Source organism: Rhipicephalus microplus, chromosome X (assembly GCF_043290135.1).
Source record: "Rhipicephalus microplus isolate Deutch F79 chromosome X, USDA_Rmic, whole genome shotgun sequence".
Lineage (NCBI taxonomy): Eukaryota > Metazoa > Arthropoda > Arachnida > Ixodida > Ixodidae > Rhipicephalus > Rhipicephalus microplus.
Window position 1 is genome coordinate 162,378,749 of NC_134710.1, and position 144,179 is coordinate 162,522,927.

Genomic DNA, 144,179 nt, shown 5'->3' on the forward strand with positions numbered 1-144,179 from the left:
ATCTACCTCGCTCTCTTCGGGCTCAAGTACTCAAGACATATCACGACGACATATCTGCTGGACACATGGACTTCCAGAAAACGTATGACCGCATAAGATGTCACTACTACTGGCCGGGCTTGTCCACCTGTGTCGCGAAGTACATTGCCTCATGCGCCCTTTGTCAGCGTTGCAAGCTACCTACATCAACTCGAAGTAGACAATTACAACCGCTCCCGTGTCTCCTGCAACCATTCGAGGTAGTTGGCGTTGACCTGTATTGTCCGCTTCCTATGACTGTCACGGGCAATCGATGGATAGTTACAGCTGTCGACCACCTGACCCGCTACGTCGAAACAGCTCCCGTGCCTTCTGCATCATCTTCGGAAGTGGCTGACTTCATCCTTCGAGCAATAATCCTTCGACACAGAGCTCCTCGTGTAATCCTGAGCGACTGTGGAAGAGTATTTCTTTCAGAACTCGTCGAAGAAGTGCTGCGTATAATACCTCTGTACAGCGCACAACCGGTTACTCGCCGTTCAACCTCGTCCATGGTCGCTTCCCCTCTTCTTTCCTCGATGTTTCGTTCTTCACTGCGCCTGTCAGACCATGTTCATCTTCAAGTGAAGAATGCGTGTCTCGTCTACTTAATTGCCGCCAGCTGGCTCGCGTCAACACTGAAGCCAAGCAACAAGATCGCAAGCTTGAATATGAGGCATCTCATCCAGCCGTGTCCTTCAGCCCTGGCGACGAAGTCCTCCTTATTGCACCCATTCGCACTCCCGGCCTATGCGAGAAGTTTCAATTACGTTTTATTGGCCCCTACACTGTCTTGGAGCAAACGTCTCCTGTAAATTATCGCGTGGCACCCGTTCTTCTTCCGACAGACCGCCGCTACAGAACAGCAGAAATAGTGCACGTATCCCGCATTAGGCCTTTCATACGGCGTTCCTCTTCGCTTTAAACTGCGGCCAAGAACTGCGGTCAGGATGACCACTTTCACGTGGGGGGGGGGGGGGGGGGGGAGTTAGTGTAGGCATTCATTAAGCACATCTACTACCTTTACACATATTCATCATCATGAGTGGTCGTCATCTTCATCTGCTGTGGGGATTTGGCTTGCCTGAGTTCTGTGCCTTGGGTGTGGTCGCTTCACCGTGTCTTCTGGGCCTAATAAAGGTTGCCTTCACCGTTACATCACAATATTTATAAAGCGTTTTAAGAGTCAAAGAACAAGAAGTTGTCGCACCATGCGAATAGCGTAACGAGTGAGTGGTCCAATGCTCAAACCCTTTACCAAAGCTTGTTTTTGTTCAGCTAGATTAACTGTGACACATACCAACTTCATGCATAATTCATCGCCACTGTATGAACAATTGCTACAAAATTACTCGCAATAATTTACATGATACCACGTTAGTCAGAAGAATGATGAAAAATGGCATAGTGAATGCCGGCCTACTATAGCAGGCCGGCCCCTTAAATTTTTATTCTTAAGGCCGTAGTGGGCATCAAGCAAGTGCGTTTCAGCAGTTACCCAATGAATGCTTGAAAAACGACCTGAAAGGCCGCTCATCTCGCTTTCGCTGTGACTGTGCTGCGCCTTCCGCGCAGGCGTGGCGGTTTTTTTTTTTTTACTTTACTTTTCCTTGAACGAAAGTGATGACGATCTGTTGGCAAATACACAGACACACCATCATTTAGTACTCGTCTATCCCTTTAATTTATTTAGCTAATAGCTATTTAGCTATTTACCTTTCATATACTGAATAGTTGTAAAGTATAAAAAAGGTAAGCATTTGTCTTGGTGACGGCCACAGCTGTGTGAGAAAAAGACGACGATGGCAACGGATCATCTGACGCGCGAGGTGCGAGACCACACTGAGCGCATTCGAAGGCGTTTAGAGAGCCAATAAGGAAGCGCCTCGTCATCACTGTTTGCCAAGGCGAAACCAGGCTGCAACAGGAGCAGACAGCTGCCATTCCATCCGTTAGTAGAGGAAGCCAGCTCGTTACGGGACCGCTTTCAATGTGCGTGGACACACGCATGGCGGATGAAACGGTGGAGCAGACCAATGACGCAGCGGCAAGACGACTGAAACTGCGGGAGCGAGGCTTGGCAGGCCCAGGATACGTGTTCTTGTGCAGGGCAGACGCTACACAGCAACCTATCCCTGACAACATCCAGGACAACATCAGAGCAGCCAATGCGATGTGGACGTCTCGCGCAAGAAACAATTGTGCAGCAGGTGAGCTCCATTGTCCATCTTATCAGCGTGATTCACTGGCCTATGGCACAAATGTTTAAACTTATGAATCAGTCAGCCTTAAGGAAAAAAGTCGTTTGCTGCGATATTTAAGGTACAGATAAAATTTATTGAAGCTTTTCTCGCCCTTCCGCATCTTTCAGAAGTGCGGACTTTCGCAAGAGTGGTGTCTTCCTTTTTGAAAACTGTTCAACATACTTTGAGGATCTTCTCTTTCAAAGTTGGTGATAAATGAACAGACCTTGTTAACACCACGCAGGAACTCGTCCAAGGAGCCACTATCTCTTCTCCTGTTCTCTGGTCATGTGTTCCAAGTGCTGGCCTACCTATATCTACATCGAGCCTACAAGAACCACTGGAGCCACAGGGCGCAGGAGGAAGATTCAGGAAGAGGAAGTTCTTCCAGTGAACTCATCCTTTGACCTTCGGAGCGTATAGACACGTCGGCAGTCAGCGACGTGGTCAGCATCGGACGGAGGTTTGCCGACTGAATGGGGCTTCACAGGGCAGAAGCGACGCCTCTTCGATGTGCTACGGGCAGCATCAATACACGCTGGACCACAGCTGCCATGACTAAAGCATTTTGCCGACTTCGGAACTGGGATCGCCTTTCTCGAGAATCCAACACTGCGCCGTTTCCGGCTTCAACAGCAATTTCATCGTCTTAAACAATGGCTGTTTCCAATGTATAAGAATGATTTTGACCTAAAGTTTTTGAACATTCTTAATAAAAGCCAATTTACGTGTCTATTTTGTCCTATGATATTGAAGCATCAGTAGAGCTTCCTTTAGGTTAGTTGGTAACTTTTAAGCTTAAGATAAAAAGAGGTGAGACAGCTCTGCTGTTTCACGCATCTCCTCTTTGTGATCGCGTTTGGTTTGAGCTGAAGCTTTCATTTTCAAGATTATGAAGCAGAGTTCACAAAACAAGACATGTCCGATTCATACATTTTAGTGGTATGTTGTTATAATACTGCGTGGTATTCGACCGTTCTGCTGACTACATGATGTCATGTCGTGCTGTGTTTAAAGTAGGCCAAACTGTTCTTACTGTTACTCTGCTGTGTTTACCAGCAGCATGGGTACCATACAAAAAAAAGAGATGCCAAGAAAATGTGTATATTTGACGATTTTTTTTTTTGTAACAGTTTAGGCAAATTTTGAAATCTCCATAATTTATTGTAACTTTATACCAATAGCGGTCGTGTTACGTGGGATAGGCACATTGGCCATTCCACACTAGTACTGGAAATTGGACGAGTTGGTACGCATGCATGACTTTGCAATGGCACGACAAAGTAAATTGACTATTGATCACTTGAACAAATGCGCAGGCACTTGTGTTCGTGTCATTAGAAGTCTTTAACCTGCTTTATAGTGCCATTTTAAATTCCTGCATTCCAAACTGTTGTAGAATGTCTACTGCATGTACACCAACCAGAACAAGAGACCATAACGCGAAGAAAAGTGGACGGCCTGCTATTTGCAGTAAATATGATATGTGTCAAGTGAAGAAGAAGGTAATCATTACTTCTACGTTCTTGAAAAATGTAAGCCAAGTGAGATGAAATCTCATAGTCATGCATAGCTCCCGCTCAGTGAAATAAATTGGTGTGAAAAATGTATGCATTGTCATGTTTGGAAGTTTAAGTGTTGTTAGACAGACAATTTAGCTCATGCACACCACGCTGCCTGTGGTATACACCTCAAGAATGAAGAAAGAGGGCGGTTGCCTATGACCGATGGTATTCGACATGTAGAAAGATTACCAGCGACAACAAGCGGTGACCGAAAAATACTACTAAGATTTACTAAGACACCCTGACATAATAGCTGGGTTATTCAATTCCTTTTCGCAATCCCAGACCTTACTTGTCCCTGTTCCTTTTAAATCAGGCGGTCCACTATGGTGTATGAGTGGCTAAGGTACACGGCTGCTAACCTGAAGGACGCCGTTTCGATTCTGGCAGCGGCGGTCACATTTAGATGCAGGCGAAATACTAAATTCCAGTGTACTGGGCAATATCAATGCTAAGTAAAGACCACCAGATACTCAAAATTTCTAGAGATCTCCACTGTAGCGTCTAGTAATTATATCGTGGATTTGTGCGGTAAAATAGCAGATATTATAGTTAATATGTTGAGCAATGTCAGCGCTCAACCGCATTTCCATAAACTAGATAAACGGCCTCCCAACAAACGAAGCCAACGAGACAACAGTCATGCGTGCGCTTTGTTACAGTCAATAAGCAACATAAACATCAACTCATAAAAACAATTCGTAATTGCAGTCTCCTGAAAGCGTGAGCCAAAGATTGTATGAGTAGAATTTCACATGACTGCTGCAGTTACTTTATTCTTAAATGCGACCCCTTCGCAGAGCGCGAGGTGCTGGTCGTAGTTTATGCCTTAATTTCGCTTTATTACCACGTGAGGCAGGGTTGATGTGACAACTTTGCCAATAAAGGGACGTGTATTCGGTGTTCCCGAAGAGGCGTGATGCCAGGGGCGGAGTAGAGGAGATGGACATGCGCGCTGTGGGGAACTCGCTTCACAGAACTCGCTGGACTGAGTAGCAGACGACATCTGTCCTCCCCCTGGCTCACAAATGTCTCGTGCTACTTCCAAAGAGTTGCTCATTGCAGAAGTTGTGAAACGACCTCTTCTTTGGGACGTCAAGATGGAGGATTCGTGCAAAAAGCATAAGAAGAGCATTCTTTGGGAAGAAATTGCGGAGCTCCTTAAGAAGTCGCATACTTCCGTAAAGAAAAAGTCGTCGCTTGAACTGGCCATGTTCACTGGTGAAGCCGAAGTGCAGCTGTTTTCTTTTTGTTGCTCCTGACAATGCAGTGACTTTTTTATTTCAATATTATTATTACTACTTCCTTTTTCTTTTCATTTTTATCTAATGTTACTCCCACGTAGAGGAGCCGCATGGAACACTGTACTTCTATGTCGCAGCAAATGTTGCTGGTTTAACAAACGATGAAATTTGGTGACACGGTGCATAGATGAAAGGCTTCACACAAACGAGAGAGCTAGGGCGGGTGCTACGGCAGTCGACTTGAGAGGTAGCGTTCCACACAGGTCAATGAAAAGGAATTTCGTAGTGTGACTTAACAAGGAAGGGGTGCGAAGCTTGCCGATCCCACCATCAAGAAGGGCGATTTTTTCGGTCTACTTTAATGAATTTCAATTTACATCATTACAACTAAACTATGGATAATGAGAACAACCAATGACCCCATGTTTTCCCTGGCTTAATTGACTGCTGAATTCCTGATGGCCATGGATAAAATAGCAAGGTCATGAAACCACAACCATAACGTAATTTCGCCATTTATGTCACTAGTATATTGATGCCAGTATCTATTATGCTCGTGATACACTCACAGTATCTTATGCAAATTTCGTACATATGAAATGAGCAAAACTACCATGAGGGCATAAAGAATAAGGAAATGAAAAAACACAGGGAACACTAAAAGCCCCTTCACTTTTCCAAGAAATGCTTTGCACTTGACGTAAGGTACCATGCTGTTGGCTTCATACGCAACAGCGTTCCGACAACCTTAAAGGTCAGCATCCAATGGTAAACTGTTAGGTGTTATGCTACAAAGCTCCACTACTGGCAATGAAATATGTGCCGGTAGATGGCACTCATTTGCACTACCTGCGATTAGCACAGTTTAGTTCTTATTAGTTCTATCACTCAAGCATTTCTCAGCCCATGTTCAATATTATGATATAAATCACAGCAGCACAACCCGAATCACATGCAACTAGGATTTCTCTTGTGCAGAAATGCAACAACACGGGCCTTACACAACAGCCATGCACTTTTTTTTGTCCAGTCTTCATCATCAGCTATAACAAGCAAAACTCAGTGAACAAAAGGTCTGTTATAACTTCATTCACTGTTACAAAGACCTTCTGGTGCACTTGGTTATACCATGAATTGCTAGGCAATGCCGTGATAGTGCATAAAGCCACCATTTAAAAAAGTATATTTTTTATAGAATAATTATGTCAGACTTCTAACGAGCTTACAGTACACAAGGAGTAGAATCCTAAACATGCATTTAGTGGTAGTCAAGCATCTATATTTGACTGCACAGACACCACGGAATAATAAAAGACATTTTCTAATAACAGAAAAGGTTTATAAAACTGGACACATTCCACAAACATACAAAAGCAAAGCAATAGAGGAGAAGGGTCTAAATTCACCGAGGCCATAAACATAAAGCACGTTGCTCCATTGTCCAAAAACTTGTCTGATAGATGCATACACATAAAAGTAACGTAATAGAGAAGTAAAAAAAAAGACAGACAAACAGATTGGAGGTCACTTCACTCCAGTTCAGAAGTATAGTAAAAAAAATTTTTTGAAAGAGCACCAGTCCACCACTAGTACCATTTTCACATGGGTCCTATTTGCACGTACCACTATACACAGATTTTGTATTCCGTTTTATGAAAAGCTTCTATCTAAGAAAATTTCCATACTAAAATATCCAGAGATAAACCATATCATGCAAAGCTGTTAGAAATAGTGTGCATTTTTGAGCAGCTAATAAGTCTCCTTCAAAGTAGGTGTGGTTGTTTTCATTACAAAGTACCAATTTATTACTTTAAATACTAGAAAGAAAAACCAGTAAAAAAAGGAGTGATGTTTCAATATCCTGCGTAGGCATCAGCAGGCCAGCTTGAGCTTGGCAAATTCATTGGCCACCTGCAGCGCTTTCTCAATTGAGCCTACATTGTTGCCAATAGCCTGGGCAGACTCCTCTCGGCCACCACCTTTTCCACCAATCACGTCGGACACTTCCTTCACCCAAGCATTGGCAGTAAGACCCCTTGCAACAATGCCCTGCAAGACACAAACATGATCTTGTAGGTTCACAGCCTGAATTCACTCTAATAAAACCGAAGCCAAACTACAAGCAGGTTTTGTGCCATAAGGACATAGAAGCAAATGTTACATAACAGCACAATTCAGAGTGCTCACTTCTAACAATAATAATAATTGCTGGAGTTTAATGTCTGAAAACCACGATATGATTATGAATGATGCCATAGTGGAGTGCTCCAAAAATTTTTACCACCTGCCGTTTTTGACTTGAAACTAAATATAAACACACGAGCCCCGAGTAGTTTCTCTTCCATTAAAAATACGGCCGCCGCAGCCAGGTTTCGATCGCCTGACCTGCAGGTCAGCAGTAACCCACTACAACGACTAGACCACCATGAAAGGTTCTCATTTCCAACATTTATGCCATTATGCATAACCCACTTGCCAGGTATAAACTAATGTTGGAAACTGTCATTTTGTATTTTGTATTCTTTTTCCTTAACAATATTAATAAACTATTTTGTCTAACAGAGAAAAATGAACCCTTAAAATTTCCACTACTCTCCTTTATCTCAACTTTCAAAATGCAGAACTGCTATTTCAATTGTGTAATATAGGATGCATGTGCACTATCATGCAGCATAATAACAGGTATAAAATAAATGGATCCTGGTTGTGCTAATGCAAGTACAATACAACTACAGATGTGAAACTGGGAAAGAATGTTTACAGCTTTTCGGAGAAAATAAGACTGCTTTACAAAGTAGGTTGTGGAAAGAATAAGCACTGTGAAGTAAAACACAGGAAAGATAGCTGCCCAAATGGTGTGTCAAAGCTCACAAGTCACATCTATACTCCCACAAAGCAGTTGTGCTAACAGGTTGAAATGGTAATCCTTTTCTAAACACAAAAAAGCTACAGTAACCTGTCTACAGAAGGACATCAGAAGTAAACAAATATTCACATGCATCTCGCTTTTACAGGATGCTTCTAATTTAGTATTGAAGTCTCTCTTTTTTTTTTTCCTGAGGTACAATTTCATACTGAGGCCAGTTTTAATCTCTTTGGACAAACAGTACACACTTTGTTTGGTTGTATTAAATTTTTAAACACAGCTTCCCAAAACAAAACTTATAAACATTTGGCAGTAAATCAGTAGCAAGCAAAGAACACCCGTATAATAAAATAAGAGTCAAGCTTTGCTTATATAAAGTAGATTGTCATTAAATAGAAACTGAAGGGGCCAAGAAAAATATGCTCCATTTAACAGGAGTTCTGTTTACGGAGAGATGACTAGAAATGCACAATAACTGCAGAGGCAATAATTCTGTTTAAGCAGTAGTTCTGTTTAACAGATTTTTGTTTACTGAGAGTCTACTGTACTCTAAATTTTATAAAACATTATAAAATTTCGAGCACATATGTCAAGCAGCCTAGGCAGCACATGGGCAAACACTAAACGCTAATGAACTTTACTTCTCATATTCACCCTAATTTAACACAAAAATCAAACAAAGTTGTTCTAAAAAAGAAAAAAAAAACATTTCTACTTTTCGTTTTCAGGTTCATCAACTTTTGGCTACTGTAATGACATGAAAATCTCACGGCTAGTTCAACTAGTATTCACTTTCTGTGCATGAGACTAAAACATTTGCACGGTGCATTCAATGGCACTGATCTAACTGGCACAAAAACTGCCATGTGTAGAGCTTTTGCATGCACTGAGCTATTTCTCATCAGTTGTATTTTAGAATAACTGTTCTGTGCCCTATCCTAAGCAAATTATTTCATACAAGCATGCAAAGTGCCAAGCAGTAACGAACGACAGAAAGTTGAGCGAATCGGTAGAAATTTTTCAAATAAGAAATCTTGGGCACGCATACATAGTCGTGACTCGTGACTAAAGGGAAACAAGCAAATATAAACAAAAAAGAAAAAAGATCACCAAAAAGAAAATTGCCATTAATCCTAAAGATGCTCTGTGTGGCTTTTCATTGTTTTATGTAAAGAAACCTGGACTACAATAAACCCACAAAGCATGCACGTACGCCAGAAACCACTCTGTGAATTGCATAGACCAGTGGTTCTCAAATCAGGGTCGCCGGACCCTAGAGGCTCCGCAAAGCCATTTCTATAATACGCGAAACCTTCACCCGCATTTTTCTTTAAGCGCGACTGTGCCACGTATTGATGAACTGTCCAAAATAAAGTGACGTGGCACGTTTGTTTGATGTTTTTCGTTGCAATTAAAGGTAGGCTTGTGCGAATATCTGAATTCTTTAAATATTCAAACAAATTGTAGAATATTCAAATTTGATTCGAATTTAAAATATTAAAAATTTCGAAGTATTTACAATGAATGAACAGGAGTATATTAATCTGCATGTTACGGCTTGTAAAGGTACTGTGGCTGCAGTGTCAGAGTGCTAAACCGTGAAAGCACCCAACCAGAGGAAATCCACTTTGCCGCGTTGTCCCCCTGCAAATTTAAAGGGGCCCTGCAACACTTTTTGAGCATAGCCAGAAAACGCTCCCGATCGATAATCAAGGCTTCTGAGAACACGCGAGCCAAATATAGCGCAGCACGTGTCCTGCAATTTGCAGTAAATTCTCAAAGCTAGTTGAAAATTACTCCCTTCTCTTGGCAAATGACACCACAAGCTCAAAAATCCCTCGTCACAGCAATTGCATCAGCCATCGGCTGATTTAAACCTGGCACACTCAGTCATCACTGGAGCTGCAGCGGGATGCCGCGACGTGTCCATGCGTGCGGGCGTGATCACACTGAAAAGCCGCATATTCTAAGAAAAAATGAAAAAGAGGTGCTCAAGGTCACGACGTGCATGTGACGTATTTTCTTTCACAGTGCCATTCCTCCCTGCTTAGCTTTCAGCTATATTGTCGAGATGAAAAGAGAGAATTAAATTGCAGCGTGCGACTGATTTTGGGAACTCCGCCGCCCGTACTGGACTGATTCTAAAAATTTTGCTGTGGTAAATTTGCGATACAAGCTTGTTTACTGGTTCCATAACTACTTGAAAAAGTGTTGCAGGGCCTCTTTAAATGAACATGTTACTCTCAAATCAATTCATCATTTTATTAAGCTTAAAAGCTTGTTATGACAGCTAATATGCTTCATGTAAAATAAAATTTAAAATGTTACCTATTTTCCCAGTTATCACTAGCATCCTACCGAAACTCATATCCCGCTACTACTCAAAGTTATTCTAACTTTCTGTGAACAAAAAAAAAAAAATTGCGTAGAGGCCTTATTTCAATATAAAAATATATTGTGCTGCTTATAGTTAGGTCATAATAAATATGCCCATTTTTCTTTGTATGTCCTATACACTACTCAAATTCAATTCGAAATTATTTGACCAAAATCACTATTCGCTTTGAGCCTAAAATTCAATATTAGCACAAGCCTCATGAAAGGCACCTGTTTCACGCTCCATTTGTGTTAATTTACCTACGTATCCCCCCCCCCCTTCGACCCCTCCGCTGCAAGGGGTCCCCCATCACTTCCACCAGTCCACAAGGGGTCCCCGGCACATTCATGGCTGAGAACCACTGGCAGAGACAATGCCACTTGAACTTACACGAGTTATTCACTAAGTAATAATTTTGCCACTACATAATGCTCAGCTGTAAGCCTGAAATAGCAGTTTACCTTCGGCACTGTGCTCAAGCAGATGACCTTTCCCTTTTCAGTATCCTGGCTTAGAAACATGGCAGCTGCATTGGGCGTCAATGTTCTCACTTGTTTCAATGCAGCATCGAGAGCCTGCAATAAAAAGAGAGTCATGTCCTGTTCCCTGCACTATTGCAATGTACAAGACCACAGACACAAACACTGTGCTGCTACCATAAGCATTCACGCACCTTAGCATTGTCTCCAACCTCAAGTACATGAACAATGTAGTCGCAATCTTTCTTGTCCTCCAGAAGCTTCTTGACAGTCTCAATTGCCTGTGCAGAACAAACATTCAGAGATTTCATTTTTGGATGAAGACAAAAGCAGCAAGAAACAGTTTTCACAGTACGAAGTTATACATACTCCAATCCAGACACTAAAACAGCTAATTACCCATATTGGACTGTTTTCCTCATACCAGTGGGAGGCAGTGAAATGTGACATGTGGATACAACATACTTTACTTATACGTATTTAACACTTTCTCGAATCCAAAGTTCACTCATAAACAAAAATTCATCTGAATGTAGAGTTAGCATTGCTAAATGAAACTGTGGCATTCCCCTATGTTTCCGACATAAAAAAGAGAGGGGGTTACATGCACAAAACTTACATGTATTTAACACTTTCTCGAATCTAAAGTTCACCCATAAACAAAAATTCATCTGAATGCAGGGTTAGCATCGTTAAAATGAAGCTGTGGCATTTCCCTATGTTTACGACATAAAAAAAAAAAGAGAGGGAGTTACATGCACAAAACTTACACGCATTTAACACTTTCTCGAATCTAAACTTCACCCATAAACAAAAATTCATCTGAATGCAGGGTTAGCATCGTTAAAATGAAGCTGTGGCATTCCCCTATGTTTACGACATAAAAAAGAAAGAGAGGGAGTTACATGCACAAAACTTACACGCATTTAACACTTTCTCGAATCTAAAGTTCACCCATAAACGAAAATTCATCTGAATGCAGAGTTAGCATCGTTAAAATGAAGCTGTGGCATTTCCCTATGTTTATGACTTTAAAAAAAAAAGAGGGAGTTACACGCACAAAACTTCCACTCAATTAACACTTTCTCGAACCTAAAGTTCACTCATAAATGAAAATTCATCTGAAGGCAGAGTTAGCATCGTTAAAATGAAGCTGTGGCATTCCCCTACGTTTATGATTTAAAAAATAAAGAGGAAGTACATAAAAAATAAACAGGAAGTTACATGCACAATTTGCCTTCATAGAATAGAAAATTTGTTCTTTTGGCAGCTCCTTTTCTGCTGCGATCCAGTTTTTCTCACTTCCAAGATGGCTTTTGCCGATACCTTGACCACATGCTAACAAAAAAATTGTTACCCCAATTGGCTAGGTCTTCACACAGTTGCTTACAAAAGTCTGCAAGGCTGTCTTTGAGACTCAGACCTTGTTCTGCTTTCAGCCCATGGGAACTTTTCCTGGTCGATATCTGGCTAAATATGTCCCTTTGTGCCACTCACACAGGCCTCACATGCCCATGAAAGACACGAGGCAACTATCTTCAACATGGCAACATTTACTTTGCTATTCCGGGCAAATTATTTCATGGAAACGTTTTTGTGATGAATAAAAAATGCACTAATGCAAAAAAAAAAAAGGTTCGGCCGCTTAGCCTTTTGCAATCGACATACGCATACACTGTTCGGAAAGAGCTTCATTCCTTGTTTCACTTCCCTCATCTTTGGTGGTTAATGGTGCTATCTTCTGCAAGCTGTCCCTGCGCTGCTTGTTCATTCCAGAAAAGCGTTTCGTGGGTTTTTTTTTTTTCTCTCGCAATAGTTTAATTACAACAGTAGTATTTGCTGTGATCTCAAGGAGTGCCCAGAAGCATGAGCTCCGACACTACGACACCCTGTTCCAACTCTGAGGCAACCAACCGCGCAGCCGCCATTGACATTGCAAAAAGTAACAAACATTGTACCAAGCTACCACTGAAGCCTCAAAACGAACTGTTGATAACAACATTCATCACGAAATATGGCCGCCACCTTGCTGTCCATATGAGGACTGACTGTAGAAGAGGTAGCCTCTATCTTTCATTCCTCGAAGTACGCGCAGATACCAAGCATGAAGAGCTAATTGCAACCAAAGCACAATCAGGGGTGCTACCAGAATCTGGAAATCGTCATACTCCTTTCTGGACGACAAGCAGTTTTTTCTGGTTTTCCAGAAACCTGTGGCGTGATGGCGATGAATAGCCCTTCGCGACAGCCATGGCGACAGCAAATCCTGTCTTCATTACTCGAGAAAATAGCGTGCATGTGATTGGGCCTTTATGTTTCATATTTGCAGGAAGCGATCATTGATTGGTGCCGGTAGTTTCGTGACCTTCGCTCACAGCATGCATGTCAGCTGCGATTTCTCTACACTGGCAACGTTCGTGAACCTCACTGTGGTGCACAAATAATTGAAAAGGCAAAGAATGTGCTGCGCACAGATAGAAAGAAAAACAAAACAGCGCGGTAGCAGCCAAAAAGGAGAGTGGAGCGAGCCGAGGTGGCTGAGGGGGTGTTCAAGTGGGTTTACCATGCGAGTGCATTCATTACGCGAGTAAATACGATAAGTTCATTGGAAGAGAGATATCCGTTAGATTCAAGTAAATATAGTGGGCTGTTCAACGAAACCCACAGCTTCACAAAGTACACATAGCACAAGCACCACCAGAGAATATGCTTCTTTGTCTGTAAATGGCATACAAGCTTGTCCCATCAAAACTGAAAAATGCAGTAAAACTTCAATATAAATAACTTCTATGCAAAAAATACTGGATATTATTAGAAGTTTCATTGTCGCATACCTGCCAATCTAGTACCTAGCAGCACGAAAATTCGGGAGACCGCAGCGAACAGGGATGGGGGGGGGGGGGTGCATATTATAAATTACTGAGACATTTGCAATTTGCAACACCCTGTCGTTGCTTCCATTTACTGCGATTGCAAAAACACCCCGTTTTAGAGGCTCTACTATAGTGTTTTCGACATTTACAGGCATTTTCTTGATGACGGCAGTTTGTTTTCGTATGATCTGCTTCGCGTCCTCACCCTTTGGGAACATTTTCCGAAGCAACGGTCATGCATGATTACCAATCGTTAGGAGCAAGATGTGTTGCACGAGAAATCTTGTAAACAGGCACTCTGATCGCATCGTATCCCCTTTGGAAGAAACTTCCGATGTTGTCCTGCCTTCCCGCAGCATGAACGTACTTCTGATGCTTCTGTGAAGTGATGTGCACCTTTATAACAGCATTGCCATCGTTTGTAACGCTTACATCACAGGCGCATGTGGTACAGAATCAGTACTTGCCACCTTCCCGCAAAGTCACAAATCACGGAAACTCAGCTGCGTACCAGTCCAAAAGCACTTGTAAGTACTTCTTTGCTTTTGACCTCGCCATCGATCTAACAACTGAACTCTGAGAAGCACGCAACCCCAACAACATACCAAACACAACTGATGCCTGGGCAGGTGGCGTAGGCCTAGAGTTCAAATTGCAGGGGCCAAGACAGACAGGCACAAAAGATGTACCTTTTGCCTCGTCTTCTTTTGGTACGGTGGAGAGCGCATCTCAGCCTTTGCCCGGATGCGCGGTGCTATAAAGCCTAGAATATACTTAGAGGTACTCTACTTTTGCTTTTAAATGTTTAGCATGAATACCTTCAAGTGTGCTTAGCCATGACCTGAGCATAATGGAACTTGGCTACTGCCGCATAGGCAGGCCAGCGCAAGGGGTGCAAAACCAAAATAAAATTTGGAAAAATTTTCGGAGCAGTGAAATTTTAATTTTGGAGCCCTAAAATACAAATTCGGAGCAGGTTCCGAGAAAAAAAAACATACATTTTTTATCACAAACGAAAGACCAAATTTGGAGCAGTATAAGAACAGAAGGCTTACAATCACAAAAAAAAAGTTTACAAAGCATTCAACATCACCTTAATCGTGCCAAGTAAACATGAACACTGCTATTTCAATTAAAGTAGTATTTTGAACCACCCCACTGAGGAAACAATAATAAAATCCACATTACATGTTGCTGCATCTTTCAAATACTTCGATAAACTGTGAATTCAAATGTGAATCTGCCAAGCTGGCGACCTTGAAAATCTGGGGATTAGTCATACTGAGGAGTAGGGGCAGCAAAAAAAAAAAACAAATGAAACTGGTGCATTTTTTTTTTTTTTAAAGGGACCAGCAATGCGATACACTATTCCAAATGATAAACAACAACGACAACTCAAAATGATGACGGCATCTTTATGATGCAACTAGAAGCAGCGCAAAAGGACGACAAAAAAACATAGGTAACAGGACTTGCACCTATATATTTTTCAAGTTGTTTGCATGATGGACCAACTGCTTTGTTTCATCTTCATGTTAAATAAATGTTTTCTCTTTGTGAATGCCGTCTTGCTGTTTCATTCTAGGTAAGTTATTTTTCTTTTTTTTTTTCTGGGCTTCAGACTTTTGGGGGGTGAGCCTAGAACCAGGGTCGGCCTGGATTCGAGTCAAATTTGGTAGCTGTGCGGCGTATACACGCATGTGTATACTGTGCAACTGTGTCCCATGACTGGTGCTAAGAGCCCCTTCCAAATCACATACGCTTTTTCGCAGGGCACTAATGAACTGAGGCAAAGGTGGCTTTTAAACAGCGTTCTGTGCAGGTTAGAGCAAGGCCGAGAAATTTTCAAACGCCGCTACACCCTGCCCCTCTCCTCTTTTTTTTTTCTTTTTTTTTTTTTCATGGGGTAAGGTTTAGGCGACAACTTCTCAGCCCACTTGCAAGAGGTTCTACCAGATAAAGTAACAACGGCATGCGCTCATTGATCCGGGGACAGTACTGGACATTTATCGCTAGCACGACGCAACTAACACTGGAAAATGTTTTATGTGCCTTTGCTATGGCGACCAAGGTCTGGCGTTTGCAGCACGTCGACTCTGTTCGCGTGCGAAAAACGGCGCTTCCTGGTCTAGCTGCTAACATGCCATAGCTGCATTTGCCGACTAGGAAGTTCATATTTCCCACAAAGCGTTGGTGACTAAGGCAACAAATTTTTGTCTAAAAGTTGCGTTGTCCCGCCGTTGGGTATTCGCTGCGGTCAGCGGAGTGATGGGTGCATGGCTTTTTTACTTCAGCTGGTTGATCACATCTCGTGAGTTTCCTGACCTAATTGGAATATATCTGACACCGTGATTTAGGGTTGGGGTCTGCGTGCTTGAACTGATTGATGCAAACTGCAAGTAACCAACGTGGCTTCTATTTCTTGCTTAAATTAGCACAACTGAGAAAATTTTGAGGCTGGTCGTGCATTTTGGTGCACTGTGGCGAAATTTCCACGAACTGCATGGTTTGGCAAAGCTCGGCGCAAAAATGGGGATTTGTATCAAATTGGTGCAATCGGCACAGGGCATTACATGGAAGCTACCAAGGGCCAGCGCACCATTGGTCAAACAGCTGAATTACATGCTGTTACACGCGACAGCAAGTGCTGTGCAGCTGCAGCTGGCACGATACAAAATACAGCAAGAGTATGGCGTACAGTCCAAGTATGCTTTGAAGTAAATAACTTCATGCATGACGCGATCTGTTGACCTACTGAGATAAATAGATAGATAGATACGTAGATAGAAACAAAGTATCTACAGTATGCAAAGAAATGCTTTGCATTTTAAAGAAAATATAAATGGCATGCTGCGCACCAACTGCTGTGCCTGAGCTTTGTTGCTCCGGTCAAGGTCATCAAGCTTCTTCTTGAGGTTCTTTAGGTCAGTTCTCAGCTCATCCTTCTTCCAGTAGGAAATACTAGACTGAGAGATCTCCTGCAAAAAAGAAATAAAACTTAGTATTTTATTCATCTTCAAAGCTTAGCATCAATAAAAAAAAAAACTTCATAAGACGGCACGATACCAACGTCGAAGGAATTCTTGTACATCAACAAGAGTAACATAGCTTGGTACAGTATCATACCATACACACAAAAACAACATAACATATTTTCCACAGCTGTATCTAAACTCTTCTATTGATTTCCGTATCTCAAATGATACACACACCTGTTCAAATCAAAATATGTTAAATGGAAAGAGCAACTAACCTCTGTGAGCTCAACGATTTGCTTGACAAGATCTTTTCCTTGGGCAGCCTGAGACACCTTCTCCACCTCCGTCCTAAGCTTATTCACCTCACTCTGGTAATGCTCCGCTTTTTTCACTGCCTGCAGACAAAGGGGGATCGTATAATTACAGCTAGCACGATGACTGGCAACACAACAGGACGGGAACCATATCTGAGCACTGAAACCTGCACTTTGGCTTCAGATTGTACAGCAAAAGCTGCATTTTTTTTAGTTTGTCTATTGTCATATGTTCTTTATTTTGGTTTTTGTCTAGGCAGTAAAAATATTGAGAATAGGCTTAATAAAGTGAGTGAATAATGAACTTATTCATTCACTTAATTACTGTATTTTCTGGCATATAAGACACAGGCAGTGTTCCGATTCTTAGACAGCACGTAGACAGTCTACGCAGACAGCTTAGAAGACAGCACCAAGTTCATGCTGTCCGAGAAATAAAACACACCTGGACGGCTTTTATGCGACGCGGCGCCACCTCGCGTCGAGAAAGAAAAGCTAAGATAAACAAGTGTAACTGTTGCATTTTCTGGATTATTTTAGTTTGAAATCTAAAAAAAATTAAGCGTTACTCACACTGAGCTTCTGAAGAAGCGTCTACTTGTGTGCAGACGACCATTCTGTCTAAATCCAATCTATCTGAGCAATTCGCGGAGCCGCCATCTTGTTTGGACAGCAAAGTAGACTGTATCGTATTTGTCTACGATGCTGTCTTCTCGGAGCTGTCTATTTTGCTGGCTATGTGAAAATTGGAATGAGACTTAACATGGCCACCATTCATGTAGCTGTCTATTTAGCCGTCTGCGGTGAGTATTGGAACACACCCACACTGTTTTCACCAATATTTTTGCCAGTGCGTCTTGTACAAAGGTGAATCTTATATATTCAAAAAATCATGCGATTCCAAGAGACTAATATGCTGATATTTCATTTGTGAGTACAACAAACACAGCGTGAGAGCATTCATAGAAGAATGCACTGGGCATGGTATTAAATGTCAGCTACTTTCTGTTCAAGCAGTGCAGTGACCACGAGGATTATGGCCCCTTTGGAAGCTACCGTTGTTAAGGGCATTATTGTGTGCTCTTTGAATTATTCTTAAAAAAATCATTGAAGCGGCCCCCAAACAGTAATCAACTTCCCATTCTTTTTACTTGTGGGTTGCAAAGACTGAAGCACAGAGACTAATGCAGCAAGAAGGGCAGCAAAACCAACATGCCGTCTAAAGTTATTCAAGTTAGAAAATTTTACATACAAGAAAAAATTAGCCCCATATCTGCACATTACACTGCAAATGTCGTCAAAAGACGTCTTGCATCAAGAAAGAGTGAACAAAACGTTTATTTGATGTTCTGCGCAAAAAAATCAGTGAATGGTATTCTGGAGGAATGGTATTCTACCCCTTATCACCTCAGAGACGGGCACGCACGGCGTGCCCGTCTCTGAGGTGATAAGGTGTAGAACGCAAGGCGACGGGTAGGTACCACTGTGTCGTCTTAGCAAAGCGTTAGAAACACTTGCCGTTTCGTGCAAGCGTTGCATGGCCAGCGCAGCGTTATAAAGGCTACGATCCTTAAAATTACTTATCTATGCCTTTTCTCGTAAGAAATACCCATACATAATATTGACGTGCTGTTATGGTACCTCAGATATGTGCAATAATTGCTTTTTAATAGACAATCGCACAAGTATGAACGCTGAACCTTGAGTAATATTGGTGGGCGCTGCGGATGGGGTTGGCCGTTTGGAGTATCGTTTGGTCACTTTGGTGCTGTTTAAAATACCGCTGAAGGTGGACAAACAGACAAATGTACAGACAAACAGACAGACCAAAATTTTTGCGTCGAAGGTCTCCAAGAAAGACTATCGTCTTTAAAAATGCCTACCCTCAACTTGACTATTTACAAGGGATCATCTCACCACATTTCACTCGTACTGACTAGCCATATGATGTTCGCAGGATCCCCCAATGAAATGAGCTGAAAGCTCCTTTGTAGAGGAAGCTCCCAAACCATTGTTGCTTGACCTTTTTAACGTAATGTTGTTGATGTCTTTGCCATAGTACAGAATATAGTGCCTGATACCCGATTAAAAGAACGTAAGCGAACACTACTGTTTCAAAGGCAGGTGTTTTCTGCCATTCTATACAACAACATCCTGTGTAACTCCCTCCTCTACTTCTGGGAAGAGAATTTGTAGAAAGATCAGAGCGGTGAACCCCTGTTGACCATTCTTAGGTTGTTTAGTGAGCCGCCCAGAAAACTACAATGGTGAAGGCACATCGATTCAATGAAGGGGATTCTTTTTCAACAACAATACAACAATCAAGAGCCTTCCATATATTCAGAAGAAGGCGATATGATACTGTATAACTAAAAACATTGGAGCTAAATTTAGAAACTCTGAATTAACATAATATTCACAAATATAATTAATTACACCGTTGTGAGAGAAAAATCTCACAAAGGCGCACTGGCGGCTATCAAAATTTTTACTGTTACTGGCCATATTGCACAGCTTCACAAAGCAACTTCATGCTAGTTTTTACCATCTCTGTTTTGATAACAGATCCGTATATGACACTGCATAACCAAAAAGATTTGAACTGAATTGAGAAACTCTGAATTGACATTGAGAATAGTGAGAGAAAAATCTCACAGAAGCAAACTGACATCTAGCAAAACCTTTACTGTTACTGGCCATATTGCACAGGTTCACAAAGCAACTTCTTGCAATCAGTTTTTTGCCATCTCTGTTTTCATAACAGATCCGTGATATGATACAGTCAATCCCGAATATAATGAACTCGAAGGGGATCACGAAATAGTTAAATATATCAATAATTCAAAATACAAAATATATCCATTTAAATCTTAAATTAAATAATTTCAGGCCTCGGAAGTCAGTACAAGTGCAAACATTAAGATTTGCTCACAGTGTAATGAATAACAAGGTGTCAACTGCAAGTTACTGCACATTGTTTCGTATGAAAATAGTCCATAACCTTGTCTTGCTTCTTGCGCGCCATCAAGTACCAGTCATTCTCAATATCAGTGAAGCTATTCAAATAAGAATATTCAGCTCCTTCGGCCAACGTTCATTGATGCACAACCCAAAACTCTTATTTAGTGGTAAACAACTGCGTTACTATTGTGATAGCAATTGTATGGACACTCTTGGCGGGTTTTTCCTGTTGCCGCCATGTTCCGTAACAAGTCCAAATCTGTAACATGCCTCGGTGCATCGTAACTTTCACAAGCCAGTAAAAGCGTGCAAGTGCTGCTGAAGCAGAGATCAAATAAATGGGCCCATCTCTGTTGTCTGGAAGGAGCGTAAGACTGCCGTTTAATGGTCCAACAGAGAGGAAAACACCAGTCCTAAACGACGATGAATAAACACAAGGGGGGGGGGGGGGGGAGGGGAGATCACTCAGCAACAATGAACTTGGATTTTAAGGGCGGTCGCGATTGCTAGCGCGCTTGTATTTCGGCAAGTATCAGTGCGCTTGCAGTGCGAGGGGACTGTGTGAAAAGAGCACTTCTTCCTAGAGCGGCCCTCTTTGCTCACAACAGCGCGTTTTAGGTGCTCCATGATATCTGATCCAAAAGAGCTGGCTGCCAGCCTTACTTCGTATAACATTACAAATTTCTGCTATTCTGTTTACTGAATTGCATTCAATGCGCCGTCGTCTTGTTGCCAGAACTAATCGACCAATCTTGAAAGCCACAAGTTGCCAACTCTCGGTGCGGCAAGATGACAGCGTGACAAGTCCACCTCCAAAAATCCGTCGTCACCGTAGTTTCCATCAGCGCCTAATCTGACATTCCCTCGGAGGTGAAGAGACGGTTGTCCGCATTAAAAAAAAAAATTAAAGGCAAAAAAAGGCAAATCTGAAAATCGTCGGGAGCCGCAACAGGCGCACAGTTAAACCATGCACACGCGCACTGCATCGAAAAGCAAGAGTGAATGAGACGGACACAGACACGTATACCACAAAAAACTATTTGGTAAAGCGCCCTCCATATGCAGCACGGTTTCACATATGTGACGCTAACTACAAGCGTGGCACTGCCAACGCAAAAGTAGTTTTTTTTTTAGTTTTTTGTTTTTGCACAGTGGCAAGATTGATGGCAACACCGCCTCATGGGGCACTGGCCCACTTTCTCGCCTCCCGCTCACTCGTGCGCAATCACGAGTGCTCGTTCTCGCCTGCAGCACCGTGCACGCTGCTGCCTCGTGCTCATACCAAAATCCGGTGCGAAGTTCATAGGTTTTCCGTGGGAAAAATTCCTTATACTTGTATCTCTCTGTTACTTTGCTACGTAGAGGTCACAAATACATCTGCTTCTATGGAGCAACAGCAGGGAATAAAAAAATCGTTATATCAAGGAATTCGTTATATGTAGGTTCGTTATAAGCAGGTTTAACTGTATACAGATTACATTGCAAAGAATTGAGTTGCTGATTATGAACTAAAGTTTTTTCTGCTCCCACACATGCAGAATTAAATGATGGCTTACTATAGAAGAAAAACCATAAGCTCTATATTATCATAGCCCTTAACTACTTTGGTAAACACAATGAAAAAAAAGCAAATGCCTGAAGTGACACACACGACATGACCAGCTCTTTGCCCACCTTAGTTGCTTCAGGACCTGTAAGAGCAACAATCCTGCGAATGCCTTTTGCAATGGCTTCTTCTGTAGAAATAACGAAGTCTCCAACATGGCCTGCACGTTTGAGGTGGCTGCATGGAAAATTATTTAATCAAAAACTGTTCACTGTCTATAATAGTAGAAGTTAGATGAATGTGGTTAGGTAAGCTGCAGCAACTGCCACCAAAAGCAAGCAAGCCGCAATTGTATTCCGCACATTAGCACCCACACACAGCAAGCAGCAGTATGCTCTCCCCATTTCTGTCTGTATGTGTAACAAAAAATGACGCACATGTGATGAAAAAGAGAGGGAATTAACTTTTGCTATGCTTGAATGCCTAAACACTTCAACGAATCTACTAAGTCATTTTCTGGATTCGTAACTTACAGAGTAGAGCTATCACTCTAATAAAACCAGTGAAAATATCGGACACAAGTTATAGGGTTTATCCCTTTTACGCAAGTGATAGAGTTTGCTCCTTTAATGAAGTCATTCAGTCATTACTTGGAAAAGCATTGCAGGGCCTCTTCAAGATTTCTTAACTTTCAGCAGTATAGAAACAAGCCAGTGTACATAAAAAACGAAATCGGTCAGTAGAAGAAAAGTTCACACAGCCTGCAACCATTCGGGCTACACTTTATTATAAAAAATAAAGCGTCCCCCTAATGATGGGCACTAGGGGCAATGTGACCCAATGGCGAGATTTACCGTACACCACTTTTCTTGGTTGCCATAGGCATTTTGCTTGCCACGGGTTCAACCCATATTCCCTGAAATTTTCCAGCTTTGCTTGCATATTATATATATATATATATATATATATATATATATATATATATTGTATTTACTTGCATAATCCTCGGACTTTTTTTTTTTTTTGTGGAAAACAGATGCAAAGCTGGCGGGTGCGAGAATTACACGGGGAAAACTTTCCACGAAAACGTACAGAGCGAAAAAGAAAACGAAGTGGCCGCAGGTCGGGATTCTCATGCCAAAACAATAAAAGCACAGGTTCAACACAAGGCAAGATTTATTTGAGACACAAAAGGCGCAGACACAAAAGGCGCAATCAAATAGTCGAGAATTAGAATACCATATACAAAGCTTGAGGGCGTTGCGGGCGTAGCGGTAGCGTTTGTTGCTCAACAGGAGTCCGCAAAAGGTAAGCCAACGCCTCCTCTAGAAAGATGCCTGAGGAATGGCTGGCACTCCCAGCGGAGTTGTTCTGCCTTCAGTTTAAACAAGCGCCGCGCGGTAGCGCTCGAAACCGACACTATCATCACGGCGGCGGACGGTACCAGCTAAGCGTTTTTCATCTGTGGCCCATAGGCGCGCGTCAATCAAGAATTGTTCGAGACCTGCAACTGTACACCACTGTTTCAGAGGCTGTGCAAAGTTTTGCGTTGTAGCACCATCCACCACAGGTGACGCTAGCAACCGAGAACATTCTAAAATGAAAGAGGGAAAGGGTGTGGCAGCTGTTTTTCTTCTCATGCGGCAGGCGTCTAAATAGAGGAGGCGTTGGGTAAGCGAAGGACGTCAGTATTGGGCTGATGGCCATTTAACAAAATCGTCTGCAGTTGCCTTCAGAAGAAATAAAGTTCACCATCAATCGCAGTCTTAGGCACACGGAAGGCCCAACATGTCTTGCTGGCTTTCAGATGCCATCACCAGTAGCGAACACAAAACTCGTCCACTCCGAAGGCCTACCGGTGGCCCTGTTGCCGCTGTTTAGTGCATGATCAATCACTTTCAACTTGAAGGCAGCTGTGTAGCTTCCGTATCGCCCCATAACGTAACAAGATTACAGACACAACATACAAATCACGCCGCAACGCGCACTTGCCACTTTGGCTTGAATTTAATTGGATTGAATTTCGGTGCAATAATAGTACGCTCTATGCTAAGGAGATGGCACTAGATGGCACACGCTATCATCATCAGTGGCTGGAACAAGCAGACGACATTATTGCGGCAATTTTTGGGGGTGTGATAATTACTCGAGGAAAAAAAGAAATCGTATTTTTGTCGGGCGATGTTGGGGGTGCGAGAATTATGTGAGTGCGAGGATTATGTAAGTAAATACGGCATATAGTGAACATACATAAAGTATGGTATAATCACCCCTCTGGAAAAAAAATTTCCGGTTACGCTCCTGTTGGCCCTTCATTTCCGAGAGGTACAATTTGGCACTTAAATCACCCCTTTTGACCGTATTGGGTAATACATTATTAATGCAGGAATGTGAACTACAAGAAGATAAAATTGTACACATCTGGAACGCTGTAAGAAAAAATCAGTCTTTCAGAAGTGCCATCTTACAGGTAATCCCACGTCTTCTTGATGTAATGCTGCCCTTTTGATAAAGTCATAAGGCCATTATTTTATACAGATTGATGTTTATGATAGCCAGAGAACCATATTTCACCAGGCAAAATTAAAAGGAGCACAGAAGAAGTGTGAAAAGCAAGGAACACAGTTTGTTAATGACACACACACATTTTGACAGCTCCGAGCTGTGCATTTCTCTGTCAAGCAACATTCAGCTATATCAATAAGCTGTAGCACTGGCTGAATTTTTTTCATAGGTGCATCTATTACGCTACGAATTCTCCAAATTTGTTATAAAGAGGATGTAACTATATGTAGGTTCGGTACGAAAATTTAAAGAGTAAACACACAATTTAAACAAAAGGGGCACTGAAGGCAGAGCTCAGCTAAAACACTTATTTAGTGGTAAAAACTGCGATATTATTGTGATAGCAATTACATAGAGACGGATTTTCGCCATTGCCACCATGTTTCATAACAAGTCCAAACAGACAACATGCCACTGCACATCATAACTTTTACGAGCAGGTAAATGCGCGCGAGCGCTGCTGCAGCTAAGATCAAATGAGGCGGTCCATTTTTATTGCCTGGAGGGCGCATACGATAGCATACCCTGCGTGTTAGAACTGCCGTCTAATGCTCAAACAGAAATAATACCATCCTTCTTGAACGAGCGTGAAAAAATGCGAGGAGGTGAGGGATCACTCGTGTTGCAACAGTGAACTTTTATTTTAAGGGTGCGGTCGCGATTGCTAAAGCACGTGTCATCTTGCAAGCATCAGTCCGCTTTCAATGCGAAGAGACTGTAAAAAAAGCACTCCTCCCTGGAGCAGCTGTATTTGCTTACATATGGGTTTGTAGAAGTTCGGCGATATCGGATCCAAAAGAATTGGCTGCCAGCCTTACTCTCTATAACATTACAATGTGATGCTATTGCATTCATTTGTGTTGCATTTAACACGCTGTAGCATTGCCATAGCTAATCGGCTAATTCTGAAGACTACGTTCATGCGAACTCAGGGCGGCAGCGCAAGACGGCAAAGCGCATGACAAGTAGACCTCCAAATATCTCTTACTGTCACAGTGGTCTCAGAGAGTTTCCATCAGCGCCTAATATGACATCACCTCAGTAGTAATGACACAGTTGTCCACATTAAATTTTTTAAAAACCTGAACGGTGTTGGGGGACACTCATGGTTTCACTGCACAAACCATGCAAGCACACATCGGCATCAGAAATAAAGAGCACAAGACACGGCTACACCAGAAAACTATTTGGTAAAGCGTGCTCTATATGCAGTGCGGCCACAAATGCGTGAAGCTAACAAAAAGCGTAACAACACAAAGTGGCATCACCTGTGTCACTTTAAGTGCAGTCTAACTTCAGAAAACATATTTTCTTGCAGTGGCATGGGGAGTACGACGGCCATTTTAAATATGAAATAACATATATTTGTGTGTGTAATCCACTCCCTCACCCCCCCCCCCCCCACCACTTGAGAGCCGCAAGATGTCCACCACTGAAATTTTTGGAGAAAACCCTAAACAGATCGTACGTTTAAATACTGGCATTGCAATTTAAAAGACAAGCGAAGCCTGGCTAATCCTTTAGCTGTGACAGCATCTCTACATCTTCTTCCTACTTGAGACCTACCACCAACCAGCCGCTCATGAGAACTGCTTAAAAATAACATATTATTACTTGTTTTTAAAGAAGCTGAGCAAGCAAGCATAAACATCAACAGCTGGGTGTGAAGTGCAAAAAATTGCTAGCAGCTAAGTACAATTAAAATACTTGTCAAAATTATACTACTTTATGCAATTAGCACCATACCAGTGATATAGACAAAAGGCTCAAAGAATGATACTTTCACCATATACCGTGTTTCCGCATAATTTTTTCCTCTCTCTCTTTCATATTGCAACAACATGAAACTAAGATAGCTGTTGTTAACCTTTTCCAGCAGAAATACTCTACTAAATGTACTTATATAATTAAAGTTATTATATGCAATCGTTCAAAGGTCACGTCAGATCATTTTGGAAATGTTTTAAAGGATTATGAATGCTATATATTTGAAAGTAAGCTTTCATGGCAGCCATAAAACTTTTTTGCAGTTTTCAGGGACCGCTAATATCTGATACATTGAGTGCTATTAATAAGAACTAACAGCAAATGATGCCAAGGAAAATACAGGGAATTTTATTAGTAGTAATTGTAATGTACAAGTCAATTTCTACTATTAACATCCTCTATACTTTCCTTGGCATCATTATTTGTTTGTTCTCATTAATGTTGTGCTTGACAAAAACAAAAAACAAAAAACGAGCCCTTAAATTTATATTTCTCTCCTTAATGAATGCTATGCCACACAACCTTTCGGTTTCGGTAGAGAATTCTGGAACAGAAGGAGTCATAACAAGCATTTCTTGCTGTAGATAAATATTTAAAAAAAAAAAAGGATTTTGAAAATTGTAGTAAGCTCAAAACAACAACAACAGAACGACAAATCGAAGTGGGAACTCACGTTCCTCCACAGAATTCTATGGAAGTCAGAGATCCTGCAGGACTTGAAGGGTCTTCGAGCAATTCTGTAATAGGAACGCCGATAGAGACAACACGTACAGGGTCAGGGTAAGTCTGGAAAAAAAAAAATGCACTGTTAGTCATTCTACACTCAGCAACTTCACTCAAGTGATAGCACTCCATTAAAACTCGTCTCCAAAGCTTTAGCACGTAGCTGCCAGTAAAGCAGTGACTATATGTAATCACAACCTACCAAAGGATACACGCATGAGGTACTTGTATACTGAAACTGTGTGAATGCACCAAATTACACCAAAAGGCAGCAGTGGTAGTTAGAGATTACAAGAGATGTCAAAAAAAATAACTTAATGCAATACATTTCAGTTACTAACGAAAGGTCAAAAGTCATAAGAACCTGCAGGGCCTTTTCCAACACACTACGAATAAATACAAACAGTAGAAATTAACCCATGATAAAAAAAAATGCATTTGTCAGAAAAGTACATGCTTACCTCATTGAAAACTGCTCTTAGTCCTTGAATGGCCTTTGCAAGAGCAAGAGGTGAATCCTTGGCGTACACGACCTCATTCTTTGAAATCATTTCAATTGCATGTTGTTCAGTGGCTTTTACTTCTGCTGGTGACATCGGCTTCTGCACATAATACATTACATGCATTCAGGTTAACATGGTAATTTCAAAACGTAGCTAGTCACCAGGAAACTAGATAGCTGTTTAACAGTATGTTCATGGTAACAGTCAACGTCACTGTAACAGAACCCATCAGAAATAGGGGTGATTATACAGTACCATGTAGTAACAAAATAAAATCACGCCATAACTCCGCAAGAAACACTGGGGTCTTATAGTGAGTAATTCATATCTGTGGAAGCCACCTTCAACGCACATTCACTGGATGAGCCAGTAGGTAGGACGTGTGATGATTCATTGAGGCACCATGCTGATTATTACATCCCCCCAAAATTGATACAGAGAATATTAGAACCACTGCAACCTTTCATTACAGTTATTTCTAAACTACAATATTTCTTTTACTTGCGACAGCAGTTACATATTAAAACATAGACTAATGCTAAAAATATAAAGATTGCCAAGGTCCCATCACTTGTTCCCAACAACAGGTGTGCAATTACATGATGGAACAGATGTGGCTTCAGCAAACTAGTCATATGATGCTCTAAGCACCTAGGAGCACGCATGGCCATGGCTTAATATAAGAAGTCAGTAACAATTATGATCAAGGAGAACTCTGCTACAATACATTGAGGCAAGCACGTGTGCATGAAGCATACACACTAGCAGGACCAAGGTTGACAAGCACGAGCTTAAAGGTGATTACTGCTATAATCATGTAAAACTTTTGATGCCTTAAGTTCTAATGTTACGCAGTTTATTTTGCTTTGAAGTCTCCATTAAATAACATTTTGTTTCTGTGCCAGCAGCTCCTGCTGCTGTCTGTTCCTAGTAAGGCCACAAGTGGCAACTGTATAACCATTGCTTTCTACCGTTTTAGCATTGCAAAGTTCGCTTCGTGCTGACTGCCGCCTGGCTGCTTATTGAAGATAGAAGACCGAAGCGATCGTGACCGTGCCATCTCCGTGACGCTGACCAACCACGTGATGTCAGCGACGACAGCGCCTTCAAACCCATAAAACCGAAGTGAAGCGACGAACCACCGGGATTTGCGGCCACAAGTGGCAACTGTCTAACCATTGCTTTCTACCATTTTAGGTATGAATTTTTATTGTTATAGCTGCTACTGAATTTTATGTGGCCAGCAGATCCCTCTTTTTGAACATAGGTATTGATGTGTGTAGTTATCGTGCTCGCATTGGTTTGTTCTTTGCTTGCCGAATGCCTAAATGTTTCTTCGGCAGCCGTTTCTCTGCCGGATCAGGTCTTATCCGTGTACTCAACCCTAGGCCCTCGACTCTCTTGCTGTAAATGTGTCTCACATTGCTACTGCTTTGTGCTGGCGACGTGGAGGCAAATCCTGGTCCTAAGATCGAGGACGTTCTCAGCTTGCAAAAAAGTGTCATGATGAAACCACGTCCAGCCTAACTAAAATGAAACAGCAGATCACAAGCCTTGAGTGCCACCTCTCAAGCCTAGAAAACACCGTTCACAAAGTATCGGACCTGACAGGAAACGTTGAAACTGTCATCGACACTGTTCAGGAAGTAAAAGAAAATGTTTGCAAGACAAACGAAGGTCTTGCTGACATCGTGGACGATATGAACAATCGAATGAGGCGAAATAACCTTATAATCAAAGGCCTTCCAGAAGAAGAGCACAAAGGGTATGCGGAGCCTGAAATAATAGTCAAAAAATTCTTTTCAACACATCTGAAAATTGAGGCTGGTGACATCGAACGTGCTCATAGATTAGGAATACCCCGACCCGACTTTAACCGCCCTATCATAGTGAAGTTTTTGAGCTTCAAATCAAAATTAGAAGCTCTGTTTAGCGCCCCAAAGTTGAAAGACCTACAAAAGCCCAAAGTCTGGCTTGAGGAAGATTTCTCGCCGAAAGTCCAACTTGCCAGAAAGAAGTTACGTGACTACGCTAAGGCTCAACGTAAAGGCGATGAAAAATATACAGTGCGTTTTAACAAGCTTCAGGTGCATGGTTCTACATTCTGTTATGACTCGGTAAATGATTGCGTTGTCATGGTGTCAAAAATAAACAAAGCCCTCCTGAATGACCCAGTAAAACATGTCACCACATGTCAAACTTGTCAAAATCGGTCTCGCTACTTTTATTTAATTTTTTGCGTTTATAAAAAGCTTGATGCAATAAGCGCCCTCGTGTACACGTGCTCAGCTTATATAGTCGTAGGTACGGAATCATGGTTGACCGAGGACGTAACAAACAGCGAACTTTCGTTTCCATCACCGTTTGTTCAGTTTCGTAAAGATAGAATGGGTTGTCGAGGTGGTGGCGTTATTATTGCCATAAAAGAAATCTATCAGCCATTGTTTCTTCCCTCAGATTCCCCCCTTGAAATTGTCTGGGTTTCATCATATCTCGATCACATTCATTGCATAATTGGTGCCTGTTACTGACCCCCTGATTGCCGGCAGGATTTTGTTGAGCTTCTTCAGGAAGCCATTGATTCCATTCTCCTCAAGTTTCCTAATTCTTTTCTAATACTTGGTGGCGACTTTAACTATCCTTCAATCAACTGGTCCACTTTATCTGTCCCTGCTCATCCTAATCGCCGTGAACAGCTTAACTTTCTGCGCCTTCTCCATTATCACAATCTACAACAGATTGTGCAGGAACCAACACATGACAGCAATATTTTAGACCTTATAATAACCAATCATCCCGACAGCACTAAAGTTGAGATCTTGGAAGAAATAAGTGATCATAGGACAGTTCACTGCTCTCTGCTTCTTCCGCATGCCAAGAAAACAAACGTCCGAAAAAATATACTTAACTACACACGCGCAGACACTGATAAGCTTAACAGATTGCTAGAATCTTTTTCGGATGAATTTATATCTAACTTTCCCAATCAGTCTACTGAACAAAACTGGTGCTTATTTCGTGACAAATTAAAAGAAATTGAACGTCTTTGTGTGCCGGTGTTTACAATAACTGAAAGAGCGGATGATCCATGGTTCACCCGTGACATTAAAAGATGGCTTAATAGAAAAAAGAGAGCGTACACTAAAGCGTCGAGAACGAACGCGTCGGAGGACTGGCAGAAATATAAAAAGATTTCCAAACAAACAGAAACCGCAATTTCGGAAGCGAAAAATAAGTACTACAATGACACGCTACCTAACATGTTCAAAACTGACCCTAAGAAGTTCTGGAGCACTGTAAATCCCAAGAAAAGAGTCGGTGCCAGCACTCTGTGGAGAGGATGGCAACACCCTGAGCTTAGCCGGCTGTGCTGAAAAACTTAACCTTTTTTTTTCTGAAGTTCACACAATCGAGAGACCGCTCGATAGCAACCTAAATTTGCCACAGCTAACTATCTCTAATCAATTTTCTCCCATCACAATTACTGCACACGGTGTAGCTTGTGCAATAGATCGTTTAGCTCTTAAAACCAGCCCCGGCCCTGATGATGTTAGCGCTAAGCTTTTGAAACTAACCAGCCACTTCTCAGCCTCTTTGCTCGCGTTATTTTTTCAACAATCTTTAGATACCGGTTGCTTACCAGAGGACTGGAAATCTGCTTACATAATCCCAATATTCAAATCTGGTGATAATACTCAGCCCAATAACTACAGACCAATCTCTTTGACATCCATATGTTGCAAACTTCTCGAACATAGCCTGTTCACAAATATAATGGCTTATCTTAATTTAAATAACTTGCTCCTAAACAAAAACACCGTTTTCGTCAAAATTTCTCAGGTCAATCGCAACTTTTCGAGTTAATTACTGACCTTCATTCTGTGCTTAACTCTTCCCGTCATGTCGATGCCATATTTATTGATTTCTCAAAGGCATTTGATAGGGTCCCTTACAAACGTTTAGAACTAAAAATTGGCAATCTGAAGCTTGAAAACAATACAACACAATGGATACTGGAATTTCTTACTAACCACTTCCAATCTGTAAAACTAAATAGCTACATCTCGAACCCTACTAGCGTTTTATCCGGTGTTCCCCAAGGCTCGGTTCTTGGTCCTCTTTTGTTTTTAATATACATTAATGACATAGCATGTAACATAAGTTCGCAAATTCGGCTATTTGCAGACGACTGCGTTATTTACAAAGAAATAACTTCCCCTACCGATAATACCATTTTACAATCTGACCTCGATAAGCTGGCCGAGTGGTGCGACACGTGGCAGATGGAAATTAATATAGGAAAAACTAAGCACTTGGAATTTAGTTCTGCTCTAATTTCTTTGCCTAAGTCATACACCATAAATGACATTCGAATTGATTCAGTACAATCCTTTAAATATCTTGGGGTATTTTTCACAGCCAATCTAAACTGGAACACTCACATTGAACATATCACTACTAAAGCAATAAAAAAACTTGGCATCCTCAAAAGGCGATTATACCTAGCCAACAAAGAAACTAGACTGCATGCATACGTTTCCCTGATAAGACCATCGCTAGAGTATGCTTCAATAATATGGCACCCTCACACTGAAAATTTAATTTACCTGGTTGAATCAGTTCAAAACAAAGCTGCGCGCTTCATAACGTCGTCATACTCACCGTATGAAAGCGTAAGTTCCATACTGAAACCACTTAATCTGCCCTCCCTTGCCACGCGCCGTAAACTTGCAAGGCTATCTAATTTTCACTCACTCTTCCACAGCAACTCCCAGTTTGCGCGCAACACACATTTCAGCCCATGTTGATCACCCTAACAAAGTTAATCCCATATTTCCGAGAACAAAAAAATACCGAAACTCGCCCTTAGCCCTGTCAATAACCAACTGGAATTCCTTGCCAGCTGATGTAGCCACTCTAACAGAATCATCATCCTTTCTGAAAGCGGTAAAAGTGTTCTTAGAAGTTCCAACCGATTAATGTAGTTATGTGGTGGTGTTGTTTATGTGAATTACTTGAATATTTTTGTGTGTGTTATTCGTGCCTACGCTTGTTACCTGGAGCCTATTGTATTTTTATTAACGTACCTTTTCTTTTGCAGAGTTTATATATACGTTTTTATTATCCTTATCACCACTGTTGTGTGTACTCTTTTTTTTTTCAATTTTTTTTTCTATTTAAGCTTTATATAATGATGCTTCTGAATATTTAATGTATTTTACACATGTTGAAAATCTTCCTAATCCCCCCCTATGTAATGCCCTCCAGGTCCTTAGGGTATGTAAATAAATAAATAAATAAATGCACCCAAGAAGCAAAGTCACTTCCACAGAGAGCCTACATCACTTCTTTACACCCAGTATTGCCCTTCGTTGCAACACATGCCCAATGATGTGCACAGCAGTAAACAGAAAATAAGATGTCTCGATGACCGCTGGCACCACTACATGACCATCTGTAAATCAAAATCGGTTAGTCCAGGTGCAAGCCATCATCAAATTTTCGATGATGATATATAGTGTTCCTTGGCGCAAGGGACACGTTATGGCCAAAGAGTGCCAGTACATGCGACGAAAGATTTGGGCTATGGGTATGATGAGTGGCTGTAAAAGGGCCTAATATTTCTCACTCTAAAGGTGGGTAAACATAGAGGGAATGAAATTATGAGAGTGACATGAAATGTGTAGAGTGAAAACTAGTGGTCAATGGTTCTGATGATAAAGCTATAGAGAGATTATAAAGCACGAATGTCTCTCCGGCGTCCTTGTCTCCAAGGGCCGTGAAACATGTGCTTTGTAATGTATGTACGGCAGCAACAACCAGTTGTGATAGGTTTTTCTACAGATTACCACGGTAGATCAGATGGAAGTTGCAAACATCTTTTAAAAATGCAAATAATGAATAGTGTTTGAAAAGTGGATCTCTACAGATGAACATCGCTGGGTGAAGAGGCATTTGTTCTCGGTAGGATGTTGGAAAATCCTTTTTTCGAATAGGATCTGATTCACTGCACTGTATCAAAATATGTAGGACACTAAGGGGTTCGCCACATTTCTCACACATTGGTGGATCACCACCGGTCAGAAGGTGTGAGTGTGTACTATAGGTGTGCCCGATACGTAACCGACAGAGTGCTACTTCTGTACGACGTGTTTGTGATGTTGGTGGCCAGTCACCAAGGTAAAGCTTGATTAAATGTAATTTATTATGTACTTGTCTGTCCCATGTACGCTGCCAATAATCCCTCAGCTTTTTTTCTCAAAAAAGGGTTTCAAGTCCATTACGGGGACAGCTACAGATGACTACGGAGTGTTCGCATGGACTGATGCTGCAAGCTTATCCGCTAGTACGTTTCCCTCAATTTCACGGTGTCCTGGCAGCCAGCATACTACTACATGCCGCTTCGATGCGTAAATGGCACAAAGGAGAGAGTATAGCGAAACAATGACAGGATTTTCGTACTTTATGATGGCTCTTAAAGTTTTTACAACCCTTAATAAATCCGTGTATATGACTGCATTACTTATTTCTGATTCTTTAATGTGTTTTGCTGCCACCAGTATTGCATAAGCTTCAGCTGTAAAAATGCTTGTGTGAGGGTGGAGAATATCGACATCTGAAAAAGATAGGCCCACCACGGCGAAGGACACGCCCGCGCGTCTTTGATGCATCAGTGAAAAATTCAGGATAGGTATATTTGTGAGCCAATTCGCAGAAGTACATCTGAACGTGTAGGGGTGGGGCATGCTTTGTCTCAATCATGAAAGATGTGTCACAATTTATGACCTGCCATTGCCATGGCGGGGCGCATGTAGTAGAAGGCATTGCGCGGTGTTTGAGCAATGGGACGCCCGTGTCCACAGCTAGTGCTCGAACACGCAGCGAGAAGGGCCGTTTCAATGTGAGTCAGTTTTAAAAGAGCTGGGAGATAGATGTGTTGTTTACAGTAGGGTATGTAGGGTGGTCGGTCCTTGTGGTTATCTTAAAAAAATATGTAAAAGACAGGTACAATTTTTGTATATATAGCGACCATTCATCTGAGTCTGCGTAAAGGCTTTCACGGGGCTTGCACGAAAAGCTCCCGTAGAAAGGCGAATGCCTAGATGGTGGACAGAGTCCAGCATTTTCAATGCCGTTGGTGGTGCGGACTGGTACACTATCGCCCCATAGTCTAGACGCGTGCGGATAAGGCTTTTGTAGAGGCTCATCAGATATTTGCTGTCGCTGCCCCAACTTGTGCGGGACAGCACCTTTAGGATGTTCAGTGTTTTTATGCATTTCTCCCTAATGTACTTGATGTGTGGTATAAACATGGGCTTCGTGCCTAGAACTATGCCTAAAAAATTTTGTTCACTCTTGACAGCTACGCGCTCACCCTGCAACTCTATATGGGGATCAGGGTAGAGGCCTCTCTTCCTAGAAAACAGAACACAGGAGCTCTATAGTGGATTCAGACCGAAACCGTTCTCATCTGCCCATTTACAGACCTTGTTAACACAGAGCTGAACCTGTCGCTCGCATGCCGAGAGATTACAGGATTTAAAACCTATCTGTAGATCATTAACGTATGCTGAATAAAAGATGTTACGAGGGATGCACGACCGCAGGGAGTTCATTTCAACTACAAAGAAAGTACAACTGAGGACACCGCCCTGGGGTACTCCCTTTTCTTGCACGAACGGTCGTGACAACGCATTGCCCACTCGAACACTAAATGTACGATTGGAGAGATAATTTTCAATTACACTTAGCAAATTACCATATTTACTCGATTTTACCGTGCCCTCGATTGTAACGTGCACCGGGTTTCCACGACGAAAAAAAAAAAAAAGTAAGACATCGATTGCAACGGCGCACACCCATTTTTCTCATTGGCCCACACGATCACACCACTCGGGAAAAAGACTCCTTTCAGGAGCGTCTTCCGTTTAAATATGAGGTACGGGGGAAGCTTGTGCCTATCTTACGTGCAACAGAGCATTGCCGTCGCTCTAGTTTTACTGTGGCCCGATGTCAGCACGCGAACTTGTTTCGCCCCCTTCTTCTTGATGGTTGTGGTGCCAGGCATGTTGAAGCAAAGAGGCGTCTGATCGGCATTCCCGATTTGCCCAAGCAGGGAGCCGTTGTTGTGCCGCAAGTTTAGGACGAACCTCTGAAAACTGAAGCTTTTCTTCGTACTCCTCCGGCAACTTTTAGCGTATGCCCGTTCGCCTTCAGAGGGAAAAACCTTTCCTCTTTATAAAGTTAGTTAGCCAGCACCTGCTCGCTTTAAACTGGCTCCGCATTAGCCCTTTTTTTAAGGCTAACTGCATAGCCTGCACTTGGAGCAGTTCTGTCGTCACGGGCCGCTTTGCCGCTCACTGCTCAATCACATACTCGCCGAGCAGCTCTTCAATTTGCGGAAACCGACCCTGCTGTGGTCCGCTGAAGCCTTTGCGTGAATCTTTGCTGTCGACAATATTCTGCTTTTGTTTCCGCCAGTCCCGCACGCACGTTTCGGGAACTCCAAACGACTGCGATGCAGCCCGATTTACGTCCGTTTTGGCACACGCGATGACTTTTCTTTTAAAAGCGGCATCATGGTGCACTCGTTGAGTTTTTGGAGTTGGCCCTTCCATGCCATCGATGCTAATGCACACCAAGATGACGAACTCCTCGGCACACGTACGAAGTGCTGCATGCGAAACTCATAGGCAGAAATGGCCGACGCGTCATGCCGACGCACTTAGGGGGCGGCCATTTCGGAATGCCGATGGCAATAGAATGACCGTATTTATTTATTTTTCGTACTCGATTCTAACGCGCATGCAATTTATGAACTCGCTTAACCGGAAAAAAGGTGCGTGTTAGATTCGAGTAATTACGGTACCTTGTATACCTAAATGTGTGAGGTTTCTTAATATTCAAAAACGCCACGTTGTATCGTATGCCTTGTCCATGGCAAGGAAGAGAGATATGAAAAACTTCTTATGAATGAAAGCTTCGCCTATTTGCGCCTCTATGCACATGAGATGGTCTGTGGTGGACCGGCACTCTCTGAATCCGCATGATATTGGTCGAAGAGTTTGTTTGATTCCAAAAAATGTAAAAATCGGCAGTTTATCATCTTTTCAAATAATTTGCAGAGGCAGCTAGTCAGAGCAATAGGTCTGTAACTCGATACGGAAGATGGATCCTTGCCCTGTTTAAGCATAGGTATCACTATGGCCTCTTTCCACGCAGAGGGAATTTCGCCAGAAGCCCATATGGAGTTATACAGACAGAGAAGAGTTTTATGTGTTTCTTGAGGTAAGTGTTTAAGCATCTGATATATAACACGGTAAGAGCCTGGGGCTGATTTGTTGCAGCAGTTTAGCGCTGCCTGCTACTCAGCCAAGCGGAAAGGTCTGTTGTATGGCTCATTTTTTCCACATTTAGGTTCAACTTTCCGTCTTTCTACTCTCTCTTTGTATCGTTTGAATGTATCAAAATAATGGGATGAGCTGGACACGTGTTCAAAGTATGCTCCCAGGGAGTTTGCTTGATCCTCAAGGCTATTACCCTCTGTGTCTACTAGAGGGAGCGAGTGTGTCTGTTGGCCTCTTATCCTATTCACTCTGTTCCAGACCTTAACTTCATCAGTATAGGAAGTAATGCCTGACAAAAACTTCTGCCAGCTTTCTCTCCTAGCCTGTCGGCGCGTCCTTCACCCTTAAGACTTTACTTGTTTGAAATTGATCAGATTCTCTGCAGTTGGATAGTCACGCAAAAGACCCCACGCTTTATTGTGCTTTGTGCGAGCATTCCTGCAGTCGTCGTTCCACCACGGGGCACGTCGACTGCAGAGACCACAACATGTCTGGGGGATACAATTTCAAGCAGTGTCAATAATAAAAGCAGCGAAATACATAGCAACAGAGTCGATTTCTAGAGACGAAATCTCGGCCCACGGTACTATAGTACTAAGACTCTGGTACTTCTCCCAATCTGCTCTGTCTACCTTCCAAGTTGGAGCCTGAGGTAGAATTTCATTTTCTTTTGGCATCTTCAGTAATATGAGAAAGTGATCACTCCCATAGGGGTTTTTAATAACATCCCAATTAAAATCAGGTAAAAGCGTAGGAGAAACAATGCTAAGATCAATGCACGAATACGTTTTGTTTGCCAGGCTAAAAAATGTTGGTTCTTTCTTATTTAAAGTGCATGCATCTGTGGAAAGTATAAAGTTCTCAATCAAGCGGCCTCGCGCATCACTCCTCGAGTCACCCAACAAAGGGCTGTGGGCATTAAAATCGCCAAGGACGATACAGTAAAAGCTCGTTAATTTGACACCCGTTAATTCAGAAATTCGGATAATTCGGACGGCTCTATTGGTCCCGGTCAAAGTGCATGTTAATCTATAAGACCAAACCTTCGTTATTTCGTCGGAATTCGGCTCCGCACCGCTTAATTCGGACAAATGCTGACGGCTGCTGCTACACAAAAGTGTGATAAAGCAGCGCTGGCACCACTGGAGTGAAACCGAAAGCTGAGTGGCATCGCCATCATCATGAACTAGTGGGGGCGATCGCAGCGTCACCAAACGTCGGCATCGCATCTTCTTTCTTCTCCACTCAGCGCCTCTGATGCCATTTTCCCTCGTGTTGTCCTGTCGGAACCATCTCTTCTTGCGGAGTTCTCTTTTTGTTCCATTGTGATGGTATTTGCATGCCACCACCATCGTGCGCTACAGTGATGGCAACGCCGAAAAAGCGGCAGAACTATGACGCAAAGAACTTGGCGACTAAAGTGCAAATTTTGGAAGCACTGAAGAACGGCGAATCGCGACAGCAGGTTATGACCAAGTACAACGTGAAGCGGAGCACGTTGGGAACGTACGTGAAAAATGACCAACAGATTCGACAAGCCTTCGAAAGCGAGAAGTTTCATGCCTCTAGAAAGCGGTTGCGAACCGCAGCTCATCCCCAGCTCGAAGAAGCTTTGCTCCGGTGGATTACTGACTGTCGCAACGCGCATCTGCCTTTGAGCGGACCTCTCATCATGGCGCAAGGTGAGAAGTACGCTGCAATGATGAACATTGAATCGTTCAAAGCGTCAGAAGGGTGGTTTGCGAGGTTTCGAGAGAGACACGAACTTGTGTTCAGGAGTGCGTGCGGCGAAAAGGCCAGTGTTGACGAAAGCGTGACCACCGAGTGGAGAAATGTGAAGCTGCTGGAGCACATCGCCGCATATGAACCACGTGACGTGTTAATGCAGATGAAACTGCTCTATTTTTCAGAGCTCTGCCCGACAAGACGGTGACTTTCAAAGGGGACGCGTGCATTGGTGGCAAGAAGTGCAAGCAAAGGATAACTGTGCTTCTTGCCGCCAATATGACTGGCACGGAGCGCTTGCCACTACTTGTCATCGGGAAGGCGCTTAAGTCACGTTGTTTTAAGAACGTCAAAAGCCTTCCTGTCGAGTACACAGCGAACAGGAAGGCATGGATGACATCGGGCATTTTTTGCGGCTGGCTGCAGCAGTTGGACCGGCACTTCACGTCGAAGGACCGCAAGATAATTGTGGTTGTTGACAACTGCAGTGCCAATAACTGTACAGTCGAACTGAAGAGCATCAAAGTAGTTTTTTTGCCGCCCAACACTACGTCTGCTCTAAAGCCGATGGACCAGGGTATCATTCACTACGTGAAGTCGAAGTACCACAAGCACCTGCTAGAGCGAATGATCCTATGCTCAGAAGCTGGAAAGTTGTATCAAGTGGACTTACTTGGCGCAGTGCACATCATCGCCCACCTGTGGAAAAACACTCTGCCGCAAGTCATCGCCAACTGTTTTCGGCACAGCGGTTTTGTGAGGCCCGAGCATGCAGCAGTAGCTGACGATGGCATCGAGGAGGTGTCAGCCAAGTCCACCGACGATGACTGCCCGACTTTCGATGCTGTCTTTCCCACAGATGTGACCTTTCAGGACTACATCGCGATTGATCATGGTGTCGCCACGAGTGGTCTCCTGACCAATCAAGAGATTAAAGATCACGGTTCCGACAAAGAATTATGCGAGGAGATACAGCCGCGACCTCATCGCACCTCACGAGAAGTCTCGGAGGGGCTGTTAATATTAGAGGACGCTTGCCTGAACACTCCGGACAGCTTGCGTGCTGTTGGCTATTTGGAACAGTTAAGAAAAATTGTGATGTCAGCCGGAATCTGCGCGAAAACGCAGACAATTACAAAATACTTCAACAAATAAAGGTATGTTTCTGCAGCTTGATTTTAAATGTTGTTGTCCCTGTTCATTCGTTAATTCGGCATTCGGTTATTTCGGACAGTTTCTCTTGTCCCGTGAAATCCAAATTAACGAGCTTTTACAGTATATGGTTCAGGTAGCTGATCCATAAAAGACTGAAATTCTTGTTTCTGCAACTGATAATGAGAAAAAATGTTCACTGAGCAAATGGTAACAAGTTTCTCTAAGACAACAGAACGAATGGCCCCTGCTTCGAGGGTCGTTTGTATCTGCAAATCTTGACACGCTATGCATTTGTCTAATATAATAGCAACGCCACCTGATGATGCGATTGCATCATCTCGATCTTTGCGGAAGATGATGCGGTCTCTGAGAAAATTCGCGTGTTTTGGTTTCAAGTGTGTTTCTTGTACACACAGCACTTTCGGTGAGTGTTTGTGTTAAAAGTTCTTGGACATTGTCGAGGTTTCTAGGCAGTCCTCTGACGTTCCACTGTATAATTTGTGTTTTCATATTTGGTATAAAGTAGTGCTGTGTGTACGGATTGGGAGTGACTTACTTTACAGAGCCTTTAGGGGCCCTGTAATTGGTGTTTTTTCTTTCTTGGAGAAATCAAGGGGCTCTCGCCGCTCCTTCGGCGCAATCTGCGCCGATGGGTCAGTGGTGTTCGCCTCTGGAGAGGCGCCAGACAGTCGTGTACGTGGGGTAGGCTTTGTCTTGGTGGACAAAGCCTTCGCCCCCAACAGACCAGGCCAGAGGTCAAGGGGACCTCTTTAGTTCGTGTGGTGCCCTGGCTGCTGCCAGGGTTCACAGGGGCCTTTGGTAAGGCCATGTTCATAGAGGGCGGAGTAGCCAGGGCTGCTTCTCCAGTGGGGTCTGCTGGCGGTTGCCTCGGCACGCCAGGCGTCATCAGGGGCTTCGCCGAAAACCGTAGTGGCGCTGACCCCCCTTGCAACACTTCGGCGAATGACTTCTGTAGAAAAGTGTGCGTTGCCCGCTGTCGGGCTTCCCTGAAACTGACATTTTCTTGGAATTTAATTGTGAGAATTTCTTTTTCTCTTTTCCAGGCTGGGCATGAGCGAGAATAAGCGGGATGGTCACCATCACAGTTCGCGCAATGGGCCTCAGCCTCAGACTTACAGGCATTAGCAGAGTGCCCTGTGGTGGCGCACCTTGCGCACATGAGCTGCCCTTGACAGCTTTGAGAAGCATGGCCAAATCGTTGGCACTTGAAACAACGCCTCGTGTTTGGTATATATGGTCGAACATGGAGCGTGAGATAGCCTGTAGCGACTGTTTCTGGGAGTGTGTTTGCTCCAAAAGTCAGTACAATGTGTTTTGTGGGGAGTTCTGCCTTCTTTCGCCTGATTTTAATGCGTTGCACATGTATGACATTCTCGTCTTTCCAGCCATCCAAAAGTTTTTCATCGGTAAGGTCTACATGAGCTTCATCTGATACGACACCTTTCACTATGTTCAATGTCCGGTGAGCGCTAACGGTGAGAGGTTTGTCCCCAAATGCAACAAGGTTGCTTAGTTTCTGATAATGGATTTTGTCTGACTTCTATTAGCAGGTCCCCACTGGCCATCTTGGCGGCTTTGTAGTCAGCGCAGATGGCATCAGTGAGGCATCTTGAAACTGGAAATGGTGATATGTTTGTTGCTTTTTTTCCTGTGGTGTCCCAATGTATCACATGATATTTTGGCAACAAGTCTTGATTCTTCATTGCACACTATGATGATGATGATGATGAGCGGTGTCTTGTAGGGCAAGGACCAAATGAAAACTGTGAGGCTGCTTCGGTGCACCCCCTTTTCTGGGGGCGATCACTTAGGAAGAGGTTTGGTGATCCCATGAAAGAAACTGTTCGACAACGGCGCCTACCACCGACCACAGAGCCCAACTAGGGGACGTGGCAGAGCATGTGAAGACGTCTGCGCAACGCCAGCAGTACGCCGTCACTATAACCTAATATGGTTTATCCTAGGTTGGATAAGCACACAAGGTTAACCCTTGCCGCCAGGAAATTTGGAAGAATATAGAAAAGAGAAGATGACAGGACGGATAAAAAGTGGGAGATGAAGACGAAGATGTAGGGAGAGAGAGATAGGAAAAGGGGACTCAATCTCCCCTGGGTGGGTCAGCCCAGGGGTGCCGTCTACGTGAAGCCGGGGCCAAAGGGGTGTGTTGCCTCTTCCGGGGGGGCCTTAAAGGCCCAAGCACCCAGCCTCAGCTTAATCCCCAGGATCCCCTTTTTCCAGGACACGGCTCAGCCACGCATGGCTAGGGGTGGGAGGGGTTGAGACCCCCCCCGTTAGCTCGGGTCCATGGTGTCGCTACACACCAAACGCCTGCTTGCGCAGACGCCCCGGCGGGGGAATCAAATTATTAACTGTTCAGATATCAAACTATAAATACAAGACAACAAATGTCCTATCGACCACACAGATGACACGCGGAAACCCATATTACATGAAATCTTATGTCTCAAATATTGGAGAAGTCAAATCATTTCCCTGTCAGGATGTTAACATCATGTTTTTTGGAATGCTACTACACCAAGCTCCAAAAACCTCGAATTTTAGATTTAAAAATGGTTGGAGAAGGACAGTAAGGTTTCTTTGTACTTTTTTTGCACAGCTATAGGATTTCCAAAAAGTTACAACAGGCCTGCAATATTGTGCCAATACAGTCAACTGCCGATTTTTCGTACGCCCGAATTTTCGGACATGCCTGAGAATTCGGACATCTTCGCGGCACCGCCACGAGCCCCATAGAATCAGTGTATAAGGAAGTCCAATTTTCCAGACTTTTTGACGCGACGGATGGTCGGAAACCACCACTGACCTCCGGTGCAAACCACCACAACCGCCTCACGCACGATTACGATCGCATAAATGAGCGCGCCGGTCTACTGTGGCGGCATCTGTTGCTTTGACGCGTTGATCGTTAGCGGAGAAACATACACGGCCTCCGAGATTCCTAACACTGGCCGTGTTTATCATGCAGGGGTGCTTCGCTGACAATTGAAACTATCCACCCTGAAATTTTTTGGCGCCAATAAACTTCTGCTCGTGCGTGCCAGTCCGGCTTCCCGCGCAGCGCTTTCGTGAAGCGTTTCACCACTTCGAACTAGAACTAACCATCACACACCGATTTGGTCTGGCCACACTGGCTATCTTGAATGTTTACCAGCGCCTTATCCGGAGTACCCGAGGCACTGTCGCCTGCCGTCGCACCGTTTTGTTTACGCAGCCCACATGGTGTTTGGCTAGCCTAGTGCGTGGTTGTGCGATCGTGTGAAGTGTGCTCTGAAACGCTAAGCCTAGGTGCTTCGACACTCGTCAGCAAACTCCTTTGTTCACATCGTGAGGATTTCGCTTGCCTGCGATGGCCCCCACTCCAGCTTCGTCATCCTCGCCGATGACATCGAAACGCGGAAAACAGTACCGTCGGTTAACTATGAAAAAAAAAGCCGCCATTGTTAAGTTAGTGAAGAGTGGCCGGTCGCAGGCTGACGTTCGTTAATGCTGACAACGAGCTCGACTTCTATGCAGAGCTAACCGACGTCAAAATGGTCAGTCAGGTTATGACGGATTCAGACGACTCCGATGTCGAAAAACAGGAACCAATGCCTGCGCCACATACGACCGCCGAATTGATGCGAGCACTGACGCTGTCATTGGTGTACAGTGATGACATGACCCTTGCTCAGATCGAGGCGAATGTGATCCCATGCAAGTGGAACGCCGTTCAAACAAGGATCAACAAGTTTTTCAAGCCACTGCAGCTCTAACACCGGCTGCCCTGACGACACCTGCTGTCGGCTGCGTGCATTTTTTTTAACGGCTCTTTTCAGAGCCGCCCCACTGATGCTTTGGCAGAGTTCCGGAAGTCTGGTACTTCGACCTTGACCCTCATGATACGAAAAATATCAATGAAATGGTGCGTTTTTCGCTTGCATCGAGAAATATTAGCAAAATGGTGTTTTTGTTTTTTGCTTGAATTGAAAAGTATCAGTAAAATTATGTTTTTTTTTGCATTCATTTTTTCGGATTGCCCGATTTTTCGTACGGTTTTTAGCTCCCTAGAGGGTCCGAAAAATCGCCAGTTGACTGTAGTTATAGACCAGCTGAACATAACGATAACAAGGACCAAGCATCGGCTATGACCCCTGACTCGCACAATGAGTAGCCAATGAAAACGTACCATTAAAATATCTCACTCAGGTGCAAATTACGATAGACTGTCTGCAAATGCATCCAATTCACACTACATAAATCCAAGGCACTGATAAAAAATTATTAAAAAAAGGGTAAGTTATAATTAGCATGTAATTAATTATATCATTATTCTTCAACCTGTCATGTTTAATTATTGCATAAATAGACTCAGACTTTAGTCTCAAGACACCTGCGATTTGTTTTTGGTTATATTCATTTCAAGCAATGAAAAATCAAACTTTTGACATTGGCTCTGGAACGTAGACTATCGAATAGTCTGTCACACACTGTAGCCCCTTCACCACAGTGATGAATTACAGTCATTGAGGTCAAGTCAAAACATAATGACTATGTAAGGGTTAAATTCATCTTATGCACAATGTATTTTACTTTTTCATGGTCACTAGTGTAAAGAACTGGGAAAAACAGGTAGTGTTTATATATGTGGACACAGCACCTCACGGGGATATTGTGGCCATATTGACACTATACCCTGGCCACGGTGATTTCTTATTATTGTGGTAAAGAAGTTTGGCACACGTTTAGGTACCAGAGGCAAGCAAACCACCACTTGTAAATATATCAACAGCACCTCCTATGACCAGTGCTTGTAAGAAGTTGTTGCACATGGCTGTCCTGCCAGTGCAGTGGCCACATTAGTAACAAGGGCAGTGGTAAGTGCTATCCCATGTCACATGACGACAATGCTTGGCAGGGTGAGGATATCATTCAGTTGACTGCAAGCAGAGAAAGCAATTTTGGGAGCAGGAAACATTTCAAGGACATCATCTGATACTTTGGACACTACAGTCGGAACTCGCAATAACGAAATTGGAGGAGAAGCAAAATATTTCACTCTTGCGGGAATTTCGTTGCCAATGAATTTTGATATTGCCGCTATAATATAGAACGGAGACAGTCAAAACTGTTATCCGAGACCAGGTAGGAGCGTAGGCCTAGCTATCAAAATGAGCGACAATCCGGGCCGAGCGTCTCGTGCTTAGCACTGACAATGTGTGTGCCGAGATTTGCATGACCCACTACAATCATCATTACACATTTCCCCCTCGCTAAAGATGGTGCCAAGTAAGTGTTCTAAGGTGTCGTGAGGACAAGTGGTTCGTGATATGGTTTGAGGCGATTCACATGTACGATTTCGCGGCCTCGGCGACGCAGGTCCACAGTGGCCGTGAGGGGTTCGATGAGGTAGTTAACAGCGGAAGTTTGTTCTATGACGCGATAAGGTCCATGGTACCTGCTGACAAACTTTGTAGAGGTACCAGGAGCAGCACTGGGGGGCACCCACAGCCAAACAAGAGAGTTGGGCGAAAATTGGTAGTTGGACCGTCCATCGTCGTGACGAAATTTCTGTAGCCCTTGTTCTTGTGTCGTAAGGGTGCGAGCTAATTGCCGACATTCTTCCGCATACCGCGCGGCTTCGGAAAGTGGTGTGTCTTCGGATGAGTCGGGTCGGTAGGGAAGAATGGTGTCAATTGGAGATGATGGTTCTCGACCATAAAGTAAAAAGAATGGAGAAAAGCCTGTCGTCGCTTGAGGTGCCGTGTTGTAAGCGTACGTTACGTAAGGAAGGATAAGATCCCAGTTGGTGTGGTCGGAGGCGACATACATAGAAAGCATGTCGCCAAGAGTACGGTTGAAACGCTCGGTCAAGCCATTTGTTTGTGGGCGATATGCGGTAGTACAGCGGTGAATTACATGGCATTCTGCAAGAAGTTCTCGAATAACATCCGCGAGAAAGACGCGGCCTCGGTCGCTCAAAAGTTCATGTGGAGCGCCATGACGCAGAACAAAACGTTGCAGCAGGAAAGACGCAACTTCACGTGCCTTCGCGGCTGGTAGAGCGGCCGTTTCTGCATATCTCGTGAGATGGTCGATCGCTACAATAATCCAGCGATTCCCAGCTATGTATATGGTAGAGGACCATAAAGGTCTATTCCAACCCGGTCGAATGGTCGCACTGGGCACGGTAACGGCTGCATTGGTGCAGTAGGACGGCTAGGATCGTGCTTGCGGCGTTGGCACTCTGTGCAAGATCGAATGTACTTTTGAACGAATGTGTACATGCCGCGCCAATAAAACCGAAAACGTAGCCTGGCGTAGGTTTTAAACAAACCGGCATGCGCACACTGCGGATCGGCATGGAAAGCAGCACATATGCTGGCGCGGAGATGCCTGGGTATGACGAGTAGCCATTTGCGACTGTCAGGGTGGTAGTTGCGGCGATAAAGTATTCCATCACGGATGGCGAAGTGAGAGGCTTGTCGGTGTAGCGCTCGAGATGGCGGGTGGGCGAGTGTTTCAGATAGGTAATCCATCAAAGACGCAATCCACGAATCTTTGCGCTGCTCCGCAGCCATGTTGATGGGTCCTGATAGTGGAAGGAAGTTGTCTTGGATGGAGACACTCGCAATATCAGTAGAAACAGGCGAACGCGAAAGAGCGTCGGCATCGGCGTGCTTCTGGCCTGAGCGATAAATGACGCGGATGTCGTACTCTTGGAGCCGTAAAGCCCATCGTGCCAAGCGTCCTGAGGGATCTTTGAGGGAGGATAACCAGCAGAGCGCGTGGTGGTCGGTAACAACATCGAAAGGGCGGCCGTACAGATAAGGCCGAAATTTTGTAATGGCCCAGATAATCGCTAGGCATTCTTTCTCAGTTACCGAATAATTTGCTTCTGTTCTTGTAAGAGTGCGGCTCGCGTACGCAACAACATATTCTTGGTAACCTGGCTTTCGTTGGGCGAGTACAGCGCCAAGACCGACACCGCTAGCATCTGTGTGGATTTCTGTGGGAGTGCTTGAATCGAAATGACGCAGTATGGGTGGTGTTGTAAGCAGTTCACGCAGCTTCGCAAAGGCACTGTCGCAAGCTGGAGACCACGCAGATAGATTGCGGTCTCCCTGAAGTAGGTCTGTCAGAGGCGCCATGATCGAGGCGAAATCTCGGACGAAGCGGCGGAAGTATGAGCAAAGCCCAATGAAACTACGCAGCTGCTTGAGAGACGCGGGCCTCGGGAACTCGCGAACAGCACGTAGCTTAGCGGGGTCAGGAAGAACGCCATTCTTCGACACGACGTGTCCGAGAATGGTCAGCTTGCGCGCTCCAAAGTGACACTTCAAGTTGAGTTGGAGGCCGGCTGCAGAGAGGCAGCGTAGAACCTGTTCCAAGCGACGAAGGTGCGTGGAAAAATCGGGTGAGAATACCACTACATCGTCTAAGTAGCACAAACACGTGTTCCATTTGAGGCCTCGTAGGATAGTGTCCATCATGCGCTCAAATGTTGCCGGCGCATTGCATAGCCCGAATGGCATCACGTTAAATTCGTATAAGCCGTCTGGTGTAACAAATGCAGTTTTTGGCCTATCATCCGGATTCATGGGCACTTGCCAGTACCCAGAGCGTAGATCAAGGGAGGAAAAGAACTCTGCGCCTTGTAAAGGGTCGAGGGCGTCATCAATTCGAGGCAAAGGATAAACATCCTTTCGTGTTATTTTGTTTAGGCGACGATAATCTACGCAAAAGCGTATCTTGCCATCCTTCTTTTTAACTAAAACAACCGGCGACGCCCAAGGACTGTTTGACAGTTGAACGACGCCTCGCTTTAGCATGTCACCTACTTGTTCATCGATGATACGGCGATCAGTTGGCGAAACACGGTATGGTCGCTGCCGTAGTGGTGGGTGATTACCTGTGTCGATCTGGTGGCATACGGTAGATGTGCGACCTAAAGTAGCGCTGTGACTGTCAAAAGATGGTCGAAACTTGTCAAGGAGGCTCAAAAGCTCTCACCTCTGTTGTGGGTTTAGGCCTTCGTCGATGACACGGTTGAAAATGTCGGTAGTGGAAGGGTCATTCACGGAACTACAGGAGAGGGCGCTGACTTCCGATGATTCATCAGGAACGTCAAGTGTAGCGATGGTTTCGAATGATTCTATCGAACCAATACAGTCGCCTCGAAGTAGCGTAATCGTGAATGGGAACCGATTCTTCACAGGCACGTTGGTCGCACCACCTTGAAGAGTAACGAGAGCAGTTGGGAGCGGTGATAGGTGGCGATGAACGGAAGCAGCGGAAGGCGTGAAGAATGCGGTAGCGTCGACGACTGTGGAACACGACACAGGTGCGAAGACAGTAGCGCGTGGAGGGATTTGGGTGTCGTCACTAATGACCAACTTCGCGTCGGAAGGGCGATCGTGGACTGGTAGCGCATCACCAAGGGGACAAAAGGCAACTTCGGCACGGGCGCAATCAATGACGGCTTGGTGATGGGAGAGAAAATCCCAACCTAAAATGATGTCATGAGAACAGTGCGGGAGTACTACAAACTGGACTGTATAGGGCACTCCTTGAATTACAAGTCTGGCAGTACACGCGGCCACAGGCTACACAGGCTGTGCAGTGGCAGTATGAAGACATGAACCCAAGTAAGGCGTTGTCACTTTTCGAATTGAACGGCAAACTTTTTCGGCGATGACAGAAATTGCGGCACCAGTATCAATAAGGGCGAGTACGGGTACACCTTCACGAACGGTATTAATTACATTCGGCGGCGAACGAAGAGGGCTTGTGCTTTGCGACGAGGACGCAGTTCTTGCCTCGGGAACTGCGTCATTTAGTTTTCCGCGTCGATTGTAGGGCGGCGTCGGCGCATCGGAGAGGGCGAGCGTCGACGTGGAGAAGGAGATCAGCGATCAGGAGCTGGTCGGTGGCTTGGACGAGGAGCGTACAATTCGGGGTCTGGGGTGTATTGAGTGTACGTGTAATCGTTCTCGTATGGACGTAGGTTTTCACGTGAGTGGAGTGGGCGGCGGCGGCACAGACGTGCGACGTGCCCAGGTAGACCACACGAAAAGCAGATCGGTCGGTTGTCGGCAGTGCGCCATGGATTAGGGACTCGGCGAAGTGGAGGTCGTGGCGGCTGGGCAGCATAAACAGGAGCAGGCTGTGAAGGCGGCGCTTGGAACGTCTGTGGTCGTGGTCGTGCTGCTGCTTCGGCGTACGTCAATGGTGCATTGACTGGTGGCACCAGCTGCGGAGGAAGGACCTCAGACACTTGATCTCGTATAATAGTCCGTAGAGTAGGGCTAAGCGGTGCACTGCGCTCCGGTAGGCCAGAGATGAGCGAGAGTTGGCGGGCAACTTCTTCGCGCACGAAATCTTTGATCTGCGAGAGGAGGACGGGGTCTTGCGAGGGAGTTAAGCCGGACATCGATTCCTGATGTGGGACAGCACGGCGGGTGACGAGACGTTGCCGGCGGAGCTCATCATAGCTTTGGCAGAGCTCGGTAACTTGGGCGACAGTAGCAGGGCTTTTTGAAATGAGCATCTGGAAAGCGTCCTCGTCAATACCCTTAAAAATATGCTTGATGCGGTCCACCTCTGTCATGTTCACATCGACACACTTGCACAAGTCAATGACGTCTTCTATGTAACTTGTAAAGTTCTCACCAGGCAGTTGAGATCTCGACTGAAGGCGCTGCTCCGCACGAAGTTTGCGGACAGAAGGACGACCAAAGACTACGCTGAACTTTGCTTTGAATGCTGTCCAGGTGGGAACGTCGGTCTCATGGTTCCGAAGCCATAAGTGGGCAATGCCACTGAGGTAAATGCCGACAGTGGCCCGTCTCGTGGCTTCGTCTCATTTGTTCAAGACACTCACGAGTTCGTAAGTAGCCAGCCAGTCGTCGACGTCGTGGTCGTCAGTGGCGCTGAATATGGGAGGATCCCGCTGACGGACCGCGCCGGAGCACACGATGGCCTGGGAAGCCATAGGAGGAGGGCTTGTGGCAGATGCAGTGGTCATGACAGCAGGTAGAGTCCGGCTTCGCAACTCCAGGATTGCAAGGAGACCCAGCAAACTCCACCAATTATAATATAGAACGGAGACAGTCAAAACTGTTATCCGAGACCAGGTAGGAGCGTAGGCCTAGCTATCAAAATGAGCGACAATCTGGTCCGAGCGTCTCGTGCTTAGCACTGACAATGTGTGTGCCGAGATTTGCATGACCCACTACAATCATCATTACACCGCATACAGTGTGCAATTCACAGAGATGAGAACAACGAGTGTTGAAGATTGGGCGAGTTGGTTCGTCGTACTTGAAGTGGTATAGCGCATTACGGGGAAGAAGAAACGGCCGAGCAGACAGACACAAGAGGACCGTTGGAAGTTAGCACTCTGTCCTCTTGTGTCGGTCTGCTCGGCCGTTTCTTCTTCCCCGTAATGCGCTATACCAATTCAAGTAAGATGAGAACAAGCCATATATCAATCAAGGTAATAATTTCGAAGACAGGTAGGGCATCCTTAATAAGGATACCCTTTTTTTATCAGAAAATGCAGAGAGGAACTAATATTTACATGTATGCAAGATTACCTTGTTTGTAAAATCGAAACGCAGCCTGTCGGGAGCAACAAGTGAACCTCTCTGGTCGGCCTCAGCAGTCAACACTTTGCGCAATGCAAAGTTCAAAATGTGGGTCCCAGTGTGGTTGTTCATCAGCAATTTACGGCGCTCCTGAAAATGTGACATGGAAGAAATTTTAAAAGCCTTTTAGTCAAACATCCGTAATTTCTAAAATTTCAACCCCATTAAAAAACACTATTAACAGTTCTATGGTATTCCAGACAGTTTAGGATAGGGCGTTTTTTCGAAACAGGGGACAAGCTATTTTGGAGCAGTTGTGCAGCATGAAAAATGGCGTTTGGGATAAATTTGAGCAATACAGCAGTATACGTGCAACAACTTAAGTAAATTCTTTTTTTTTATTTCAATGCAACAATGAGGCAAAGCACAAATTCAACAAACAGCTATCAGGTTCCTCTTCACAAAAATGCCATCTGTCGACATGACCAGAGGTGTGCATTGCAGTGAATCGTTTGTGATCAGGGCAAATGTGGCCCATACAGATTTTATGAGGGACAGGTTCCAAACAAGCTTCCACACCAAAAAATTAACCTAATCAGAAAAATGCAGTCCACTTAATTAACATAACCCCTAAAAAACAAAACGAAGAATTTGTTACAGAGAAAAACCTTACATTATCGATGTCCTTTGAGCACAGTGCATAGTTAGTGGCTCAACTTAATATGATAATAATTATCAATTATTAGGCCCACAAATAGTTGTAGAAGGCATGCATCATGAGCAGCTGCAAGTCTATGCACTAAAACAATGAGCGCCCACTAGACATGATTGCGACTATACAGATGCTATCAGGACGTTTTAGTGAATCATACTTGATATGAGACAGAGATGGGGGTTCAATGCCAGCCAGTGCATGTGGCCTATGCAGGTCAAGGCCTTGCTAGGGCAAGGTTTCTTAAAATGTGCTGCAGAAGGTGCTTATTGGGCTATATGGGCACTTAGGACTAATGGAACTCAATCCTATTTAACACCCCCTTAAATCGAAGAAGTCATTCAGAGAAGAAAAAAAATTAATTTTGAACTTCAAATTTGTTGTGGTTATCACATTCGACATTGCACTTTGGTCGCGCATGGCCCACCAGCAATTTGGCTACATGTAATTGAAAAAGGCAATTAATTATGGCAACAGAATCGAGCATGCTACTAGTGATTTGTAGGCATTAATCTTTAATTGCCACAAAGAGGCTCTTACGTTTGGCTCGGCAGTTCGTCTGGGCAGATGCCATAGTGCGTAAGCTGGTCTGCTAGGATGCTTTCAACCACATCGGCGTCCAGTCAGCAAGACGCTGTTCTGTAGGTGTTCCAGGTAGTTCTCTATAGTCGGGTCACAACGAAAGCTTCGCGAGACAACCCTTTTGTTGAACTACTTCGAACAGCGTGAGACAGCGCCACTGTAGCAGTTCTCATGAAGTCAACCTCTTGACTCGGCTACTGTCACCCATGTGAAATCGTCACAAGAGCACCGACAGTTAAGAAGTGTGGGAAGTGCAGTCACAGTTCTCAGGGATTGAGCACCTGGCCTACCGAGTTCGGGAAACTTCTGGAAACACTGTAGCAGAACACTGCCTTGGACCACTGCTGACGTTCGTGTCAGCAGCCATCTCCTTGGAGGAGTTCAACTTTCCCCCTCCATCGGACTCTACCTCCTCGCCCTTCAATGTCTTCAAGGTGTGGGCCGGGTGCGTCATTGTGTGGTACGCTCGTACTACCATTGGACCTTTTCACCCGTGTTTTTCACCAGCAAAGTGGTCCAATATCTGCACCCTTTCTGGCGGTTGGACCACTGAGACTTCGTCACCTGATTTGTGGCAAGAGTGGTGACCGCTTTCTTCGGACCTCCGTGTAAGGAGACGACGGGCTATAAAAGCCGAAGACATTTTGTAAAAAAGAGCTGAATCTTTGTTGTACATAGCTGAATCTGAGCTGAATCTCTGTACAGTTTCATCTTTTTCATCCTGTAAATAAACCTTCGTTCAGTCTCTTAAGAACGCGTCTTTTCACTTGCGAGCATCGGCTATGCGGACGACGGCGGGGAGCCAGCTACCCGTAAAGAAGCTCGCCATACCTGTCGTCAAACCTCTTCAAGCCCTAACAACTAGTGGCACCGGTGGAGACTCGCTCAAAAAAATGCACCCTGTGCTTTGGAGTCATCACTCGGACTCATACTTGCCAAAAGTTTCCTGAGCTAGACTGACTCGGACTTACAGTCACGAAAAAGTTCCTTCAATGACCTCACTTGGACTCACATTCACCAATATATTACTCTCCTGGACTCACTCAGATTCACAGCTCAATCTTAGCCTGAGTGAGTCGACTCATGAGCGAGTTCGCTGACCTATGCGTACTTTTCATACACGGTCAATGCCATCCCACTGGAGCGGGTTAAGGAACACAAATACCTTTGATTAACAATAGCCCATAACCTGAGATGAAACTCGCATGTTAGTAACATAACATCTACTGCATCGAAGTGCCTTTTCTTTGTTAGGAGGCACCTCCGACTGGCCCCACGCGATCTAAAAATTCTGGCTATTAAGGATAAGCTTATCAACTCACCCTCAGGACTGCTCAAGGATGCCAGAATTTCAACATTAGAAATTTAGCTGTACTAGCCCATTATAAGTTTTTGTACCAGCTTCTGCTTAACCACTTTCGCACTGATGTCTCCAGATACATTTTCAGAAGTTAAAAACGGGCCTCAAAACATGGACACACTCATACGCTCAAGGAATACCCCTTTTGTACTGACTGTTTCAAAAATTAATTCTTTCCTTCGCCATAAGAGAGTAGAATGATATCAGCAAGGCCATCACAAGCAGCCGTTACTAGGATGTATTCGCTTGTTCCATGAAAAATAACCTACTAGCCTTACAGACTTGACTATCTTGTACTTGTATCTTGCTTTTTTTTTTCTTTCGGTTGTTTGTAGTTTTATCATTGGGATATCTACAATTATGATTTTAATGTGTGCCTGTTACTCACTTAAACATTGTACCACTATATGCTGGAGTGAATACCATTTAAATCCATCTGCATACCATGTTTATGCTGAATCAATCTGTTTAAGTTAGAAACTTCATGTTCTAAAATAACTATCTATAGCTAGTAGCCATATTTTGAATGTTATTTGATGCATCTACTTTTGCCAAACAAAAAACTGCACTAACTCTTTTGATGTCATATGTGTGTTGTCGGGCCAATGGGCTCTTATCTGCAGCACGCACGGTGGCAGGCGAGCAAAGGGATGCAGCGTCGGTCACGCTAGGCCCGAGGGGTGTTTCCTCCGTGCATGCTACAGAGGCGAGGCCTCACCGGTTTTGAAGGCGTCAGCTATAAGGCGAGTCGATGGCCCGTATTCTACAGCATGTTACGTGTGAGTTCACTTTCCTGCTCTTATGTCTCGCGCTGGCTTTCCCGGAGTTGTTTCACTGTGCATGTTCCATTGACCGCCAGTCTGCGGGAATTGTTTGTTATTAGCTGCTTGTGAAAACAGAAGCGAGTGAACGTCTGCAGCACACTCTCAAACTACTTTTGAATCGAGCCATCGTATCGGGTACAGCTCTACCGATTTCGAAAAATGGTCAGTGACTACTAACAAGTACTGACACCCCTTAGCTGATCTTGGGTACGGGCCCATTGTGTCACAGGCAACGATTTCCCGTGGGTACTTGCTTTCCACATATTTCACAGGTAGAATATTTGGGGACACTTTCAAAGTTCTGCATGCTTTCTGCATGCTTTCTGTGTTTGTGGACACTACATGCTTTCCGTGTCAGATTCTGCAGCAGCGGATACCCCATACGAGGTGCCGCTGGTGTAGAATTTACAGCATCGGTGCCACAAGTATCAGCAGATAGCTTACGTTTCCTCACGAGCACAGGTGCTCGAATGCATGCGCTCATTACGTGCTACTTTATTGCAGAACCCAATGGTGCTGTACCAGTGCCATACATAATTATTTGACCAGTGCAGTACAAGGTACTGGGCGGCTGGAACACTGCCCGATGCGTGCCGCCCCGCCGCGGTGGTCTAGTGGCTAAGGTACTCGGCTGCTGACCCGCAGGTCGCAGGTTCGAATCTTGGCTGCGGCGGCTGCGTTTGCAATGGAGGCGGAAATGTTGTAGGCCCGTGTGCTCAGATTTCGGTGCACGTTAAAGAACCTCAGGTGATCAAAATTTCCGGAGCCCTCCACTACGGCGTCTCTCATAATCATATGGCGGTTTTGGGACGTTAAACCTCACATATCAATCAATCAATCAATCGATTCATGCCTACACTGCCGCGCGGCACACCCATTTTGGGTTGAAACGGGGCTTTTAAATTGCTTTTGAAAATTCCAGCCAGGGCCAGATTGTAATTCTGACTAAATAACAAGCTCTGCAACAAGAAAAACGAGCAAAAAAAAGGTACGAGTTACTGAGGCTCGAACCCAGCCCATCGACGCACACTGAAATTTGAAGCTGACATGCCAAAACTACACTCCACTTCAAAGACAGAGCATAGCGTTTCTACTTTATACCCAATTCCGGTGGCCTATATTTTCATGAACTTGATAAGAAATGTCCATTTATGTCTCAGTGTTCGCGACAACTTAACAGAATATAGTCAATTCGTTTCTTATGTGTTGCCCAAGATGAGAACGTTCATCTGGCCCGTTTTGTTGAAAAACATGTCAGCATAACTGCAGATGTGACCTGCATTCGACTTCCAAGCAAACTTCCATGCACGTTCGCTTGAACGTAGGCAAGCGCGCTGAGTTCAGCAGACTACAGCTGGCTTCTACCTAAAGTGAGTCATCTTTCTGAAAATTGACAACAAAGTTTTTCGACATTTCGGCCAGTTTATTTAACTACAACTCTAAATCACAGTGTCAACGGGAACAAGCCCATCTATCAGCTCTTGGCAAATAATTTTTTGCGACGTTGGATGACAGAAACATGACGTCTGATGATAGATATTCACCCACCGATGAGAGTGAGAAACGGCCTGTTTGAAAAGAGGGCACGTCAAAAAACAGCAACTTCACACACCGCTTGTAGCCTTTATGCAGCGTGCATGGATGCAACATTTGGCTGAGCAGTTCACAGCCGTGTCTGCTTTCCGCAGGATGGTTTGTTTGTTTTTTTTTTTTTCACAAGACCTGAGCAGTGCTTCATGAGTCATGACCCCTTTAATGATTGGAATGGCAGACCCATAGCCAACCTTGACATCTCCTTTTGCATTCTGCCACATCCGAGTTAGTCCACAAGTGAGTACAGAGTTCTTTCTCCCTGTGACAATTGTGCTTCAAATGGGTGCCAGCAATACATGAACATTGCTAGTGGCATATTCTAACACTTTCGTTATATAAATTATGATAAAAAAATGTGCAATAGCATTTTCACTCCACCACAATATGACTGAATACTATGACCAGTAAGAAATCGGGACAACAAAAAATAGCCAGCCCCTTCAACCCTTTGAGGGATTTTGCCGTACATGTACTGCATCATTGCCTGTATGTTTAAAAAGTGCATCTTTTTCAATCATTTCTTCGCATGTGCCACCACACTTCGAGAATATGTGAAATTTTTTTCATGCACCAATGTCTTTCCATTGTATTTTGCTTTTGCTTTCCAAAGCGGTATGCCGGCTATGGCTTATGCAACCAAGCGCGTTCGTGATGTAGCTGGTTTAAAAGGCGCGCCTTATTTGAACATTGCTCTTGCTTGGCATGCGCTACCACCCTTCATGAATCTGTGGAATTTTCTTCACGTGCTACTGTTGCTACATTGTTTTTTTTTTTAGATGCGAAGCATTTTATAAGGCAGCTTGATTTGGTAGTGTCTGTGCTCCACAGCGCATGCACGCCCCCTCCCCCTCTCTCCTATACACACTCCTCCTCTTTCACCTCACAACGCTGACAAGCGAGTTTCTTGATTGAAAATACCAATGCTCGCGCTACACAACCGTTCAATGGCCACCCTGTATATATAGGCATTGGATCTTGACCTCCAAGATTGTGCCGGTGGGAGATTTCTCCTGTGTGTTGTTTAACAATAAAAATTAGCAGCATGCACATTAATTAAAAGTGGACTGTGGGTTTCTGAGTCCAATCGGAGTCTTCTGTCTTTCATTGCCCACTAGCAGCGATTGGCATGTTCAAGTAGAAAACACCGGTCCATCACTGCGTGCTTTGTGCCTCCCCAGGTTTCTCTTCTGAGCAATGTTGCGATGGGCGCCAGCGTGAATGCCGCTGCCAGTGTAAGCATTAAAGCCCGCTGCTTTGCATCCACACATAGTTCCTTTTAGCAGGAGGTGGTGTAACTTTTTTGCTTCACAAAGCAGCGACGGCTATCTCTTGCCTATTGGATCATGCCCGCAGTGCAAATGGTTTAAAGCGTGCACCTTTCTTCGGTCATTTCTCTTGCTTAGCATGTTGCTGCCACGCTTCAAAAAAGGTGGAATTTTATTCGTGCAACGATGTTTCTCCAAGTTGGTTTTTTTTTTTCCCTTTCCTTTTTTTCACAAGCGGTGCAGCGGCTCTCACTTGCGCATCCGAATGCGTGCATGCAGTTTTGTCCTTCGGATGTTTATAGCTTCTCATGCCCAAAGCTAGTGGTTGCTCGGTTTCTAATCTCTCAAAGGCAGACTGTTTGTGACTCTCATTTATTGCTCCCTGGGGCACGATTACATCTGTTTCTGTGTGGCGCTAAATTACACAAACCACGACACCGTGGTTGCACTTCTTGTATGGGGGAAGCTGAATAACTAACTCCGTCTTGGTGGTCATAAGACAAAGCATTGTTATAGCTTTTTCGTTGGTTTTGCTTTCTAGATGGGCATACAACCACAGTTTTCTTCCGTGCACTCACTCATGCAGTTCACTTACACTCTTACATTACAGAAGTGCGCGCTGGTTTCTCTGGTGCAAGGAAGTAGAACGGCCATTCTTCCAATGAACCGTGAACCGTATTAGAATCTGATTCACTGTATGTTTGTCATATGAGGATTTATATACGACTCCAGATTCAGACGATGATTAAGGAGCGACATCTCAAGAGCATGTGCGATAAGACAATTCGAATCAGATCAAAGGTGACTATTCTTCAGTATTCAGTGTTACAGTAAAATCATTTTTTTACTGAAAAAGCACTCTGGTGCACTTATATTTGGATGTATGTGAGCTATGTTCAATATAATGAATAATATTTTTTATAAAAAGTCGCACAAATGCTTGTTTATTTTTTTCTTTAGGATTTTGCTTGATTGTACTATGGCCAGTATTCACAAACTAACTTTGGCCTTACCTCGAGTTTTCCTCAAGTTTCGGCACCCCCTACATGTGTTATAAAGGCACAAAAATGGTAACGAGATAAAATATTACGAGATTGGTTCATGAATACTGGCCTACTTTGTATATCAAGCGCGAAAATGGCTTACAACAGATAAGAAAAACTCGAGGTGAGGCTGAAGATGGTTTGTGAATACGAGCCTATGAATAAACCATGGATATGTCCCAACAAAAATGCTGTTGTTTTTTTTTTTTGTCACTTTCTGGTCACACAAAAAAGTACGACAATTTTTTTCCTAAATAAAATCGTGAGACTATCTTATTTCAGCAATACAAAATATACATTTTTTTTACTGCATTTCGCTGATGATTTCCATATGTGGGGTTTAACATCCCAAAACCGCCATATGATTATGAGACACCCCGTAGTGGAGGGCTCCGGAATTTTCGACCACCTGGGGTTTTTTTAACGTGCACCCAAATCTGAGCACACAGGCCTACAACATTTCCCCCTCCATCGGAAATGCAGCCGCCGCAGCCGGGATTCGATCCCGCGACCTGCGGGTCAGCAGCCGAGCACCATAGCCACTAGACCACCGCAGTGGGGCGACTGCAATTCGCAAAAAAAAAGAAGACTCTCAAAGGGTTAAGGGGGGAAAGCAGTTTTTATACTACATTAAAGTACTTCAGAAGACTTAAAGGGTAAAGAAAAGTTCAGGGGTAATGTATTTCCATGTGCTCACATCTGATATAACCTTAGTTTTTATGCAGACTATGCCATTAATTTTTAAGCTAATTATTATAAAAATCATTTCATAACATATATAATAAACTGGCTGCATAGATCTCGCTGAAATAAATGCATTCTACACATGCCAAAGAATGAAACAAATGTAATTTCATATAGAGCACAGAACTTCGAGACTTTAAGATTATGAGAAATGAAACAGAGAAAATACCAATGAACAAAACACTATCAGTTGCCAATGCAATATAAAAGGCTATTACAGCTGGCAGAATCTGGGGGGGAAGGGAACATGAATTGATGTTTTTTGGGGGGAAGGGGAAATTTCTAGTTCTAAAAACAAGGTCCCCCTTTAACAGAACACACAATTGCTACTGGTACTAACCTCGTCAATAGACAGCCTGAGCTTGTCACCCACTTTCAATGTGCCACTTCCAAGCCTTCCAATGTGAATAACATAGCCACCTTGGACATGAACTTCATTCACAGCAAACTCCACTTCCTAAAAGGACACAGAAAGCATACATTCAAAAACTGGGAAGCTGTAGAAATAGGAATGCGGTTTGGTTGGTCGCTTGCACAGATATAAGAAGTAACACAGCTAAATATCAGATGCACATGCATTTCTCAGAAGGTAGCCATGTACATGTCAAGTACATACCTCATTTTCCTCTGAAGTCATAAATCCAGTGTCACAGGACTGCCCTCCAGATTCAGCATAAAAGTTGGTGCAATCAAGGATGACACCACATTGATAACCTGCCTCTACGGAATCTACAAACTTCTTGTTCAATCGTAGCACAAGAACAGTGCCATAACATGGAGCAAATTCTGCACAGAGAAGCTACAGTTAGACAACATTGCGATCTATGACTGATGGCAAAGCCAAAAAAAGCCTCAGTAAGCAACATACCATATGATGCATTCTTGTCCTCCGACTTGGCTGAATAATCATATTTTGGGAGGTCATCAGTAGATGGCACACCTTTTGCCTGCAACTCAGATATAGCATGTACATCGAGCTTCAGCCCAAGATCTATTTTGTTTTCTCCACCTTGGGATGCCAACTGGAAAGAGCAACGAAAGTAAGCAACTGATATTAAATTTCTTCACATCAAAGCATGAAAAGTAACAAGCTCATCAGCACACATACTTTTTAAGAACAAGCACACATACTTTTTAAGAACATCTTATTCAGTTATATTTTCTGGAACATTAGCATGCTTACAAACTTCGCACAGATGTTCACGTTTACTTCCACCAGGGCTCCTATTACCTTCCCACTCACTGCAGAAAATATTAAGAGCCAGGCTGTCACTAAGCTGCCATTCTACCATTAAAGGCCCCCTAACCAACTCCGATATTTTAGGGGCGAAGCTCCTTATGGCATCACCAGTTTGTCCCGTTATCGTATGTAACCACCAGTGGCACATACCCATATCATCCGCGGAGGCTGGGGAAACCATCGTATAACACCGAATCACAGTGTATTTCATATAATGTAGTTCATAAAAAACAACCTTAAAATTCGTATCATCACAAAATTTGCATCAACTGTAATCGTATCATCGAGATTCTACTGTAGTTGACCGCTGGCAGGAGCGACTGGAACAGACTTGAGGTGCCAGAAGTAAAACACTGGCTCGTACACCGAGAGAAACAACATTTATTTACGCATCCGGCGTGTGGGAAATCACCGGTTACGCAGGGCGCGGGTATTCCCTATCTGAAGACTATGGCTAATAAGAGTCCTATAGTCCCAGGGCCTAGATCTTGAAGACGCTGAGGCTTCGCTGCGACTACGCGGCTACTAGCGGGGGCCATCAGAGATAAAAGCGAAGGTTAAGAATCTCACACAGCAATACAAGTAAGTGCTAGAAAAATTTATCGAATGATGGATTTATGAACTATTGTAGTGGCATGCAAAGTTTTTGACGTTCGAGCGGTTTTTACACGAATAACATTGCTGATAAAGGGCTCTATAGATATACCACACGCCGACTTTTGTTAGTGCCGTGTTTTACGGCAGGCAATTGCCATCTGGGGAATTTCACCTGACCCAAACTCGAACCGATTAGCTTGGGCCTTGTAGCAGCGGCCATTAAGTTGATTGCGATCAAGAAAACTGATCCGAATCCCCATGATCGTGATTAAAAGTGCCCGTGTGACACCTGTATCACTCAAATGCATCATACAAGACATTTTTTTCAGTTCATTTTTGGCGGCCAGCTTTTGACCAAGGTAAACTTCAGGGCAGCTTTTCATGTGCAAATAGTACACCACCTGAAATTAAAATTCATCCAGCCTATAAAGTCTGATCAAAGAGTCAAGCACAACCTGGTGTTTGAATTTAGTGCCCCACCTAGCTGTTTCTCATGAGCTACCGTTGCGTCATTATGATCACAGCTAGATGCTCTACATGCATCACATGTCTAGTGATTATTGCGCTCGACTGCTGATCCACAGATCACGGTATCAAATCCTGGCGGCTGCAGCACCCGCATCTTTGATGAAGGCGAAAATGCTTGAGGCTCATGTACTTAGATTTAGGTAAACGTTACCACAGGTGGTTGAAATTTCAGGAGCCCTCCACTACGACATCTCTCATAATCATGTAAAGGTTTTAGGACGTTAAAACCCTCGCAATAATTATTATTGAATGCATAACATAGCTAATGAATCTCAAAAGTTGGTGAACACCGTTTATAACAAAACAATATATCAAACAAGATAATGAGAATGCATTTTAACCCCTACATCAGCTATTGGCAGAAGAATAGGATAGAAAAGGGGATGGGAAATATTGCCAATGCTATTGCACCTGAGCTGCTTGCTTGGCCTTCTCATAACACTCCATATCAACAGCAAGGCCTTTCTCTTCTACCATCAGCTGAGTCAGATCAATGGGAAATCCATATGTGTCATACAATCTCCAAGCCACATCACCTGTACAAATAACAGACCTGTTAGAAACTTTCTCACCCAAAGCAGCAACAAGCAATGCTATGCTGCAATACAAAGCAAGATCTGTTGCCCCAAAGGTAATTTTGCATGATATACAAAGAAGCATACCATAAAGCTGAAACTTGTTTGCAGGCTGACTTCTGATAAAATTTCATAATACAGCTTACCACTACCAAAAGAAACAGTTAACCAGTAAGCACACTAGTACCTATACAACTCATGGTACCCACAGCAAATAAAACTGGCACAAAGTCATGCAACAAACACTTTCAGGCAAAAGACTAGCTTATGGTACCCAGCTAGAGAAGAGCCTCCATTCAAAACCTTACAATTGAAATAAGTTGAATAAGCATTAGTGCCATGAAAAGCTCCCAAACAATATTTCCTGATATTAGAACTACAACGGACAAATAAACACAACCAATACTGCTATTGACGCTCACAAGAAGAGAAGGATGACTTAGAACGTGCAGCCTCAAAACACAATTAATATCAGAAACAAGATGGCATCCACAATTGCCCGTTCCACTACATTAAAAGCACTGAAAAATCACTCAGACAGCATGCTGGGACTTGAGTTGCAGTAACTACTACAAAATGTATGCACTTTCTACTGAAGTGCCACTGCTAGAAAGCCATCTTGCCAAGATTGCTTCAACAGCACATGTGACTTATTGATAACAAATTTAGCTGACATGAAACTCTGCAGCAATTGGTCTCTAATGTGCTGCTCACAACAAAAATGTGCATGAATATGTTGAAGTTACCACCCTAAAACATCATTTAGCAAGTACATTTTCCTATACACATTTAAACTATGCTGCGAGAAAGAAACTAACTTTTTAGTTTGTCATCAGAAAGCATACATTCAAGGACACAGAAAGCATACATTCAAAAACTAGGAAGCTGAAGAAATAGAAACACGATATTGCCACGTTCCATTTCCCAAGTTTTTGTTATCGTCCCAAAACACCACACGATTCTCAGCGCAAACCGCGCCTGCAGTTTTCGAGAAGGTTCCGGACTGTAGTAGATCATTTCGATAAGATCACACCCACTGTGCGAACGGTACACATTGTTCTGGAACCTACGCCACCGCCAGCGATAACGCTAGAACATTCGACAGCAAGAGTGTAAATGCCGACGCGCTTCGCCGCTTGTGAAAAGTTGATCGAAGGCCGACGCTCCGTTCGTTGCTATCAGTCCGAGACTGCTATCTGTGCAAGACTACCGCTGTAATTGGACTTTCCGTTTACCGGGCACAGGTTCGCCCAAATAAACAGCTAAATCCCAACACGAAGTCTCCTGTCTTCAGCCACGTCACGACCCCGTGGCATCTGGTAGAGGTGCTGCTTCGTTCATGTACCGGACGCCCCCGTCAAGCCGTGAACCCAGCCCACGTCGCGGAGAAGACACCGACGCCGACCAAGAGCAGCGAACAAGCCGCCGACAGCAAGGTCTCCCACCGGAGTACGAGCCTCTACAAGACAAGGCGCGGAAGGCCAAGGCCATGACCTCTACTGCAGCGACAATGACAACCGGAGCGTCCCAGCCCGCGATCGTCATTCATCAACCCAGGGAACCACCAACGTTTCATGAGTCATCGTTTGAAGACCCGGAAACCTGGCTAGAAACATACGACCGTGTGGCCGCCCTCAACCACTGGGACAACGAAGAAAAGCTCCGTCGTGTGTATTTATACCTGGAAGACACCGCAAGAACCTGGCTAGAGAATCGTGAGTCCACACTCCGAACATGGGATGTCTTCTGCGGCGCATTTCTCCAAACGTTCGCGAGCGTCGCTCGCAAAGAGAGGGCCGCTGCTCTACTAAAGACCCGGGTTCAGCTACCAAATGAGAAGGTTGGAATTTTCACAGAGGAGATGACCCGCCTATTTCGTCACGCTGACCCAGACATGCCTGAGGAGAAGAAAGTTCGTTTCCTCATGCGAGGGGTCAAACAGGAGCTCTTCGCGGGACTAATGAGGAATCCACCGAACACCGTCCAAGAATTTGTATCCGAGGCGACCACCATCGAAAAAACCCTTGACATGCGCACCAGACAGTATAATCGTCGCCTGACTCCAGAATGCGCTGCTGCTCAAACCAGTGACTCCGAAAACCTGCGTGAAACGATCCGAGCGATCGTGCGGGAAGAGCTGCGCAAGCTGTTGCCTTCGGCACAGCCTCAAGTGGATTCAATCGCCGACATTGTGCGAGAAGAAGTTCGGCAATCGCTTCAAATTCCCCACGCACCGCTGCCTGAGCCGGAAGCTATGAGCTACGCCGCTGCAGTGCGCCACAACGCTCCTCCCCGTCCACGCCAAAAGGCCGCCCCGTCGCACTTCCGTCGCCAAACACCATTGCCGCCACCACCCCCACCGACGACCTACCGTTCACCAGCGGGCCAGCGCAGTGCGCCGAGGAAAACCGACGTTTGGCGCACCCCTGACCACCGCCCACTGTGCTACCACGGCGGCGAGGCCGGGCACAATTACCGCCATTGCCAGTACCGACAGATGGGACTGCGTGGCTTCGCCGTCGATGCACCACGTCCGCAGCCAGGGGAACGGCCACGTGACATCGCCGACTACCTGACAGGAACTTAATGGACACCCCGAAGTCCTTCCCGTTCGCCGTCGCCCAGCCGCCGCATGTCACCGCACCCCCGGCAGTACTTCGGCCCAATGCGGGGCCGGTCTCCTAGCCCGTATCCGGGAAACTAAGGGCAGCAACCGGTAGAGGTGCGGTTGCTGTGCGACGAACTACCGAAGATCCTCCGACGACGACGACGCGACGGAGCTTTCCGAACACAATGCCAACCAGGCAAAGCCCTGGCGGCGAAAGCTCACTTACCGGAGGTGGCGTGACGACGCAACATGGAAGCAGCGGAACAAGCCGACGCAGCCGTGACCCGACGCCACGCCCTAACTGTAATGCGAGACGGCGAACTAGCGACATCGACGTTCTTATCGACGGCCACAGTGTGACCGCTCTCGTCAATACTGGAGCCGACTATTCTGTCATCAGTGGGTCGTTCGCCGCGAAGTTAAAGAAAGTTAGGACAGCTTGGAAAGGCCCTAAAATCCGCACAGCCGGAGGTCATCTCGTAACGCCTGCAGGAATCTGCACAGCGAGAGTCACCATTAACGGCCGTATTTATCCTACACACTTCGTAGTCCTACAGCGTTGCTCGAGAGATGTCATCCTTGGCATGGACTTCTTATGCCTCCATGGTGCTGTCATTAACCTAAAAACAAAGTCGATAACGTTATCCACAGAAGAAGCACTACCGCCGCGCACGCAGTCAGGACACCATGCCTTGAATGTGCTGGAGGAACAAGTCACCATTCCGCCTCGCTCAAGCGTCATTATTTCAGTCGGCGCTCCTAAATCACCTGACTTGGAAGGCGTCGTTGAAGGCAGTCAGCATCTGTTGGTCAGCCGAAATATTTGCGTCGCAAGAGGAATTGCAGAGCTGCGGGGAGGCAAAGCAACGGTTATGCTCACGAATTTCAGCAATGAGTACAAACATCTGAACAAAGGAACAACGGTCGCATACATCAAAGAAATTGTCGAAGCCACCAGTGCTTTCGCCCTCGCCGATTCTGCGGAACCTGCTCAGAGGAACCAAGCCCCTCCCATAGCTTTCGACGTCAATCCCAGACTTCCAAACGATAAGCAAGAACAGCTCAAGGCCCTGCTCCTGCAATACGAAGATTGCTTTTCCTCGTCATCGAAAATTCGGCAGACCCATATCACGAAACATCGCATCATAACCGAAGAAAATGCCAGACCACTCCGTCAGAGTCAGTACAGGGTTTCGACGCGAGAACATGAGGCCATGAAGAGACAAGTTGATGAAATGCTGCGGGATGACATTATCCAACCGTCCAAGAGTCCATGGGCATCCCCCGTGGTGTTAGTGAAGAAAAAGGATGGGACCCTACGTTTCTGCGTCGATTATCGCCGCCTGAACAAAATCACAAGAAAGGACGTGTATCCTCTCCCACGAATAGACGACGCACTTGATCGGCTCCATAACGCCAAGTACTTTTCGTCAATGGACCTCAAGACTGGCTATTGGCAAATTGAGAAGACGGCGTTTATAACACCGGACGGCCTCTTCGAGTTTAAGGTGATGCCCTTCGGCCTTTGCTCAGCGCCTGCAACTTTTCAACGCGTTATGGATATAGTACGGGCAGGATTGAAGTGGCAGACTTGCCTTGTGTACTGGGACGATGTCGTCGTGTTTTCCTCGAGTTTCGACGAGCATCTTCGGCGCCTTGAAGCTGTACTTCAAGCCATCAAGACGTCCGGACTCGCACTGAAGCCAGAAAAGTGCAGATTTGCGTATGAGGAGCTCTTGTTTCTGGGACACGTTATCAGAAAGTCTGGAGTTCGTCCCAATCTACGGAAAACAGCCGCCATCGCCGACTTCCCGCCGCCCGCTGACAAGAAGGCCGTGCGCCGATTTCTGGGCCTGTGCGCCTATTATAGGGGGTTCGTGAAAAACTTCGCCCGCATCGCCGACCTTCTTACTAACCTTACCAAGGCCGACGTGGAGTTCAAGTGGGAAACGCCACAGGAACACGCTTTCCAGAAGCTTAAACATGCCGCCTGAACCGCCTCCAGACGCCACCGTTACTTGCCCATTTCGACGAATTCGCCGAGACAGAAATACATACTGACACAAGCAGCGTAGGTCTTGGCACCGTTCTTGTGCAGAGGGGCTGACGGACTTGAAAGGGTTATTAGTTACGCCAGCCGATCGCTATCCAAAGCAGAAACAAATTATTCCACAACAGAAAAGGAGTGCCTCGCCATCATCTGGGCTACGTCGAAATATCGCCCCTACCTCTACGGCAGGCCCTTCAAAGTTGTGAGCGACCACCACGCCTTGTGTTGGCTAGCCACCTTGAAGGACCCTTCAGGTCGCCTCGCACGATGTAGCCTGAGACTTCAAGAGTATGACATTACTGTCATTTACAAGTCCGGCAAAAAACACTCCGATGCCGACTGTCTCTCTCGTGCGCCTGTCGACCAACCGCTACCCGACGACCCGGATGACGAGTACTTCTTGGGAACGATAACTACCGACGACTTCGCTGAACGACAGCGGGCCGACCCGGAACTTAAGGCCCTAATAGAATACCTCGAAGGCAGGACCGCCGAAGTCCCGAAGGTATTCAAGCGCGTACTTGCGTCGTTCTTTCTACGAAACTGTCTTCTACAAAAGAAAAACATTTCACCGCTTCGAGCTAAGTACCTCCTTGTAGTGCCTTCAGCTCTGCGACCAGAACTCCTGCAGGCCCTGCACGACGATCCGCCGGCAGGGCACCTCGGTGTTTCTCGCACGCTCGGGAGGATACAAGAAAGGTACTACTGGCCACGTCTTACGACCGACGTCACTCGGTATGTGAGGACATGCCGGGACTGTCAGCGACGCAAAACACCGCCGACAAGGCCAGCGAGACTTCTGCAGCCAATTGATCCACCTTGCCGACCTTTCCAGCAGATTGGTATGGACCTACTGGGGCCGTTCCCGACGTCGGCTTTCGGAAACAAGTGGATCGTGGTAGCTACCGACTACCTAACCCGCTACGCCGAGACAAAAGCCCTGCCAAAAGGCAGTGTATCCGAGGTAGCTAAGTTCTTCCTCGAAAATATCGTCCTACGTCACGGCGCCCCGGAGGTCCTTATCACCGACAGAGGAACGGCATTCACTGCCGACTTAACTCAAGCGATCTTGGCATACAGCCAAACAAACCACCGCCGAACGACAGCGTACCACCCACAGACCAACGGCCTCACCGAACGGCTTAACAAGACGATCGCCGACATGCTGTCAATGTACGTCGATGTCGAACACAAGACGTGGGACGCCATTCTTCCGTATGTGACCTTCGCATACAACACGGCGGTGCAGGAGACGACGCAGATATCTCCATACAAATTGGTTTACGGAAGGAGCCCAGCAACGATGCTCGATGCCATGTTACCCAACGTCACCGACGAAGAAAACCTCGATGTGAGCGAGCACCTTCAACGCGCCGAAGAAGCCCGACAACTTGGGCGTCTCCGTATCAAGAATCAACAAACGACCGACAGCCACCATTACAACCTTCGACGACGCTTCGTGGAATACCAGCCCGGTGAACGTGTTTGGGTGTGGACGCCGATACGCCGACGTGGACTAAGTGAAAAGCTTTTGCGACGGTTCTTCGGACCATACAGGGTGGTTCGACGTCTCGGCCCACTTGATTACGAGGTTGTCCCCGACGGCATTACGAACTCTCAACGACGCCGATCGCGACCTGAAGTCGTACATGTCGCGCGCCTCAAGCCGTTTCATGCACGTTAACAAACTGAAACAGTGTTTTTTTTTTATTATTGTTGTATCGTAATTTATTCATTGTACTTTCTTGCATTATTATTGTACCTTCATCTTTAGTTAAAGCATCGGGACGATGCCTTTTTTTCAGAGGGGGGCAATGCCACGTTCCATCTCCCAAGATTTTGTTATCGTCCCAAAACACCCCACGATTCTCAGCGCAAACCGCGCCTGCAGTTTTCGAGAAGGTTCCGGACTGTAGTAGATCATTTCGATAAGATCACATTCACTGTGCGAACGGTACACATTGTTCTGGAACCTACGCCACCGCCAGCGATAACGCTAGAACATTCGACAGCAAGAGTGTAAATGCCGACGCGCTTCGCCGCTTGTGAAAAGTTGATCGAAGGCCGACGCTCCGTTCGTTGCTATCAGTCCGAGACTGCTATCTGTGCAAGACTACCGCTGTAATTGGACTTTCCGTTTACCGGGCACAGGTTCGCCCAAATAAACAGCTAAATCCCAACACGAAGTCTCCTGTCTTCGGCCACGTCACGACCCCGTGACAATATCATTCCTATTAGTATCACTCCTAAATAGTTTCACTGCATCATTTCTATTTACAGTAGTGACATGATCTATGTACAGTGGCACCCTGATTATACGACTGAGGGGACCAGGCAAAATCGTCGTACAATCCAGGTGTCATATAATCGAGAAACTATAGGTAGTGACGCTCTGCCTTGTCTGGAAAGACAGGTACAAATTCCCCTAATTAGATCGCGACACAGCTCTGCACATCTCCAATAAAGGTAATTATCATTATTTTTCGAAATGACAGCTCAACATCACATTTAAGGAGATGTGAATGAAGCTTAAATCTAAATATTAAACATAATGAAACCAAAGCACACTTTCTTTGAGATAAATCAAGTCCGAAAATTTCCTGCACACAGAAACAAAGCTGCAATCTCGTGATCAGATAAGCGTGTTCGCCAAATGGCGACAGAGCATATTTTGCAGCGAGTTCATGTAAAATGGTTTCATGCGTGGCAGGGACTTGTATGCCTTGTATTTCTTCCTAATGAAGTACAATAGGTGATACACTGTCTTAATACGAAATGCTCTCATGAAGAGAGAGTTTTTTTGCACACTGAAAATAGCAGCATCACGTCTTTTTGTGTGCTCGAGGCCTGTAACCGTAAGCAAAGAGAGATCTTCTGCAGCGTTTTGACCAGGAAAAGTTTTCACAAGCTGACGATGGGAAAATATACGGACATCAAAGACGAGTTTGCCAACCAGCTTATGTGTAAACTGAGCTTGTAAAGTAACGACTGAGAAACATGCACATGATCGAAGTGTATTCAGAATTGATCAGAAAATTAGATCACTGAAGAAAGTTGAAAGTTAACTGCCAGGAGAATAAATTATCCATTCCAACACGGCATATTGTGCCTCCCTCACTCTTCTCCTCCTCCTTTTTTTTTTTTAGTGGTATGTGAATTCTATATAAAACAGCTCACAACATATATTTATTTTAATGTAAATTTAGTGCATGCTACAGTTGAGTTAAAGAAAATATTTTTTTATTGGACAGTGCCACAGTCATACAAGATGCGGGTTCAGTGCAAAACAGCATTGTGTAACCAAGGTTTTTTTAGGCTGTTCTGCCGGGACCTAACCGATCCATAGTGAAATACGGGGTCATCCCACAACTAGGGAAAGTACAATCGAATTTACATTTAACACTGTTTTTTTTTTAGTTCAGGTCATGAACAACACACAAAAGCTATAAGAGACAAGTGAAGTGTAAAGTAACATAATGACAGCTTAATAACCTAGAGGAAAGAAACACACTAATCAATGACACTTGCCTGGCAGAAACTTCTGGTCCCCTAGTTTGCCCACAGTCTTCTCTAAAAGGCTGCGGCCACGAGAAAGTGTCTTAAGAAACTGGCTCTCTTCTTCATTAATTATGTCCATCACCTGCAAAACAAAATAACCTCACTAAAAGCCTTTAACCACAAATCAGTGAATTTCATGTAACGACCAATACAAATCGCTGGAGCTGGTAACAAGAAAAAGGAACTTACACCTTCTGGGTCTTTCTTCAGCTCGGGAAAAGCATCACCCTGCATTCAGAGAAAAACATGTGCTTCAAAAACATTATATATGTATATATATATATATATATAGGCAGTACTGAAACAATATGAGGATGGGTCATAGAATGCTGCTGTAGATTACTGTTGAATCACATAAACAATGTCCTCGCAGAAACCAAGCAAGTCAAAATACTGGTGCGGTGAATGCTCACACTGGCCCTTACCAGCATCGCTGGCATCGAACATCAACAATGCACAAGATGAGATATATAAAAGATAACCTGCTTTTGTAAGCACATAATTAAAGGATTAGAGAAGAGTCTTTGTGATATGAATTCCACGAGGGTGCGAGAATATTCGTATCACCAAAAAACTAGCAAAATTCATTTTTCAGACCGCAATATACGCCCATGACTTGTACGTATTGCCTTCCAAATAACTCGCGTGTCTTTGACACAGCGAATGGACCAATAAGGGACAGCACAGCTGGATACCATGAATGCACACCAGAGCTTCACGTGTGGCCAACTGAAAACTTAATGCCGCAGTCCCCTGCACCATAGTCATAAATGAACAAGAACGCCAAAATGCTTTGTACCTTCTCATGACTTTATTTCCTTCTATGTAATGCCATGTTAGTTGTGTACCTTCGGAGCTGTGCAGCAGCTATCAAAAACTGTGCTTAGAGTGACCGCAATTTCGTGTGCAGTATATGCAGTAAACGGTAATTCCATGTTCAACCTGTGTCCGCTGGCCTCACACATGCCTTCAGAACTACGTCCTTCCTATCTATGATCGTGTCTACGACGATTTTGTCCGCAGTGGCTATGACAGGCAGCATCATTTTGACTTGGTGAGCATTGGACATGTGTCAACATTTGGAGTCTCGCCGTCACCATGCCTGATCCAATCGATACCAACCGTGGCTCCGTCCACAGTGGTTATGACAAGCAATAACCTGAGCTCTGACTGCAAGCGCCAACAGCTAGCGTACCTCCGAAGCTCTCGCAGCGTGCTCCTGTCAGCCATCGCTCGACAGTATTGGTACCCAAGTTTGTATCACCCGTTATGATGCTAAAGAGTGTTCAGATCATTTGAAATTTGGCCGATTACATGCAAAGGAATCTAGCTGGAAAATTTTCTAAATTTGTATCAGACCACAATAACCAAGATTCTATTGCAGATAGATTTAGCTTGAAGTGTCTGTCCTGCTCTGATCATTGTATGCACCACAATGTGGTATGCACACAGCTCCTCAATTGAAGCAGCAATGGGTATGTACATGATGCTCCTGCACGCAGCAGCAGAATTAAGAGCTCCGGAAAGTCTAAATGAGTGAATCGTGATAACATGTTCATTTACACTAAATAAACTGTGTCTATAAAGATGTGCCTAGCTTTTTGATACCAGAATAGCATGATTACAACATTTTCAAGGCAAGATAAATTGCGAGGTTGATTTGTCTGGGCACGTATGCATCATTTACGAAATATCAACGCACAATATAGCCTAAAACATATTTCAAATCAATTTTAAAGTGCGAGACACACCACTGCACATGAAACATGCAATATAAATTACACAATTACAAACAATTACAACATCTCAAAGGGAATTACAGCAGCACCAAGGAAACCTTCATAGAAAAGAGTTGTCCGCAAGGTGCTCACATGCATGCACTTTGGTGTGCTCATGTAGACCACTATGCTTACATAAACCACTCTGGATCCAAACTCACTCTGAGCTATCCGAAACCAAAACTGCATTGAGCACTACACAACCGCCTCCAAATAATGAACTGCAACGTGCTTAAGGAAACCAGCTTTTCAGCCGTGATAAGCGAGTCGTTAGCTACTTAGTGCAACATTAAAATAAGATGCAAAATTATGTGTCAGTGCTTCTTTCATGTAGTATGCATTCAATTTAGATTTACAACCCGCAACAACAATATCAAATGAGAAAGCAAAAAATAAAATCATTTATGTGGGAATTTTTGTTAAATATGAGATAATGCCAACATGAAATGCAACAATATGAAAATTAAATGTGAACACATGTTAGCCAACTTTGCCTTCATGCCACTCAAAACACACTGCCAACAGCACCGTGTGCTGCATATGTGAGCAATGGCAGAGGAATGTCATGTAGTGACAGAAGTCAAGAACGTGTGGCTCTAACAATGGTGAATGGCAATGAGGCTGTGCCATTCAAAATGGGTCATTATTAAATGCAGCTGGAAGTCATGATGTGCTTCAGTACCAGCAATCATTTCTGACAGTTTTTTATTACTGAAAACAAAAATTTCACATACGTTTACAATACTATTTAATGCAAAATATGAGCAGAATGGAGTGATACGATGGACTGAAGCCACTTTAGCACAGCTTCATTGATTGATATGTTGGGTTTAACGTCCCAAAACCACCATATGATTATGAGAGACGCCGTAGTGGAGGGCTCCGGCAATTCCGACCACCTGGGGTTCTTTAACGTGAACCAAATCTGAGCACACAGGCCTACAACATTTCCACCTCCATCGGGAATTCAGCCCCCGCAGCCGGGATTCGATCCCGCGACCTGCAGGTCAGCAGCCTACCTTAGCCACTAGACCACCACGGCGGGGCACTTCAGCGCAGCTTCTTGAGGAGCTAAAATTTTACCTTGCGGCATCATAACAACCTTTTACAGCAGTTACCAAGCAGTAAATTTTCGGTCACGAGTTCACATTACATCAAAGGGATGAGTGACGGTCCCACAAAGGTGTTGGAATAAACAAGCAAGTCGGATTTTTCAATGCTCGAATAAACGGCTGGCTACTGTACTTCAAAATTTGAAATTAGTGCTAATTAGACTAGTGTGAATTTTTGAACTTCTAATACTTTAACAAATATTACAGTATCCGAATTCACTTCGATTCGATTTAAATTATTGTAAATTTCTATGTATTCGAAATGAACAAATAGGTGTATATTAATCTGTATGTAATTGCCAGTAAAGGTAGTTTCACATCACTGAAAAATGCTATACCATGATACACCTATCCAAGAAAAATTTGCACTAACACAAAGCCCCACTTCCAAGGTTAAATGAGCATAATAGCCTCACATCGATTCATAAATTTTTAAGTTTAAAGGCTTGTTTTACCAGCTTACCCTATATGCTCTACATATAGTAAATTTAAAAACATAATGTATTTTACAGATTACTACTTGTATTCTACCAAACGTCAACTTGCTACTGTTCAATGTTGATTTCCTTTGAACCAAAAATAATGGCATTTGCACATGTATTTTTCAATTCCTAAGAAAAATGTTGTGTACATAAGTTGGGTCATGACGAATACGCCAATTTTTCATTATATGTGATATATACTATTCGAAATCAATTCAATATCATTTGACTAAATCCCTACTCTCTTCTAAATCACTGCAAACCTAAAAACCTAAAATTTGCTACTCGCACAAGCCTAGTAAGTAGAGTTTAAAGGCATGTTCAGTCTTCTTTCTCTTTCAAGGACTACAAGAATAGTAACTCGGTGCATGTTGGGTACAAACTATGAGATTTTTTTTTTTGCTAAAACGTAGCAGAATGCTACAGTCTACACCAATGAGTGCAGTTATCACATCGCTGATATTGGCAGATAAAGCAATTCCACCGGTTAAGTCACTCATTATTCAGGAAAAAAAAAACATGAATATAGGAACATGTGAACTTGCATTGAGCCCATTAACGGTGCGTTCAAAGCCCCCACGATATCGCCGCAGAAGCATTCACCTCATACCCGACTAAAAACGCCATCAGCAACGAACCAACATAGCATGCTACTACGTTGCCATCTTGCGGTGGGTTGCCAACATGAAGCAGGTTTCAAGAGACAGTCTGCTTTTCATCACACCCTTCCACCACGCTCTCTGCCTCCGTTTTCCTCTGCGTGCTTTCACTGCACCCTTTTCCTGTTATGCTCCTCGTGCAATATTTCCTACAGCAGTCTTTCATCCTCCACTCACACCCTGTTTCTTCATCATTCATACTGACAGTTCGACCAAAGCTGACACCAATGTTCATCGATTGATTGATTTGTCGGGTTTAACGTCTCAAAACCACCATATGATTATGAGAGACGCCGTAGTGGAGGGCTCCGGAAATTTCGACCACCTGGGGTTCTTTAACGTGCACCCAAATCTAAGTACACGGGCCTACAACATTTCCGCCTCCATCGGAAATGCAGCCGCCACAGCCGGGATTTGATCCCGCGACACCAATCTTCATCAAAAGAAAACAGTCTTCTTAAGCCGCCTTTTATACATGATGTGCTCCAGTGCGGGTACCTCGTGCTGCATGTGCAATATGCATAAGATCATAGTGAAAGGAAGCACAGGTGCCTAAGAGCTGTGCTTGAAAATTGCGACAGCCTCACTAGTGTTCTGTGATGGTTATTTACTGCAATTTACGGGGAAAGATATATGAAACTTGTTCGTAAATAACACTGGGTCTAATGCTCCAGCACAGCAGTCGAGAGAGCTTTTGCTCCCGAGGGTTAAATGCATTGAATCGTATGGGAGGTCATCAAGATACGAACATACTTCAATCAGGGTTCAACTGTACTACCTAACAAAACAAAAGTCACTGGACAAAAGATAAACGCACAAACTTCATTGGCACCAACTGCTATTTAAGAAACAGGATGTTAGACAAAGGATGGTAAATCACTTACTAGAATTTCAACCACCACAGGAACTAGGCTAGCAAATGTTCCAGGAGCAGCATTCATTTTCTCAGTAGCATATCGCACAGCTCGCCTCAAAATTCTCCGAAGAACGTATCTGAAAAGTGTTTGCCACAATAAGAAAAAGTTTCAAAGGTCAGCATACAACATTCTAACAAGCTTAATGCTAAACTACAAATAACAAAGCCTCTCAAGAAATTATTAGGCCAAAATACAGTGAAACCTCGTTAATGTACCTGGCAGAAAAGGTGGCACAACAATGAACTAAACGTACTATACACTAACTACCAGCTAGAAAATTGCATTTCCTGACGTGCGCCATCACCGCCAACAAACGAATAAAGTGCCGCAGCAAATAGTGCCAAAAATGCCTACCACAAAGCCATTTCTTTTTGCCAAAGAGCAGGAAAGTCACTCTCACGCAACCGTCCAATAGCACGCGGTGGCGATGCCAAAGAGCATTTAAAAACTACTGAGGGGTCCAGGATACGCAGCAAGGTATAGCGACAGAATGGATATAATCGACTGCCTGCGATACATATTTTCCGCGGCCTGCTTGTAATTGAAAACTGACACAGTTCTCTATGGGAATGCAGTACGGTCGCAGGGAGCCAAATTGTCTGCTGGCTAGCTACGTACAGGACTTCGCCTACTCTGCGCACACCGTGACTACTGATCCGCTGGCTGTTAAATATGCCACTCTGCTTCAGACCGTGCACAGATGCGGCGGGTAGGCTGTTGGGTTGACAGCTTTCTGCAAGAGATGCACACTCTGCAATCATCGCTCTAGTAGCACTGGCAGGAGATGGGAGCTTGTTTGGGCTTTTGCTTAATAAAAGCTTGCAGTATGGCTACAACAGCACTACACCTGCTTTACCATGCGTGAGTTAGCGTCAATACAGCTAGGTTTCTCGGTGCCCGTGACTGGCAACGCTTAACTCCGAAACAGCGGGCTGCTTGCATTTCTGCAAAGCGGTAGGTACGCACTTGAACATCGTCTTGCACAGTGAGACGGCATCGATCAGCGGCCCAACACGTTCAGCTAGTCACCTATCAAAAGCATGCAGTAGGCTTAGGGTAACCACACCTGCGCTTGAGCTGATAGCTGGGAATGCTTACTGTAATGAAGCTTCTCGTTAGTGAAAAACCATACTGGCACGTTTGCCGGTGGTCAGCACCTTGCCACCATTTTTTCCAGTGACTACTCGCAAAGGTATAGCCACAATCGCACAAAAGTTGGAATAATTGATGAGCCAATCTCCTCGCTTACGAAAATTATGGAAAATCATTTGTGGCACATTGCGGCGTCTGCATGTTCAGCGGCGCAGTAAACTTTCATGGCGCAAAACGTTATTGCAGAACACAGTTGGTACGCACTAGCCAGTAGGCATAAGACGAACAACTACTGCTTAAGCACCCCATGAATGCATTAGTGTCTATGAGACTTTGTCGAGGATTCCTCGTAACTACATATTACCTGTTAGTATGTTCAAAACGGGTACATACTAATGAGCTTTGACTGTAAAGATTGAAAAGATCTATGGGTGTATTAATAGGACTAGTTCTTGAAACTTGACTGAATATTAATCAAATAGTCCCAGATGCAAACTGAATCAACTAGAGAATAATTCTCTGACAGCTTGTGAATACTGTGCAGCTTTCTTACTATTATTATCAAACAGTTTTCACATTGGGGTACTTAAAAGTTATAACATTTTATTTTTTTACACTACATAAAATAGGATTTATTAAAAAACAAACTGAGCACTAGAAACTGACCCTCTGAGGGTCAATTACATAAATACATGATGCCACAAGGAAGTTCCGATTGATCAATGCCATACATTTATAGCGTCGCCAAAATTTTAAAGAAACACTGCAATTTTTCAATTTTTTTTATGTGTGCATAACAATTATGAGTGGCAAAAACTAGACAGTAATCCAGTATGCACATATTTTGAAACTGCTGATACACTATTTTTACAACCCATATACTTCTTTATTTTTATTGTAAGTGTTAACAATTTATTAGCATTATTTGTGAATAAGCAATGCGACTATACCTATAGAAAACAATTTTTCTCACAGTGCGGTTACACTGAAAAAGTTAGGCTCAATTCTTTGCTCAAAATGCCTAACTCAAAGGCCCGTAAACTACCACCGATGTTTTTTCAAGCATTTGAAGTAAGCGTGTGCATCATGTGCAGAGTGCCTTCGCAATCAAAGAATCTACACATGGCAGAGCTACGAGCCGCCAGCGCACCACGAATTCTAAGAAACCATCCCTCCTTCTTTCTAGGCCTTTCAGGCCTCCGCGGGATGCACCGTACCACATCTCTGACACGCCGAGCCAAATGTGCTGAGATTGGTCGAGCAAGAGCCTACGACTTCCGGTCAGTGTGCAACCAGCTGTTCGCGCTGCTTGTTGTTGTTCGTCGTGTTGCCCACGTGCGTGCAACTCGTACAGGGCACGGCGTGTCCCCATACAGGTGCATCGCGTTGGCGATCCCTTGAAGCCGTGCGTGCAACGCAATGTCCATACCGGCACGATTACGACATCCACGGTACCCCAACAAGCACACAGCTACAATGCAACTGACGAGATCGACGACCAGAGTCGGGGCAACTGGAAGTAGACCGCGTTTCAAGCAGCACGCCAGCGATGACATATGCCACGAGAGATCGGGAGGGGCATGAAAGGGGCGCTCGTTGAGACTGGCGAAGCGGCTTGGAGAGGATATTAGCGTAGGGATGCACAGGAGAGAGCAAAAAGAGTGACCATCGCGGTTTCGATGATCAAAGGCATACAACTCCTCTATTACTGCAGAGTTTTAAAAATTTTCACAGCTCAGTGTTCATCGTACATTCGTGCACAATTTCCCCACCACAACCGAATTTTGACCTCTGAGTGGCTTACAGGCCTTTTAAAATTTTAGTCAGCTGTAAAGAAAATCAGCCCAGTGAGATGACATTCACGAAAACCAATGCCAATTCAGGCTCTGAAAAGTGCATAGTCATAGAGTAGCAAATTTGGCCTATTCCAAAAAAAAAAAAAAAAGCTCCGACAGCCAGCACAAATCTAGACAAGAAACAGGCTGAGAATCAGGAACGAGCCCATTGAGAGTCAATGGCTGTGTCATCACTTTTTCTCATCTGGGTTGTTAGCGCTGGCTATCATGAATACATAATCATGTATTATTACAGAAAGTTAAAAATGCCGAATTAGTTAATTGTCACTAGTTTATACCTTTGTGACCAAGTCATAAATACATGATGGCCTCAATACAGTGAAAAAAAACATCAGGCCTGCGCACCATGCACAGCACTATCACAAAGAAAGCTGAAAGAGTGACCTTTCAGAGCCCTGTTATTTAACACTCTTTGGGTAGCTGTTGCAAGCACACTTGCAGGCTACCCACTATGCCATTAATCATTTCGTAGTAGGCAGGCATTCATTACGCCATCCTTTGTCATTCTTCGGAAAAGCGTGGTCCCGCTGCACACTTGCAAGGAACTTTGTGCAATTTTTTCTGCTGTGGCTGACGATAAAATCATGCCAGAAGCTTTTGTAATCCCACCAAATTCTCATCATGGGTGGGTGGGCGTGCGTGAGTGAGTGAGTGAGTATGAACTTTATTGAGGTCCTGAGAAGAAAGAAGGCGGTGCCGAAAGCCTCGCCAATCAATTCGGCAGCTCCACCCAGGTCGGGACCTGCAGACAGAGTCTTTTGACGACGGCCCTGGCCCTCTGGATAGCCTTGAGCTGAGCGATAAGCTCTGTCCTTTAAAGGACGAAGTCCCAAGAGGACAGGTCAGAAAATTCTGTATCCACATTGGCAGGGCACAGCCAAAGCATGTGATCAAAATTGTTATATTCGTTGCTACAGTGTGGACATACAGTAGAGAAGTCAAAATTGATCTTGGTTAGTGTCGTTGGTGTGATATATGTACGAGCCTGCAGCTGTCTGTAAGCAATTGCTTGTGCTCTATTCAGATTTGTGTGAGGAGGAGGAAAACTTCGACGTTCTAATTTATGATGAGAGGCGAGGTTGTGATAAGGTATACGCCACAGTTAATAGGTGGACAAGATTAAGCTTTTGTAAGGGTGTGAGCATTCAACGGCCTACTCGTTGCACAATTCACATTATATGACACCTGGTTGTTCCTTTCCTGTTCTAGAATGCTTTACAGCAGAACATCGTTGATAAGTTTTCTAAAAAAATGCGGAAGATAAACGTACAATCCAGGACAACGTACGAGCCGAATCCAGCAAAAAATGAGGCTGAGAAGTCTATCTAGAAATGAAGAAGAAACAAAAAAAACTTTTTTCTTAAAAAACAGTATTTTCCCACTGCTGCCTCTCACCCTTGGACAAAAAAAAAGCCCATTCTGCACACAATGTTGACCCTTGTCTGCGTTTTCATTGTTTTTCGTGAAAAAAAAGCTTTGTAAGCTTCCAGTCCAGCAACAACTTCGGTGAAGTTGGCTGGTTGGCGCCCTATTTCGTTCTCGCTGCTGTCTTCCGGTGCCTCGTCCTCCACCTCCTTCGCTGCGTCACCCCACACCACCTCCGCAACAATCTCGCGACACTTGTTGGGACCTTGTCGTCTATCGTGACGAACCCAGCGAAGGGTGCATCGGCGCCGGTGGAGAGGAACTCTTCATCAATGTAGTCGTCAGACACTCGCACCGCAGGGTTGTCTTCGCTGCGCTCTGCATCCTTCGATGCAAGCTGCCGCCGAAGGATATTCAGCTTCACCTTAATCTACAAGAGCTTGCGCTCCCCAGCCGCCATATTGGGTGCACCTGTCTCGAATCTCGAACTACTGAGCAACGTGCAGCCTCGCACATGGCCCGAGTTGCTTATCCCTAAATTTTTTTTCTCCTTGAAGTAGACACAATCACTGAGGCCCCAAAGACAACTCTCATTGGGCTGCACTCGTTTCCGGTGGAGGTTACCCTGCAGAGTTGCAGACACCCTGATAACAAAGTGGTGCACACATTCCACGCTAATGACATGGGGATTAGTGGGGGAAGATAAGTGCGTCGCATGCGCATCTTTCCGCTAATAGGTGCATGGCTAATATACTTATATGCACGTGGCCTTGTAAATATTCTAAAGAAAGAACATGCTAGCAGACGCCAGCAGCGCGTGAGACAGGATCAGGAGAGGAGGCAGATGTAGCGGCGCATTGTGTAACGGAGCCAGCACGTGCATCTCATGCCGAACCGATGGTTAGCTTCGTAGTGTTCCCTCAGCTGTTGTAGTGAGGGACGAATGAAGGCCTTGCAGTGCTCAGCAAAGTTGTGCCAAGGTGCCAGCTGAAAATGAAAACCACTGTGCTACAGAAAATAAAAAGCATTTTTCGAAAACCGTTAAGGCTTTGACGGCTCAGACGGGTCTTTGTGTGGTTTACAGACAGCTACAGGAGCGATAGAGAGGACGACCAGGCATTTGAAGAAAGGTCGGAGGAAACAATTGAGTATAATTCGGTGAAGATGCGGGCGATGAAGGGGCGAAGATTTAGAGCCACAAAGGAACTGCCGTCGCCGCTCAGCAGCACTCTCCCACTTGGAGCTTCACAAGCACATGAGAGCGATTTTTTTCCGCACCTGAATGAGAATTTTCGCCTGCAGAACGTATCTTACAACTGGAGTTTGCCACAATGTCGAACGTCGCTGCCGAATTATCGTATTTTCTGGAAACATATTACGGCGCGCATGTGACCTGTGTTGTGATCTCATAACAGCTTTCACTGTAAAACAATATTCAAATGTCTTTATAGAAAACCTCAGATTAACGACTTTTTTGAAAAGCCCCCTCCAAATGTCCATTTGTTTAATGTAAAATATTTCACAACTAGGAATTTCAGAATACCGCATGTTTCAGTATACCACATCGAATTTGATTCCCCTTTTAACTAACAGTGATTTCAAAACGTTACTTGCGGCTATCAAAATAATGCCCAGCTCCGTACCTGCCACTATCATAATCAGGATGCCCGTGTATTTCTCTACCTGCGCACCCCATTCAAACGTTCCCTACCGCAATCATCATCGCCTGGTACTTGTTTTTCACATCCCGCTTTACCCCATTGCCTTTGTTTTCGTCAGGTAGCTTTACCTGCACACTTGTTACACGGCTGGTTTCTAGCCTTTTGGTTGCTGGTTGAATGTTCAAGATGAGCTCTGGAAGCAGCACGAAAAGAATGCTACGACAGTGAAAAATGCAACAAGAGTGACCTATGGCATGAAGTTGCCCATGATTACCTGTGCATGCTTCACTAATGCTCAAACAATACACAGTGCAAGACAATGAAGCATGCACGCGAGCTTATAGCTTACGACCAGTAATATCCATACCATTTGTCGTGATAAGAAACCAGTGACGAGAGCGAAAACGATATTGAAACAGTGTGCATGAAGCAACGTGAATAATCAGTATTTAACGCTGATGCTTCGCGATGCGTAAGAAGAATGAGCGCGCTTAAGGGGAGATACATATCGAAAAACACATTGTTTTCCCATATGATATATTTTTTGCTTTTATTTGCTTTCACAAGAGTTTCTCTAGATTTACGACACAAAAAAACTTAATATTCTAAATAAACTCGAAGTAGGTTCAAATCGTTTTTCTTTTTTTTTATTTCAAAAGTCTGCCCCTAGGCATAAAAACTTCTGATTTAAAAATACACATACAGGTTTGCTTCGAGCACAAATTCCAGTAGAGAACGGTGGTGCGGTCCACAAATCCAGCGATCAAAGTTGGGTGGCCGGCCAGGCCTGAGGCCTGTTGCCCGAAGGTGACGACGACGGCTTAATTGTGGACCAGTGCAGGTCCACAGTAAGTTTGAGGCAATTACTTTCTGAATTGGGGCATCACAAAAGCAATCCAGAGGGCCCGAAAGAGAGCAAAAGATCGTGCTTTCTGAAGTCATCCAGTACTAATCCCAATCTACCACTCGACAAGGCCGGCGAAGAAGACGAATTCCGCTTGAATGTGAATTCAGGCAGAATTGGGTGGTGGTCGCTACCCCAATAGTCAGGTTCAAGTGTCCAGGCGACTGCAATGTCGCCTAGCCACCGAGATAAGTCCGGTGAATGAGGCAAAGCGTGCACTACAATAAGCATAACCCCATGTAGTTTGAGGCGCGTTAAAGCCGCCTGCTACCATGATGGGGCATCTAGGATGCTGTCGCCTTAAGTGCATCAACCAGTCAAAAAACATCTGAGCCACACGAACACTCACGGACGAGCATAAAACGAAACTATGACGACGTCGGTGTATCGTAGACGAACTAAAACAGCCACGACTTCCTGCCATGAAGTAAAGTACACCATCGTGAAAGGTCCACATAAGTTTGATGGAAAGTTTCATGATGGATAGATGAAAAACTTTATTGTGAAAATCGCTTTTAAAAAGCACAAAGTTGCTACTAAAACTAAAAGGAGCTAATGTTCTAAAGCCCCTAAAAATTGTTACCTGGCTACTAGCCGTTGCATTTAGCATGAGGAGTTCACTAAAACCACATCCTTAAAATAACCATGATTGCCAAGCTATGATGATGGAAGAAATCATCTTAAAAAACATATTTTTTGCACATAGATGGTCATTGACTTCTGCGTTCAATAAGGTTGGTTATAAGGCCAAGTGGAAAAAGCTAATTTTTTATGAAAATGCCATTTTTCAGTTTTTGGTTATGTTAAATGCCCAATTTAGTGCTTGTCATCTTGCTGCATAAAGCTTCCATCTACGTAGTTTCTTTCCAAAGATACAAGCAAAAATGTTCGGCCACTCATCACACACGGAACCGAAACTGAAAGTGCCTATTGTGAGTCAATCATAGGATTAGCTTAATATGTAACATTTTGTTGGTTATTTCGCACTCATATCAAGAGCAAACATATAATAATGATCTAAAAGCACTGTCAGCACATAATTTTTAATCATAAAAGTCATAACCTTCTCACCAGGTGAACACGTAATTTTGTAGATGTGCTTTTCACATTCAAGGGCATTTATGTGAGCCTGTAAAGTATCAAATTAACTTTGTTTGATGATGTGCATGATTTAGGTAATGGCAAAAAAAATGCATTTATTGTTTTTGAGCAAACTGAGATCAAGCCTGCCTCCTACACTAGAAAAGCGTGCCTCACAAGTGAACAGCACAGTAGCGTGAGAGCACCTCGTCATGTCACTGTTGCTGCAAAACAAGCTCGATAATAAAATTAGGGTTGCTGCTAGAGAAAAGTCGCAGAATAGTAAGGTCCACAATAGAACTTGCGTCAAATATTGAGATTTTTAGCCCTCCCGAGAGTCTTGTGTGTAAGCACTGTGCTTGTTTTAACTCTTTCTTGTTGATTTTTTCAAAACCTATATTTCTGACATTTTTCCGTGCGCAAACAGCCGTAGCTCTTTTGTTAATTATCATGGTTCATTAAAACTTGGCATACTTCCTTATCACAATATTTGGCACGCAATGAACCTCAGTGAGCAAAATCGTGCCAAAAGCGTTAATATGGCTGCCTGTTATAAAAAGGTGCTCCTAGTGTTAGTGCATACTTTTTGGTTATTTAATTACTATGTTTTTACTGTTCATTATATCTCATTTGTTTTGGTGCATTGCACAGGCAAACTTTTTTTTTACGTGCCTAGAAAAGAATGAAAATTTTTGAACAAGCAGAACGAGTTGGGAGGAGTTCACACAAGGCATACTTTTAATGAAATTATTATGAAAAATTAACATAAAATATGACTTGCTTTGTAACACTCACATGTGCCTAAAAAGATGTGCTTTATATTGTAGACTAATAATTTCTAGTGATTATTGTTTTAAAAAAAAATTGTCCGTCAATTGGCCTCATACCTTTAAAATGCATTTTTCTCAAGATCCATTTTTGGGCAACTTCCCGAGTTTAGACATTATGTTTTGGTAGTTCTGATAGCCCAATTAAAATAAAATTTAACCCACATATTCCTTAACTTGTTAAGGGTGCAAGTATCTTCTTTAAAACTTGACACCACCTGTTTAATTATTGCAACCCTAAAGCAAACAGTTAGTATGGGCTGAGGATTCTAAGCATTTTCACATTACAATTTTTCTCGTCCATTAAAATGTCTTATAAACACACTCAGTGGTGAGAATGCCTTCCAGCATTTTGGAGCAGCCATTGGAGCAGGCAAAATCTCCTTTTGGAGCTACCTCTGTGTTTGGAGCACGCAGGAGCTTTTCATGACATTCACATAGAAATAAAACTTAGCTTTAATTAATTTTAATGTTCTCCTAGTTTACATATTCATCTTTACAGAAGCAGCAAGCCCAAAAAGTAATCACAAGAAATAAACAAAAGCAGGATCCTATACAGAAGCAGTGACATAAAACAGTGAATGGATATTACATTAACAAGCTAGCTGCCGCATAAACTCCTAGCAGTGTGAACACACACTCACTCACATAGGTGAGCGCACGGCATACCTGCCAAGTTCAAAGATTCTGGATTCGAGAGATTTCCGCAACAGGGGGAAGGGTGGTCGACGCACTGAATTATTTTGCTCAATTTGTTTTGGCAAGAAAAAAAAAACATCGGGCGAAAACAAGACACAGAAAGAGAGGGTCCCAATTGCAAGCGCCATCATCGGCGTCGCAGTCTTTAAAATGGCTTGTAGCGGCCGAACACACGAGCTAAATCTCTCACCTAGAGAGGGGGAAGGGTGGTCGACGCACTGAATTATTTTGCTCAATTTGTTTTGGCAAGAAAAAAAAAAAACATCGGGCGAAAACAAGACACAGAAAGAGAGGGTCCCAAATGCAAGCGCCATCATCGGCGTCGCAGTCTTTAAAATGGCTTGTAGCGGCCGAACACACGAGCTAAATCTCTCACCTAGAGAGTCTCAAAGGGGAGCGTAAATTCTTCCGAAATTTTGCATCATCAAAACAACTATCAAAATCTATTTCTGTCAAAACAACTCGTGTATGTCTTCTTGGGATGCATGTGAATGGACAAATAGGCCCAGCTGGCTGCCGCGAAACCGCAGGTCAAAGCTTTAGCTTTGCTCGGTATTAGATTTTTTTGGAGAAGAACGCCACAATGCTTCTAGCCTTTTTCTACATCTTTACTTCCTTTAATCTACCACTGCATTAGCCACGTGCCCTTGGAGCTCGTAGATCACTATCACGTCGCCGCAACTACGGTTTGGTACATGGCGGTTGCAGCAAACTGTAGTTCCGTTTTCAATCCGCATGTGTTTGCTGCACAGGTGCCTTCAAAACTAAGTTGTTCTATGTTATCTATGATTGCATCAGCCGTGGTCTTGTCCACAGAGTTTGCGGAAAGCAGCGTTGCTGTGACTGGTCGAGCGTTGGACACGTGCACACATTTAGAGCACTGTCAGTGACGTCATCGCCATACGTGATTGTGCCACGAACGACCGCAGTTTCGTCAGCAGCAGTTGTGGCAACCACACAACTAATTTTGAACTTCAAGTAGGTCGAGCATGCACTGGAGCATGGGAACTGAGCGACTAGACGACACTGAAGTAGACGACACTTAAGTGTAAATCCGTGCGCGCTCGTTACAGGAGACAACAAGAAGAGTTTCAGGCTAAACAAAAAAAGGTTATTTACGAATCTCGCGCGCCAAAACAAGGACAGTTTTTCCTTGTAAAGAGCGAAGTTCTCGAATAAGTATAGAAGCTCCCAAGTCCTGCCACTGAATTGAAGGCCAGCAGCGGTTGGACAGCGAGTTTCTTAATACCGTCATGCCAACTTTTTGCTGTTATAACTCATGTGACTTTTTTTTCTCCTGCGTAATGAACACTTCCCTAAAATCGGCGTCACCTTTTCTACAAAAAAGGTGGGTTCATCACACAAGTTAATACAGTATTCAAAGATTTCGTAGTTTAGCACACACCCCTAATAGTAGTAACTGTGATCCCGTAAGTGCATGGTAACGGAAATCCAGCTAGGAAGCGCTATGCAGTAATGCAGACACTTTTAAAGGATGGAAAGAACATGGTTGTCAGTATTGCTGGCTCCAGCAACTGTACTAAATATTTATAAATTTGACTTGCGTATGTTATTACTCTAAGATTCACCAGTTCCGGGGCTTAAAAATAGAGGGAAAGCATAATCAAGAGAAAAACACCATGCATGGTAAAACCCAAACTTCCATGACAAGCCTCTATTTGAAAAAGTGCAAATGAAACTGACCCACGACCAATATTGTCAGGTCGTCCACCATCGGAAAGAGCAATGGTCAGAGTGCGTGAATGGTCTGCCAGCACACGATAGGCCATGTCCATACCATCAACATCATCCTTCCCAACTTTTCCACTGTATGGTCTCACGCCTGTAGCCTGTGGGCAGCAGCAACAAAAACCACAAAATTGGTTCAGAACTTAAACCCATACAGAGCTAAAAAAATTTAGAAATAATTTTCAAATAATGCTCAAGTTCTGCTGGAAAATGCTATATTTGAACCCTCCAGTGCCAAAGCACCGTTCCACAGTGAAACATAAACTGTTTACTTTCATTTCTTGTCGTAAATGTTCATGAACAGAAATAAAATGTTATTCTGATTAAAACTTGGTGATCTAACTAAAATTGGTTTAGTGAACTATCCGCAATTAAAACTCCCTCTAGCATATTAAGAACACTACAATTGGCCACACATAAAGTTCCCCATTCCAATATTCATTGTATTGTGGCTAACTTAGACTTAAATAGTGTATACTATTAAAACTGCATTGTGGTTAACATTCCACCAATAAACTGATCAGTCATTAGGATATTTAGTAGACATTTAGCCGCAAACAAATAAAGGAGAGTTCAAAGCAGACACTGAGTGTCAGGTCCATGCTCTCATGGCAGACAGATGTGGTAACTTCAAGGTGGAAACGCCACCAGTCTTTTCTTTGATTCTGTTCTAGCTCAAAAAGCCTAATCTCAAAGAGTGGTTTTCAAAAGGGTGATCTAAAAATGCAGTTCAAACTAAGCCATTTTAAAATTCATTTAAAGTCGTTTCAGCAATAATTGTATAGGGGAATGTGTAAAAAAAATGTGCTTCATTATTATGGGCTAATTTGTTGGATAATTATCCAAAGCTGAGCCCATCTCTTAAACAGAAATGATGGAATACAAAACCAAATTTAAAGAGAACCACAATGCTTCCACAATCAAGAAGCATTTAACAATTTTAAAGGCCAAGTGCACCATAATTGTGCACCTCTCTAAAAGCTTTTTTATAGATCCTATCGCTGTTTACAATACAAACACAGGTGCTGGATGGCTTAGGGATCTGTGTGCCGGCGTAGCCTAGCAGTATTAGTGAGGAACAGCAGCCTTAACGAGTAGCCAGTTCATTTGTAAGAGTTTTCTCTCTGCACCTGGTCAAATATTTCATATACTTTCTTATAAGCTAGATACAACATTAAAGGAGGTAGTCTTTAACTTGGAGTGCCTCCCTTTTTTCCTGAAAGCAGAAAGTCTTTCCTTACTCTAGCACAACTTAAAACACAAGATTTCTGCTTCGGTATTAGAGAGTAATAAATGAAATGACCAGAAGTTTTTTGGGTAGCAATACGTGCTGCTGCTATTACCATGTTGAAACCGACCGAAAAGGCGAACAGGCAGTCTAGCTGGAAATAACGCTACTTACCGACTTTCACCGTCAAAATGCAAGTAGTTACCCAAGAAAAAAACATGCCAGGCAAAGCTAGTTTTGATGTCGAGACTAGAAAAAAAATGACACCATTGCAGCTGACCAGAAGTGACGTAGTCAGCACACTGACCGATGCAGGCGAATCGTCTGCTCTGGCCACGCCCGAGAGTTTTTTTCTATTGATGGTAATAAAACAGCAAACTGTAAGCATGCACCGTGAAGGAAACATGAATACATGGTCATTTTATCTAAACAGTGGCTGCCCGCTTAGCGTCTGCAGTCTTGGAGAATGCGCTGGTTCACAATAAATTATGCTGCTCATCTACACTTCCGATATTCTCGCTTCGTTGATAGACTAGAGCATAAGGCAATATTGTTTTTGATCCCGATGCTTGGTTTAGCACACTCCCATGCCCACCAAAAGTTCCCCTGCATTTCTGTAAACACTTGTCTGAGTGCGCCCAAAATATCTAACATGGCACAACTCATTTTCTTATAATATGTTTATGTGCTTGAATTTCTTTGAACCAAGCGCAATTACATTTCTGTCAAACTTCGCTGCTTTGACAACTCACACCTAGAAGCAAGTGTGCCGATGAGCTTTAAAAGCTTTGATTACTCACGCACAGATAGCGCAGCTGGTCTAGCACTTCGCGGGGCATTTACTGGTTTTGTCTTTGGAATATCGTTACACTATAATTTAGCAAGCAAAACATGCTAACGCAAGCATTTTACACAATATTAAAGCTATCTAATATGAATACCTCTCATCACCGGCGCTTTTCTAAACGTTGTTCGAGTATGGCCGCAGTTGTGTTTGCAGTAGCTGAGTATTGAAGGCACTGCGTCAGGAGCTGACGTTCTTTTCAGTTTTAACCGTATTTCGGCGAAGAGATACCAGTCACGTTTATATTCGTCATACTTCAAGTGCGCTACGTAAAGCATCACACACGCTCTTCAATACATCTCGTTTTTTTTTTTGTTTTTTTTTTGCCTCGCTTAGATAAACCGCAGCTTTTGGAGCTTTACGTTTTTTGGAAAAGCGTGAAAGCTGGTTCCAGCTAAAAGTAATAATCCAGCAGCCTACAGCCTTGCTATTTGTACTAAAATATAAATAACTCTACTGATATATCCACTCGTGGAGGGGCGTCATGCAGAAAAGGAGGGGTGCGGTTACACATACTGGTAGTTCTGCTTACAAACAGTGGCGAACTGCGATTGATGTCATTGAAATTTGTCTGATTTGCCCAGGCAAGCCGCTAGGGATACGCAACATCTGTTAGCTGACAATTAAAGCAACGATTATAAATGAAATGCGCAACTGCAAGCTTTTTCACTTTCATAATCATTGCTTACCCAACATATAGAACTACGCACTCCCAGACAATTCTGTACAAGTCAAATTTTGTTGCAGTAAGTGTCTGTGCCAGCCACAATTTTAATGATTGCCACCATTTGCCTAAAGTATCAACAATTGCTTCCAATATAAGTATTATAAGTAAGAAAAGACATAAATTTTCAGAAAAAGATAATACATGTAGTAGTAACTGACTTCCAAATGCAAGCATTAACACCACTCTTACCTTCTGAATGGCCTCAAAGATTGGCACAAAAATGTCAGTGTCATAGTTCGAAGGCTTGTCTTGAATAACAGACACCAATCGTTCAAATCCCATACCAGTGTCCACATGCTGTTTGGGCAGCAGTCTCAGTGTGCCATCTACTTCCCTGGAACAAAATGGCAACAATGAAGATCTTCAGTACACCAGCAGTGGGAATGCCTGCCCAATATTTTGAACCAGCCAATGGAGCAGGCAAAATCTGCTTTTGAACAGGCAACTCTGTGTTTAGAGCATGCATGGGCTTTCATGACACACGCAAAGGAAGAAAATTTAGCTTTTAATCTAAAGGGGCCCTGCAACACTTTTTGAGCATGGCCAGAAAACGCTGCCAATCGGTAGTAGAGGCTCCTGAGAACATGCGAGACAAATGTTAAAGCGCAGCACGTGGCCTGGAATTCACAATATATTATCAAAGTCAGCTGAAAATTGCTTTCTGTTCTCTCGACAAATGATGAAAGACGCTCAAAAATCACTCGTAAAATGCCCATCTATCAGCCATTGGCTGATTTGAACATGGCGCGCTCGGTCGTTACAGAGATCGCCGGGAGAGGCTATCACTTGCCCACGCGCGATCACACTGAAAAAAGCCGCATATTCGAAGAGAAAAAAAAGAAAAAAGTGCTGAAGGTCCCGAGGTGCACGTGAAGTATTTTGTTTACCTCTCCCATCCCTCCCTGCTTAGCTTCCAGCGCTTTCGTCAGGACGAGAGAAGAGAGACTGCAATTGCAGCTTGTGACAAATCTCCGTAACTCCGCTCCTACTGGGCGGACTCTTAAAATTTTTGCGCCATTGAATTTGTGAGGCAATAAGCTGTTTCAGTGAATTAATTCCATGGTTATTCGAAAAAGTATTTCAGGGCTCCTTTAATGTTCCCTCAGTTCACATAATCATTTATACAGAAGCAGCAAGCCCACAAAATAGGTGCAAAAATAAAAATAGTACAGCCGATCCCGTATATATCAGACTGACATATCGAATCATTGGCTATATCGAAGAGTGGATAAATCTCCTTGATTTCCCATGCAAAAGTATAGGACCCGTGCACTTGTATATCGAACTCCTGCCCAGCGGGACATCCGTTATATCAAACGCTGCGCCGCATCGAAGCCCAGAAAGTGCATTTTTCTTTGCAAATATTGATCAAATTTCGGCTGCGCTCTAATAAGTTCCAATCCCTTTTCGCGCATAAGTAATGAAAAGGCTGTGTTTTCCATCACGCTCATCTAGTTCGATGCACGGCGCTTGCGAGTGCACCGGTATGTTTGATGCACGATCCGCAGGTCCTAATGCGGCGACATAGTTCTTTTCATAAAGACAGATTGCCGAGTACACCAAAATAAGAATGCAACGAGATCGCTGAGTCACTTCACAATGTTCGCATTCCCTTCCTTGTTTGTTAGCGCACAATGACATGCGAGCCTGAGAAGCATGGCCTTCGAAAAGTGCAACCTCGTGACGTAGTCAGTTTTAAAATGTACGTCTTTCGGAGGCTCCGCTTTTTCTAGCTTTTCGCACCAGAGCAGCTAAAAGTAGTGGCTGCCAGCTACAAAGCCCAAGTGACATCGATATCGCCAACATGTCGACAATGGGAACCCAGCGTTATCAGCGTGTTCCTGATAAATCCGCATTCGGGAGTTAAACAGAACGTTGACCCGCACGTAGTGATAAAAATTATGACTGACACTTGGAGTGACGTCAAGTAAAGCGACATCCTACGCTTTTCTTGCAGACCAGTTGACGACTTCGGATGTGTCATGACCGCCACCGACGTATACGGTGCCTAAGTGAATTTTGCGACTGATCAGTGTTTCCGGGCACTATATTGGACAGTGAGAGACTTAATTGGTGCAGATGACGATCTTGCTGTTTCTAATTGCATTGATGCTGACATCATGGCTGCTGTTGCCGGTGCCGCGAAAGTTTATTGCACTACAAAGCTTGCATCAGCATTCTGCGTCAATCAAAGCTGTTGTGGCTGAAGGAGCTAAATTCGCTTATTTGAAAAGCTTCAGTAATATTGAGGATGACTGGAACCTGACGGCTAGCAAGAATCAAGACAAGTTTATGGGCTTTTTTTATGCAAGATAAAGTGTGGTACTTTGCAGTTCATACCTTGTTCATTACACAGTGAGCAAATCATTATGTTAGCACTTGTAACAATTGCTGATGCCTGAAAGGAGTTAATTTAGGCCTGATATACGCATATTTTGTATTTCGAATTATCGATATATCAAACTGCTTCGCGATCCTCTTCGAGTTCGATATATCAGGGTTTGACAGTATTATGTACAGATGCTGTGATGCAGGATAGTGAAGGACTTTTTAAATATATTTTTTTATATTGATCAGCACTGTACGACCCTCGTCCATAGTGAAGGATATTGCACCAAGCTAGTCGCAGCATGAACTTCATAGTAGCGCGCACACACACATAAAAAGCTATTTACAGTAAAAAAACTTGTTACAGTAAAACCTCATTAAAACAAACATACATGCCAAGAACCTGCCGGAAACATAGCTAACTACACACTAGACATATATATGAATTAAACACCAAGTACATAAGCGCACACAGGGTTCCCCTTTGTGAGAGAGGGGGATGACGCTTTGGCACAGTGCCCCTCTCCCTAACATGTCAGTGTACAGGGCTGACTCATCACCTTCTCCCTATTATGTCAATGCAATGTATGGAGCTGGCTTTCGCACCCCAAATGCCCCCCCTCCCATGCACACGCCTTTGACCAAGTACCAATTTGCATCTATTTCCGTGCGCCATCAGCACTAAGGAAAGAATAAATACAGTTCCACAGAAAAAATATTGCCTAACATGCCCACCATGAAGCCCTTTCTTTTTTCTTGCCAAAGTTCAGAAATGGCTGGCATTCTCGCACGACCGTTCGATGGAATGTGGTGGCGACACTAAAGATCATTTTAAAACTACTGCAGAGTCCGGGACACGCAGCCAACACAGATGCTCGTGGGTGCTGAGGTGCGGTTTTCTGAAAATCAAGGATTTGGCAAGCTTCTTCCGTCAATCCAACCTCACTTTAGAACAGTAGGAGACTCATCAGTGAAGTGCGGGTACAATGTAAAAGACGTTTCTGTTATTTTGCAGTTATAAGTTGACATAACTACGAAATGGACATAATCGGCTGCCCGATCAGCTACTTGGTGAAAATTGAGTTTTTTTGAGATGCAGTACGGTCGTAGTTGGGGAACCGATCGTTTACTGGCTAGTTGCGTGCAACGCTTCACCTAGATGGCATACACACCATGCCGAGCCGCTTGTGCCCACTCCTCTTAAGATCGTGCATAGATGTGGCGAGAAGCCTGTTGCGTTAACGCAATGACGCGAGCTTTCTGCAAGCGATGCTGTAGCGGTCCTGACAGCAGACGGAGGCGCGTTTGCGCTGTCGTCTCATGAAAGCGTGTGCTACGCATGTTGTCTAGGTTCCCGTTATCCACAACGCTCAACTCTGCAATAGCGAACTGCTTTTGTTTCTGCAAAGCGGTGCATGGTGAATACGACCCTGTACAATGATTGAGGCGGCAGCGATTGGGGCCTAAAGCGGTGCAGCACCACACAAGTGGCTTTTAGTCAGTAAATCATACTGGCGCACTTTTAGGTGGTTGCCACATCGGCTTCGTTCTTTGCAAATGGTTAAAAGGCACCGCCTCAATAGTGCGGAAGTCGAAATAATTGATCGGTCGATTTCGTGCTTTTGCAGCATTGCAAGTGCACAGGATAGCAAACCTCCCGTAAAATTACGGGGACCTTGAAACTTTCCTAATAAAAGTTGAACGCAATAGCGATATCCTGTTCCTAGTGCTCACTGCAAACACTTTAACTTCAAGTAGGCGCAGGTTGGCACAATTGGCACAGGTTTCCCACCACTGGTTCACTAGCAAGCAGCATGCTGAAAATAAACACCTTTATGACGCTTTTTTTTCTTGTTGAATTTTCCAGCAGATAGTGCACATTAACAGTGCACCTAACAAATAAATAACTTACAACATTACTTGTAATAAGGTGTGTTCAAATAAAATATGTAATATTTTTATTTTTACACACCCAGGGGTGGAAGCAGGCATCAGTTTTTTGAAGGAGCTTTGGGAGCAGGAATAACAGCGTTTTGAAGCAGCTTTGGAGCAGTGAAAGGGGCGTTTTGGAGCAGCTTTTAAGCATGAAAAGGCGTGTTTTGGAGCATCAATATTTAGTTTTGGAGCAGATTTCTTGGGTCACACATCACTGTTAATTATAATTTTGGTTTTCTCTTTGCTTTTTCATCAATACAAGAAACTTCAGTGGTTTTTTTACTAAGCATTCAAAGCTGATCAAGTGACCAGAATTGCCCCAAATTTATTTTTATATATATATATATATATATATATATATATATATATATATATATATATATATATGTTAAATCTTACAATATTGAAGATGAAAGCACAGCAACTGAAAGAAAAAAACATAAAACGGCACCCTGAATGGCTACTCAGACGAATAAAAATTTAATGTTAAAATGCTGCAATGTTCAAAATGTGGTTAAAACAATGCATCTAACATGAACAGCAACTCATGACTAGAGATGAACTAATATAATAAATGTTATCTTCATACTAAACCAATAGGGCTATATAAAAATAAGGGTAAAAAAACTTATGTTCCGGTCATTGAAGTGCCACAGTCGACATGAGAACCGAACCGCGAAGAAATTTAAATGGGCTCACCACACCACTGCTAGGCAAATAAGTGATTTTTTTTATTAGAATAAGAACTACACGGGCACTCGATGAGTTTTCAGTCAACGCCTTGTCCCGCCTAAACTAAAAGTTGGTAACATTCCTTGCGCATCATACGTTCTACCCACGCGTACAATTGCGCAAGCTGGGGCAGTGAGCGCTGCTCAAGCATATATTAAACGAGACCGCAGATCTTCATCGCTCGGAAGGCGCATGCGATTGCATCCTGCCGCCTGTTAGACCTGTCGTCCAATGCTCAAGCAGAGATGAAACGCATCGCCCGTCTTGAAGGAGCACGAAAAAATACCCGGGGGAAAAGGGGGGGAAAACGGGTCGCTGGAGCAACAGCGGTGAACTTTGATTCTAAGGGCGTGGTTGCGATAAGCTGGGGCATGCTATCAGCAAGCATCAGCGCAGGGCTCCTAAAGGCTCCTAAACAGTTTAACGCGGTGCGCTCTCAATGGAAAGAGATTATGCGATAAGAGCAATTCTCCCTGGAGCGGCCGTATGTCTTTTCTTACACAGGCGTTTTGTAGAGGCAGCAGCCGCTGTTTTCACGAGTGAACCTTATTTGGGTGAACCTTTGTTCAAAAAAACAAAACGTCACTCTACAAGCAATACAAGCTGTAGTCTGATAGCAGCAAACCAGAGCGTCGGCCGTCGATATTTTGCCAAGCAAAAAATTGCGTCGGCATTTACAAATGTGCCATCGAAGATTTTCGCGTTATCGCTAGCAGCTGCTTAAGTTCCAGAACCAACTCTTATGTACGCGTTGGACGCATAACCTCATCGAAAGGTTCTAAGATTATCTAGATTGCTACAAGCAATACACGCAGTAGACTGATAGCAGCAAACCAGAGCATCGGCCATCAATAATCTGCCAAGCAGCTAAGTGCCTCATTATACATGTGCTATCGAAGGTTCCAATGTTATCACTAGCGGCTGTGTAAGTTACAGAACAAACTCTAATGTCTGCATCGTGCGCGTAATCTCATCTGAAGGTTTCAAGATTATCTTAATTGTTCACAGTCATTTGAGTGCGGTTTGCGCAAGGCATGCGTAATGATGCGGTAGCAAAAATAGAAAGAAAGGAGGTATGCAGCATTAGGATTACAATATTACAAATTTTTGCTATTGCAGTCATCGCTTCGCCGGTGACACCGATTTTAATTTTTTCAGTCTATATGATTTGGCTAACAGCTTCGCTGTCAACACATCTACAGAGTTGCATAATGAGGTATGCGCACAAACGTCACCTTAATAATTCAGATTCATGCATGAATCGAAATACGACACGAGCAAATTAATTTGGCGTCTTTTGTGTAGCCCATGCACATTGCTCTGTCAATGATAAAACTTGACTAAATTTGGCATTGCACATGCAAATTGCCATTAGGCGCAGTAGGCCAGATTGGTGTGGAAATATGCAAATGGCGCAGCACCTACATCTCTGCACACCTCATTACAAAATATGTAAATATATAAGGTGTGTTAAAATTAATATATTATGTAGCACTTTTTAAAAAACTGACAGAGAAGTAAGCTAACCCGTAAAAAAAAAAATTTTTTTTTAAAAGCACCAGCAACATGGGTAGTAAGTATGCTACAAAAGAGCTTCTCACCTGTTGTACTGAATGAACACCAAGTTCCAAATTTCCAGGACATCAGGAACATCAGCATTTACGAGATGGGCAACATTGCGACCCCCAATACGGTCATAGTGAATTTCAGAGCATGGTCCACAAGGGCCAGTCTCACCCATTTCCCAGAAGTTATCTTTCATGCTCCCAGGCAAAATACGATCCTCTGGAATACTATTATAAAAAAGAACTAGTAAAGATAAGATGTAGCATATAAACACTGCCAAAATGAAAGAGAAGCCAAGGATGCAGCTGTTAAAGTGACAAAGAGCACAGACATAGAAAGAGACAGGGACATGTCATAGACAACCTGATGTAAAGGTAATAACCACAATGGACAACATTGTCAGCACATTTTTAGCATGCCCCGACACAATAGTTTTATTATGGCAAAGATAGCAACTATTTTATTATAAATCTTGTATTACTGCGAAATTGAAAGGGCCCAGTAAAACACATCATAATGTTAGTTCGACATTTACTGCCCGTTACATTGTGACCTGTGCATCCAACTTTCAGTTTGGTGTTTATTGTGAGCATGCTTTCAATGCTCAAGTCAACATTCGAAGCCTAAATGTCCTAGCTGGTTGAGTCTGGGGCAATTCTGCACACTACTGACATTCTATCTATGTCATTCTTTTTGCAGCAAAACACACTGCACCTTTCTGGAGACTTCTAAAAATGGACGCACTGTCAATATTACGACATCAACAAAATGGCCGTTACGCTGAGACAACACTTTTGTCCGACTGTCTGCAATCAATACAATGCTTGGCAAATTAAATTGACTTATGAACATAATAAGAACATATACTATTAAATTAACCACGATGCCTATGTCTTTCTCTTAGCGCACATGCCTCTCAGCATCAGTGCATATGCCAAACATTTGTATGCAAAAAAAAAAAAGTACTGTCTGCAACCATAGTGTAACTGCTATGGCAATAAACGTATTTTCAATGCTCTGTTCTCGATTAGAACTTACCTGCTACTGGATCTTTTGTCTACATTTCTGCCTCAATCTGCACGTCATGCTTACCATTTCTAATGCTGCCACTAAGAAATGCTGCAAGTAAAGTCATTCTGGAGAGCATTCACATCATATTGTGCAAAAGTCCATTTTAGCTTTGTTCACAGTTTGCTTCATAAAAATTTACGATCCTCTGGATCACTTTTACACATTACACTAAATTGCAGCATTCAACATCCTAAACTAATTGAAAGACAGTAAGACATGCCATTGTGTGTAGAGAGCCAGTGGGTGCTATAACATAATTTTTGGTGCAATGGTCGACCCCTTTTTATCTTCTGCCACCATTGCAATGCAGGCACTGTAACGTATATTAATATAGTCAAGCTGCCTCCAAGATTTTCTCATACATTTTTTCACAGCACAAGCCCTTACCCAAGCTTCTTCCAGATTTCTTTGCACTCCAAGTCTGGATTCAGACCAGCAGCTTCATTTCCACCAAAGTAGGTGACATAAAGGCGATCTGGCTGTAGCTTGAACACATCTGTGAGCAACTCCCATGCCCATGCACATATTTCCTTCTACAACAAGAGAGATAAGTATTGTAATTAAAATCAGGAAGCTGATAATGAACTTCCTTGCATTGTTTGGCCAGAGATGGCCAAAGAGCACAAAGAAATGCAAACAGAAAATACTCGGCTAAGTCAGTGAGAGCATTATTACATCTGAATCCCTGCCATGCAGGACAAGCCTCTCACCTTGAAGAAGTCGCCGAATGACCAGTTGCCAAGCATTTCGAAGAATGTATGATGGTAGACATCCTTTCCCACGTCATCCAAGTCATTGTGCTTTCCACCAGCGCGAATACACTTCTGTGTGTCCACAACCCGTTTGTACCTGCCTGCTTCACTGTTGGGGTCAACTGTTCCCAAAAAGATAGGCTTGAACTATGCAAAAAAATGAAACAGAAAGGTAAGAAAGACTTGGAAGGTCTTCATCAGTGAAATTAAACTTGACATTGAAACTGTGCCTCATTCCACCAGAAGCAAACTGGACAAAAGTCATACCTAAGCACAAAAACTTCCGAGTGCATAGGCACATGATAACCATTATGCAAGCACCAGTATAGCAAAATCTCACCATAATGATCCCATATGTAGTGAAGTACCTATATGTAGTTACACTAAAACAACAGAACTATGCTGACATGCAGCAAAAGGCACTGACATTCAGTTTTAAATACATTGTTCTTATTGGATAAACTGTGCTGTCCAGTGTTTGTTTTCAACCCTGAAACATGCATTATAAGCAGTTAACTTGTAAACTGGACAGTACTTGCTATTCCGAAGCCACTCATTTTAAAGAAAGCTAAGAAAGAATGACTTTACTAAGTGATAGGCTGAGTGTGAACACTTTCCTCACTACATGAAAACAATGCTGCACAAATTTTTAGAACGTAAGGTTTTCAAAATAGTTCATAATTCATATGTTCATATACAACCCCATTTGAATGTATATTACAAATTCAGGAGTCTGGAACTCAAACTTGACTATATAAATACCAACTAAAAACTTTACTAATGACTGGGGCATTTTCTATACTTTTATTTTGTATTATGTCCACTTTTAATATATTGAAATATTATATTTACTAAAGCTTAAATATGTAGTAGAAGTTCAGATATGTACAACAAAATTACACATGCAAACAAATCATTTATCCCATGCTCTCTTATAAGCAGCCTTGATTTTGAAGAGGAAGTTCCATTATTCTTCGAAATGATGTGCAAAAATATTCCTATAAAACACACACATTCATGAACTGGTCAGAGAAGTTTACATAATGGTTGAATATGCACTTACACAAATATTTTAAGTTGAAAAAAAAAAAAACAGGTCAAATGAAATCGTTTGAGATGTTCCAGAAAGGCACATACCGGAAACAACAAATATGTATGCAAAATAAGTGCTGCTTTTCTGAGGTGGTAGCCCCAACTTAAAAAATACCAGTCACAAGACGTACAGCATTATAATAAATTGCTGTTTATCTGACAGCCTCAGAAATCAAAGAAATAAGAGATTGTTTAAAGAGTTTCCAAATATATGCGAAAATTTTAGGATCACAAGGACTTCACACAGGGTAATTTGATATGTTATGAAAAGTACTGAAAGAAACAAATGATACATATAGAATATCTGCTTTTGCAATTAAATTATTTCTCAATATTAGGTCACAAATAAAATTTTCATTAGCTTTTGATATCCACCGAAGTTTAGCAACTCACATTCAAATATAGCTGCCTTATCTGAGAAATCTAGTTTTCTACTCCAGCCACGGCAGAGGCATGCTGGGTCAATGTCCTCTGCCAGTTTCTATGGGCTCTGTAAGCATCTTGTATGTAATGGCTTCCTCTAGCATTAAGAGGCTGAGCACCATGCAAATAAGACAAAGCAAATGCAAGTGACCCAAAAGTTTTTGTAGGGTATGAACTGAACAAGATGGGCCGAGTACACAGGCCAGGCATGTCCAGGACACTTGAGAACGTGCTGGACCAAAGAACCAGAACACTTCACACAACAAAACAATTTCAAAAATATATTCTACACAAAATGCACAAAAAGGAATCGGCACCCATATATTTAGGTATAAGCTATGTCCACAAAACAAAAGTTGACTCTGGCTTCTTCCACCTAGCCAGAACTTCAATGAACAACAGGGTATCTCAAAATAGGAACCACCAAAAGCTACGCTAAACAATGAGCAACTGGACATAGTCTCAACCTGGAAGCTGCCATCTCATCCGATCACATCCTAAAGCAATATATTGCTGAAGGACCTGTGGCTGGGCATGTTAGTGCTTACCTAAAAAGTGCAATGGCGGAACAGCGAAAAAGAACGACCTGTGAATGCATATGTAGTTGTTCCTTCTCTACAAGGTTGTGCCTTTGCACTACAATATGGCTTGTTGAGAAAAGCGAAGCTTCCCATCAATTAGTATAAGAACAAGCCAAAAGAAGTATAAAAAAACACTAACAGGAAATGTGGAATGCAAGACATTATCTATACCTGTGGCTATGACTTTTGTTCACCTCCACGAATATGACAGCACTTCTTTCTTGTTCCTGTCCATCACACTCCACTCAATTTATTGCTGAAATGCTACTTGGCAGCAGGACAGCACAAAGAAGCTCAATTAGAACAACGTGGTGCAAGTGGTCAGATGTTGCACGGCTGCCATCGGAGTGAAAACTGTACAGTCATCCGCAAGCTTAACACGAACGCTCTGACGCGTGACCTGGATTTACTTTGCTGATATCAGCCGCAAAGCACTGAGCCCTCTGGTTGACATAATAGCTCGGCATGCTTGGATAGTACGTCGGCGTGCATGGGTAACATCTCGGAAACAGATACCCAAACTACGCGATGCTAGCGTCAATCAAACTGCTTCAGGACACGCTGTGGAGCGTTTGTGTTAAGCTTGCTGACGGCTGTACATAGCACACATTTACCGTAACTATGCTATGACTATGTCTCATGAACAATTTGAACTTATATAGGGCACAGAACTGAAAATGTGCTCAATAATAAAACATCTAAACCAAAGATACTGAGTGCATGCTGCGTTGCAAGGCTCCAGTAATGAATTGCTGTAGTAGAAGCTGAAAATAAAAATGACTTGACCAAGTATATTGACTTTTTTTTTGCTATTTTAACATAGAACCTTTAGCTAAGCATCGTGCTCCATTCTGTTCATTGCTAAAATAGCAATGTGCTTCCAGAATATTCTAGGCTTGGTTAAAATGAAGGTCAAGGTTTTTGAACTCCAAAGCACAAAATCAACAAAAAGTTGGAAGTGCTTGCCTCCAAGCAGATCAATGTGTCCATATAGAGAAAACCAAAGGTCAAGGAACATTTGGAAAACTACAAGTAAAACAGACTCTAAACATACTCTTTCTGAATGCACGGTAAGAAGAAAGCTAGGAAGTTCTCAGCATGGCAGAAGTAGTCTGTGATGTTAGCATTCTTAATGCCATTAAGTGTGCATACCTAAACCTTCATTTCACACTAAAAGAGTGTGCACCAACCTGATTCATTCCAGCATTAGTGAAAAGCAGTGTAGGATCATCGTGAGGAATCACTGACGATGATTTAACATACACATGGTCATATTTCTGGACAAAAAAGTCTATAAACTTTTGACGTATTTCAGCTGCTGAGGTCATCGCGATAGTTCTGCAAAAAATAAAAAGAAAACCAAAACACTCTTTTTCTAGCATTCATATTACTATGTTACTTTTCATCTTTTGCAAGTGCAATAATTGTTCACTTGTTCACATGTGCACACATACACAATCAAAACAATATCCATGAATATGCACACCAGGTATTAAATATTAATTAAAGCATCGCCACAAGTGAAAACGGGTCTGATACGGAATTCTTCGACTGGCCAATTCGTTCCTTGCAACGAGGTGAAAGACAGAGAGAGAGACAACTTTACTAAAACAAGGCTGCCTGGTGGCTGGCTGTGCATTGGGCCCCTCTTCGAGCAAATGAAATGTGCTGGCACTTGTGTATGTGTTTACATACATACATACACCCTTTATATATGAGTGCATGTACGCTTATGGCAATTCCTACTAAAATTCGTAGCACAATGATTCATAACGCGTCTCCAATATAGCAATACGTTATTCGTACTGTACGTCAACATACGCGCCTATAGGACGTACCTCGAGATTGTAGTGGCCCCGCCAAGCAACCACGCACCAGAAATACGAAGCAAGTACTTTCCACTTCTACGTGATGCACCTTAAAATGTCTGATGTAAGGGAAACTGCTTCCTATACTCAATCGATATGCGCCGGAACTGTGGCAAGTACGAAATTTGTTTAAAATTGCGGCCCATATGTACGGAGAAAACGCAATATGAAATCATTACAGGTGGCGAGACCACAGCGCGAATGAATTCTTGAAGAATGCAAAAGAAATACGCCACAAAACCTCTACTGTTGGTCTTCGTTCGCGCGTTTTAGTACTGCAAACCGATGAGTTTTTAACAGCAAACACAAAAAATCAAATGGTTTGAACGAAACACGTGGTTATGAGCGCAGTAAACATTTGTCAACGACATTTATTTAACAGTTCATATGACGGATTCGCAAGACTACAATTCCGCAAACACAACATGTGGTAATGACTGATCGTTGACGATGCAACCAAGTCTGGTGCCACTTTCACATATGCCAGCTTGGCAGACACGCCGGCACGATGGCATGACAGGGCGCAGAGACCGGTTCTAATGTGAACTTCAAGGTAACCCAATTTGAAACTACCGGACATGCATAACCTCACACAAATAATTGAGAACGCTGCTCCGCACCTATTCATCTTAATAGGCACAAAAATACGTCATTCATTCACGTTGGCATGACTGTATCACATATATTCGGTTTTTCTTCGCAACGTTTACTAAGAAATCGCTGTTTGCATGCAACTTTAAAGCGCGAACACGTCGTTTCTCGAAATTAATAGCAAGATGTCTACAAACAAATTGACTTCCAGCATTTCCATGGTCATGCAACTAAAATAATTTGCAGTTTAATTTCACAGACATGCATGTTGGATCAATAGACTTAACATACGCTCTACATGCAGGACGAAAGAAAAATCACCAGATAGCGATCAATGACACGGCAATCTCGCGAAACACGAAAAGAAGAGACAAACTTTGTAGGAGATCATACCTCTCACGACTGCGGTCAGGATTCTCAGTAAAACACGCAACACGTGCCTATGACAGCAGTCCCACAACTTCAGCAGCTTCAATTACAGCCGGAGGCAGTAGTGGTGCTGATGATGCAACTGGCTTGGAGAAGTGAGTGCAGCAACCGCAGGGCAACCGTCAAAACAAGGCCTCTGAGACAAAACCAAAAAAACGGAGTGTATCGCTGAAATCTTGAAGTCTATATATGCCCTGACTTGTTTATTGCCGTTGTGTGGCGCTAAAACGTTTGAAGCTGATTTTATAATAATGTAATACGTGATGAATGCACCTAAATATTTACATACAGCCTGAAAATAACAATGATTAGGTGATGAAGCTTGCTGAATATTTTGTTGCAAACGTGAACAAATGACAACGCTGCTAAACAAAAAAAAAAGCGTGCGTTTTTTTTTTTTCGCTAAAGGCACAAAAATCGAAATGAGTGCTATAGTCAAAGAGGGGGAGGGAAAAACGCAAATGTAGTTGTTTTTTTTTGTTGTTGTCAACAAAAGCATAAAACCAATGTAGCCGCATAACATTGAGAAACTCGGGATCACATGATTCACTGCAACCAGAACAATGCATGAACCTGAAACCACTTCTTGAATGCTTTAGTTCACCTCGAGGTATTGAGAGTAAATAGCATCGGCGTAAATCAAGGGGGATGTCGGGGGAGCTCGGAACCCCCTTGTGTTCAAGCTGGGGAGACACCCCTTGCAAGTGCCCCCCCCCCCCCCCCCCTGAGTGTTAGAAAGCCATATATTTGAGCATAGCAATTAAACTTTTCTTTAAGGGCTGGTTATTTTGGTTGTGTATCTGTCAGCTATTTGAGACTATTGAAATGGCAAAAGCCACCCGATTGTTGGAAGGAAGACGGAAGAGAACAATGCATCGGAATATGTGACATCCTTCCAGTAACGACAGGTAATTGTAATAAAAACCCACAAGGAATGCAAAGAAGCCGCTGGTTAGGATAAGGGACACCAGCAGACCTGCTGAAAGATAGAGAAATTGAGACGACAGCCTTATTTGGGAACGTACATACGAGGTTTACTCATGAAGACAAGCGCACGAGTGGACTGCTTATCACAAATTCATGAGCGAAACCCGCTGCCACTGTTTAGTATTTTAAGGTTTTTACCTAATCGAGGCAGTGCAGACACTTTTTTTTTTTTTAAAGCAGTGCTCTTAAAGTTTTTCGTTATACCACGTGCGTAAACAGAAACTCGACCCAGCTTGCCTTTGCCTCGTTAATCTCTGTGGCGCTATGCGCGGTATATATATCAGCGATAGCTAAAGATTTTGTTACACTCGTGGATACCCAAGCAACGGCGCCTTGATATCGTTCTCACTGAACCCACATTATACTGGCACTAACTGCAGCCCTTTGCACCGACGAGGGTGTGTACCCACCAGGGTGTGCACCAACGCGGCACTAGCCCCCTCCCTGGGCCACACAAGCACCTGTCCCTCAAGCTCCCGCTCATTGCAATACAACATCAATCCCAGAACGCCCCGCGAGCATGGTGCAGTATTCTATGGTATGGATAGTATGGCAAAAGTGTGTACGCCGAAGAAGCCAGTTATTCCACTACCCGCTACTCGTTGGCACCGTGAGAGCATGAAATGAAAAGAACGTATCACTGCTCACAGTCTCAGCTCGTTTTTACCACCGTCATTCACGTACATGTATATGGGAAGGATGCGCTAGCCTTCTCCTTTTGCGGAGCAAACATCGCCTTTCCGGCCAGGGTCGTCTGCGCGCGCGCGCTTATCTCGTGAGCGAAAGGGGGGGGTGGGGGGGTGGAAGCTTATGATTGCTGCGCTATCGCGGCAACAATCAGCACGCGGCTCTTGCCCTCACAGCAGGCGGGAGTTTCTGCGGGCTGCGCTCTCAAGACGAAAACACGGTGCCAGAAGTGTATGCATACCTGGATCGACCGGACCGTCCACATAGATGCGCTCTACAAATAAAAACTGCCGCCAGCGGCAGGATACGACGTATAGCCTTTATACCAGCATGCGCTGCCCACGGGAAGCGCTTTTCATCAACGCCGACACTTCGCATGAGCCTTGTTGTGGTCACCTACTGTGGCGGCGCCACACGAAACTTGGTTACTTAGCAAGCGCATGTTTACAATTAATAATGCTTCAAAAGATGCTAGACTTGCTAAATATTCAAACACGTTGCTATCACATTCATTGCTTTTCATGGCAAAAATGTGACTTTTAATTAAATGCTGAGCACCAGATATGCCCGAACGTACATGTACTTCTACGCATGAAATGAGAAAGGAATAATGCAGTAAGTGTAGTATCACCGGGCGGATGTGCATCGAACAGCTGAGTGGCATGCCAGTTCTTGCGTGCCAGCACAAGCTATTATGAGGAATGATTGATAGCTAGATATGTCGGGTTCGATCCTGCGACCTGCGCGAATAGCAGAGCTAGTCAACCCTATTTCACTTGCATGAATGCTTTACGCCACTCCTTTTTTCCAGACGCAGTAGGAATGTGCAATAGCTTACCTGACCTGGTCGTTCAAAAAAAAACGTCGGTCAACTTTACAGATGCGTCAGACATCTTTCTCTGCAGTGATAAGTACAACCTTCTGGTCCCAGCACTTGTTTTTCGATTATAATCAGTACAGTCACTGCTGTTGTTCCTTCTTTTCTTGATGCTGATTATTCATCTGTTATTCCTACGTGCAATTAAACACTTCTTTATTGTGAGCATATTATGTATTATGTGATGCCCTCCCTGTAATGACCTCAAGCACAGGGTTGACAGTATCAAATAAATAAATAAAAATAAAAAATAATGTGGCAGCAGAAAGCACAAGACCAGGTTGATGCCCTGCAGTGGGCATAGTCAGGCTGATGATGATGATAATATCTATGAAAACCAAATGGCCACCTGACAAAATGTGCGACTCCCCTTGCGATTGAGATGGGTTTACCCCACTGCCCAATAGATGAATTGGTGGTGTGTAATCAGCTCACTTGGCAGCCCGGGATTTCACTCTTGATAGATTAATTTATGATGTGTCATCAGCTTACTTGACGACCCGGCATTACGGTCCTGTTACAGGGTTATGCTTTTCTCATCGTTGATTCATTGTAGAGGTGACCATTAAAACCCAAGTGTTAAAACCCAATCTATACAACTCGGTGTGTGGTAAAAAAAGAGATGAAGTAAATAGCTTTTGCATATATAAATAATTAATAAATTGCTTGCAAGACCTCCTTATGCAGATTGCGGGGAAGATTTTTGTGCATTAGGCCATCACAAGCTCAAAACCGGAAGACCAGTAAAGTCTATCCGAGGGGTCCATGAGAGAGCGAAGAGGCATTGCCACCCGGCTCAAACATGAGATCAGCTGACAGCAATCCAGGATCCTCACTAGAACTGCAGTGGCTGGCTGCTCAGGACCTTAGTATTTTTCCTTGTCTGTCTATATTCCTTCAACTAATCATAGGTGAATGCATTACAGAGCGTGTGACTTTTTATTTACTAAAGTGTTGAATAAAAGTTTTTCTCTTTTTGTAAACCCATGCAAAGAGTTCAGTTTAGGGTAACATCACACGGCAAGTGAAAAAATGCTTAGTTGGAACACAGGCAAAAAACTAACATAGATTGATCTAATATAGCCCGTCCTTCTTTAAATTTCAGTTTTAGTTGAAGGGCCTGTTTCAGTTTTACTAGGCATCTCTAGATTTCAGCTCTTGCTTTACATTGCAAGAAACACTGCATTATATCTACAAGTTCAGCTAAAGCAGGGGCCTTTCAAGTGACAACATATGTTGGCATTCTTTAGTCAGTGGGGTAGTGAAAATTGCAGCATTGCCTTAAGCTCTAGAACCTGTTCAAAGGTATCTCTAGATACTGAAGTAAGAATAATAAACTGAAAAATGTATCAAATGAAATTAAGGCAAGTAAAACAATCAATATACTCGGTACTCCGTGCTTTTACAAAAAACTAAATCCTTTACAGCTATTCAAGACACTTTCATAAGTCTCGCCATGTATTGCATTGCAGGTAATGTCGAAATGTCTAGATAGCAAGCTTCTTACCATCAAGAGCTTGCATCCTTTAGAGCTCTTGCTGTTTAGATATATAAATAAAAAATGCATTATAAGGTAGTTCTACACTTGGCTTCAATATAAGTGACAATGTTTGTGTGTTCGTTCTCGCTAAACATCTTTGTGATGGTGTGCCAAGCATTTAACTTTCCTAGTCAGATAAGCTAACAATGATGCTAAGTGCTATATTGAACAATAAGGACCAAAGAAATGGTAGAATTATTGTAAGATTTTTGAGTAAACAAAGCAGCATAATGAGCCAAATTTATACATTTGTTAGAATTAATGCACACGTTATGATGTTCAGGTGACTATATTATTACAAGTTTTTTTAAACAAGGTATTTTCAAACTACTCAGAATCAAGTCCCTGCCAAGATCTATCAAATAATAAAAACTAGTAAAATGTATTGATGAGAGGGCAAAACATATTAGGGTAATCAAAAGATATAAATATTTATATAAAAACCCCTCCAAGAAAGAAACCTTAATAATAAAAGGACGCTAAAGTGAAACAGTATAGTCTGATCAATTATTCTGTGAATTAAGTGTTCATTAAAATGCCTGTGTTCCTCTGATTTTTCAATGAATCCACAATACTATAGGAGCCATTGGTCTAGCTTAGTTCAGGGAGTTGCCACGACGTGACACTACCCAAAAGGCACACGCCTGTGCATGAAACACTGCTGTTCCTGTGGAGATGCAGTGGACACTTTGCCCTCTCCGATATCTCATCTGTCAGATCTGTTTCTGCAGAATATATAAGGCGCAGATAGGAGGGCCACCAGTGGAAGATGAAGACGAGGACAGTTGTTGGTGCTTGCACTTGCTCCGCTTTCACTGCTAATCACTTTTCTGCGCCAATTCCATAATAAACGCTTCAAAGGCAGAATTGGTAGCCCTTCTTACCGCGTTGCAATTTGTCATTCATCAACCTACACGCAAGTGGACTATTTTTTGCGACTCGAAGACGGCACTGCATTCTCTACTGTCAGCCTTACGCCGTGGACCGCACGAGCAGCTGGTACTAGAGATAGCAGAGGTTATACACCACCTGACTGAGAAAGGGTACCAAATTACATTTCAGTGGTTACCCAGTCACTGCGGAATCATCGGCAATGTACGGGCTATCAAGCTGCCCGCTCAGCCCACGCAGAAAACCATGAACTGCTACTACCACTTTCTAGGACAGATGCTGCATGAAAGCTCCCGCTGGCTTGCTCGCCAGCAAACCACATCACAATAGAATCAGCCGCACTTCAAGCATGCCCGACTGTACTTGCTTGACCCTACGTTAAGTCTTCAAGTCCCGTCGAGGCTTTGCTGAGCAGACCAGACCCTTTTATGTAGGCTGCGTTGGGCATTGCATTTAGCAACACCTATGCTTTCCGCATTGGGATGGCCAACACCACAGCCTGTGGCCACTGTGGCAAAGAAGAAACCACCCAACATATCCTTTGTGACTGCCTAGAGTATAGTAGACAACGACTATGCCTTCGCAAGGAACTCAGAGAATTAGATAATAAACCTCTGTTGGAGGAAAGAATTTTACAATACCACAAAATGCAACTTCACAGAAGAAGGCCCTGAAAGCACTACTGCGCTTTTTGCGATCCACTGGCCTTCCTGAACGGTTGTAGCCCGAACGCCCTTCCTGTGTGTGTTTTCGATTTCTCATGTGTGCACGTGCATTTTTTTTCCCCTCTCTATCTACCCCCTTTTTCTTGCTCCTATTTCCCCACCCCCCAGTGCTGGGTAGCAAACCGGTTGCCAATATCTGGTTAACCTCCCGGCCTTCGTTTTTCTCTATCTCTCTCTCAAAGGCTCAATGCTGAGCTTATACCACCACTTCGTGCAACTTCCTTTATGGCTCGAAGCAACATCACCACTCACAGAGCACTTGTGTGGCATATTTTAAAACGACCATATGCAGTAGCATTGCAGTGACGCATCTCCTTTGATAGCAAACATGGCGCCATGAACGGAGATGCGCCAGCTGGAAACACTACCTCTCTCAGAGAGCCAGTGTGACAACCAACATAGTGATCATGATGAGTACAAGACACCAACCAATGAATAATAACAAAGGAAGGCACCACATAAAGAGCATAAAGGCACCAAATAAAGAGCATAAAGAGTACTCTGCATCTGAGCACAAAGCAGGCACAAACACTAGTTGATGGGGAAGAATAGGAAAAGACAATAGGAGAGGATGGCGCTTGGTTGGATGGGTACATATTACTGACATTGAAAATATAGAGGAAATGTTGATCAATTTTGTGAGCATAGGGTTACTAGTAGAGCTATGTAAATAGCGAAACTCAGGGTGCAAAGCGAATTCAAATATTGACGTGTGCGTGCAACTCGAATTAAATATTTGAAGAATATTTTTCAAATACTTTGAAGCAAAACTGCAGATAAAAAGATGGAGAAGATTGCTGGGCATATTCTCATGAGATAGCGTCGTGAAAGTGTTTCTTTTTGCTGGGTTGATGAAGTGCTGGTAGGGTAGTGTTTTATTATTGTTTTATCAAGCATGAGGCAATGCAGAGGCCAAGTTGTATTTACGTACATGATTTGGTACAACCATAGTGTTGCTGGCAACACTTTACATGTGACAAGCAAAGATGATATTTTCTCAGCTTCTCCTCCTCTTTCAACTTCTGTGGAAGCCCAAGTGATGTGGAGGACAAGGGTGCACTCCTTTCTAAATCCGGAGTTCTAGATCTGCCTTATAGATATTAGTATGTAAGAAAATATGAAGCTTTTGATGGTAAAAATTTTCAACTTGTGTTTTTTCATACTTCCTAACCAAACTTCAGGTCCAAAACAGCATTAATTAAGCCCCCACTTCTGCCACATCTATCATCTCTATATTTCAACCAGCATTTTCTTGAATTATTACATTTGTGACTTTATGGAGCTTAGAAGACGGCTTTGCTGCAGCACGAGAGTGTAACAAGGTGAAGCATTTAAAAAAATTGAAGGGATCACTTTCAAATTGATATCCACAGTTTTTAAAAAGTTCGACTGTAGCAGAGCCTGAAAAAGAGCTGTGCTGCAATACGAGAAGGTGAACGATAGTTAAAATTTGAAGGGATCAGTTTCAATCACACAATGATTGTATTTGTCTTTTGGAAATTTGAATAGTCTCAAATAGTAAAATTCCAGTGCAAATTGAATAGCAAACAATATTAGAAAAATATTCAAAATGATGAATATTTTCACACACTTATTTAATAGTAAATGAGAAAACAAAAGACCTAGTCTCATTTTCCAGCTGTACAGCTGGCCACATCTTTAACCATCGTGCTCGAGCAGCGGCATTTCGGTGCGTAAGCGGCATATGACGAAGCCGAGTTGCAAAAAGCATGCTCAACTGGGTCCGACAGCGTGAGCAGGCAAATAGTTTTGGTCGCATTTTTTTTAAAATCAACATTGCAACCACAAATCGAGGAAATAACATTACAAGATATGCCCACGCCCACACTGATGAGATAAGCAGAATGTGGCTAATCTGCATTGCGCTGATAAAAATGAAGAGCCTGAAAGACGGCAGGCCAAGCCGACTGTGCTTTGTAGGCATGTGCTTATCTTCGCCCTGTTTGCAACTCCGCTTCGTCATACGGCGCTGACACACAGAGTCGCTGCTCACGCACCATAATGAAGGATTTGGTCGGCTGTACATCTATATACCCAAACATATGGCAAACGTGATATTATGAACTTAAGTTTAAAAAAAAAATTATAATTTGTTGGCTGAACGAAATTTCCTGAAACTTGAAATGTTAAATCTCTGGCTTGCTTGAAACACAATGCAATTTATTTTTACAACGAAAAATTTGGTAGACCCTGGCTAAGTCTACCAAGACCTTTGATGTCACGGTGAATTGGTGAGAAAACTTGAAGATGGCTTCGTAACTTCTATTTTGTTTTTGTACTGATTGACTTAATATAGTTTACAAAACATTTTTTTGTAGCATGAGTGATGTTCTTGGTATTGTTGAGTAATCCACTATACTCGGGGACAACTTTCTGTGGCAATGAAGGGAAAACTACGGTGGCAGAGCTACATATGTAATCCTCTGCGAATAAGTCTGGCTCGGCTCACTTTTCGAATACCGGCCGTGTTAAAATAATACTACTGCATAGAATTTGCTACGTCTGCTTACACAGCCATTGGTGAGTGAAATACAGCACAAGCTCCTTTGGGGAGTCCTCGGAATAGCTGGAGGATGACGAGCACTCACCTAAAACGAAGACGCGGTTCTGACTGTGAGGTGAACCTTAAACGTGCGACGTTTTCAGAAGGGCAAAAAAGGAAAATGACACTTCATGAAGCAAAATAAATATTAATATCTGCATGGCTCGAGTAGCATCTCTTTATAAACAGCATCCCATAGACAATAATGTAATGTCGTTTTTTATTATCTTCTTGTGGAAAACACAGACACATCATTTGTGGGACTATATTCTTCAACAGAGGCACATGCCCACTTTGGTTTGCTAGCCTCCCTTTTATTACCACAGATAGCTGTCCCCAAGTATAGCATGATCTTTTTTCACTTTGCTGTCTCTTTAAGGAGCCTCCTCATTGTATCCAATGCTTTAACTGTTATGCAGAAGCAGGAAGCACTGCTCATACACCATGCATAGCTCATGACAAACTTTTTATTATTTAACTTATTAAAACATAATTATCACATGACCTAATGAGTAACATTTGGCAGGGACGTCTCAGAACATTTGTACAAACCCACACAAGGTGAGTGAGATAAAAGTATTCATTGTGAAGTTTGGATACCAGATGAAGCAAATGTATAGCACACAGTTTTTATGCTTCTTCCTTCAAGAGCTCTTCAAAGCGATTTGACAGCAGTTCAAGAGAATCATCTTGCCGTTCAGTTGCATGAGTATCAGCCCTCTTACTCTTTTTTTTCCTTTTCTTTCCACCTGCAGCTGCTCCTGCACAGAAACTGTCTTCTGGCACAAGGTCTCGAATTTTCTTGTAGAAAAGAGAAAACTCAGTCTCAAGCACTGTTCCTCTTCCCATATACTCAGCAATAAAAAGGTCTGGATTTACTCGACTGTCCAGCTCTTTTGTCAAGTTGTAAAGAAAAGTGCCATTCAAAGTTTTGTGAAACTCAACATCCTTGCACGGCTCAAGCAACAGCCTGTTGAGAAACCTTGCAAACAAAAGGCAGGTCTGCAGTTGGCTAACCAAATACACCAATTCATAGTCAAAGCGCTTAGCATGGTTATGTACAGGACCAATGAAGAACTTTGAAAACTTTTGGCTTGCATAGTGTACGGTGTCATAACTCAAATGTTCTTCCACACCTGGTAGAATGTCATCTATGCCTTCACGGCTTCGAACTGCACAGCCATTCCTGAGAAATTTCAGCTTCTCTGAAGCCTTTCGAGACGATAGTTTTGTCTTCAAAAGAAGCCTCAATATCACAATGCTCACAAGCAATGAGCGAAAGAGGTTTTCATTAACTTTTAATCTGGAATTTTTAAGCCAGAAGCAGATAACTGCGAGGAGACCATGCACCGATTCTGGACACTGACCCTGTATGCTTTCAACACCAAATATAGAAAAAAATAAATTTTTACGACTCTGGTCTGTTAAAGTAGGAATTTCTTCTAACCTTGGAAGTGCCCCATAACCAGATGCACACAAGATAGGTTCAACAAACTGACGAGTGATGTTCTGTCCTTCTCTATCAAATTCTTCTACAGGTCTTAAATCCTCGGAATTCGAGTTCTCACTCAATACTAGGCCATAAAGAATTTTACGGAGGTTTTGTGAGCATGCATAACTGCTTTCCAACTCAAAACAATCAATCTGTGTCAAATGAAACACCTGGTGCACAGCAGCAATATTGATGAGATATGGGTTAAGGATCCCACTGAAGTACAGCTCTGAAAACCATTCTGGAAATGTGCTGCCTCCTTCATCTGTAAGAACCATTTTGGCTCCATCCTTCAACTTGTCAATAAACGATGACTTGCACACTTCATACCGAGCCACGGTGTCCAAAATTATTTTGGTAGTAGACTCGCGCCTTGCTCCTTTCAGTTTCTGCAATATCTGGGATAATGCGACATCATAACTTGTGTTGCTTAACCAGTAGAGGAGGCCAACCATCTTAGTGTGCTGCTTACTGATCTTCAGTTTCTTGCTTTTGAGCCGAGGAAGCTTGATGCTGTTGAAGAAGCCTTCAAACATTACACCATTAACAAAGTCATTTCCCATTAATGTAGCAAACAATGGAAGCATAGACTTATCAAAGCCAGGAAAATGACACAATAAGTTGTCTACATGGTACCACTTGCAGGGCAAAGAAGTCACCTTTTCACCATTCTCTGCAGTCACTATTTGTGGCGATGTACAGATAGAGTCAAGCCGAATAAAGCCGCCAACAAGGTTGAATATATAAAAGTCGCTATCCTGGCTGGCCACTGGACATCCATAGTAGTTAGCAATGGCAGCAATCTCTTCATCAGCCTCAAAGCTGCACTGAAAAACTTGGATGCCTAGTTCTCGCACAACATCCTTGAACACCTGCAGGTGAATGGAGAAAAATTTCGCTTGCAATCAAGGACAGGAATATGAATCCAACGGTAACAATCAATAATACTGCTGTACACATTCTAGAGGACTCGTAATCAAATTGCTCACAAATTCCTTAAATAAAAACCATCACAAGTGGGATATAGTGTTTTTTTTTATTCATTCCCTTTTTGTGATGGTTTGAACATCTGATCCTAGACACAACCACATGTGCACCATGATAAGGGCAAAAAGAATGAAAAAATCAGATAATTGTTGCAATACAGTAAACTAAAATCTCTTTAATGAATTTCCTGCTTGGTTGGAACAGCTGCCTATAACATGACTGGTTTTATTCTTGAATTTGGCACTCCTCTTTATTTCTCCGTAAATCAAACTCCCGTTAAAAGGAACACACTTTCCTGGTCTCTTTAGGCTCCATTTAGTGAGTCTATCATAAATTACTGTAAATACAAAGCTATCTTCAAAGTCAGTCGCTACTTCCTCAGAAATGCATGGGCTGTAAAACACAAAATTGTGCTCTCGTGCCAAGACAGACAAAAATAAAAGGAAATAACTTTTACCCCAGGGCCTGTGGCACACTTGTCCGACAATTTTCAGTTTAATATTATAACTGAGGGTATAAGGACAAAAGTTTTTATGCACATGCACAAGAAAGGGCTCTTAGTTCATATCCTATCAAGATTTAAATTTGATATAGTTTACTTTAGGCTACTTCCACTGGCAGCTACTTTCAATGGATTTTGACATGAATTATGTGACATTTACAAAATGAGGGGCCATCGCTACGTCATCCCCTTTAAAACATAGCCACTTAAATCACTAGCAGTGCTCGAAAGTACAGTGTTTGAGATCTGCTTCTGATAGGTGAAACAACCATTTTTGGGGTGCCAAGTCATTGCATCATGAATCAGCATGGCTGGAATGCTATACCGATTAACAGCAAAAAAAGAAAGACAACTTTAAATACACATTTTCTGCTTCACTGAATGAACTCAAGAACATTTCAGCTTGCTTTCAGACACCATGGTTTCACATGCAGTGCATACTGCAAGGTCGACAACTGGGCTAGTAGGTACAGTTCCATGGATGATTGCAATTGCACAAACATGTCTAGTATTTGTCGCTCTCCACATTCCTTAAATTTTTGCAGGCATGATTCAAGCTTGAAAATGTGGCCCCACAACAATGTAATTATCTATAAAACAAAAAGGACAACTTTTCAGACTGATTTGTCTTTTTGATGTATACGTAGATATAGATGATATTGCCTACCTACTAAACGAATGGGTTCCAGACTTGTCAAGCTGCTCGAGGATAGAATTTATTCTACAATCTCCCTTCTGTACTTTGTAACCATACAATATGGCAAATAAATGATCTTATAGTCCTTACCTTGTTCCAAGAATGTTTTCTGTTAGTGTTTAATTACAAAATTCTATTAAGGCAAATGTCTGACATTTACTACGTTATTTCATTTTCACAGATTGAAACTATAGTCCTGATGGCTGGACAAGACAACTTACCTCGTGCGCTAGTATAGGAAGAATCTTTAAGTTGGGAGCCCCTGTCTTGGCAATGGCCTTGGCAGTAGCCAAGCGCTCCTGGAGGCGACGCTGGGTTGTCTTCAGCTTGCGGTTGGAAACATCATGTCCACCATCAAACACGAGGATCAGCTCTATGTTGCAACTCTTGAAAACAGCAAAATAATTGCGTATTGCTGTTGCATACCTGAGTGAAAAAATAAAAAAAAGCAAGAACAATTAGCAAAGCACATGTACATTTTGTACCTGAAAGGTTATGGTTAAGTAAGAATATAGTACAGCAAGACCACCTGCAGCCAGCAGATATGAAGCATGCTCAGTTATCAGTTCTCATAGAGCAGGTCTACATGGCTGCAGTAGTAAGCAAATTGTGCAAAAAAAGGTCTCACGGCATATTTTATCATCGCTGCAGACATTACAAAGAGCAGAACCTCAACAGCATAATCTCCACACAGGTGCACAAATAAAAGAACACAATGAAACAAATAAAAAGGAAGAGGTCTGAATAAGCGAAAACCGCAAGGTGACTTCATATTTATTATAAGAATATGGACAGAAAATTTTAGTTTCATATGAGAAACCACCAAATATGCATTTGTGTCACTGTGGTTACTCCACAAGAAAGGTTGAAGTGCAACAGCACTCCTACCCTACCCTTCAGCCAGGCCCGCAGCCGGAATATTTTTCATGGGGGGCTCACTTGTTGAAAGCTACAAAAAACTGATGTTTACTATCTATCCTCTGCAAAACACCGTGTTCTATTTGAATTTCTGGTGGGGGGAGGGGGGGGGGTCTAGGGCACTTTCTGTAGCTATGAGCCTGCCTTCAGCTATTCCCAGCAATGGTAGCCACAATTAGGTGAAGGTTAATGCAGGAATACTTGTGTACTTTAATTTGAATGCACCTTAAAGAATCCAGGTGTTCAAAATTAAACCAGCGTCTACGCCACTATGATGCGCTCGATCATATTGCAGTTAAGACAAGTAAAACATCAGAATTCAATTCAATTTTCCTGTTTTTAAAGATGGCAACACTGTATCTGGCATGCCGTCCAGACGAAGTGATAGGCGTTAAAGCGCTCCCTTTTAGGAGAAATTGCTGTGGAGAAAGTTTTGTATAAAGCAATGGCCCCTGCAATGCACGCACAGACGCACACACACACACACGCACACACACACACACACGTGAAGCATTGTACAAAAGATTGTAACAACGGCAAGCATATACAGATCACACTGACGAGCCCGTTCTTTGGGAGCACGCTACAAGAACTTTCTTTATATACCTTCGGATGAAAGAGTGCCACAAACTCAGTGAACTGGAGAAAACAGTACATCAATATGGTGCAATGATCAAACATCTGCTGGTGGATGACGAGCACTTCGGTCTGCGTAAGAAAGGTTCTCTATATGTCCACTCCGGCACAAAGCATTCGTAAGAACCAACAAACAATTCTTTGCAGGAGAACAATGCAAAAAAGTAAGGCGACCACACTATAGAAAACGCTAAACAAATCATTTCGATTCCGTCTGAACAAAATTTTACCCATAGCAGTTCGTACCGCCTGGGCGGAACGCTAGACATTTCAAGCGAAAAATCGCAGCTGCTGCCTCTCACCCGTCATAGTCACCCCCGTAGACGCACTCGAGGTTTGATGTGAAGTAGATCATATAGATTAGATTGTTTCCATCAACCACTAACTTCGTGGAATGCAAATCCTTCCATTCCGACAGGTCGGGATTAAGCGTGAAAAAGGAACTGAGGCCGCGGACCCCCATCAGTACTTATTAAAAGCAGTCAACTGCTGTAGTTTCGAACGCTATCACTTGGCTTTGGTCATTTGATCACCTTGCCATGTTGCGCGCATTAACACACGGCCATAGAATCTCATCTGTCCTTGCACTGAGACCACGGCTCAAACAACATGAGAACTTGATTAGGCCCCCCAAAAAATAGAAACAAGCGCCTTCCGATGTCCTGTCATGCTTCCATGCTCCCCAGTGCTGCCAACCTGCACAGCCACTTTTTCCCTCTCTAGAGGGAAAAAATTCCCTAGATTTCTCTAGATTATCATGGAGAGCGGATATTTGAAGACTAATTGTGGAAAACGATTTCACAGTTCACTTTTTATGATATAATAGTGCATTCGTTTGAAAAGATTCACTACAATCGCCGTGCTGAAGGTGAAAAATTCTCGCAGTACAAGTTGAAAAGCTTTACACAACATTTTATTTCATCAAATCACAAAGCTAAGCGGTCATCACATTTGGGGGGAGGGGGAAGGGTGTAGTATCGCAGTATTTTATACAAATCACCAAGAAAGAAGCATTACATAGGCTGAAGAAGGAATAAATTATAAAAAATATTTATGTTTAGGAACACTGCTAGTTGTTCAATGCAAAACACGGAAAACTTAGAATACGATACAGTGCACTTTTAATAGCATGCAAGTTAAAATAATAATAATAATAATAATAATAATAATAATAATAATAATAATAATAATAATAATAATAATAATAATAACCAGAACAAGCATATAAAGCGCAGTACGTCAAGTATTCCTGCGAGCAAGCTTTAAAACATTCATCAATTTTGTTATTTTGCAACTCTCCTGGAGGAAATGCTTGGTGGTGTTCATATAAGACATGAAATGATGTATGCTTACATAACTTATGAACATGTCCTGAAAAATGTACTCTCAAGCTTTGTCATGATACCTGATACAGGATATAGTGACGAAAAATAGTTTAACCATGAAAGCATACAGTTTAACCATGAAAGCATATTAGCTGCCAGTTGGCTGTTCATCCCTCGCAACCTGCTGAATGGGTACGAAAATATGCGTTTATTACAGATTTTGATCATTTCAAATATATCTTGTAGTCTTCCACCAGCGCCCTGCCGCAGTGGTCTAGAGGCTAAGGTACTCGGCTTCTGACCCACAGGTCGCGGGATCGAATCCCGGCTGCGGCGGCTGCATTTCCGATGGAGGCGGAAATGTTGTAGGCCCGTGTGCTCAGATTTGGGTGCACGTTAAAGAACCCCAGGTGGTAAAAATTTCAGGAGTCCTCCACTACGGCGTCTCTCATAATCATATGGTGTTTTTGGGACGTTGAACCCCACAAATCAATCAATCAATCATTCTCCCAACAGCCATGTTTTTTTTTCAATATTTTTTTAGGTTTGCAAATAACCGCATATACATGCAGCCTACTGCTCTGGCGGCGCTTTTCGCAGAAACCGACCTTGGGGGAGCCACATGGCTTCACGGTGCAGCTGCTCAGTAACGTGACAGCGTTCGCAAATAAGAGAAACCGATAAAGAACAACAAGCCAAGGAAATAACGCCACGGGTGAAAGGCGAGAAAATGGGTGGTTAGTGTAAAGGAAAACATACTTGGTGGGATCGAGAGAGAGCCCTTTTAGGGGTGAAGCTCCTTATGGCGTCACCAGTTCGTCTCGTTATCGTTTGTAACCACTGGTGGCACATACCCAAGAGCGCGGGTATGTGCCACAAGGAATAGACTTCTATAGGGGCGAAGCTTCTTAAGCTGTGGGTCGTGCGTCTTCGATGTATGTAGTAGGTAGCCACCTCTCGTTTAGTTATGGAATGTTCACTAGTTAACGGTACTTGTATAAAATCAATATATGATGAAAAGATGCGAGATGGTGGTACTTGGAGTGTTCACTAGACGGACGGATGTACAGGCGGACAGACAGATCGGCCCACTGTTGGACGGATGGATGCACGAATGGACGGACGGACGCTTCGCCCCAATCCTCATCATTCAGTCCGCGCATATGCTGTAATTTTTTTCTTTGGTTTGAACCGGGATTCAGGCAATCGAACACGGACGTCACAGAATGAACCGCACTGATGTGCGGGAGGGAGAGCGCTGGCACAGCATTGGGGCCGCAGACCGGCCCTGTCGCCCCTTGGCACCCCTCGGAACCCCTACTGCACATGGCACAGCGCTTTCGGGTGAGTGTAGAGAAAAAAGTGGAAGAAGGAACAAAAAATTGCCCGCAGCTTCCCTCGGGGGAACACTGAGGAGGATGCGGAGCATATAATTGGTTAAAGGGGTGTTAAAGTGTGACTTACTTGGGTCGATGGCTAAATTGGTTAACGTGGTTGTGAAATGGGGTGTTAAATTGCGACTTACTTGGGTCGCTGGCTAAATTGGTTAACGTGGTTGTAGGAGGGGTGTTAAATGAGTGAACACGTACGACACGTATGCGAAAGGGCGGTGTTTATTTATTGCGACGAACTTTGAGCGGTTCCGCCAACACTTTGGCCGGCGCTGGTCGAAGGGACGTCGATCATTGCGACCTCGGACGTCGACGCGCCGTACAAACCAACCGACGAGCGGCAACTGAGCGAGCGAGCACCGACCTTGAGTATATATACAGCGCGACGGCGCATGCACTGTCAGCTGTCGAATGTTCGAGAAGGGAGACAAGCGCAACGGCGCATGCGCGCGCGTCAGCTGCCGATGTTCTCGAAGCGCGACGGCGCATGCGCGCGCGTCAGCTGCCGATGTTTTCGAAGCGTGACGGCGCATGCGCGCTACATTATACAGCTAGCCAATGTTCGTGAAGAGGAGAAGCGCACGCGGTGTGTAGAGGAGGAAGGGTGCACAGATGGTGGAGGAGTGAAGCGCGCGCGGTGTGTAGAGGAGGAAGGGATGCACAGATGGTGGAAGAAGGAGGAGGAAGCTTGCGGACGGCGCCGCACTACAAGCCTCGAGTATTAGATGCTCCGCATCTAAAACGAGGTTGTAGGCGGGAGGTCCCGTCGTTGATTTGCTTGCTTCACGTGGAAGCGAGAAATTTCCTTAGATGTTGACAAATTTCCCTTTTCCCCTAAGTACAACCAAAATGCCCTAGAGCGAGGGAAATTTTGCTAGAGTTGGCATCACCTACGGAGGCACCACCGATGTCAGAGCCTTTCAATGATTGTCTTTCAAAGTCATGGAGGAAGGCAAACTTCCTCCATGTTCAAGCTGATGGTTTCCGTACTTGCTGATGGTTTCGTAAATAGTGAGGTTGAGGACTGGTACTTTGCAGTGAAGGGTTTAATTTTCACTCATGTCTTGACTTTAGCCGCCAATCAGATAACCTCGTTCTAGTTAATTCTAACCACTTAATGTCTATTTTGCCCTCCCGGTCCCTAAACCCCAGTGCTTTGAAAAACTCGGCGCCATCATCCTGAACTATAGGGGGAAGCCCTTTACAGAACATTATCTAGTGTTCGGCAGTTTCCTCCTCCTCTCCACATGCACTGCATACCATGTCTACCCCTTCGTATTTGGCCCGATATGTCTTGATTCGCAATACTCCCGTCCTCGCCTCAAACTGGGAACTACGCCGAGTATTATCATAGATTATTTCCTTGGTAATTTCCTGCTTAAAAGTTCGATAGATATCTCTAGTGCGGACTTTTTAATCATGCCGATTCTCCACATACCGGTCTCAGCTTCCTTCACCTTCTTCTTAACCGATCATTCTTTTTGGTTTGGCCCCCTGCTGTTTTCCAAGTATTTACCCGTCAATTTTCTGATTCGCTTCCTCCATTTTGTATCGACATTCTTACCGCACAAGTAGCCGAAAACCTTCATAGCCCAACGCTCCTCCGCAATTTCTCTCAATCGCTTTTCAGATTTTATTTTGCTGCTAGGTTCCCTGCCCTCAAATGATGTCCATCCCTTATCCCCTTGTACTCCCTGATTTGGTATATTCCCGTGAGCTCCTAGGGCAAGCCTACCTATTCCACGTTGCTAAATTTCTAATCTTGCTTGAACCTCTGATCTCATGCACAAGACCGCATTGCCGAACGTCAGACCAGGAACCATGACCCCTTTCCATATTCCTCTCACAACATGATACCAATTGTAATTCCACAGTGCCCTATCTTTCATCCCTGCTGCATTCCTGTTACCTTTAGTCGTCACGTATATTTCGTGTTCCCTTGGGTACTCGGTCCCATTGCTTATCCATACGCCCAGATATTTGTATTTATCTGTTATCTCTAGTGTGACCTCCTGTATTTTAAGCTCTCTACCTCTATATATTATTATCATTGAAATCATGACTGCTGATTTTTCATTACTGAATCTGAAATCTAACCTATCTCCCTGATTACTGCAGATGTTCATATCTCTGTAAATCTTCCTTGTTTTCAGGCATTAGCACTATATCATCTGCGTACATCAATGCTGGTAGTGTCTGTTCAATGAGTTTTCCTTGTTTGACGAAAGAGAGGTTGAAGCCAAGTCCACTTCTCTCGAATTTGGCCTCTAATCCTTGTAGGTACATCATGAATAACAAGGGTGACAGAGGACACCCCTGCCTAAGCCCCGTGTTACCTCTGTGTGCTTGGATACCTGCTTTTCCCACTTTATAACTACCTTGTTACCTTTATAGATATCCTTTAAAAGATTAGTGACTCCATCTTTCACACCTAGTGTGTCCAGTATTCCCCACAAGTCCTCTTGAACCACGCTATTGCACGCTCCCTTGATATCCGAAAATGCTAGCCACAAGAGCTTGTGTTATTTTTCTGCTATTTAGATGCACTGCGTCAGTAAGAACAGATCGTCTTCCAACCTCCTGCGTTTCCGAAACCCATTCTGCAGTTCTCCCAGCACCACCTCATCCTCTATTCATGCCTGCAGTATTGCCTTTATAATCTGCATCGCCAGCCTGTAAACCTCTGATGTCACTATTATAGGACGGTACTTGCTTATGTCAGCCTTGTCCCCCTTTCCTTTAAAGATCATGCTCATCCTGCAAAGTTTCCATCCATCGGGGATTTCAACATCGATTATTGTTCTGCTCACTGCCTGTCTCAAAGTCTGTTTAGACTTCGGACCCAATGTCTTTATCAGCATAATTGGAATGCTATCTGGGCCTGTTAATGTACAACTAGGAAACCTCTTCTCAGCCCTTTCCCACTCTCGATGTGAAAATGGAGCCATTGCGCCACTTGACTCATCCTTGTCTATTGTGGTGCATAAAGCACTTCTCTGTTGAATTTTTTTGTCACTCTTGTTCCTATATTTTCAATAGCTTCATTCCCTTCTAGCCTAGCACCTTGAGCTGTAGTTTTAAACCTCTGCTCTAGGCTCGTCTGATTTCTTAGGGAGTTTAGATGGTTCCAAAATTTCGCAGCTGCCTTTCTATTCTTTTTATGTACTTCTGCCAGCCACTGAGCCCCCTTTCTTCCAATCTTTTCATTGATAAGAAGGAATGCTACCCTTCTACAGCTTAGAAAGATGTCCTCTTTTCTGTTAACATCATCTGTCGATTCACCCCGCTGCTTGGCATGTCTGTGTTCCCTAGAGGCTTCCTGACGTTTTGCTATGGCTCGCTTAACTTCCTCATCCCACCAACTCTTGGGTCTGTGTCTTCTTTTCCGGGGTGACTTGTCACGTGCGTTAGCAAGCTCTAGCTCAAACAGTCTAATTAGATTCGTCTATGTCCACACTGTTTTATCATCATCAGTGAATACTTTCTCAATTTGTTTAGCAGCTATTTCTATTTGCATTTCTGAATCAAAATTTTCCTGTAGTTGCTCATCTTGTCTCCTTCCTACTTTCACTGCTCTTCCAAAACTTAGCTTGATACGTTTGTGATCACTACCCAGACTTCTGGAGCCACCTTCATCTATGTGCATTCCCCTGAGCCTATCATAGATCCTATGTGACATCGGTACATTATCTATCGTCGACTGCAGCCTTCCTAACTCCCTGGTTATTTGCCCTTCACACTTCTCAGTACTGTTGCAAATGATCAAATCACGCCTTTCACACATATCCATGATCATTTTGCCTGTTGGGTTGGTATACCCATGTATATCTTCTATGTGCGCATTCATATTTCCTAGCATAATCATCTCGCACTCTCCTCCTCATTCCTCAATGTTCTTTGATATATACTCTACCATTGCCTGGTTTTCCTCTCTCGCCTTTGCTCCCGTCCACCAGTACACCAAACCAAGGAGTGTCATTTGCCCTGCCACTTTCTCTTTTAGCCATAAATGTTCCTTGCACTCCTGCTTGACCCTCTGCCAGTCTGTACTTTTATGAATGAATAACCCAATACCACTCCCCTTTCTGCTGCCTTCTGTTATATTACAATATTCCCACGCGTAGTCCGGATTGTTAGGAGGTTGTTCCATGTCCCTAAGATCTGTTTCTACAACACTGTATACCCTCGACCTCTCCTCCCTTAGCTGTTCTCTTATCTCTTCCCACTTCAGCCCGTTCCTGCCTCCGTGCATGTTAATATACCCTATGTCTGAATTGGCTCGGCCTTCGTGGCTACGTATATATTTCTTCCCTGGACTCCACCTGTCTTAGATATTGGTGCCACTTTGAAATCGTATGTGTCCATACCCCTTCTCAAAAAGTCTCCCTGGTTGTTTTCCTCGTTACTAGCTATCCTGCACCCCGAAGGGCCCGCGTGCCCCCCAAAAAAGCTACTGCGCTTCCTTCAAGTCGCCAACCAACCTCATGACCTAGCCACCCGTCGAAGTGAATTCTCTCTCGTTGAAAACCACCCCACCTATGCACCTCTTTGTTTATTTGCACCCCCTCAAAGCTTTTTCTTGACTCATCCGCCATATTCCTTGGTTTGCGTTGACAACCACTCTTTGCAGGTTGCCATCACGTGCTGGTACGTCCGGTATCGTGCATATTATTACCTATCGACCCCTTTGGCCAGTGTGGTCACTAGTCCTGCCATATCTTCATTTAAGACATCGATTAAACCACCTAAAATTATCGCGAGGTTTCATCCATCAGCTGTAGTTTTGAGTTTCGCACTCGCTTGCCTCATGACTGCTTCCAGCTTGCGTCCTAAGAACGTCCCTACTGCAACCCTCTTGTCACCTCTTACTCTCTCTTTGATTGCTTCCGCGCATCAATTTAGATACGAGTCCCCGGCGATTATCACGTGCTGTGACTCTTCAGCTGGAGCGTCCTGCACCTGGGGTCACATGCACCTGTGACGCCGGCTGCTTTGTCTCCTTCCAGCCCCACCACTGCTTCGCTGAAGCTGGGTCTTGCGACCGTTGAACCGGCTAAATCAGTTTTCTCCAAACTTGCTTGCTCTTTCTTCTCCGCCATTCTGGTTGCCGGTGCCCTACTGTTCTCTCCGTCCACCGCTCCTTTGTTCACCCCCCCCCCAGGGCCTCCTCGGCAGACTTCAGCCTTTCTCCAATATCCCTTGTTTTCCCTTGCTCTGTCACCAACGCAGTCTCCAGCTCGATGATTCTCATCAGCAGTTCACTCTGGGCAACCCCCATTTTCTCCATTTTTTTCTTGACCTCACATTGCCTACACTTGGTGTCAGCCTCTTCTCTATTCGCTTCTTCACTTGGGTCTATTTTCAAACCCACCCCGCATTCTGAACACTTCACAGCCTTTTTAACCATGTCGTTCTGACAGCAATTGTCCTTATGAATTGTCCCGCTCAATAATTACAAAACACGGCGCACGACGAACCCTTCCCTACAAAAGAGAAAAATTCTAAGGTCTAGTGCAGAAATTTGCGTGTTCAATGTATGTGCACCTCCCCCACAGGGTGGCAAGAGAAACAAAAAGAACACAAAGACACAAACACACACACACACACACACACACACACAAACTAGTAAATACTTGTTAACTGACCCCTGAAAAGTCGTAAAATAAAATAGGAGCTACAAATGTTTTAACTGCTGCCTTATTAATTCTAAAGTGAAGCTCGAAACATGCAAAACCACTTATCTGCGCAGTCAATCGGGAGTGCTAAAAACACGTCCATCCACCACGCCAGTCTGAACAGAGCCCGGCCGAGCCGGTGGAGGAAGGTCAGGGTCGCAGCGCTCCTCCTTAAAGCAGTGGCGAGAGCCATGTACTACACCCGATACAAAGCCGTAAGAAGCGAGCACGCAGGTGCAGTCTAGCCCGGCCGTGCCTTGCCCGGCCGTGCCCCGCAAAGTGATTCTAAGAGAGGGAAAAGAAGAGAAAAGTGAGCCTGTAACTGTCTGCATCACGGTGCGACACCCCAACAGTAGCTTATAAGGGATGGGGGTGAGGAGGGATTCAAAAATATAATTAAAGCTATAGAGAGAAAGAAAGATGCGCTAAGCCATCGAGCGAGGACATATCGAGGTGATAGGAGAGATAGGAAAGATGTAAACATGGTCACAGGAGTCCGAGGACGGGGAACCACTTGCGAGAGCTCTTGACAGCATCAGGAGATGGCGTAGGGCAAGTCCAGTAGGTCGGAGCTACGCTGTCATCAGAGGTCGGCGTCAGGAGATGACATAGGGCTAGCCCAGTCGGCCAGAGCTACGCTGACGTTGGAGATCGCAGGGGCACAACCGGTCGGCACGGAATCCAGCGAGCGTGCCCCACCGCACGGGCCACGGCATAGAGTTTTCTAATATACAATAGAGGGAACTCTGGCGCTAGTGTCTATGGGAGTTGCAACGCACGGTGCTTCAGCGCGCATAGGAATGATGGGAAGTACACACATTTGCCTAATCTTCGTACATCTGGTCTGCTTCTGGCTCCATGTGTGTTCGTGTGGCTTCGAGCTGTTTTCTCACGAAACAAAAATCAGCAAATAATCAGCGGTCGTGCTTCAGCACCTTTTCTTAAAGCTCACCTCTCCAAATCGGGACATGAAGTTCAAAAGGGTTCGTTGTTTTCTTTAAAACGAAGCCGTAACCAGCAATATACGAAGCCACAAGTACGATTCCGTACAGCGCGCGAACATATCAGTTCGGGAGCGCTTCTCCACTCACCGCGCGTTGAAAAACAAGTTGCCTAATTGTTGAAGGCACAGAAATGATTTGTTTTGACATCTTATTTGAGCTAGGTGCATCGAGCTTAAGTTTATTGAAAAATATGTAAATGTAAGAGCCCGACGTACAGCTCTCCGCTGTCAAACGTGTCGACATTCTGAGGTCTGAAAATAAGTATTTATTGCTCATAAGCAGGCAAAAGTTGAACACTTTCAAGTGAAAAACTTTGCCAAACTTCACAAATGTCTTGTTCACAGCCTAAAATGCTTTCTAGTCGGCTCGTGCGTGTAGGTGGAAGGCTTGTCGTTGGTGTCAGTCAGTTGGTTTGTGTGGTTGACGTGGAGAATCAGGAATTTTTCGGCTATAACATCTGCGGATCGTCGGGAGTGGTGGTCGTAAACGCTTTCATAGCAGTTTAAGATTGTAGCGCGTTGCAAGTAAGGCTGGACTGCTGTTTGCAAAACTCCTAGCACATTTATCCGTGTCAGGTATTAAGAGGCCTTATCAAAAAAAGACCACTATCTTGTCCAAAAGAGCTAAAACCTCGGGACTCGGGCAGAGTAGTTGGCACCTCTCTTGTGCTCGCAGCAGCTTGTACAGCTGATGCTGCTTGTTGTTCGTCAGCAGCACAGCGCAAGAGTCGCATCCGAGGTCTTTAATAAGCTTGGGCATGTAACCGCCGAGGTATGCTAAGCCAGAGAAGGGGACAGACGTAGACGGGCAAACCTCGTACTCCAACAAAGACCTAAAGTCCTTATTAAGTATATTCAATATAACCGCAGCCTCTTCCTCAACTTCCACATTTGATAACTGATTTCGGTCTGGGGATGTGCAACTTAACGATGTGGTCCAGAGCAGCGGTGACGCCTATAGCATCCAGCATGTCATTCCCGGCGCACATTGACCGCACCCTTCCGAATATTGCTTTGATGGGGTCATTGTTCAATTTCTTTGTCAGGACATAACTGACGCCTTGCTCAAGGAGGAATTCTGTTGTTTCCACTGTCGACCCTGTTAAAAAGCAAGGCTTCGTACATCTCGTTGGTCAAGCCAGCACTCACTGATCCGATGAAACTCTTCTGTATTTTTCCACATATGAGATGAACTCATCCTTCAGCCAGAGAAGGTGATTGTCATCTCTCCTAAAAATGGGAGATTTGTGGGCATTTCCATTGAATCCAGTGTCATGGATGTCAAACCATTTCTTCATGGACTTCATGAAGAAACCGATGGAACTTGCTCCCTTGAAATCTCTGCCAGCACCAGTAGAATTTTGCTGAAGGTACACCTGCAGACACTTGAGGGGCGAAAACTTCAACTGCTCGCCACATATTCATTTTTTTTTCAAATTGAAATGGTAGACGTGTTTCCTCGTGAAATTTTGGGCCAGCTTCACAGTTTCGTGTTCTCGATGCTCATAGAATTTCTGCACAAACGCACCACTAATCAATTTTGTGCCATCTGTAAGTTCACGCTCGAGGAACTGGTTTCTAATGCTTTGATCGCGTGACACGGGTGAAAACTAAGAAAGATAACGCGGTTGGTGTCGTGTGTATGACGTACAACTGTGTTGACGCCGTTACCCAGGTGCTTAAACATCGTCACGTTCGCTGAATAATTGTGCGGGACAATGCGAATGATGATAATGCCACATGATTCCACAGCAGCAATGACCTCCCCCGTTCAGGCAAAGAGGTCTCTACCGCTCAGTTGCTTCGTGAAGTAGTACAAGGATGGAATCTTGTACCGACTAATGGTACCATGCAGCACAAAGCAGAGGACTCTGTTCGCAAGGGCTTCTTTCGCTGTATTCGCCATGCTACTCTCTGGCATGTCCTTGAGGCCAAAGGCTGCATCAGCTTTCCTAACATAGATACACTTTTGTTTTTTGCTAGCTTCATCTATTATTAAAGAGGCCATATGTTGTTTTCTTCTGAGTAGCGAGGCCTCGTAAACCAGATCGATGGTCCTTCATAGCATTGCTCAAACCCGTTATAGTTGGGCTTAATCTACTTGCCCCAAAATGCCTGTTCTCTCCAAAAGCGGCCAATCAGAGGTGGCAGAAACTTGAACAAAGCATCGCACAAACTGGTGTTGACCAAGAATAGTGTCTACATCTTGCAGAAGGACATGGAACGATCACTCTTAGAACGGCAAAAACTGACGCCCCACCTAGAAAAAACGATGTGGAAGCGAGAAAAGGCACTTAGACTTGGAAAGGACACCCTGGACATGAACAACCAGATAGACAGCATGAGGGCACATCTGAATTACCTGAACGAGAACATTCGGGAACACCAGGCTTTCATCCTACAAATGGACACCAAAGACGACACAGACTGCCTGGAACTAGATGCTGTTTTCGAAGGCATAGTGGACACATGGGGACGCTACCTGCTCGACAAGGTGTTGCACATGGCGATAAATCAGAGTGTGAAGGCAGCACAGAGTAAAAGCCACGTCCAGGAGCTGGACGCCAGAATGAAACAGGCGGAGGCTACTAACGTCATGTACCAGAACCTGCTGCAGCACACCATGAACAAGATGCAACCGGAACCCTTGGCACCACCCTGCTGGTCAGAGGAGCCGGAGCACACGAACAGATAAGGCTAAGCATTATGACCAACCGACATGGCAACATAAGATTTCTCAGTCGCAATGCACAGCAGCAACATTTGTAAGGAGTTAAACACGTCACAAGACAGGCACTCCTCAAGAGCTCCTCTGCTAGAAACCCATGCCGATGGACCCATTTCTTCTTCTTCATTTCTTGTCAATAGTAGTTGCTTTTGACAATAAATGCACCTAAACACATATTCCGGCATTTCAAAGTCAGCAATTATTTCCTTTTTTTCCAAAAGACTGATTATATATGAATAAGTGAACAGAGTAGTGCCAGTAGCTGGCTATATCGCAAATATTTGGTAATATCGCTTATCGCCACCCAGCAACAATGGCTTATATATATATATATATATATATATATATATATATATATATATATATATATATATATATATATATATATATATATCTATATATATATATTTATATACATATATATATATAATATACTAATTATTTACTAATGACAGTACAAATCTTGATGGCACTATTGATGGCATGGCCGACAGTTTAGAATAAAATATTGATACTTTCGATAGTCCAATTACTCATAGTTTTGCATCACTACTTGATGCACATAAAGCTATCGTCTGAGCATCGTTCCTATCACTTATGTTCCCAGCGCAACAAATGTAATTGCATTGACGCATGTGCAGATCTTTCTAAGTGAATACCTGAAGCCAGTATTTCGACGGTGCAATTGAAGATCGACGTGTGAAGTACCACGCGCGTTGGACTTGTAGTATGCGAGAAGTTATATTTAGAAATGTTCAGTAGTATGGGAGGCAGTCTGAAAAATTCGTCGAAGAGCGTTTCTTATCCAATCGGCGAAGTACAATTTGTGTAATATATATGCGTGTAAAGGGTTACAACTTTAGAAAGCAGCGACATTTTCTCCGCAAAGGCGAAGCACACGAGCCTGACAGTGGGCGTGTACTTCAGACTGACGTCATGATCCGGACGACCATTGGCCTCGCGTGCAGAGAATGTTGCTGGGAGCAAGAGAGAGACTGTTTCTTTAGTCCCTGCAGTGATGAGTTGTACTGCTTCGGTTATCTGGGGGCGGCCTCTTCCGATTTCTCCAGTTGAACACGCTGTGGTTGGTAGGGGGCTGCCCGACTCGTTCCCGCTGACCTGGGTTGCCGAGACGTCAGGGTTACGTCGGACCCGGACTCCTGGGGTAGAGTGGAGTGACTCCGGGTGGAGGAAACGATACTGACAAGTAAAACAAACAGGTTTACTTGCACAATTTATAATTATTTACAGCATACAAGGTTATAGTTGAGAAAACAATGAGTGTGGGAGATCAAGCGTTAACCCGTGGTCAGGAGTGCTATCCTGCACTTTAATTCGTCATTTTAAACCCTCTCGGACTCCCCTTATTTGACTGAAACACTAATCACACAAATGACACCACCTATCATGGCTTTAGTCAATAACACATGCTTGCCGCATAGTCATTGCTCTTGCTGCCGCAATGTTCTTCCAGTCAGTTTCACCGAAAAGAGGGGAAGTGGTGTCCTTCATGGAACAAGTTGGCAGATGAGTGATCCCTGCCGTCTTTTTACGTGCTCTCTACCAGACTGCAGAATTGATGATAGTGATGATAAATATGACAATGATGATGATGATGATGATAGCCTAAAGGCATGGCTCACACCAACTCTCTGGAATTGTCCAAGAAACGAGTAATGTTGTAGAGGGGGTCACATATTGCTTTTAAATCTAATGATTTATAAGATGGTTAGAAGAAAGGAAACTTTACTAATTGAAAGATTTGCAAACCAAACCACCTCGATTCGGTTAAGAATCTTTCTACAGCAGAACAGATATCCCGGTGACAATGACTTAATTAGGAGGCTCTCAAGAAGAGAATATTCGAAATAATGAAATCCAATCTCATTCGATTAAAAGCCACCTTAGGGATGTCTTTCCTTTACTTAAGATTGTCTTTTATTCTTTCAAAAATGTCATTCTAGACGAGTGGGCACTCGATTGCTGACCCGCTGGCCACGGGATCTGATCCAGGGTGCTGCAGCTGTATTTTAGATGAAGGCAGAAATGCTGTAGGCCCATGTGCTCAAATTTGGGTGCATGTTAAAAAATCATCGGTAGTCAAAATTCCCGGACCATTTTACTACGGCATCTCTCCTAATAATATGGTGGTTTGGGAACGTAAACACCACATATTAAACAACCAATAAAGTTTTCGGCCACGATCCTATTACTTATCTGCTTAAGTTTCATGATGAGTACGTTAGTAGGCTTTTCTAAGGCTATGATTGGGGTGCATGTTTGCTTATGTTGCACCTCCGTCATTAGACAATTTGAAATGCCTTCAGCCATTTGGGCACAGTAAATATATCTATATATATATTGTACAATTGAATGCCAGTGAAGTTCGGGAAATAAACCAAATATTCGTTCACGCACGCGCGCGCGCGCGTGTTTGTGTTCGAATGTTAGCAGAACGTGCGAAGGTTCAAAAGAATTGTGATACTTTGACTTGAGTATAACTTGGCACACGTATAAAGAGACACACTGTTAGTATGCTTGAACGTGGCCTAACAGACATTAGAACTGTGCCTGGGTTTACCTATAAAAGGAATCTCTGTTTGGTGAAAATTACTGTAGAGATCGACTCCGGTGAGATCTGTTCTAGCGGGTACATACATGTATGACCACCACTGATGCTTTAATCTCGTTGCCGAGCCTACTTTCAACGAACGCGGCTGAGATTTCTGCACAAAACCTAACAGAGTGCCGAAACCTTGACAAACATCGTGACAAGTTTTTCTGTATGCAGTCATTATTTACTTTAAAAGCACCCAGGAATTATTTGTGATAGTAGCATCACATAGTTTTTAAATCATGTCAGTGCGAAGAGACGTAAAAGTGGGCAGGTGGCAGGTGGGGAGGCTCAAGCGAGAAATTAGGGAGGGGGAGGGTTCAACGCCCCATAATTATCCCAACCCCTCTTGACTACGCCCCTGATGTAAGCACACGGGCCCCAAGGTTTCCACCTCCCTCGATGTTGCGGCAACCGCGGCCAGAATTCCTTTCTGCGACGTGAGGGTCACAAGCGAAAGGCCTTAGCTGCTAGGCTACCGCGGAGGGGTCAGCTTCAGTGCAAATGAAGCCGTTACATGTAGTGGAACTGCACAGCTTCAAAGTTATATTGATAGCTCTTCGTGATTCCAAAATATATTGTTACGCAGCGTATGTGCCCGACTACGAAAAAGCGGAAGAAGTGAAAACAGCGAAAGAACAACACCTCTAAGAAAAAAAAGAATTTTTTCTTAACGATTTCGCTAAACAAAAGCTGCAGAGAACATCATTTTTTTCTCATGTCGCGGGTACCGACTACTAAGACAAAGACTTCTTTATATCCACTTATCTAATTTTGGGTTAATTATGTCAAATGACAATATACTTACTTTTGGTGCTTCGAACTTGGACTTCAGACACGAGAATGTTTTTGCTGCCGTTTGTGCTTACCTTTACGAAAAAAAAAAACGAACGAGACTTGAACTGGCTAATTGTGTGTTATAGTTGCAGCAATGGTTCAACATTAAAAAAGAGCTATTTTTTTACTATGATTGGTAATATTAAGAATGATTTTAAAGCACGTTCAGTGGAAGTCAAGACAATCAATTTTCAGTGTGGTCTAACGTGTGAACAACACTTATAACACTCTTTTCGTTTTATGTACAATATTTTTTATAAATATGCACTAGTGCAAACATCTAACTCAGGTAATGAAACATTGGCCAATCCACCTGAACGGGTAACAGCCATATTCTAGGCATCATCAATATCATTATAGTCATCATCATTATCATCATCATCACTCGCTAACCTGGGGCTGAACATCACAATTTGCAACCTACTTTCTTTGGGTGCTTCGAATCTGGCAGCCACAATAACACTTTTGAAGCCTTTTGTATTTACCTTCAAGAAAGTGAACGAAATAAATAGAGCAAGTATTATTCCTGTTGCACTAATTTACCTTAAAAAGGGCTATTTAATCATACTAAATTCTGCGCAAGATAACGACTACACTGGCTGATTTGAATAAGTTAAAAACAATTATTGCAGTTGTTTCGTTTTACGTACGTTATTTTTTTATGCAGATAAAGAATAGCGGGAACGTCTCACCAAATTATATAATAAATTCATGGCCGATCACCATCAGTGGGTATGAGCCATCCTTGAGGATTCGTCGTCATCACTAGCAGCTTGGTCCTGTACAGCTCGCTAGTCATCCACGTCTTCAGCGACCCTGCTTGATGAAAAGGTCTGCGGCTCCTTGAGGTGTGGCCAACTAGTGCGGTGTGCGAGTTCCTCAGCGTCTCTGTTGTCGGACATCGCAGGCAAGGAGCACGCGTCTCTCGTAGCCATCCAGACTTTATGTAAAGGCTGAACATCGTGAGATATGTGAATCGGGACATCATGAATCAGACCACGCGTAACGAAGACAAGTCGAACCAGACGATCGCCGCCCTCCGAATGGAGATCCAGGACCTGAAACGGCAGCTGAACGATTGCAAACACGGCAGACGCTTGGTCGGGGTAGACAGAGAAGAGCCAGTGAACGACATGTTCTACCAGAACACAATGCTCAAGTCTGAGAACAAGAACTTACGCACCCTAATGAAGGTCCTCCAAGAAACCGTAGAGCGCCTCACAGTCAAAAATACAGAACTCCTGGCTGAACAAGCAGTTGGGGAGTTGGTTGGAGGTGGTGATTCGGACACCGGCGAAAACGTCAAGAACCTCATCCAGGGATACCAGAAGAAGGCTGAAGCGATCAGAAGCAAGCTCATTGAGTCTGAGGAGGTGTGTGCCCTGCTTCAAAAACAGCTGCAGAGGTACCAGACAGGCACCTGCATGGGTTCTCATTCGACAGCAAAAGTGAATGCGCTCTACGACATCAGCTGCAGCGGCGAGGAGACCAGCAGAGAAAACTTACTTGCCGAGGGAAAGCGCGACGTTGAGAACTTCAAGTGCAAGACGAAACACTTGTCATCCAAAATGAACATAGAGGACGAGGGCATCGAGAAAAAGTTGTACACTGACGAAGACACCGCTCAAAACAGTGGGAAAGAAAGCTCAGACACCGAAGCTGAAGAACTGGAGGAAGACAAAACGATAGGCAAGGACCTGGCCACACTCAATACTGAGATCTCCTTCAAGAAGAAGATGATAGGTGAATGGGAGCAGTGTCAGCACAGGCTACAATCTATGCGTATGCGGTACGAAAGCAAGTTGATGCAGCTGAAACAGACGATACGAGAGACAGAGAATCCAGTTGCCCCAAAGGGCCTGTTTTCTCCTAAAGCAGCCCATCAGAAGTGGCAGAAACTTGAAAAGGGCATTGAAAAACTGGTGTTGACCAAGAAGAGTGTCTCCATCTTGCAGAAGGACATGGAACGATCACTCTTAGAACGGGAAAAACTGACGCCCTACCTAGAAAAATTGATGCGGAAGCGAGAAAAGGCACTTAGATTTGGGAAGGACACCCTGTACATGAACAACCAGATAGACAGCATGAGGGCACATCTGAATTACCTGAACGAGAACATTCGGGAACATCAGGCTCTCATCCTACAAATGGACACCAAAGACGACACAGACTGCCGGGAACTAGATGCTGTTTTCGAAGGCATAGTGGACACACGCGGACGCTACCTGCTCGACAAGGTGTTGCACATGGCGATAAATCAGAGTGTGCAGGCAGCAGAGAGTAAAAGCCACGTCCAGGAGCTGGAAGCCAGACTGAAACAGGCGGAGGCTACTAACGTCATGTACCAGAACCTGCGGCAGCACACCATGAAGAAGATGCAACCGGAACCCTTGGCACCACCCTGCTGGTCAGAGGAGCCGGAGCACACGCACAGATAAGGCTAACCATTATGACCGACCGACATGGCAACATCATATTTCTCAGTCGCAGTGCACAGCAGCAACATTTGCAAGGAGGTAATCACGTCGCAAGGCAGCCACTCTTCAAGAGCTCCTCTGCTAGAGACCCATGCCGATGGACCCATTTCTTCCTCTTCATTTCTTGTCAATAGTAGTTGCTGTTGACAATAAATGCACCTAAACACATATTCCGGCATTTCAAAGTCAGCAATTATTTCCTTGTTTTCCAAAAGACTGATTATTTATGAATAAGTGAACAGAGTAGTGCTGGTAGCTGGCTATATCGCAAATATTTGGTAACATCGCTTATCGCCACCCAGCAACAATGGCTTATATATATAAGTATATATATATATATATATATATATATATATATATATATATATATATATATATATATATATATATATATATATATATATATATATATATATATATATATTGCTACGGGGCGCCACAAATGAACATTCTAGAAAAGAGGACGATGTTTAGCGCGAGCTCGTGCAGACCGGGCTCCATATTGTATGCCTGCCTGTTTACCAAAAGTAAAGGCATTTTTCAGACGCCTTCTCCCCGTAACATTTTGGTGGAGAGTGCGGGTCTTCCCACAGTCAACACCACGACGATTCTACGCAGCGGACGTTCCTTGGCTGCCTGTGCGATGCCTGATCAAGACGAACACGAGGATTCTTCGGAGACTATCCCAAGCGTGCTTCGTCCAACTACGCAGCAACCAACAGTACTGCATCCAGCTGCTACTAACCGCACCGTCGTCCTGACTCAACCGCGTGACCCAGGCACATTTTCGGGCAGTGACAGTACTGAAGTGGAGGAATGGCTTCAGCTGTACGAAAGGGTGAGCGCTCTTTACAACTGGGATCTGACGCTCATGTTGGCCAATATTATTTTCTACCTTGACGGTACAGCTAAAGTTTGGTTTTCCAACCACGAGGAAGATATCACGAGTTGGGACATCTGTAAGCAGTAACTCATCGATCTCTTCGGCAAGCCCATCGGGCGTCGTCGTGCTGCGCAGAAAGAACTAGCGTCCCGACTCCAGTGCGGCACCGAGTCGTACGTCACATACATACAGCATGTGCTCGCCCTCTGCCGGAAGGTTGATGACAAGATGCCGGAATCTGAAAAGGTCGCGCACATCCTCAAAGGAATCGCCGATGACGCTTTCAATCTCCTCGTATATCGAAACTCATCGACCATAGACGACGTTAATAATGAATGCTGACGCTTCGAAGACGCGAAAAGTCGCCGTATCACTCCCCACTTTTCGCGTCTTCCCAACACGGCTGCAACATCAACCTGCGAGGACGCCCGTTTGGCACCAGCCCCTGCTACTTCCGACAATATCGTGCGCATCGTGCGCCACGAAATCGAGGCAGCATCTCCTCTGTCTGACCAAGTCCAGGCCCCTGACGACTCTCGCACCACGATTTCTTTATTCAAGAGTGTCGTACGCCAGGAACTGGCCAACGCCGGACTTCAGACGCTATGCCCCGTTAACCGACCTGACTACCGACTGCCCAGTACACCTAATATGTCCCGCGGACCGAACAACCGCCCACGTTACCGGAACCCGGCAGAATGGCGAACTTCCGATGACAGGCCGATCTGCTTCAACTGTGGACGAGTGGGCGATATTTCACGTCATTGCCGCACTTCCTGGGGTTGGCAGCCATGGTCGCATTATGCCAACACCCGACGCCCACCTGCTGGCTCTCGGATGCCGATCTACACGGCACAAGATGGTGCTTCGCCATCCAGGCCCGCCCAACCAAGCCGCTCTCCGTCGCCCTCTGGACGCATGTCCCGCTCAACTAACCGACGTCGCTCCCCCTCGCCCTCCTACCACCAGTCCTCGGAAAACTGACGGGCGCAGCTCCTAGAGGTGAGCCTGCTTCGACGACCCGACTCAAAATTCCTCTACACACGATACCCGGACACAACAACTTGATTAAAGTAAATGTTGACGGTACTTCTGTGGCAGCACTCATTGACACCGGCGCTCACATGTCAGTCATGAACTCCAGCCTTTGTGCTCGACTGAAAAAAGTGCTCACTCCTGCTCCGATCACTCTTGTCCGAGTAGCTGATGGTGCAACACCAGCGGTCACCGGGATGTGTGCCGCCCGTGTCACTGTTGCTGGACGTCATACCACTGTTCTGTTTTACGTACTAGACCGCTGCCCACATGACATCATATTGGGACTCGATTTTCTGTCGGAGCATTCCGCCCTAATTCACTGTTCTGCTGGTGTTGTTCAGCTCGTCCTACCACACGCCGTTGACCCTCCTGATCTTGCGCCGCCAAAGCTATGCTCCGCCGACTTTGTCCGCCTATCTTGTCGAGCTTTGACGTATATCGACGTCTCTTCTGATCCACCTGTGGCTGACGGCGATTATGTCATTTCACCTGATCCTACAGTACTCTGTTCGCTCAATGTTGCGTTCCCCCACACCATCATCACAATGAAGAACAACGTGGCATGTCTCCCTATTGTGAATTTTGGACTTTGCTCTGAAGTGCTGCCACGAGGAATATCCCTTGCAACCCTTGCCCCGGCCGGCGACTACGACATATCGGCCTTAACAGAGGATACACCGTCATCTGCAAGTATTCAGTCGCGCAGTACACTAGACTGCATAACTGGAATGATTGCCTCTGATCTCCCGGCCGAGCATGTGCCTGCGCTTCGTGGCCTTCTTGCGTCGTATCAAGACGTCTTTGATCTCTGCGACCGACCCCTAGGTCAAACGACCGTCGTGAAACATCGGATCAACACCGGTGATGCAAATCCAGTACACCGGCGACCCTATCGAGTTTCCTCCACCGAGCGTCACGTGATCCAGCAAGAAGTCGACAAGATGCTTGCCCGAGACATCATTGAACCTTCTTCAAGTCCTTGGGCTTCGCCCGTTGTGCTTGTGAGAAAGAAGGATAACAGCTGGTGCTTCTGTGTCGACTACAGAAATCTTAACAAGGTTACAAAAAAAGACGTGTATCCTCTGCCGCGGATAGACGACGCTCTTGAGTGCCTTAGTGGCGCAAATTATTTCTCTTCCATCGACCTTCGTTCCGGGTAATGGCAGATATCAGTTGATGATCTGGACCATGAAAAGACGGCATTTATAACTCCCGATGGGCTCTATCAGTTCAAAGTAATGCCGTTCGGTTTATGCAATGCCCCGGCTACATTCGAACGAATGATGGACGCTCTTCTTCACGGTTTCAAGTGGTCAATCTGCTTATGCTACCTTGATGACGTCATTGTTTTTTCGCCAACTTTCGAAACTCACCTCGAGCGTCTCTCAACAATTCTTTCGGTTTTCCGCAAAGCAGGGCTCCAACTAAACTCGTCGAAATGTCACTTCGGCCGCCGGCAGCTCACTGTCCTTGGACACCTTATCGATTCTTCTGGTGTTCGTCCCGATCCTGAGAAAATCCGTGCCGTCAAAGATTTCCCTGTGCCGACCTCTGCGAACGATGTTCGAAGTTTTGTGGGCCTTTGTTCTTACTTTCGTAGATTTGTGCGGAATTTTGCTGACGTCGCACGACCGCTCACGGAACTACTAAAAAAAATGTGACTTTTGTGTGGGGACCTGAACAAACCAGAGCATTCGTTGAACTGACGAGTAGACTTACGACGCTACCGATTCTCGGCCACTTTGATATATGCGCTCAAACGGAAGTGCGTACCGACGCCAGCGGCCACGGCATCGGGGCCGTTTTGGCACAACGACAGCATGGCTGCGAGCGCGTTATTGCATACGCTAGCCGTCTTTTATTGCCAGCAGAGTGAAATTACTCCATCACAGAACGCAAATGCCTCGCACTCGTCTGGGCAGTGGCTAAATTTCAGCCGTATTTGTATGGACGCCCGTTCACGGTTGTCACTGATCACCACGCCTTATGCTGGTTGTCGTCCTTAAAAGATCCTTGTGGACGTCTCGGCCGGTGGGCTCTACGGCTACAGAAATACTCCTACACGGTTGTCTACAAATCAGGTCGCCACCATGACGATGGTGATTGCTTGTCGCGTCATCCAGTAGACCCAGCAGACCTTTCTGAGAGCGGTGAGTCTACTTGCGTTTTGGCACTTTCCGCGTTTAGCAACATCGGAGATCAGCAACGCCGTGATCCTCACCTCAGAGATATAATCCTTCGGCTTAGTGGTCCCACAACTCCTCCGTCTCTCCGTATGTTCCTGCTCCAAGATGGCGTCTTATATCGCTACAGCATGCACCCTGACGGACCTGAGCTGCTGTTAGTCATACCACAACATATGCGTCAGACTGTCCTTGCACAGTTGCATGATATTCCGACAGCTGGTCACCTGGGAGTTTCAAGAACTTATGACCGCGTTCGACGTCGCTTCTTTTGGCCCGGTATTTACCGATCCGTCTGCCGTTACGTCGCCTCATGCAAATCCTGTCAACACCGCAAAAAACCAGCAACCCTTAAAGCGGGACGCCTTCAACCCATTCAGATCCCATCCGAACCATTTTATAGGGTAGGTGTCGACTTACTAGGACCGTTTCCTTTATCGGCGAGCGGAAACAAGTGGATAGCAGTCGCCACGGATTACACCACTCGGTATGCCATCACACGGGCCCTTCCTACCAGTTGTGCGACCAACGTCGCTGACTTTCTTCTAGAAGACGTCATATTACACCACGGCGTTCCTCGGCAACTGCTTACCGATTGGGGTCGCTACTTTTTATCACAAGTTATCCAAGACATATTGCACTCTTGCGCTACAAAGCACAAGTTCACAACGGCGTATCATCCTCAAACCAACGGGCTCACGGAGCGGCTAAATAGAACCATCACGGACATGCTCGCCATGTACGTTTCTTCCGACCATCGTGACTGGGACTTCGCCCTTCCATTTGTAACATTTGCCTATAATACGTCTCGGCATGACACTGCAGGTTTCTCGCCATTTTTCCTCCTGTACGGACGAGAACCTACGTTGCCTTCCGACACGCTCCTTCCTGCCGTTGGCCACATGTCAGAATATGCCCGCGATGTGATTTCTAGAGCTCTAGAGGCACGCGAGATTGCTCGCCGGCGTCTGATCGATTCGCAGGAACGACAACGACAGGTCTACAACGCGTGCCATCGTGATGTCCACTTCAGTCAAGGTGACACAGTCCTTCTCTGGACGCCGTCGCGGCGAGTCGGCCTGTGCGAAAAGCTGACTTCACCGTACTCGGGTCCGTACCGTGTGGTGCGCCAAGTCTCCGACGTGACATATGAAATTAAACCTCTTAACGCCACCAGCGCGCGATCGTGTTCTGACGTTGTTCACGTCAATCGGCTGAAACGATTTTACTCAGACCAGCCAAGCACCGAGACGGTGCCTTCGCCGCCGGGGGTGATGCTACGGGGCGCCACAAATGAACTTTCTAGAAAAGAGGATGATGTTTAGCGCGAGCTCGTGCAGACCGGGCTCCATATTGTATGCCTGCCTGTTTACCAAAAGTAAAGGCATTTTTCAGACGCCTTCTCCCCGTAACAATATATATATATATATATATATATATAATTAATTTACTAATGACAGTACAAATCTTGATGGCACTATTGATGGCATGGCCGATAGTTTAGAATAAAATATTGATACTTTCGATAGTCCAATTACTCATAGTTTTGCATCACTACTTTATGCACGTAAAGCTATCGTCTGAGCATCGTTCCTATCACTTATGTTCCCAGCGCAACAAATCTAATTGTATTGACGCATGTGCAGATCTTTCTAAGTGAATACCTGAAGCCAGTATTTCGACGGTGCAATTGAAAATCGACGTGTGAAGTACCACGCGCGTTGGACTTGTAGTATGCGAGAAGTTATATTTAGAAATGTTCAGTAGTATGGGAGGCAGTCTGAAGAATTCGTCGAAGAGCGTTTCTTATTCAGTCGGCGAAGTACAATTTGTGTAATATATATGCGTGTAAAGGGTTACAACTTTAAAAAGCAGCGACATTTTCTCCGCAAAGGCGAAGCACACGAGCCTGACAGTGGGCGTGTACTTCAGACTGACGTCATGATCCGGATGACCATTGGCCTCGCGTGCAGAGAATGATGCTGGGAGCAAGAGCGAGACTGTTTCTTTAGTCCCTGCAGTGATGAGTTGTACTGCTTCGGTCATTTGGGGGCGGCCTCTTCCGATTTCTCCAGTTGAACACGCTGTGGTTGGTCGGGGTCTCCCCGACTCGTTCCCGCTGACCTGGGTTGCCGAGACGTCAGGATTACGTCGGACCCGGACTCCTGGGGTAGAGTGGAGTGACTCCGGGTGGAGGAAACGCTACTGACAAGTAAAACGAACAGGTTTACTTGCACAATTTATTATTATTTACAGCATAAAAGGTTATAGTTGAGAAAACAATGAGTGTGGGAGATCAAGCGTTAACCCGTGGTCAGGAGTGCTATCCTGCACTTTAATTCGTCATTTTAAACCCTCTCGGACTCCCCTTATTTGACTGAAACACTAATCACACAAATGACACCACCTATCATGGCTTTAGTCAATAACACATGCTTGCCGCATAGTCATTGCTCTTGCTGCCGCAATGTTCTTCCAGTCAGTTTCACCAAAAAGAGGGGAAGTGGTGTCCTTCACGGAACAAGTTGGCAGATGAGTGATCCCTGCCGTCTTTTTACGTGCTCTCTACAAGGCTGCAGAATTGATGATGATGATGATGAATATGACAATGATGATGATGATGATGATAGCCTAAAGGCATGGCTCACACACACTCTTGGGAATTGGCCAAGAAACGAGTAATGTTGTAGAGGGGATCACATATTGCTTTTAAATCTAATGATTTATAAGATGGTTAGAAGAAATGAAACTTTACTAATTGAAAGATTTGCAAACCAAACCACCTCGATTCGGTTAAGAATCTTTCTACAGCAGAACAGATATCCCGGTGACAATGACCTAATTAGGAGGCTCTCAAGAGGAGAATATTCGAAATAATGAAATCCAATCTCATTCGATTAAAAGCCACCTTAGGGATGTCTTTCCTTTCCTTAAGATTGTCTTTTATTCCTTCAAAATATCATTCTAGACGAGTGGGCACTCGACTGCTGACCCGCAGGCCACGGGATCTGATCCAGGCTGCTGCAGCTGTATTTTAGATGGAGGCAGAAATGCTGTCGGCCCGTGTGCTCAAATTTGGGTGCATGTTAAAAAACCACAGGTAGTCAAAATTCCCGGACCATTTTACTACGGCATCTCTCCTAATAATATGGTGGTTTGGGAACGTAAACACCACATATTAAACAACCCATAACATTTTCGGCCAGGATCCTATTACTTATCTGCTTAAGTTTCATGATGAGTACGTTAGTAGGCTTTTCTAAGGCTCTGATTGGGGTGCATGTTTGCTTATGTTGCACCTTCGTCATTAGACAATTTGAAATGCCTTCAGCCATTTGGGCACAGTAAATATATCTATATATATATTGTACAATTGAATGCAAGTGAAGTTCGGGAAATAAACCAAATATTCGTTCACGCTTGCGCGCGCGCGCGTGTGTGTGTTCGAATGTTAGCAGAACGTGCGAAGGTTCAATAGAATTGTTATACTTTGGCTTGAGTATATCTTGGCACACGTATAAAGAGACACACTGTTAGTATGCTTGAACGTGGCCTAACAGACATTAGAACTGTGCTTGGGTTTACCTATAAAAGGAATCTCTGTTTGGTGAAAATTACTGTAGAGATCGACTCCGGTGAGATCTGTTCTAGCGGGTACATACATGTATGACCACCACTGATGCTTTAATCTCGTTGCCGAGCCTACTTTCAACGAACGCGGCTGAAATTTCTGCACAAAACCTAACAGAGTGCCGAAACCTTGACAAACACCGTGACAAGTTTTTCTGTATGCAGTCATTATTTACTTTAAAAGCACCCAGGAATTATTTGTGATAGTAGCATCACATAGTTTTTAAATCATGTCAGTGCGAAGCGATATAAAAGTGGGCAAGTGGTAGGAGGGGAGGCTCAAGCGAGAAATTAGGGAGGGGGAGGGTTCAACGCCCCATAATTATCCCAACCCCTCTTGACTACGCCCCTGATGTAAGCACACGGGCCCCAAGGTTTCCACCTTCCTCGATATTGCGGCAACCGCGGCCGGAATTCCTTTCTGCGACCTGAGGGTCAGAAGCGAAAGGCCTTAGCTGCTAGGCTACCGCGGAGGGGTCAGCTTCAGTGCAAATGAAGCCGTTACATGTAGTGGAACTGCACAGCTTCAAAGTTATATTGATAGCTCTTCGTGATTCCAAAATATATTGTTACGCAGCGTACGTGCCCGACTACGAAAAAGCGGAAGAAGTGAAAACAGCGAAAGAACAACACCTCTAAGAAAAAAGAAGATTTTTTTCTTAACAATTTCGCTAAACAAAAGCTGCAGAGAACATCATTTTTTCTCATGTCGCGGGTACCGACTACTAAGACAAAGACTTCTTTATATCCACTTATCTAATTTTGGTTTAATTATGTCAAATGACAATATATTTACTTTTGGTGCTTCGAACTTGGACTTCAGCCACGAGAATGTTTTTGCTGCCGTTTGTGCTTACCTTTACGAAAAAAAAAAGAACGAGACTTGAACTGGCTAATTGTGTGTTATAATTGCAGCAATAGTTTAACATTAAAAAAGAGCTATGTTTTTTACTATGATTGGTAATATTAAGAATGATTTTAAAGCACGTTCAGTGGAAGTCAAGACAATCTATTTTCAGTGTGGTCTAACATGTGAACAACACTTATAACACTCTTTTCGTTTTATGTACAATATTTTTTATAAATATGCAATAGTGCAAAAGTCTAACTCAGGTAATGAAACATTGGCCGATCCACCTGAACGGGTAACAGCCATATTCTAGGCATCATCAATATCATCATAGTCATCATCATTATCATCATCATCACTCGCTAACCTGGGGCTGAACATCACAATTTGCAACCTAATTTCTTGGAGTGCTTCGAATCTGGCAGCCACAATAACACTTTTGATGCCTTTTGTATTTACCTTCAAGAAAGTGAACGAAATAAATAGAGCAAGTATTATTCCTGTTGCACTAATTTACCTTAAAAAGGGCTATTTAATCATACTAAATTCTGCGCAAGATAACGACTACACTGGCTGATTTGAATAAGTGAACAACAATTATTGCACTTGTTCCGTTTTACGAACGTTATTTTTTTATGCAGATAAAGAATACCGGGAACGTCTCACCAAATTATATAATAAATTCATGGCAGATCCCCATCTGTGGGTATGAGCCATCTTTGAGGATTCGTCGTCATCACTAGCAGCTTGGTCCTGTACAGCTGGCTAGTCATCCACGTCTTCAGCGACCCTGCTTGATGAAAAGGTCCGTGGCTCCTTGAGGTGTGGCCGACTAGTGCGGTGTGCGAGTTCCTGAGCGTCTCTGTTGTCGGACATCGCAGGCAAGGAGCACGCGTGTCTCGTAGCCATCTAGACTTCATGTAAAGGCTGAAAAACGTGAGATACGTGAATCGGGACATCATGAATCAGACCACGCGTAACGAAGACAAGTCGAACCAGACGATCGCCGCCCTCCGAATGGAGATCCAGGACCTGAAACGGCAGCTGAACGATTGCAAACACGGCAGACGCTTGGTCGGGGTAGACAGAAAAGAGCCAGTGAACGACATGTTCTACCAGAACACAATGCTCAAGTCTGAGAACAAGAACTTATGCATCCTAATGAAGGTCCTCCAAGAAACCGTAGAGCGCCTCACAGTCAAAAATACAGAAATCCTGGCTGAACAAGCAGTTGGGGAGTTGGTTGGCGGTGGTGATTCGGACACCGGCGAAAACGTCAAGAACCTCATCCAGGGATACCAGAAGAAGGCTGAAGCGATCAGAAGCAAGCTCATTGAGTCGTAGGAGGTGTGTGCCCTGCTTCAAAAACAGCTGCAGAGGTACCAGACAGGCACCTGCATTGGTTCTCATTCGACAGCAAAAGTGAATGCGCTCTACGACATCAGCTGCAGCGGCGAGGAGACCAGCAGAGAAAACTTACTTGCCGAGGGAAAGCGCGACGTTGAGAACTTCAAGTGCAAGACGAAACACTTGTCATTCAAAATGAACAAAGAGGACGAGGGCATCGGAAAAAAGTTGTACACTGACGAAGACACCGCTCAAAACAGTGGGAAAGAAAGCTCAGACACCGAAGCTGAAGAACTGGAGGAAGACAAAACGATAGGAAAGGACCTGGCCACACTCAATACTGAGATCTCCTTCAAGAAGAAGATGATAGGTGAACGGGAGCAGTGTCAGCACAGGCTACAATCTATGCGTATGCGGTACGAAAGCAAGTTGATGCAGCTGAAGCAGACGATACGAGAGACAGAGAATCCAGTTGCCCCAAAGGGCCTGTTTTCTCCAAAAGCAGCCCATCAGAAGTGGCAGAAACTTGAAAAGGGCATTGAAAAACTGGTGTTGACCAAGAAGAGTGTCTCCATCTTGCAGAAGGACATGGAACGATCACTCTAAGAACGGGAAAAACTGACGCCCTGCCTAGAAGAATTGATGTGGAAGCGAGAAAAGGCACTTAGACTTGGGAAGGACACCCTGGACATGATCAACCAGATAGACAGCATGAGGGCACATCTGAATTACCTGAACGAGAACATTTTGGAACACCAGGCTCTCATCCTACAAATGGACACCAAAGACGACACAGACTGCCGGGAACTAGATGCTGTTTTCGAAGGCATGGTGGACACACGCGGACGCTACCTGCTCGACAAGGTGTTTCATATGGCGATAAATCAGAGTGTGCAGGCAGCACAGAGTAAAAGCCACGTCCAGGAGCTGGAAGTCAGACTGAAACAGGTGGAGGCTACTAACGTCTTGTACCAGAACCTGCGGCAGCACACCATGAAGAAGATGCAACCGAAACCCTTGGCACCACCCTGCTGGTCAGAGGAGCCGGAGCACACGCACAGATAAGGCTAAGCATTATGACCGACCGACATGGCAACATCAGATTTCTCAGTCGCCGTGCACAGCAGCAACATTTGCAAGGAGTTAACCACGTCGCAAGGCAGCCACTTCTCAAGAGCTCCTCTGCTAGAGACCCATGCTGATGGACCCATTT

At 44.0% G+C, this 144,179-nt stretch overlaps 2 protein-coding genes across 2 annotated transcripts; both read right to left on the minus strand.

Moving 5' to 3' along the window:
* Positions 1-6,843: 6,843 nt before the first annotated feature.
* On the minus strand, positions 6,844-101,586 carry LOC119177103 (alanine--tRNA ligase, cytoplasmic). The gene is made up of 23 exons (XM_037428489.2): positions 101,448-101,586; positions 99,786-99,933; positions 96,458-96,646; positions 96,135-96,280; positions 94,712-94,903; positions 88,305-88,449; positions 85,272-85,417; positions 74,051-74,159; positions 69,325-69,363; positions 69,106-69,217; positions 60,756-60,880; positions 58,848-59,001; positions 58,596-58,765; positions 58,320-58,436; positions 49,866-50,006; positions 26,981-27,121; positions 26,470-26,582; positions 21,593-21,701; positions 16,919-17,038; positions 16,524-16,643; positions 10,987-11,073; positions 10,775-10,888; positions 6,844-7,119 (listed from the first exon to the last, which is right to left on the minus strand). Exons 2-23 carry the CDS (start codon positions 99,921-99,923, stop codon positions 6,943-6,945), a joined length of 2,904 nt encoding a protein of 967 aa, XP_037284386.1. The 5' UTR covers positions 99,924-99,933; positions 101,448-101,586; the 3' UTR covers positions 6,844-6,942.
* Positions 101,587-110,202: 8,616 nt separating this feature from the next.
* On the minus strand, positions 110,203-115,673 carry ast (single-strand DNA endonuclease protein asteroid). The gene is made up of 3 exons (XM_037428490.2): positions 115,288-115,673; positions 113,653-113,857; positions 110,203-112,117 (listed from the first exon to the last, which is right to left on the minus strand). The coding sequence occupies exons 1-3, from the start codon at positions 115,446-115,448 to the stop codon at positions 110,384-110,386; spliced, it is 2,100 nt and encodes a 699-aa protein (XP_037284387.1). The 5' UTR covers positions 115,449-115,673; the 3' UTR covers positions 110,203-110,383.
* Between the last annotated feature and the right edge of the window lie 28,506 nt (positions 115,674-144,179).

Excerpts from the sequence above, each read along its gene's own strand:
- LOC119177103 (XM_037428489.2), bottom strand. The coding sequence starts at position 99,923 with ATGACCTCAGCAGCTGAAATACGTCAAAAGTTTATAGACTTTTTTGTC. Across the intron at positions 96,281-96,457 it reads CATTCGGCGACTTCTTCAAG|AAGGAAATATGTGCATGGGC; the intron begins GTGAGAGGCTTG and ends CTCTTGTTGTAG. Across the intron at positions 26,583-26,980 it reads TAAGAGCAGTTTTCAATGAG|ACTTACCCTGACCCTGTACG; the intron begins GTAAGCATGTAC and ends TTTTTTTTCCAG.
- ast (XM_037428490.2), bottom strand. The coding sequence starts at position 115,448 with ATGGGGGTCCGCGGCCTCAGTTCCTTTTTCACGCTTAATCCCGACCTG. Across the intron at positions 113,858-115,287 it reads TACGGGGGTGACTATGACGG|GTATGCAACAGCAATACGCA; the intron begins GTGAGAGGCAGC and ends TTTTTCACTCAG. Across the intron at positions 112,118-113,652 it reads TTCCTATACTAGCGCACGAG|GTGTTCAAGGATGTTGTGCG; the intron begins GTAAGTTGTCTT and ends ATTCACCTGCAG.